This window comes from Callorhinus ursinus, unplaced genomic scaffold (assembly GCF_003265705.2).
Source record: "Callorhinus ursinus isolate GAN/ISIS: 27379988/994484 unplaced genomic scaffold, GSC_fseal_2.0 scaffold19, whole genome shotgun sequence".
Classification (NCBI taxonomy): Eukaryota; Metazoa; Chordata; class Mammalia; order Carnivora; family Otariidae; genus Callorhinus; species Callorhinus ursinus.
The window spans coordinates 10,762,215-10,906,393 of NW_027397081.1; the positions used below are offsets into that span (position 1 = coordinate 10,762,215).

At 43.9% G+C, this 144,179-nt stretch overlaps 3 protein-coding genes and 2 non-coding genes across 19 annotated transcripts in view; 3 read left to right on the top strand and 2 right to left on the bottom strand.

Annotated features, from left to right (window-relative positions):
- Positions 1–5,753: 5,753 nt before the first annotated feature.
- On the bottom strand, positions 5,754–5,860 carry LOC112840652 (U6 spliceosomal RNA). The gene has a single exon (XR_003212548.1). It is a non-coding gene; the product is annotated as a U6 spliceosomal RNA (small nuclear RNA).
- Positions 5,861–8,645: 2,785 nt separating this feature from the next.
- On the bottom strand, positions 8,646–69,376 carry USP28 (ubiquitin specific peptidase 28). 10 transcript variants are annotated; one of them, XM_073903768.1, is made up of 27 exons: positions 68,313–68,476; positions 50,554–50,631; positions 49,384–49,516; positions 42,536–42,641; positions 41,430–41,589; positions 36,159–36,245; positions 35,385–35,522; positions 34,500–34,573; positions 33,529–33,608; positions 32,190–32,338; positions 30,236–30,363; positions 27,403–27,498; positions 23,835–24,014; positions 22,639–22,673; positions 22,453–22,560; positions 21,508–21,578; positions 19,891–20,119; positions 17,462–17,656; positions 16,726–16,865; positions 16,384–16,569; positions 15,249–15,344; positions 14,358–14,536; positions 14,160–14,238; positions 13,271–13,350; positions 12,613–12,736; positions 10,993–11,188; positions 8,646–9,890 (listed from the first exon to the last, which is right to left on the bottom strand). In XM_073903768.1, exons 1-27 carry the CDS (start codon positions 68,367–68,369, stop codon positions 9,715–9,717), a joined length of 3,360 nt encoding a protein of 1,119 aa, XP_073759869.1. In that variant the 5' UTR covers positions 68,370–68,476; the 3' UTR covers positions 8,646–9,714. The 10 variants fall into 10 exon arrangements, with proteins under 10 accessions (XP_073759869.1, XP_025749564.1, XP_025749563.1 ...); XM_025893779.2 differs by lacking the exon at positions 68,313–68,476 and adding an exon at positions 69,244–69,376 and having other exon boundaries at positions 22,453–22,673; XM_025893778.2 differs by having other exon boundaries at positions 22,453–22,673; positions 33,529–33,605; positions 68,313–68,475.
- Positions 69,377–69,497: 121 nt separating this feature from the next.
- On the top strand, positions 69,498–119,734 carry HTR3B (5-hydroxytryptamine receptor 3B). 6 transcript variants are annotated; one of them, XM_073903774.1, is made up of 14 exons: positions 69,498–69,631; positions 74,784–74,904; positions 80,953–81,388; positions 91,042–91,202; positions 104,374–104,418; positions 104,747–104,856; positions 105,278–105,447; positions 105,983–106,140; positions 114,903–115,113; positions 115,249–115,431; positions 116,417–116,648; positions 117,140–117,314; positions 118,221–118,287; positions 119,131–119,734. In XM_073903774.1, exons 4-12 carry the CDS (start codon positions 91,059–91,061, stop codon positions 117,189–117,191), a joined length of 1,305 nt encoding a protein of 434 aa, XP_073759875.1. In that variant the 5' UTR covers positions 69,498–69,631; positions 74,784–74,904; positions 80,953–81,388; positions 91,042–91,058; the 3' UTR covers positions 117,192–117,314; positions 118,221–118,287; positions 119,131–119,734. The 6 variants fall into 6 exon arrangements, with proteins under 6 accessions (XP_073759875.1, XP_073759874.1, XP_073759873.1 ...); XM_073903773.1 differs by lacking the exon at positions 80,953–81,388 and having other exon boundaries at positions 91,029–91,202; XM_073903772.1 differs by lacking the exon at positions 80,953–81,388.
- LOC112840651 (U6 spliceosomal RNA) lies at positions 115,804–115,907 on the top strand. Its single transcript, XR_003212547.1, has one exon. It is a non-coding gene; the product is annotated as a U6 spliceosomal RNA (small nuclear RNA).
- Positions 119,735–140,066: 20,332 nt separating the features above from the next.
- HTR3A (5-hydroxytryptamine receptor 3A) overlaps positions 140,067–144,179 on the top strand; it is a 12,899-nt gene continuing 8,786 nt past the window's right edge. Inside the window, exons 1-3 of the mRNA XM_025893996.2 lie at positions 140,067–140,205; positions 142,495–142,661; positions 143,557–143,601. Of these exons, the coding sequence (XP_025749781.1) occupies positions 140,139–140,205; positions 142,495–142,661; positions 143,557–143,601 (279 nt within the window). The 5' untranslated portion in view covers positions 140,067–140,138. The remainder of the gene's footprint in view (positions 140,206–142,494; positions 142,662–143,556; positions 143,602–144,179) is intronic.

Genomic DNA, 144,179 nt, shown 5'->3' on the forward strand with positions numbered 1-144,179 from the left:
ATGTAGAATGGACTTCTCTGTTGCCCAGAATTTTTAATAAGGCCTCAAAGCCAAGGCCCATGGGTGCTATGTGCCCCCCATTCTAAAGAGAGAGGCTCAACACACTGCTTCTAAGAAGGGGCCTAGCTGGCCAGCCCCACACCCAACAGCCTACATAAGAGAGGCACACAGATTTATTAGGGAGGATTCTTGGAAGGGAATTCATAGCAGTTGGTGGGCATGGTGATAGTCCCTACCCTTCCATGTGAGGAATAGGGTGGAGACGGGCCTCAAGAGAACCACGCAGAGACAGGAGTTCTTTCTAAGAAGGAAGACAATATCTGAAACATACCCATCCCACACCTGCTGAGCTCCAGAAACTCTGTAGGCCCACGCCTGCTGCCCTCAGGATGGTGCCCAAGAAAGCTCTTGAGAAAACCTGATCTGTGTTGTGGAGGCACAAGAGAAGGGTGTCTGATGCCCACCGAGGCCGTCTGCAGCAGGAGGCTGGCCGGAGAGGGGCATGGCGGCAGCGGGTGCCCTTGGCCTTTGTGGGGCCGGGGTGCTGAGCTTTGCACAACCCAAGTGGATGCAGGGGAGGCAGTCTGGATGACACTGTCCCAGAGCACTGTTGGGAGGGGTGAATGACCTAACTAGGGGCTTAGAAGGTCTGTAAGAGGTCAGCGAGGAAGTAGCCACATCAAAGGACAGTGCGGAGGTTTTCTACAGGGTTCTCTGGAGAACCCATAAAATATCCCACACAAGAGCTAATAATTGCATTCCTGACATAATAAAGGATGTTTGAGGACCAAGAGGGTATTACTGTTTTTATTTAAAAAGTAGACATCCTTTGTCTTCTCTTGCAAAGCCTGGAGCTGGGGAGCCAGGAGTTGGGGGTGAGGAGGGGCACAGAACAGGGCGAGTGGGAGGACATCCTGCGGCTCCTTCCTCACTGCTAGTCCCTGACCTTCAGGCCTCGGCCTGAGCTCAGGCGAGAGGAGAAGCACCTAAAAGCGAATGAGTAAACTTTTGATCTAGATTGGTCTGGGCTCTGCAATACATGAAAATCATTGTTTTAACACTCCCACATGACAAGAAGGCCACGCTGTCTTCCTGAGATGTTGTCAGGGGCAGGGAAGAAGGGGATCCAGGGGATCGTATTGGAAGGTGGCAGTGGAAACAAAAAGAAAGCCATTGACTTGCCGTACCTTATCGAGTCCAAGCCTTTCAATAACGTGATTAAAGGAAAAAATGTATCTAAAACAGGAGAACAATCAGATAGAAGATGCCGTGATTCTTCTATCCAGCATAAGCTCTGATCCCTTCAACATTTCTCTCTCCCAGTCAGATTGGCCAATACTAACACTTCTATTTGCCAGAAGCCCATAACCCTCTAGATACCTACCTATACCCCAAATATTTAGAACCCACCTGTGGGCCCTGCACAGGCCAGGCCAACCCTTAGATTTCTCACCCTGTGACAAATTTCCCCCTGAGAACTGCATCTGGGGCTCGACTCACATTGAGTCATTGCTGCTTCTCTTTGCTCCTTGACTCTTAAAACATAACTACAAAGTAAGTATTTTCCTGTTTTATAGACCAGGAAAACAGGTTCAGCCAGCATTTGAACTCAGACGGGTCGGATTCTGATGTCAATATTCTTTCCATGGAACATCTTTTTTTTTTTTTTTTAGTTTAAATTCAATTAGCCAACATACAGTACATCATTAGTTTCAGATGTAGTGTTGAGTAAGTCATCAGTTGCGTGTAACACCCAGTGCTCATCACATCACGTGCCCTCCTTCACACCCATCCCCCAGTTATCCCATCCCCCCACCCACCTTCCCTCCAGCAACCCTCAGTTTGTTTCCTAGAGTTAAGAGTCTCTCCTGGTTTTTCTCTCTCTCTGATGACTTCCCAGTTTTCCCTCCCTTCCCCTATGATCCTCTGCACTGCTTCTCATATTTCACATGAGTGAAACCATACACTTCTTTCTCTGATTGACTTATTTCACTCAGCATAATACCCTCCAGTTCCATCCACTTCGACATAAATGGCAGGTATTCATCCTTTCTGACGGCTGAGTAATACTCCATTGTATATATGAACCACATCTTTATCCATTTATCTGTCGATGGCCATCTCAGCTCTTTCCACAGTTTGGCTATTGTGGACATTTCCTCTATGAACATTGGGGTGCAGGTGCCCCTTCTTTTCACTACATCTGTATCTTTGGGGTAGATCTCTAGTAGTGCAATTGCTGGGTCGTAGGGTAGCTCTATTTTCAACTTTTTGAGGAACCTCCATACTGTTTTCCAGAGTGGCTGCACCAGCTTGCATTCCCACCAACAGTGTAGGAGGGTTTCCCTTTCTCTGCATCCTGTCCAACATCTGTTTTTCCCTGCCTTGTTAATTTTAGCCATTCTGACTGGTGTGAGGTGGTATCTCATTGTGGTTTTGATATCTATTTCCCTGATGCCAAGTGATGTGGAGCATTTTTTCATGTGTCTGTTGGCCATTTGGATGTCTTCTTTGGAAAAATGTCTGTTCATGTCTTCTGCCCATTTCTTGACTGGATTATTTGTTTTTGGGTGCTGAGTTTGATAAGTTCTTTATAGATCTTGGATACTAGCCCTTTATCTGATATGTCATTTGCAAATATCTTCTCCCATTTCCTAGGCTGCCTTTTAGTTTTGTTGACTATTTCCTTTGCTGTGCAGAAGCTTTTCAGCTTGATGAAGTCCCAAATAGTTCATTTTTGCTTTTGTTTCCCTCGCCTTTGGAGACGTGTCTAGCAAGAAGTTGCTGCGGCCGAGGTCGAAGAGGTTGCTGCCTGAGTTTTCCTCTAGGATTTTGATGGATTCCTGTCTCACATTTAGGTCTTTCATCCATTTTGAGTCTATTTTTGTATATGGTGTAAGGAAATGGTCCAGTTTCATTCTTCTACATGTGGCTGTCCCATTTTCCCTGCACCATTTATTGAAGAGAAGAGATTGTCCTTTTTCTATTGGACATTCTTTCCTGCTTTGTAGAAAATTAGTTGACCATAGTATTGAGGGTCCATTTCTTATTTTTTTTTAAAGATCTTATTTATTTATTTGAGAGAGAGAATGAGAGAGAGAGAGAGAGCATGAGAGGAGGGAGGGTCAGAGGGAGAAGCAGACTCCCCGCTGAGCAGGGAGCCCGATGTGGGCCTCGATCCCGGGACTCCAGGATCATGACCTGAGCCGAAGGCAGTCGCTTAACCAACTGAGCCACCCAGGCGCCCCTCCATTTCTTCTTATAAGAGACATTGGTTCAGCAGTGACTTATAAATCAGGAAAGCTGGGGACCTGTTCGGTCTCATGGCTATTCCTTAAGCAGGGACAGTCAAGATGACTTAGGTGAATGACCATGCCACTTCCAGGTCATCACTGGGAGATCTGTCCTTACTGTTAACATCTGAATGTTAATTTGGGAAGACCATCTCTGGCATGCAACGATACCTCTAGCTCACTATCAGGACTCTAGACATGAATATGATTAACACTAGGACTAGCACACGTTTAATTTTCAAAGCTCACTACTGGTAGTTCCTGGGCACCACTTTTGTGCAAGCATATCAATTCCAAGTCCCCTACATTCTATACAAGGTCTCTCCCCTACCTCCAATCAAAGTTAATATTCCTGTTCATCGCTTATTAACACAATTTCTCGTCCTCCTGGTGTCATAGGAGCAATCAGGCTGATCTTATTGTGAGAAGGGAAGAGACCAGGTCTCTGTCCTATAGGACCCATTCACCTGTCCGTAAATGGTCAATAGGAGGTTGAGGCATCCTCATAATTAGCCAACAACCTAATGGGCAAAGCAACAAGCAAGAGAATTGAAAGAGGAAGACATGGAAATGTCCTGAAAATCTCTTAAGTCAGCTCTACTCCGACTGGCAGTAGAGTAATAGGTCAGTGGATTGTTCCACAACTTAGAAAGAATGTGGAGAACTTTTTTCAAGGTTCAGAAAAAAGTAACTTAATGATAAGTAGCTGAGTTCAGCTTGTGCAGACTTTACGGAACTGATGTATTTATGGGAATTAAAGGTGAATTATACAGAAATACATTTTTCTATAGCTCTATCAAAGTGCTACATGAGGAATATTAAAATATAGCAGTTCAAAAAGCATGGAATCCTGTGAAGTCTCACTGAAGGAGGTTCTACAGCCTTTTTGTGAACCCACAGAATTCGGGTGTGTTGTAAAAGCCACTTTCTTAGCAGGCACAGAAGTCCTTTGAAGGACTAGCTCTCAGCTGTGACTGTACATCAAAATCACCTGTGATGCCTTCTAAGCATGAACAACAGGGCCCCAGCTCAAATCTAACAAGTCAGTATCTGCAGGGTTGAAGCCCAGCTGCTGTTTTTTTTTTTCTTCTTTAAATGACACAACTGACTCTGGATTGGCAGCCAAGGTTAAGAACCACTGCTGAAGAGCTTTGGATTAAAACAAGCAGGAAAAGAAACCCACAAAATCTTACAAAAGACAAACAAACAAAAGCAAAATATAGTTTTTTGAAAAGACGAATAAACCCCTGATAATACTAACCAGAAAAAAGATTCATGTCACCCAGTAACAGTAATGAAAAGAGACATCACTAGAACATTGGAGATCCTAAGGTCATTAAAAAAAAAAAAAAAAAAAAAAAAGAGGGCGCCTGGGTGGCTCAGATGGTTAAGCGTCTGCCTTCGGCTCAGGTCATGATCCCAGAGTCCTAGGATCGAGTCCCGCATCGGGCTCCCTTCTCCTTGGGAGCCTGCTTCTCCCTCTGCCTCTCTCTCTCTCTCATGAATAAATAAATAAAATCTTTGAAAAAAAGAAGAAAGAAAAGAAAAGAGAAACCATGAGGTATTATGAACTTTCTGCCAGTAAAATTTAAGGTTTAGATGAAATGGGCAAATGTCCAATAATTTCCAAAATTCACATAAGTAACCCACCCAAATATGAAAATGCTGTATGTATGAAAGAAACTGCATTCATAATGAAAAGCATGCCTATAAAACACACAATTCTAAGCTCAGATGATTTCAAAAATGAATTCTTCCAGACATTAAGAAATATTCCTATCTTATCCAAACTCTTCCAGAGCACAAAAAATGAGAGTATTTCCCAATTCATTCACTAAGGCCTGAATAACCTTAATACCAAACCCATGATAAGGCCATAATAAGAAAAGGCTTATCTCTCTCATAAATATACATGCAAAAATCCTAAAAATATGAAAAATTCCATGTACATATAAAAATATCATGATCAGTATATTTTGGCAACACAAGGTTGGCTTAACATTTAAAATTAATAAATGTAATTCACACATGAACAGAAAAAAGGGAAGACCCACGTAATCATTCTAATAGGTATAGAAAAAGCATTTGATAAATTTCAACATCCATTCATAATTAAAAAAAAACTCTTTGCAGAACAGGAATAGAAAGAATCTTCATTTATACAGTAAATGGAATTTACAAAAAGCCTACAGCATACCTAATGGTGAAATATTGAAAACTTTCTTCCCTGATATTAGGGGACCAAGATGCCCACTATCACCACTTCTATTCAGCATTGTATCAGAGGCCCTCGAGTATGATCAGGCATGAAAAATAAATGTTGCAAGGGCTTGCAAGGAAGAATTAAAAGTCATCATTCACAGATAACATAATTATGCATAGAGAAAATATTAAAAACTACTGATCAACTATTAGAATTAGTAAGTGAACTTATCAATATCATTGGATACAGAGTTGATATAAAAACATCAATTTCTTTCTCAAATTTGTCTCATCCTTGTGCAGGGGCCATGATACTCTTCTCTGTATCATTCTACTTTTAGTGTATGTGCTGCTGAAGGGAGCACATTTTTCTAGATACCAGCAACAAACAATTAAAAATGTAATTCCAAAAATGACATTTACAATAGCTTGAAAAACATCAAAGATCTAGGAATCGATTTATGAATGATATGGAAGAACTCTGTAAAGAAATTAAAGAAAACCTACATAAACAGGATATATTGTGTTCCTAAATTAGAAGATCTCAATTCTCTCCAAATTGTCTATAGTCACTGTAAACCCAATCAAAATCCCCAGAAATCTGTGTGTGTGAAACTGACGAACTGATTCCAAAATTTATAGGACAATACAAAAGATTAAGAATGGACAAGATGATCTTGAGGACGTTCAGAACTGGACAGGTTTATTGTCCTGGAAATCAAGACTGATAAAGCTACACAAATTAAGACAGTGTGATATTGGTAAGAGTAGACAAAACATACTCATGGAACAAACAAAAGGGCCCAGAAGTAGACCCCTACATAGACACTTGATTTATGCCAAAGGCACAGCACTGGGAAAAAAACAGTAAATGGTGCTGGGTCCATCAGCTCAACAGGAAGGGTCAAAAAGCAAAGCTTCTGGGAGATGACACAGAATGTCTTCTTGACCTTGGATAATGATCTCAACAGGGCACAATAAGCACTACCCGTGAAGGAAAAGAAAGAGTCAATTGGACTACATTAACATTAAAAAATTGTTTTCATCAAGCCATCAGGAGCAAAAAGCCAGAGGGTGAGAAGATCTATGCAATGCCTATAACCAAAAAAGTTTCTGTAACCGCCTATTTTTTAAAACCCTTACATACCAATACATAGCAAGACAGTAAATCCAACAAGAGTCGGCAAGACTTAACTAGATATTTCACAAAAGAGAAGAGCCCAAGCCAATAAGCATATGAAGAGATGCTCGACGTCGTTAGTGGGCAAGTCCAAATTAAAACAGTATCACGCATCAGCCATAATGGCTAAGATTAAAAATACTGACAAAACCAAATCTTGACAAGGATATGGGGCAACTGGAGCTCATAAACTGCCAGCGGGTGGGAGGGGGGATGGTTCAGTTGGTATAACTGCATTGGGAAACTGTGAGGCAGTGCCTAGTAAAAACACAGCCCTCTCTCCCCGTGACCCAGCAATCGCGCTCAGTCCCATGCCAACAGAAATGCATTCGCGTGAGCATCGAAACGCATGCACATGAATGCTCCTAGCAGCATTATGGGTAGTAGCCAAAAACTGGAGAGAGTTCAAATGACAATTAGCAGAATAAAGTGTAAGGTACAGTCATACAAAGAAAGAACAGTAACAAGCAATGAAAATGGCTAAACTAAGCTACAGTGAATCGTCCCTTCTATCCCAGCTCTGCTTCATCAGTCTTCATTCAGGCCTTGCCTCCGGTTCATTATCTAAACTGTTGTTATGTGTCTACTTCCCGCTTCTTTCTTGAAGCAGGTAGGGTAAAAATGAGTTTATATGGCTTAGGGTTCTTAAAGGAGCTAACAAATCCAAACAGAAGCAGGTGGCAATTCCAGCAAACTAAAGAAAGTCTAAACCCAGTGTCAAGGGAATTTATGCTGAGGTCAAGTGCCCTGACCAAACCCTTGAAAAATTTTAGGTTAAGTCATGTAGGTTTCTCCCCGCCGCCACCACCCCGGCCCAGCCTCCCACCCCCCACCCTCATCCCTTTTTTTCACAATCCTTTAAACACATAAAAAACATGCTTAGCCTGAGGCAGTTTGTGGACCCCTTAAGAAACCAGGCTGTACCTAAAGCAGCCAGCAATGAGGACAAAGAAATGACTTCTCAGTACTCCCCCTGGTGACTTGAGTGAATCCAAATGAAAGTACCTAACACCACACATACAAATGTCCATCTGTTCCTTTCTTGGTCAACTATAGATCCCCAACAGCTGACCAGGAAGTGACAAATGTAGAGAGGCACAAAGCAAAAGATTTTGCAAGACTACCAAAAGGCAGCTAGGTAGTTGTTAAAAGGCTATGTAGAGAAACTATCAAGAGTTAGCATCCTGGTTTCACTACTTAAAACATCTAGGACCTTGGACAAACCAGTCCCCACCATCATCCCAGGGCTGTTACATTAAGTGAAATAATATAACTGTGCACAGTACTCAATAATGACAGAGATTAAAAAGGGAACTGCAAATGGTGATACTCGGAAGCTTAAGCAGTACAGCAAATCAATGGCAAGAAGATTGATCAATTTCCCATGAAACAATTACCTCTGCAGTGAGCTTTCGAACACAAAAGCACTTCTGAAATTCTGTAAAAGATGGTCTACCACTAATTTAGTCAAATGTAAGAAAGTCCATCTTAAGAGAATAATTTTTTCCTCTTCTAAATTCTACAAATTACAGGAGTACCTGAGTGGCTCAGTCGGTTAAGCGTCTGTCTTCAACTCAAGGTCATGATCCAGCGTCCTGGGATCGAGCCCCTACAGAGAGCCTGCTTCTCCCTCTCCCTCTGCCTCCCACTCTCCTGCTTGTGCTCTCCCTGTATCACATAAATAAATAAAATTTAAAAAAAATTCTATAAATTACAAAGTAGGTACACTTACATGCAGTGCAACTAGCAAATGGGATGGAAGACACCAGTCACCACTAGGTGCTGCTCAAGAATCACTTCTCCCCCAACAAGGTTCTCAAACCTTTCATCTGCTTTTTTTCTTTTCTTATTATTTTTTTTATAATTTTTATTATGTTATGATAGTCACTATAACTGAAACATGACAAATGCTTACTGAGTCCACCTATTTCCGGAAAATATGTGTTTAAATGAACACCTTACCGCACACCAAAGGTACAACAAATATTTTTATTGCACATTTATAAAATCTGCATAGTTATATCAAGTGTTCTTCCCGCCCACTATTCCCTCATTCATGTTAAAATTTGGTTAAAACACAATATCCAATCTGGAGCCTTTTAAAAATGGTCAACAGGGGATATTTCTCTCTCTACATATACATATATATAGATTTTTTTTCTTTTTACAAAAGCCACAGCCCTTCTCTTTCCAAAGCAAAAAAAAAGGGGGAAGGGCATCCAAATGTTCTTTTGGGCCAGCAGCAGCCTTAGACATCTGTTGTTGACAATTTTCAGAAGCTAGAAGGTTTTACTGAAATGGTGAACAACTCTCACAACGCTATCCTGTCTCGATCACGTTTCACAATGCTGTTCCGTCTGCGGTCCTTAATGCTTTGCTTTCTTTCACTCGGGACTGAGTGTGAGGTTTTCTGGTTTATTTAAAAATATAAAATGAGAGAGAGAGAGAGAGAGAAGAGAGGAAAGGCAGCTTTCTTTTGACTTTGCAGCATCTTGCTGCCACGTGCCCTTACATTTCTACCCACATGTAAAAGGGCGGCAGTTCATCAGTAACCCATTGTCATCTCCTGTCAAGAGACCGGCAGAGGTTTAGATTTCTCATCTCTTGCAGTTAAGAACTTTTAAATGTCACCTGTATTTGATAAAATAACTAGTAGCTGTTCATCTGGTTCAGGTTCTGATGGATTACCCTTCTATTCCACTGTCAAAAATATTTATGCCTGAAGGATAATTTTAAAAGCAGTAAGAGGCCTACCAAAGCCCAAGCACTCCTGCAGGTACAAGAGGCATTTCAGGTCTTCTGACATAATTCAATACCTTAATATACAACGGTTCTTGTCTTTTTTAGTGAAATTGCTTTTCTGATTCTGTACCTAAAAAGTGCAATTTTATTTTCAATCCTTCTTTAGCATGGTTGGGGTCCGGATCTGAATCTTACTTCCCACCTAATCCCTTCCCCCAGGGGAAACACTGTGACAACAGACTTCTGTACAACAGGCAGGTAGCCGCAGACCAAACTGGGCCTTGACCATGTGGGGGCTTATTTCACTGTCACAGTTGAAACCCCCTGAATTGACTCCATGACAGCTGCAAATCGGCTACAAAGGTCATAGGGAGAATTGGGCCGAATGGTCGGAGGCTCCTTCAGGACAATGATTTCTGCAGAAGGATCCAGAAGCCTGGGTAGAAACTCTCCTAAGCACAGCTGTAGATTTTCTGTGGAGGGAAAATGGATGGTTACATATACAGCTAAACAGTTCTGAGTAAAAACCAGTTAAGTCTGCAACTGTAATGGGAAGGCCTTCCATAGAGCCGCTGTTCCCCAACTTCAAAGGTCAAAGCATTGGGCTGACCCGCTAACAACAAATGATGATTCCTTCGGCCCAAATCAGGAGCAAAGACTCCTTGCCAAATATACCAAAACGTTAGGTCACTGCTTTAAACCACGTGATGTGTGGCAGGATAACATTAAATATTCATTTCACTGACAGGCCTTCTAATCTATCATCCATTTAAAACTTGAGAAAGTGGTTAAGATACTCTATGCCATAAATATAATGGCGCTATTTCCTTTCTATGATCAAAACATACAAGTGTGTACGCATGGCATTATAAGTGAAGCTATGTATCACATGTAGTCTAAAGGAAAACTGAAGACATTAAAAGGAAATTTGTAACTATTAAGTATAGAATTTTCCAGTAAATATTATAAACATGAATACTTTAACAAGTCAATACAATATCTTTACATCAGTGAGAAACTAACAAAGAGGCTTCATATTAGAACATACACCGACTTTCTAAGGCTACCAGAATTCACCTAAAAATGACTAGTTTTAGGTTCCCTCTCCAAAATCCTTTGGATAAGCTAGGCAATTCTATTTACCATTTTATGAATTGTGAGGGCATCACAGTTAATAAGAGGTGTTCTGTCTTGCAACTTCAAGTCATGGGAAAATTTAGTTATGGCACCACTAGGTCATCAAACATCATAAACAGATTTTGATTTCTAAGCTACAGAGTTCAGATTTTGACAGATGAAAAGGTAAGACAAGTCTGACATTCCCGGAGAGGAGTAATTTTGTCAAACAGGGCTTGCAGGCTCTCTGCAGGTGCTTCAGCAGCCAGAGAGGAGGTAAGGGGAGGCTGAGGGGGACAGAGGTCCAGGATCCTATCCTTTCAGTAGAGCAGATCCACTCACTCACATGCTTCAATAAGCCTTTAAAAAGGTTTGATGACCAGTGCTATACAGTGAAAACACTGTGACTTCTAAAGTATGAAGAGCCGTAGGTATTGCAAAGTGCCAACAACAACATACCAGCGATATCCTGCCCAAGGTAAGAGCACCAATGGTTTCTCATGATCTCGATGGCATGTAAGTCATCCTTGGAGATGTCATTATTAATGATAAGGTGAATGCAGGGAATGATCAACTCATTCATCACATTAATGCCCTCGCTTACAGAGTGGTCATCGTTTGTTTCAAAGAGAGAAGCTGCTTTGGCATTCAGCTCCTACAGGTAAAAAGCAGAGCGGGGGGTAAAAAACAGTCTGAAAAAGATAAATACCTATTTTAGAAGAGCCTAAACAAGTGGTTCCCCAAATTTCCCATGTTGCCTGGGAATCTTTACAAACTACTGATGCCTCACCTGAGACATGCTGATTTGATTGGTATGCAGGTGACCGGGGCACTGGGATTTTTGCAAAAGCTCCCAAGGTGATTCTAATGCAGCAAAGTCTGTGACCCACTTCCCTAAACTTACAAGTCAAGGTCTTGCCTACCACTTGCTTCTACAGAAAGGCTTATTCAATGGCTCTCAATCTCCACTGATCATCGGAATCACCCGCAGAAGACACGCTGATGCCCAGGCCCCTCCCCAGAGCCTCTGGTCTGACAGTCTGGGGAGGTGTCGCCTCAGTGTGAAAGCTCCCAAGTGACTCTCACACACACAGGGGGTTGCGAGCCAGTGATGGGAAGAGCCATAAATCACCATTACCACTGACCGGTGGAAGATGAGCAGGACATTCAGAATGTAATCTGCACTTGGTGATTTAAAGCATAATAAAATTCAGATCCATCAAATCTACAAGGCCCTCTTTTCAGCTTCAAAATGCCCTGCCACACCCTGTAACTGATACAGAAATCAAGGGATACATCAGAAAATGAAGCTCTTGAGACGAGTATGTCATGATTTAACCTCCTCCATTTGGTATTAGCAAAGGCAGTGGCAGAAATCCTGGCTGGATTCTTCCCAGGACGGGCAATCCTGCTGGGAGGCTCACCGTCTGAGGGCAAGCCAGCTCTCTGCAGTTTTCTGAAGGACAAGCACCTGTATACCTCAGCCAGGCTGAGGGGATAGGGGTCTGTCACACCCGTGACTGCCAAATGCAAAAGAGGCCAGGCTAGACCTTCCGTGTTGTACGACAGTGATATTAACAAAACAGCAGGACCAATACTTATGGTTTATACCATTCAAAAAAAGAAAAAAAAAAACACTGGAGTCTCTCCGGAGTTGCCAAAATTCTCATCTACTAGCTTAGCAGGGAACACTGCACAGAGCACAGAAAAAACACTGCATTCCTTCAACACATAGCTGTTGCATGCTCACGAGGTTCCAGGCAGAGAAAACAGTGGAAGAAGAAGAGTCTGTGCTCAAGGAACTCACGACCCAGGAGAGATATGCAAGTACACACAAAGGAAAAGGGGCAATTGATTTTCATCCTAACTTCTGTCAGGGGTCGAAGAAGAATGATACTCATTTAAGTAACTTAAAATCATTTGTTTCAATGTACAACTACTCTTAAGAGTTTAGAAAAATCTTAAAACCTATTGAAGATTATTCTGTTTTTTTAAGCTCTATTTCTTTGTGGCCTTCAAGGAACAGAGGTGAAGACAATAAACTAATACAAATCATAAGGTTCTACAAACAGTACACACCAGAAGGCATTTTCTTCGGTACAAAGCGATGACCGATTCCTTCACCCCGCGGCGGGGCCCCTTCATCAGCAGAGCGGCATTGCTCTGGTAAGCATAGACCAGGTAGGAGAGTGCCTCTTGGTACCTGAGAAAATGGTAGATCAATTGAGGGCTTTGACCTCTCTGTCCCCTGGTACAAACGTCTGCAAGGCTGCAATTATTGAAAGGTCCTGAGGACAGAAGCAGCGTGGTGTGCTGGGAAAAGCCTGAGGGCCAAGGACGGAGGCCACTCTCAGCTCCTTTGCAAACTGGTCAAGGAACCCAAAGCGAATCATGAAACTTCCCTGCGCTTCCGTTTTCCTCAACCCTAACCCAAAGAAGGTGACTGCGTGTTTACTAAGGTCCATCACAACACTAAAATTCATTTCTGGGTTCCTCTTCACTTATCACAAGGAAAATCTGGCCGTTACATGTCTTTATCACCATATCTATCACTACATGAAGGATGAAATACCACGTGTGATGCTTCATGAAACAGTGGGAAATGCAGAGGCGCCCTGGTGCGTGGGGACGGGGCGGGGGGGAGGTGAACGGCTGCGGTTCTCAGTATCCCCAGCTGGGCATCAGGAGTTAACAATGCCCTGACCAATAATCCAAGAGACAGAAAAGGCCCACATACTTTCCTTTTTGGTAGAGTTCCAGGCCTGTGAGGAGATACACAGACACCTTTCGAAACAAACTATAATCTTCGTGCCACTTCTGAAAAGGAATGAATGCCATTAGCGATTATGGTCACCATAAACTATTTCTATACTTCCCACTGCGGTCAGTTGCACACTCCATACAAATGCTTATCGAGCACAAAAACCACAAACACAAAAGCTTTTCAATAATGACGTATTCACCATTTACAATCAAAGTCCACTCCTGACCTTAATTTTCAGTGACCTGTTACTTCCACTGAGGGACAGAAATATTTATTTCACGTGAGCTTTAGAACATATCATCTTAATTTCCAACACCCCTGTCAAAGTCATGCAGCTCTGGTTTAAACAGATGACTGTCAAGGTCTCACAAAACCATGCACGTGCAGGAAACATGGAAGGACAAGGCTGTTCTGATCACCCAGAACAGCACTCAGCTCGGCAGGTGCTGTGGGCATACCCGGGTGTCACGGAGCACTGTGTTACTACTAACACAATGCTTTTTTTGGAAATCTGTAGTTAAATATGCATTTTAATGCACAGAGATTTCATTTCAAATACAGAATTATTTGAAAACAATATTATTTTCAAACAAACCAAAACCATGAATCAAGAATTTGATTGCCTAGGTACAAGGCCAAAGTAGGTATTAAAAGGAAATAAAGTGTTCATTTATTCTAACAGAAGAATGAAACAAAGAAACTGGTTATTCTGAGGGTCAGAAAAGATCATTTATCTCTTCTCACCCAATTATTTATTTGGGGGGTGGGGCAGGGGGAGGTCAGTCTGTGATAACGCAAAACTGTTAAGTTTGGCCTTAAGAATTAATGTTTTTGTTTTGTAGACTTAAAGAAAAGACTTCACCTTGTACTCTTCCATATTCATGTCATCTGGACCAATCTCCTTCAGTTTAGCTTGAGCCACCTTCATGATGCTGATGGATCTGTGTGGGACAAGGGTCAGAAAGCAGCGCGAGGTTCAGGGAACCACTTTCCCATCAGGGGAGGCCCCTCGGCCCGACCCAGAAGCAGCGGGTGATGCGCCTGAGCATTCCTGTCTTACCTTTCATCATAGCTAAGATTTTTATCTGCAAACTGTTCCAGGAGGGTCCGTTCTACTACTCTTTTGGGCGCTTCATTTTGGAAAAAGTAGACTAGCACGTGCTGGAGCCGAGGGTCGCTGTGAGAAGTGGGCGTCTCTTTGGCAAGCTGGTAGAGCCTGGAGTATTCTTCATGGAATGCCTAGTAAGGACAAAACTGATAGTTGGAACAGGGCGCGCTGGGGGATTCTGCTCACAGAACCTGATGCCTACGGGCTAGAGAGGTTCTCGTAACTCCAAGGAGGCTTCTAAGAAACTCGTATTGGGGAATTACAGAGGAAACCACGGAATCCCTAAGTTGTTTGCATTTCGTAAGGGACCAGAACTCCTGTGGCGCCAAAGATGCACTGCCCTTGTGAGAAACACGTTTTTCTCATAAGGCTCTAAGAAAAACAAATATTTAGTTTTAATTAGTATCCTTGAGTCCCAAGGACCTGCAATTTAAAATGCACATAAAATTTAAGGTACTTGCAATTTATGCAAGTACCTTAAATTTTATTCAGGTAGCTTAAAAAGCATGACCTACTTTCTTGTATGGTGGCTCCCAAACTATAAAGGCAATGTCTCCTTCCCAGCTTTATTAATAGATATTTCCTAAGGACAACAGCCAGCCCTCCAGGCCAGGCCTAACATAGTTCGGCACAGCTCGCCAGTGCTGTGTTAGCGCCGAGGGGAGGTGCTGTCAGTATCGTGGGAGGGCCTGTCCTGCCCGTCAGTTTGAATGGAAACAGAGTTTTAGGTGTTACTTTAAGGAGAAACATTCTTCAACCTTTTTTTTTTTACCATCTAATAAAATTATGTCCCCATTACTATGATACCTGTGGTATAAGGATTAGATTTTTAAAAACAGATACCTTAATCAGCCCTGCTTCAGACCCATCTCGGTCAAAGGTCTGACGGGCTTTAGCTATGGCCAGGATGACCCCTTGCATGGCGGGGCTCAGCATCACCTACCACAAGAAGGCACAAAACACAGACAGAAAAAGGAGAGAAGAAAAGTTCAAAAGAAGACTGAACGGAAGGAAGGTGAGTGGGCTGCTGAAGGGAAGAGTGGCCGTGTGCCCATGGCCGGCATCTGCTGCCAGCTCAGATTCACACACCTGACCCCACGCACACCCACAGCCCTGAGCCTGCGCACCCTGGCCAAACCTCGCCCAAGAAGAGCTGTTCCTACATACTCTAATTTAGCAGATAAATAAAGAGGGACATCTGAGAATATTTACAAACGGCACTGCTAAAGAATCAAGTTAAATGATAGCTCTCCCAGGGGAAGTGTCCACGGTGAGAATTCCAATGGAGTTCTGTAATTTGGCTGTGTATCCCAGGACACAAGTTTTCTAAAGTTTTACTAAAATGACCAGTACATTTAAAACAGTCTGGAAATTAGGCGGTATACAAATATCATTTTATAAAATCAAAACCGTTCAGTGATTTGGAAACAAAAATATCCCACAGCAAGAAACAGAACCCTGAGAGACAGGATTCGTGACTGTGATGTGCGGTGCCAACTGTAAGGGGGACTGACCATAAGTAACTTGGGATCCCACAGCTTCTTCCAAAAGCTTAAGAATTAAAAACAACTTCAATTCACATTTGTTTTGCTCACCAGACAGCTGAAAATTTTAGATTTGGAGGGAAAACAATGGACTAATATTACCAAAGACAAAGGCTCCTTATTTAAAAGGCACTTGGTTGTTGTTGCTCATAATACCAAGAGAGGAACTAAGTGCTACCTTTCTGAGCCACCCAGCCTCTGAGGTGCCCCCAGCAGTATCCGCCTGGGTAGACAGACACCGGGGGCAGCATACGGTGGGAACGAGGCGATCTCTGACAAAATGGTGACTAAGGTCAAAACCAGATAGGCCTTCTTGTTCCTTATTTGTTCCAATAGTAACTACTGCCAGACACCCTCAACAAGTATATGGGGTCACGTGAGAAGGGAAGAGAAGACCGGGGACAGACAGCTGCACCCTGCACTCATGTGTGTACCTCCTCATCATATCCACCTGCGTCAGATCTAACCAGAATCCTTCCCACACTGGGAATCTCCACTTCAGAGGCCTCAGAACTAGGCGGGGCGGCAGACTCTGCGTCCTTCGCCTGCGGGGCCTGCTCTGAATGCTCTGCAAGGTTTGTTTCCGGGGGCATGGGCTTCCTGGGTTCAGCTTCCTTAAGCTGTGGCAGCAGAACAGAGAGAAAGAGTGAGAAAAAACAGGAGAAAGAGGGACCAGTTAAATGCAGCAGAGACACAGAATCACAGAAAGGTGAGGAACCGGCGGTCACTGCTGCGAGCCCGCCCCTCCTGCGTGCGGGCTTCCTGGGCCCTATCACCTCGCTCAGCGCCGCCTCCACGCCGCTCCTCTCGTAGGCGTGTGCGCTGTTCGCGATGGCCTGTGCCGTCTGCTCCTTGACAATCACAGCGTGCTCCGATGCCAAGCAGCGGACCCCGTGCGAGGCGGATGCTGAAGGCTCTGGTAAGGAATGGTACAAAGGGATTAGCGTATGATGATAAACAACGTCTAGAACACGCTGTCGAAGGCAAGCAAGACAGACACAAAGTCTCATCTACAATGCTTCTAACAAACTTTTAAAACAGAATCTATGCAAACGTCCCCTAGAAATGAGTGACTCGAAGAAACGTCCGCTTCAGGAGGAACCCACTGATGGTTCCGGAAAGTTTAATGTGCTCCCGCTTTGTCCAATTTCTTTACGTCAGTGAAGACTTCCTACAAACGGCCTTCTTTAGGAAGATTGTCTTTGGAGAATAGTTGTCTTGAGTCTACTTACTCATCCTATCATAGCTTCTCCTACAACCTGGGAAACCGTGAAAACTAACAGATGGAAAGTACAGGGAGCTGGTCTTGCTGATACCGCTTCTGCTCATCAGAAAAGACATCCTAAAGCTACAAGCTATTCCGTCAGGTGGTGCAACACCAGCTACACCTGAACTACACATCATGCAGACTGTGGCACCCCTCACTGAGCTGAGGCGCCACAGCTGGCTGAGGGAGGGCAGAATGGAGGCTACCAGACCGTAGGTGCACTGGTGTGCCCCATCCTGGGGTACCTGGGGATGGAGAGAAATCCTGGGATGCTGAGCTGGTGGAGGATTCCATTTGAGGGATTTTGCAAGACTGCTCTTCTTCCCACTCCTCGACTTCCTGCTCAAACCTCCAGTTATCTTCCTGAATGTAATGCTTCAGTTCAACAGACAGGGCATCCACTTCTCCTAACATCTGATCTGATTCGCTTGGGGCTACCTCTGAGACAAGAACAAAGAGTTAAAATGCAGCACCATCCAGCAAAAGGTCACAAGGAATCAGAAGGTCCTTTCTAGAAAGAAGGAAATAAAAGACACTCTGTCCTTTCTCTTACTCCATGTGAAAAATACATACATACATAACCCATCAGAAGTAATGACAATGTAAAGCCAACAGTCATAACACACCACTAACAGTGCCTGGCAGATTAGCAGGTAGGCACACATGGAATATCTGTTGAATGAATGAATGAATGAACGAACGAACAAACGAATGATTAACAGAAAGCAGGGATTTGGAATAGAGGCCAATCACTGGCAAAATAGCAAGAACTGACCAAACATTTGGAAATCCAGAAAATCATTAGATCCAATGGAAATTCCAAGTTGAAGTTTTATCAATGTAAACCCTACAACTGTTACTGATAAGAATATCCATCTCAAGATGGTTGGAGATGAATTCCAAGACATTTATACCGCCTCAAGTTCCATACCAGTGAGTGCGATCAGAAAGCAATGTGATACAACAGTTAGATGGTAAATAATACCTGGGGGATAATAAAAGGCCCGGATGAAAAATGACAAGGATATCAAGGACATATGAAATCTCATGTTCTTTAAGATTTTATTTTTAAGTTATCGCTACACCAAACGTGGGGCTCGAACTCACGACCCCGACATCAAGAGTTGCATGATCTTCCAACTGAGCCACCCAGGTGCCCCTAAATTTCATTTCTAAGCCTGGGACCAAATCAGAAAAAGAAGCCTACAGTAGAACAACATATCAATTTCCTGGGTGCCTTTAATTAGTCTTTTCATTAAGCAAATGACAGTTTCCATTTATCTGTTTCTGCAGGATGAAAATGAAGCACATGCATACTAACAAGGCTCCCTATACCCTACCAGCAATGGTCCGGCCGTTTGTACAGCGTCCACGGGCAGCTGTCCTCGCTCAGGTGCTGCAGAGATGCAACTAGGAGGGTCGGTTACTGCTAAGTGATCACTCTGCCTACCCCCATCCCCCGGCCACACCAGGGGGTCAGAAAGACAACGCACTGCTTGGACAAAATGCCATCTGTGTTTCCTTACTTATTCAGCCCAGTACAGTTCGAATAGGAAAAGAAAAAGCCTTCCACAATCTTAGATGTGAAGTGCTGGTCATAAGACCTCTCCCAGAAAGTGCGAAACGAAGAGAGAGAGAATGATGTAAATGGACGACAACATAGAATTTGGAGTCAGAACTGGGTCTGACTCCTGGGTTTGCCATTTATTCCCTGGCTGTATGGAGTGGAGTACCTCGGCCGGCACACGTAGGGAATAACAATTCCTACCCTGTCTTTTAGAGTTATAAGTTATTAGAGAAATAAAGTTTGAAAGCCTGTAGTAAGGAGTAAAGATCCAATATAAATGATAATGATGATTGCTCTCAGAATTAGTAGTATTATGAGAAGGATGAAATTGTTCAGGCAAAGCCACTTGTAAAATTCAGCTATTCTCAAAGGGTACAAAAACATGCACAAGGATGTCACTAAAAAAAAAAACTAGAGACAACATAAAAGTCTATCAATGGGAGGCTGGTTTAATAAATTATATACATATTCCATGCAATGGGATTATGATGCAGTTGTTAAAATGAATGAGTTGGTTCTGTTTATAAAACTATAGAGATCACTGGGGCGCCTGGGTGGCTCAGTCATTAAGCATCTGCCTTTGGCTCAGGTCACGATCCCAGGGTCCCGGGATCAAGGCCCACATCGGGCTCCCTGCTTGGCGGGAAGCCTGCTTCTCCCTCTCCCACTACCCCTGCTTGTGTTCCCTCTCTCGCTGTGTCTCTATCAAATAAATAAATAAAATCTTAAAAAAAAAAAAAACTACAGAGATCATTAATACACATGAGTGATGAAAAAATGCAGGATAGAATGGAAAAATAGCCCATCTGGAGGAAAAAAATGGGGCAGGGATAGATACTGATAAATAAAATTTAGCATCTGCCCAGAATAATTCCTGAATACTCCCTAAGAAACCTAAGAATGAATACTGCCAAGAATAATGCCAAGCTCCAGGATGGGAGCAGGAAAGGAAACTTATTTTTTTTTAAATTCTCTTTTATACTGTATTTTTAAAATGAAATATTATTTTATAATAAATTCTAAATTTTTTTTCAAAGCTAAAAGAGCATTCCTTTCTGTGAGCAGTAGAGATTTTCCCCATCTCTGGCTTCACTAGGCTATTTTTACCTGCATTGAAGTGCGGTAGCTGGTCGTTAATGTACATCAGACAGTAAGCACTAACATTTCTCAGGCCCCCATAAGAATCTCTTTCAAGTTCTTCCCAGGAAGATTCAGTAACAGAGATGTCATTGTACTTGAGCCAGACTTGTCGGGGTTGATTATAGATATAGGCCCAGTAGTGTCCAGCGTTTGCTTGCCCTTCATGAACAAGAACAGCATGCAAGCGATAAGGCACCTGCAGAGCAGAAGACATATTCCTGAGGCAGATGAAGCAAAGTAAAGGAGACTAAATTTTAGGCTATTAAAATCCAAACTTATGGCCAACTATCAGACATAAGAAAACTGACTATATACATGTGCTTGATATAGGGTTAACAGTCTAACATCTTGACAATTCAATACAAACTAATAAAAACACCGTCTTGGAATCTACCAATTATGTTTCAATTCCTGAATCTTTAAGACCACACATCTGAACAAGATGGCTTCTTCGATGACTCTTTAACCTCCTAAAATCACAAATCTAAAGTCAAAGGTAACACAGACCTATTTATCCCTCCCGCCAATTCCAAACTCGGTTTATGGAAAAATAGAAATCACCTTCACCACTCCTGTTGAGAAACGTGTACTGCATTTGGGACCTACAGCAAGTTTAGCGGCTCTCTTGTACCATTTAAAGAATCTCTTACCAGATTTTATCTGGTACCAAATTTCAAGTTAGCACATTTCATCACGAATCAGTCATATGGTCCCTACATTTCTTCTGCCCGGTGACCCATCCACCTATCTGGGGTGAGGACCCTTTTAACTCCATACTTGTTTGTTTCAGCGTTTGAAAAGCATTTGTTTTTTCAATATGGAGAAAACAGAGCAATGCTTTAGGTGTTAAGTAGGTACTGAGGATAAGAAGGAAAACTGGTCAGCGAATCAAGTTAAACCTGCATTCGACCACTACCTTGATAGGTTTTTCTGGTGGGGACATTTCTGAAATAATACAGAAGAGCCGAAGAAGAAAACCCAGATTTCCATGAGACCTGGCAGCAGACGGGACTCTCCTCTGCTAGCCGTGCACACAGAAGCCACTGGGCGCTTGTGCCCCTGACCGCGGCTTCCTCCCCTCTCCGTGCCCACGATGTTATTCCCAACAAAAATTTATGCGGACAGCAAGAACTTCTGCCCTGACCACATTCCCTTCTGCAGTTTTCAGGGAAATAAAGCTTGAAAGCACGCTGCTAAAGCAAAGCATCACCAAGGATGATGATACTTTGGAAAGGGTGGGTAATCAGTCCCTGGTGGGGGTTTCCCCCACCACATGACTTAAAGGACCACTTGATGGGAAATTTTTAATACTGGACGGCAAATCTTTCTACTGTATGAAAAAATACCATGTGGCAGAATCAAAACAAATTATGTTTTAAATTTTATTGTTAGTAGAAGATATATTCCTTGTTTTGGCCTAAAAATAAACAGAAAAAATACCTATTTCTGTTCTAAGTTTATTCTTATAACTCAGGGAGGTTCCCATTCAGTCTCAAAGAAAACCATCAAATTTTCTTTTTGATCTACATTACATTAGCACATGAGGACATGCCTTGACTACTTTCCCATCAATATCCATTCTACCTGACGAAGGAGAGGGTCACAATACATCTGCTCAATAGTCTGGGTGGTGCTTGCAATACAATTCTTTAAATCTGTTAAAAAAAAAAAAACACAAAAACAAAACTTAGTTAAAATGATGTCATTCCACGCCACACAGGGTGCTTCAGCCAAGCAAAAAGCACTGTTTCTCTGGGTTCTGACGATTTCACTTTTACTCTTTGAACCATAAAGGAGTGGAGGCTTTCAAGGCAGCTAGTGCTTTAGGTTATGAAGACCTTCATGGGTCACTTTGGGTGTAAAATGGATATCCCTGAGACAGGACCTGAGAGGAGAAGGCAGAGCAAAAGGCAGGGCAAAATTTCTGTGATAAGAACTTGGGAGGAATCTGGATTTGAGGATTTGATTTGATCTGACTAATGTGATTTGACTGATCTGATTGTTTTATTTATTTATTTGGCTCCCTAGATAAAAGGAGAAAGGAAGGCAAGGAGAGAAAGTCCGAGCAACATGACAATGAGGCCAAAGGACCTTTAGAAACAGAAGGCTGAGTAACTCCCTTTTACACTGTGTGCATTGCTCCAACACTCTCTGCCTCCTTAGACTTCAGGAAAACCTGCTTCATACAGACAAGACGACAAGACTCAAAAGAGCGGAAATCTACGAGAGCTAAATTTTAAGTCTGGGTCAACTAAAGCCAGAGTTCACATAAGCTACGGGAACAGATACCAGCAGATGCAGAAAAATCCCAGCAGAAGGTAACTGCGAGCATCTAGTGTCCCGAGAGTTCCCAGGAATTTTGAGGAGGGTTTCTAGGAGGGATCTTTCGGCAGTTGTGCGATGGGAGGAACTAAAACGACAAAGGCGGTCCCCATTCCCGTGCGCCTGAGGCGCGCCTCTCCATCACCTACGCCTGGCTTCCGGTGGAGGGGAAAGAGTCGTCGTCCAACAAGCTTCAAAAGAGCCAACCTTGTATATCTTGTTCGGCCTCACTCCTCCACCTCCGAAGACAGGCCTTGACAGAGTTTATCTCCTCGTCTGTGACGGTTCGAGGAGCTGGCTGTGCAGGCATTTCCACTGAAGACCGGGAAGACGCAAGCGGCTTATTCATCGCCTCAGATTTGGGTGGGGAATCTTCAGGAGAAGAAACGGCACCTTCAACATCCTGAGAAGAGCTTTCTTTACTTGTACTGAAGAAAGATAAAAATCGCATTCACATGATAATTTCCAAAATATGCCTTGGCCTCAATTAATGTGCTCTGTAATGCTAACTGCTATATGTTAAAGTGTTGCTATAATTTAGTGAATATTTACTCTATAAAGGCACTGAGCCAAACCGTGTCTTTATATGCATCATCTCATTTAGTTGCTTCTGAGGCAGATACTATTATCATCCCTAGTTCACCAATTACAAACCTAAGGTTTAGGTAAGTTAAACAACTTACCCAAGCTCGCCCAGCTAGTAAATTAAGGGACTTAAACCCAGATCTGTCTGAGTCTATGATTCATACTCTAACCACTTCTTTTAAGACGGGACATGAAGGAAGAGTTCAAAGAAGAGAAGACTGGCCTGGAAGAATCAAGGAACTACTACAGAGTTTCCACGATGCAGATGACTGAATAAAATATACAGAAGCAACAAATATGAAGCACAGACTTTTCCCCCAATGGGTTCTAGTGATTGTATTAGCCAGGACACACACAGCAAATCTGATCTGAGCGAAGAGAATATGAGGGCTCATGTGACTTGGCCTCCCGTTCCTTCTCAAGTAAGCCCCTCTCTACTGTCCTCTTCAATGTCTAGCAGTTCTTGAACATGTTTTAATAGTCTACTCATGAATAAATCTTTCCCTGAGGTTGACTTGGTTGAGCATCCTTCTCGGCAAGTGTGAGAGTGAGAGGTTGTGGAACATCAGGGATTGAGTGGCAGCTAGCTTATAGCTAGTTCAAAACAAGGTAGACTTGGTGGGGCATGAACACCACTGCAGATCGTTCAAAAGGCCCCTGAAATAAGGGGCCTGTGGGCAAGACAAGGGAGTGCCCTGGTGGGAATCGGGAACACTCCCACCCATGTGGGGGCAAACCTTTCCCTTTAAGACCAAGAAGTTGTAGCCCTTGCTCTCTAATGGGGTGAGTCTTTATCAGGTGGGAAGATGGTGCACAGTTCAAATTACACAAAAAATCCCAACATGTACTACCTTTTTTTTTCCCCTAAGATTTTATTTTTAAGTAATCTCCCCACCCAACACGGGGCTTGAACCTTGAGATCAGGAGCGGCATGCTCCACCCAATGAGCCAGGCAGGTGCCCCGCCCCACAACGTGTACTATTTTAAACATTTGTTTTCATTACCTTTCCTTGGATGCCAGGTCAGAAACTGGGCAGTGTGCTGAAGAAAGTGGCAATGTCATGCGCGCATCGCGTTGAGACGTGGAGCTTTCTGAGACAGTTTTTGTACTAGCAAATTCAATAACGTATTTCAGCATGTCCGGGAGTGGAAACCGAGCTGGGCCTGAGCCATACTTCACGTACCTAAGAGGCAAAGACAACGGTGCTCTACTGGCCAAGTCTGTCTAGTACTTTGTGGCTTGTTGACAAAACATCTGTGACCCTGTAGAGTCCACAGAAAGGCTTATGCCTAAAGGCTATGCAGTATTCGATGTGTCACTCAAACAATCCATAAGGTGAGAATTCTCTACAAAAGTAAAAACTGGTAAGTCTATGTGTTTACACCTGGCAGAAAACATTTCAAATGGGCTCCTAATTGAAATCATGTCTGTTACGCTTTCTCTTGATATCGTATCACATCGAGGCTCTGGTGAGAAAAGTAAATTCTATTTCTTAAAGGAAAACAGATATATTAGCAATACTCAAATCTGAAAATCATGCTGGTGTACTGGTACCCAAGGGTTTATTCTTTACTACCCTGAAGACCCCTACTTGGAAATTAAGAACAATGAGAGAAAGCTGGAAATGAAAAATAGGTGTTAATAAAGGTCAGGGTTGAAGAAAACTGGCAAATCTTTCTTCTGTAGGGTACTCAGTACCCTATTATTCATGCACTCATTCAACAGCATAGGCCAGACATAAATTATTGAAGATTTCTTTGGGATTAGTAAATAATAAATATCAATATATAACCAAAATAATTAACAAATTATTTTAATACTATCCAATATTCTGCCTTTACCAGCACATGTGAGACTCAATATAAATATGAACTTTAATGAACTCTGTAATTCACTACAGGGGACAGCATTTAAATAGTACTGGTTTACCAACCAAAATACGAAATAAATTTTGAATGGTGAAAAATAAATAAATAAATAGTACTGGTTGACTGGCTGGTACAGGTGAACCCTATAATTATGGGGTTCCATTTACAAAGGGATAGAGAGGCACTTGGAAAGAAAGAAACACGTATAGAACTAGGAAGAAAGAAAATTGTGTCCATATCAAAAAGGACATTATGAAATGAGAATATCAGTGGGAAATATGCAGTTCAAAGTCAACCACACGTTAGATGGTAGGTAGCAAAGACACTTTATCCTCACTAATTTGAAGAAGCAGAATTAGCAATCAGCCGTGGAGAGTGGCGGCTCTCACTGAAAAGGATGTCAAACATGTCAACTTAGAGGAAGCTTAGGAAACCATACTCTTCCTTAGATGTATTTTCTTGTCTTTACTTCAGCTACTATCGGCTTATCTAACTAAACTCTACCTACCTTTCAAGATCTAGTTTCCCCATCAAGTCTTCCTCCACATCCTTCCCACCCCCCCAACTCCCCCCTCCCCCGCTGAACTTCTACAGGACAGGACCTGAACCTCGGGTCTATACCACAGACATGGCTAATAGGTCTTCAGAAGCACATAGTGTTTGCTGAAAGAACTAATTTACACATGACTGGCATGGACCAAAGGAAACATTTTCTCACTAGAAATGCAGCACAGATACAATGTGTCACTGGATCTTAAATTTACAACCAGCACTTTAACACTTTAATATATGATACTGATAACAAAACTTCAGGAAAAAATTTCCTCTAAGAAACTTATCTTCGATTTTCTGACATAATCATTGTCCTGTTCTAACTGAATTAATTCCTTTAGACCCACCACTTCATACAAGGCAGCACCTGTATTCGGTTAGTAGAATCTGAGCAAAAGTAGTTTCAAAAAATATGTCTACAGGGGCGCCTGGGTGGCTCAGTTGTTGAGCATCTGCCTTCAGCTCAGGTCATGATCCCAGGGTCCTGGGATCGAGCCCCGCATCGGGCTCCCTGCTCCGCGGGAAGCCTGCTTCTCCCTCTCCCACTCCCCCTGCTTGTGTTCCCTCTCTCGCTGTGTCTCTCTCTGTCAAATAAATAAATAAAATCTTAAAAAAAAAAAAGATGTCTATACTATATGCAAGAAATCTCATTTTTAATATTATATCGAGGTATCTGAGAGAAGAAAGGGTGAACTTTTTGTTTAATGATGAAAGTAATGCACGTGCTGGTAAGAAAATTCAAATACGAAAGAGTGTAAAACAAATCACAAAACTTACCCGTTCACATCTCAGTTCTACTACCTACTGGTATTCACTCACAGTTCCTATATATTTTCCCAGGAGCAGGTCACACTTAGACAAGTGATTTTTTTTTAAATTATCCAAATAAAATTATCTGAGATTTTAAAACCTATTTTATTTATTTTAAAGATTGTATTTTTAAGTAATCTCTACACCCGACGTGGGGCTCGAACCTACAACCCTGAGATCAAGAGTCACATGCTCTACTGAGTCAACCAGTCATAAATAAAATACACAAATACATAAATAAAAAATCCACTTTATGTATTTTTTTAAGTAGTATCATACTATAGAAAATGCTCGTAGACTCTGTTTTAAAATCTAAAGTCAGAACGCCCTGTTGGTTACTGGCAAATTGACTTTTTCTATGTTATAATACATAAGGTATATTTGGTTCTATAAAAACAGTTACATTTTTCCAATCTTACGAAGCCATCGCTAAAACCTTAAAGGTAAAATACAGCTGCAAGTCGAGTCCTGTAAATCACTTCCAGGATGGTATTTGAAGAATCAATCCTCAGCTTAAGTCTATATAAGACAAGTAGAGAACTGATCACTGAATACCTTGGATAAGTTCTTCCCAAGTGAGAGACAGGAAGCTGGAGACAGGGACCTATGGGTGGGTGCAGGGTCTACCTTGGGCTGGTATGGAAAGGGTTGCCTCTCAGGGAAATGAACGACCTCGCAATGGAGTGGGTAGAAATGGGGTGGTGGTGAAGTAGATAGAGGGGGGAAAGCCACAGACATTATATGGGATTTCCTTCTGAAATGCTAAATCAATGGGATTGATACATGGACTCCTCCTTAGGAAGTCACGGGGTGATTCCCAAGAAACAGTGGGAAAACGAACGGACAAAAAGGGAAAGATGCCTCAAGAGAGAGGACTTTGTCTGTGTCACAACTGTTCGCCCTTTGAATCACTGAGCACCAGCTCCAGGTTAGAAAAGCACGGTTTTTGCTTTTTATCTTTCCCAGATCCTTAAGAAAACGCTTTCCCAAGATAGGGATTGGAGTACTGTGACCGTTCTCTCTCTCTCGTGTTTGTGAAGATGATGACGAGGGGAGGAGAAAAAGTAAAGGGCTATGAACTCAGAACCTGAGGTCCCTTTGTGCACTGCCAGGGACTGACCGTGTGACCCTGAGTCCCGCCAGTCCTCGGGACGACTACTCGCCATGGATACTCTGGCTCCTCTTACAGACTGCTTCACGCTCGGAGAATTTTCCTTAGCTATTTTATAAAACACACTAGTTAATACTTAAAATCCAAAGTAATTTTTAAATTTAAGCAAATTATCTGTTTTTAACGTTCTACTCTTTCACATATCTAAGCACAAAGGGGTCACAACTCACCTTTCCAGTTTTTGCTGCAGAACTTTTATTTCCTCCTTCAACTTTCGAATACACTCTCTCTTACTTCGAATAAGCTCTTTGCTCTTGTACATGTACCTAAGCAAATGATAACACCACAAACACAATTTATATTTAAAAGCATTAATGGCACACAGTGCCAGCAAACCAGGGATACACGGGAACTTCCTCAAGCAGACAACGGGCTTCTATGAAAACATATAGCTAAGATCATACTTAATGGTGAAAGACTGAAAGCTTTCCCCCTAAGATCAGGAATGATGCAAGGAGGTCCACTCTTATCTCTCCTACTAAATGTTTTACTGGAGGCATGGCCAGTGCAAGGAAGGAAGGAAGAAAGGGAGGGAGGGAGGGAGGGGAACGGGGGGAGGGAGGAGAGGCTTATAAAGGAAAAAGTAAAACTGCTTTTCATTGCAGAGATAATCTGTTATGCAGACATAATTATCTACGTAGAAAGTAGCAAAGAACTTACAAAAATACATCAGAACTAGTAAGTGAGTTTAGTAAAGTCTAAAGATATAAAATCAATTAAAAAAAGAGAGGGGGGGGAAATCTACTGCATCTCCGCATACTTGTGAATAACAAATGGAAAGCAGAATTTTTTAGAAACCATTAGAACATCAAAAGCATGAATTATTTTGGTATAAATTTCCTCAGATATATGCAAGACCTGTACACTAAAAATTACAAAACAATGTTGAGAGAAATTAATGATTTAAATAAATGGAGCTATACCACGTTCCTGGATTAAAGGACTCAAAATAGTTTCCCCAAACTGATCTACAGATTCAACATAATGCCAATCAAAATCACAATAGTCACTAGGTAGTAACTGACAAGCTTTTTTTTTTTTTTTAAGATTTTACTTATTGGACAGAGAGACACAGCGAGAGAGGGAACACAAGCAGGGGGAGTGGGAGAGGGAGAAGCAGGCTTCCCGTGGAGCAGGGAGCCCGATGCGTGGCACGATCCGAGGATCCTGTGATCGTGACCTGAGCTGAAGGCAGACGCCAAACGACTGAGCCACCCAGGCGCCACCTGGCAAGCTAATTCTAATACTTACCTAGAAATGGGAAGGATCAAAATAGCCAAAACAATTTTGAAAAAAAAGGAACAAACTCGGAGGACTTACATGATCTGACGCCAAGTTTTACAATAAAGCCAAAGTAATCAAGACAATGTGTCACTGGCTTAAGATTAGATAATAGATAAAACAGAGATTCCAGAAATAGACCCACAACTACATGCTCAATTTTTGACAAAAGTACCAAGGTAATTCATTGGGGGGAAATGATAGTTGGACATCCACATGCCTTCCTTCCCTCCCCTGCAAAAAACAGAAACAAAAACAAAAGCCCTCATCTCATACTATATACAAAAATAAACCCTAATGGGTCATAGACGTGAATATATGAATTAAAATTACATAATTTGTGGCCCTGGGTTGGCAAAGATCGCTTAGTTAGAACACAAAAACACAAACTGTAAAAGAGAAACTGATACATTAGACTTCATCAAAACTAAAAACTCACTGTCTCCTAAAGACACTGGTAAGAAAATGGAAGAGACAGCACAGATGGGGACTATGTGGTTCTGTATCCAAAATATATCAAAGAACTCACTCTTACAACTCAGGATGAACACAACCAACCCAATTAAAAAATGGACAAAAGATTTGAAAAAACACTTCACCAAAGAAAATATACAAATGACCATTAATTAAGCTCATGAAAAGAAGCTCAACATCAATAGTTATCAGGGAGATATACGTCAAAAGAAAAATATGATATTCCTACAAACCCGCTAGAATGGCTAAAATTTAAAAGACTGACAATTCCAATTATGGGCAGATTTGGAGCAAATGGAATTCTCATACACTGCTGGTGGGAATGCAAAATCATACAGCCACTTTAGAAAGCAGTCTGGAAATTTCTTATATAATTAAACATACACTTTTCATACAACCCAGGAATCTCACTCCTAGGTGTTTTACCCAGAAGCACTAAAAACCACACCGACACTTTGGGGTGAATGTTCACAGCAGCTTTATTCATAATAGCCTAAAACTGGATACGTCTGAAATATCTGTTGACCGGTTAATGGAAAAAATACTGGAATATCACTACAGTGGGTTATTACTCAATATGGATGAATCCCCAAAACATTATCCTTAGTGTAAGAAGACAACCACAACAGAGTGTGTTCTGAATACTAATATCACTACTGTGACATTCTAGAAATGGCAAAACTATAGGGCCAGAAAACAAGTCAAATGGTTGCTAGGGCCTGGGGTGGGGAAAGATGGACTGCAAGGGGTATGCGGGAACCTTCTGGGGGATGGAAATGTGCTATATCGAACTGTGCTGGTGGTTACTTGACTACAGACATTTGTCAAAACTCATTGGCTCTATACCTAAAGAATGGTAATACTGTTTCGTGTGTAAACTATACATCAATAAACCAGACTTTAAAAAGATTAAAAATCCTGTAATATAAGTCTATCTAGGAATTTTTTTTCAGGAATACAAACAGTATTGAGATTAGATGCAACACACTGTGGCCGCTCCACATGCAGGGCTCTCACCTGAAGCCAAGCTACTCAATGTGGTCCCGAGATGAAATGCATCATCAGCATCACCCTGAGAGCTTCTCAGAAATGCCAACTCTTGGGCCCCAACCTAGAGCCAGTGAATCCAGTGACTCCACATTTGCATATTATCAAGAGCCCCAGGCGATTCCTATGCACAATACACTTAGTAAATGCTCCCTACTCCTTCTGTAATACACTAAGAAGACACTCAATCACAGAACTCACCTGTCCATATAAATGATCTGAGGAAATTCCAGCTTATTGTGAATTTTCTCTGGCTGACCAAGGGACTGATTGAACTCGAATCTTGAGAGTTCAAAGGTCAACACTGGAGGTAGCTTTGTAAACCAACGCTATGTCAGAAGCAGAAATATGAAAGAGAGAAGTTAATTTCAGGAAATAGCAAAAGCCAGATTTAAAGCATCCCTCATCAAACTTTCTTCTTCTGGTGTAGAATTTATACTCAAATCCAATTGACCCTAGAGGTTTTTTTTTTTATCCCAAATACTAAAATGACCACCTAGCATCGTGCCCTCTCAGAGAACGTGGTTAAACATTCCTCAAGACTCCAAATTTACAAGCCAGTCAACAACATTTTATTTGACTATTATCCTCAGAAATACCCACCCTTAAGTAGGTGAGCTGCACCAAGAATCCTCACCATTTACTAAGTCATCAGTAGTCAAAACAGGGTCAAAAGCTGAAGAGAATGGCTAGCCTAACCAAAGAATCAGAAATTATGACCTAAGCAGCATATAATTAAGGAGCTAATTATCTCCATGAATCAGCTCAGAAGACTAATATGTGTACATATATACTATTTATTTACAGCCTATTCACCATAATGTGAATCCTCTTCATTTTTAAAATAAGAAACTTGAAAGATTCTCATGATTATGAGTGCTCAAGTTTCTGAGAAAATCCCTGAATTCTAAGACTTTATAGATGTCTCATAAGGGACCCAGTCAAATCAACCTAGGATGTTACCTTGAGCTTCAAGAGAAGAAAGCACTGACTTATAAAAAAAGATCTCAACTGTTCCTGATCACAGATGAGGAAGAGCTAAACCAGGAGAGGCATTTCTGTTCAATTCACCTCTATGCCAGAGGTCTGCAAGAATAGCTTTAAGACGTTCCCTTTACCAAAGGAGCAAACAGCTAAGTTCCCTTTCCCTGTTGGCATGAGGTGAATCCAGAGAGCCTGTCTGACTGCCCCAGGCTTAATCTAAATAAGCATAATGATTTTCTTTTCTTTTTTTTCTATTTATAGCGTTCCCATTCTTGAATAAAGGTCTCCAGAGGTCTAAGTAGCTGGTGAACATCCCTTCTCTTTCGTAGAGCATGCATCAGCTGTGCACAGATGGGACAGATGTCCCATCCTGCCTCCCAGCCAGGAGTCCGCACTGTCCTTGGAAAGCCAGGGGGGCACCGGCTCTCTCCCAGTGCTCATGCTGCCCAACAGCTCATGCACTGCAACACGGCTCGTGTCAGGCTCCCGAGTGTAATTCAAAAAAGCTCTGCTTTCTCCGACAGTAATTACTGAGTTGGACTCACATAAGCCCACAGTTTTGTTTCAAAATGTCTGATAAAGGAGAACAAGCCAAGCTGTGTGGTAGTGACAGTTATGTTCCAAATTCACTAATTCTTAACCCAACTGGAATCCTGAGGCATTAATTAATAACCCTTGCTCTCCCGCTAACTTCCCCCTTTCCTTCCGACCCACAAAAATAAATGAACGTTAAATTTGAAAAATTTTAAAAGCAAAGGCAGAATTTACCACGAAGAACAGTAAATATTATAATAGGGAAAATATTCTAAATGGCATACCATAGGAGTTAATCACTGTACTTTTACCCTCCGAAAATATGGAGGCAGTGGGTTCTCCCTACTGGTACAGGTAGGCTTCAACAGAAAAAGAGAAACTTGATCATACTTAAAACATCAGAAGCAGCATACAACCTTTATATGATTAACTCAAATTCATACTTTCAGCAAAGAATTTATTTATCAAACACTAAGACTGACTAACGCATATCAACTCATGAGAGACCTTCAGACTAGTTCAACATCTGTTATGTGTAAAGTTATTTAATATCTGATGGGAAGACAGTTTGCCAAAAAGCTCAGTTCTACTTAACTGGTTTTGTCACTGGCACAGCAAATAAAAATATCCAACTTACCTCTTGCCCGTACTTCACCGAATGATCGGAAGGAAGCAGCTCAATGTCACCCTCCACCATGGCCCCTTCCAAACATTCGTCTAAGTTGCGATAACCATTTACCTGAAGGGGATACTGGCCGAAGGTCTCATTGTTACAAAAGGGCTTTCCTAGGCAAAGAAACAGATGGCTTTTTTAAAGACATCACTAGTATTATCTGAAGCCTTTTTTCTGGCACGACAGAGACAGCATCTTCTTAATTCAGCAACTTGCTGAGAACTGTCAGAAGCATACTTAAGCCTGTAGGGCAACTTCCAACGAATCAGTGGATCCAGGCACCGATCATGAGCGACTGCTACCATCACAAAAAGAAAGATGAGCAGACATTATGTGCCTCCTGATCAGAGACTATCCCATCTCTTGTGAAATAGTCTTGCCAAGAAAAGCCTTACCTGAATCTGGTCAAGCTTTAGATCCAACTACCAATTTATAAAAGAGGAGTAGAGAGGAACGTGAAATCATGGATATGCAAGCAGCAAAATTTCAGACTTTGGGGAATCTCAGAGAACAAACCACCTGGTTTCTTAAAAAATAACATTTCAAGGAAAAAAGAGACTGGGGGGGGGATAGTGTACAGATTTTGATAGGAGACTTGAAAGATATACAACTATATAAATGACCCACATTTAGATCCTGATTAAAACAAACTGTAAAAATAAAAACAGCACCCATCCCCCCAATATATAAAATTATAAAACAACTTGGAAATCTCAACACTGACTAGATATTTGACATTAAATGCTACTTTTTTGGAGTGAATAGTGGTATTGTATTGTTTTACAGAGAATACCAGAAGGGTAAGAGAAGAAAGGAGTTAGGAAATGTCTGGCCATGAACTAAAGGTTGCTGAGTTCCTGGGGGTTTTTAGACTGCTCTATCTGGATGATAAAAATTCTCCACAGTGAACAAAAAATTAAAATTACACATCCAACATGCAGCTTAGATAAGCCTCTAAAGCGGAGAAGTATTTTTGGCAGTCCAACTCAACAAAACCTTTTGAGATTAGGTATTACACTGGAAAAAAACAACACAGAGAAAATTAAGTAGCATCACCGTGTCTGACATTAATACTAGATTTGGGCCATGCGAATATTATACAATTTCATCGAACAACTGTAAACATTGTGCCCATTTTACAGATGAAGAGACTGAGGATCCAGGTACTCACACAGTTTGTCCATGTTACACACATACTAAGAGGTAGAATCAATATTCAGACCTGGAAATGCCTGACTTGAAAGCCTTTTCGACTAATACAGATACAGTCACAAGTCTAGAACTAAGACAGCAGAGAATTTACCTTCACGAACCCCTTCAGTGAGGAAAGTACCGTAGAAAAGCTGCACCATTGGATTTTCAGATTTGTTCCTGGGATTGCTGCTTTAAAAAAAAAGAAAAGAAAACAGTACTCTATCATTTGGATCAGATAAGCACCACACTAAACCTAACCGTCATTCAAAAGCAAAAATAGTACATTTTCATAGATCTCCAAAGAGCTAGGCATTGTCCAAAATTAGTAATGGGCTGGTTCAGTTTAAATACTCATTGAGCAAATATACAGGCATGATCCCTGGCTGTGAGGAGTTGAGGGAGAGTCCTACATACCGAAAAATACATGTATCTGTACACATTCAATATATACATCTACAGCCAGCAACAGATGTATACAAATTCTAGAATAGGACAGAAGCAAGCATCAACCCTCTTGTGCAGTTTTGCAAATAAACACAAAAGTTTTCCCAGTGGCACAACAGAAACGGACAAGTCCACCTTAAATAAAGTGTTACTATGTAAGGTGCTATATGCAAAGCTGTCTTATGATATACGTATTTCTTTTACTTAGAGTTAAAACAATGTAGAAAATTTCTCAGCATCTGTATTCGAAAGGGGATACTGTATTCTTTGCCCTGAATTTCACTTCTGAAATTCATTTCAGTGACTGCACTGACTAAATTTGATTTACCACATTGACATCTAGGATTGATTTGTCCTTTTTAATACATTCTGTAGCACAGGCCATGACTTTAACGAAGTTCAGAGTTACGGCCTGACTTTCAGCAAAAGGTGGCAGGCTGAGATGATTATCTACATCTTCAGAGAGAAAAACCAAAGGCAAGGAGGATACAGAGTGACAAGTATCTGAGTGGGTTACCCCATGAAGTTTGCCAAAACCCAGCAATTTCTACTTGAGAAGAGTAACTTCCCCCCATCATAGTTCTCGCTGGACCACTGTGAGTAGGAATTCGGGACAAACAAATCCTCAACACTCACTTAACATTCACAGCTAGCTGGAATGCGTCCTCTAGCCAATCCAGGAGCTTGTGTGTGAATTCACTCACATCTTGCTACAAGAGAGGCACAAATTGCATAAGAGTTAGACCCAACACTACACTTAGGGAAATGAAAATCTGCCCTTATCCCGCCAACGATTAAGACTGTATGACTATGGAAGGATTTGTTTATTAAGGACAAATAGCCGGAAGAGACGAGGAACCCTGGACCCCAGGCACTGCAGAAACAGAAGGCAGCCGCTGACTAGCTCGTGGCTAGGAGGGAACTGGAGCGCCATCACTTCGAGCCACATCTATTTGTAACAAATGGGGAACAAACAGAATCTTCCAGGTAGGTCTTGAAAAAAGAAAAAGAAAAAAAAGGTCCACAGAACAGACTCTAGTCCTCTAGAACAATATGAGATCTGAATGGAGAAAAGAGACTTTTATGAAATGTTTTGAGAATTTTGTAGAACCGTAGGACCTTTAGAGAAACAAAGAGAAAATTTAATTTTACGAGACAGGTGCTATCCTACTGCTAACAGCTTTGTTTTGTAACAGAAGGTAGGGAAAGGAAAGCACTAATGTCTAGAAGCGAAAGATTGCTCGGAAAAGCTGCTCAACAGGATTTTTATCTGGGCCATCCCAAGGCACAGGTGCAGACAGAGGGCTTTACTTTTGTCAGCAACCCTTTGCTGTGATGCACCAAGTTATTTTCAACCACCTCTCTACTCCAACAGCCCCTGTGTACTCCTAGTCCTGTGCAGTCACGTTCAGAGCTTACTGCACTGCTGACCCGAAGCCACATCACAAGAACAGCAACGAGGCATGGCTTTAAACGTCGCAGAACTGGAGGGAAAACACAAGAATAACGGGCTTCCCGTACCTGCTGTTCCTCAGGTGATCGGAATGCTCCCTTTAAGAGATCCAGGGCTGCTGAAGGGTCTACAAATTTGCGATTAGATCCCATCATCAGAGCAAACAAATACTGAAGCTCTTGCATAAACACAATATTTCTCTTTTCCTGTAGAGACAGCAACGTGTCAGCAGCACACAACGAGACAGCAACCTAGATCTAGATCAGTGAGGACTCAAACCATCTCACAGGTCCTCTGATAAGGTCTGTGTAGGGGATTACCTTCAACTAAAGCTGTCTATGTGGAAGCCAGGAAGGGAATATTGTAGGAAAGGCAAAAACGTTTATCTTCTGAAGCTGCTGCCCTCCCTCCTAGAAGGAAAATGCACCCCCAAGGTGAAATCCTGGCAAGGGTTAGATCGCTGGCAGGAGGCCACATCCTTGGGCAAGAGCCGAGTACAGAACCTTCTGGAAGGTGCACGCCTCCAGCATCAGCACAGGATGCCACACACACTTGCTGTGATTCAGAATTTCTGAATCTCCCTCCCAGAGGCAGAAAAGCGGAGGCCGTCAGGATGACTCGCCACTTTCTTGAAACTGTTTTTCTAATTTTATTCCTACTTAACTTTACATTTTTGCAAACCCCTGTTTCATGTCACAAAGGAAAAAAGCCACTTGGGAATGAAAACAAATACTAGCACAGCCAAAGGACATCACAGCTGTCAGCCTTGGCCAGAATTTAAAAGCCTTTGGGATGAGAGGGACCAAGCAAGCGGGAGTGAGGACTTCTCCACACCAACTTACCGTGTGACTCGGACAGTTTTCAAGCACATTCTGTGGTAGACTATAGCTGAGGACGAGTCTTCGAAATTCAGGCAGTTGAAAGAGAGACTGAAAGAAAGAAAGAGACTCGTAGCCTTTCTTTCAAATTAACTGCAGCAGAACGGTATTTCTTTTACCTTGAAAGTACGTGTGACTGTAACCTGCTATTTCTACCTCTATCCTGTCTGAGGGAATGATGGCTACGGTACAAACGAAGCTGACGGAATATTAATTCTTTTGGGAAAAACCCAGAAACAGCATCATGGCTGACAAGAGAGACGGATTAAATAACGTATAGTATGTGTATATGATAGATCGTTATGTAGTCATTGAAATCAAGTTGTAAAAAAAAGTGTTTTCGTAAAATGGACTAGTACACAGCACTGAAAGTGAGTTCCCGAAGGCTACAGGATCAACATGGAGGAATCTCAGAGCTATATTCTGTGTGGAAGAAAGTTCCAGAAAAACAGAGTATTAAAGTGTTCATAGTAAGTTTAATTATATACAAAACAACATGGCATTTGGTCTAGGGATACTTGCAGGGGTGGTTTTATCTGTGGGGAAGGGAGGCTGTGACTGGGACGGGCACAGCAGGGACCCAGGGAGCTGTACCGTTTCTTTCTAAAGCTGGGCAGTGAGCGCAGCAACGTGGGCTACTCTCCATTCTTCGTCACGAGAACTGTGTTTAAAAAAAAATTTTAACAGCAGGAATCTCTGGCTTACTTGTAAATCATACATAATCCCACTATATCTTTTGAAGGTTAATGTTTTTAAAAAACCCTTGTATGAATATAGCTCTTCATCCCAACACACTCCTCAGAGGAAAACCCCTCAGGAAAAGCCCCTCGGACCTCCTGGATGCCCCGGCGAGTACACTTTCCTCCTCAGGAAAGACCCAGGTGAAAAACTCTGGAAGCAACATCCTGGCTAGACAATAGGCCTCTGGCTTCCCTCCCACTCTCCCAACCCAACTGGGATGCCACCAACAGGGTGAGCACACAACCAGGCGGTGCCTTTTTTTTTTTTTTAAGATTTTGTTTATTTATGTATGTATGTATGTATGTATGTATGTGAGACAGAGAGAGAGAGAGAGAGAGAGAGCGTGAGAAACAGCACGAGGGGGGGAGGGTCCGAGGGAGAAGCAGACTCCCCGCTGAGCAGGGAGCCCGACGCGGGACTCGATCCCGGGACTCCGGGATCATGACCTGAGCCGAAGGCAGTCGCTTAACCGACTGAGCCACCCCGGGCGCCCTCCGGGGCACCTCTGCAGTCCCACTGCTGCAACAACATTCTATGTGGAGCCAGAGTGAGACTGCTCTGCTCTCTACTCAAGCTGCTCTCTTCCCTTTCCACCTCACCTGTCCACTCCTGCTCTGCCATTCGCGCTCTGCTGACTATGCCGTCACACGTCCCCGAAATTCTGCTCTGCCATGAGAAAACTGGCTTTACACTCCACTCTAACCCCTCTCCTTCAACCAAATCTGGCTTTCCCCCAAGACGCCGCCATTCTTAAAACCCCTCGACGTGTGAGCTGGTGACATTTCCCAATCCAGCATCTGCTTCTTCTCCTGTGTCACTTAATTACATCCCCCTCCTCTACTCCTAACGTTTAGAACTTTGGAAGAACCTTCGAATCCTGTCTCTTTCTTAACCATTCACATCCAGTGAGGAAGAGGTCGCTTGGACTCTGCCTCTGGGGTGCTCCCTAGAACCCCCTCCTCCCTCCCATCCCTATCAAGTGTCCTCCTTGGTCTCTCCTCACTGCTCACCTGGGTCACTGCTCAGGGTCTCTCTGCCTCCAGGGCCTCCCCTATACCAATTCACCTGCCACACGGGCTCCTCTGTCTTCCTAACAGGACTAAAATAAAGCTCCTGATTCATGGACACCTGCCATAGGATAACAGCTCTTCTTCCTCTCCCAAGTCCTGTCCACACCCAACCCAAGAGGACATCCTGTTAGCTCTGCCCTCTGAATAAATTAAGAATCCAACCTCTTTGCCGCTTCCATGGCTACTAGCCAGGTCCAGGCCACTGTCACCTGTCCCGTGGACAACTGCAGCAGCCCCCTGCAGTGTTCACTCCACCTGTTCCTCACCACCCCCGTTCTGCTCTCCTCACATCAGCCATAGTGAGCCTTTTAAGATTCGGGTCAGGGTTCATCACTCCTCTGCTTAGAACCTGCAGTGACTCCCCAGCCTCACCTCCAGTGACTCTCCCCTCTGCTCCTAGTGTCTCAGCCCCTCGGACCTCCTGGACGCTCCGGGGAGTACACTGAGCCCACTCCCACCTAGGGGCCCTTGCTCTGGGGCTCCCCCACCTGGAATGTTCTCCCCAGAAGCTGCCTGGCTCACTCCCTCGCCTTGCACGTATCTGGCACCTGCTCCAACCTTATCCCCTGGGCGAGGAGGCCTTACCTACCATAGTTTATACTGCGCCCTGCTCCAATCTCTCCTGCAGCAATTCTGGTCTCCCTGCCCTGATCTTGTTTCTATCACACCGATCACAACGTAACATGTCACATAAACTTAGCTACTTAATTAACTAGTTACTTTTGCAGTTTATTGTCTTGCCTCACAAAAATTTAAGTTCCATGAGGGTAAAGCCCCGTCTTGGTTCTGTTCATTCCCTTATCAAGGGCCTAGAACAGGGCTAGACATGCAGGGGGTGTTCCACGAACGTTTGCTGAGGGAACACAAGCACATCCACCCAGCCCAGGGACCCTTGGCTTTACGAGCATCCTCTCTCTAGTAACGCGTTCCTCCATTCCATCTCCACACCCACATCTGAGGTCACAACCAGGATATGTCAATTCCTGAAACGAAGCCAATTCTCAGGCCGCAAATTCAGAAAAGCCTGCTCCTGAACCATAACCTGTCTTCTGGCGTTCTTGATCCAAGTCCCCCGCAGGACATCTGTTCTTTGACTTCACCAAGGACCCGAGCAAATGGACGCTTCCTGCTTTCCCCTAACCACCAGCCCCTCCCTGTCTTCATTCCTCCCTCTCTCTAGCTTTGATTCCATGGTCTTTAACCATCCTTCACTAAATCCTCAACTTTCATCGAACCCAGCAAACCCTCCAACCTAAATAAATTTCATTTTCCACTAAAGAGTCTCAGAGCGCTGCTAAGAAAAACTCCTGATAAAAAACAGGCCATACTGACATCACTGCACATTTAAGGTCAACACCCTCAAGCAGACCTTCCAATTTGTAGAAATCCTACTACAGTGTCCTGGTGCCAACTGGTTTCCCACTGTCCGCGGTGACCCCCCCCCCTTTAACACCTGATGGATGCCGTCCCCTCTCCTCGGCCTCAGAAAATGGCTGCTCACGTCACAGAGAGGACGATCGGAAATTACTTCAACTGTAATCTGCATCCACCATGTCTTCCTTGCCCTCTCCCCTACTATTCTCCTGCCCGTTTCCTACTCAGGACCAATCCCTACCTCCAGGCTCCACATCCTGTCTTCTCAGGCTTCCTCAGAAACTTTTCTCAGTGATGCCCTCGGCTTCCTTCAACATCCCCACAGGTGTGAAGGCTGAGGAGGGTGCTCAACCGCTCTCGCCCTCTCTCTCTGAAAGGACTGACTGATGTCCCTCACTCCACATTCCTTCCGACATGCTATTCTCAACACAGATGCTCGTCGTCTTCTTAAAGCGGAAGTAGGATCACCTCACTTCTCTGCTCTAAACCTCCCAATACTTTCCCACCTCACAGGCAATCCCTACGTTCTCACCACACCCAGCTCCCCCACCTCACCTCCTCTACATTTTGACCTCGTCACAGTCTGTTCCCCACCCTCGAGTTCTGCCCTCTTCCTGTTTCTCAACACATTAAGCAAGCTCCTGAACCTGGGTCTTTTTACTGGCTCTTCCCTGCCTGCTGCCCTTTCTGTAACTACAGGGCACCTTCCGTCCCCTCTCTCAGGCCTCTGCTCAAACGCCCACCGTATCAGAAAGGCCTCCTTCCCCGACCCGTTCCTCCCGCCCTCACTCGTGTTTATGGCACTTGGCCCCACCGGATACATATTTTACTGTCTGTCCCGCTCTTTTCAAAGGGAACTCTGAGAGTAACGGCTTCGATGTATTCGCTGCCATTTCCCTGGTGCGAGCACAGCGTCAGGCACACAGTAGCTGAACGAACCTGGGTCCTATGTGTGGAAAGGGAGGCCTCCATTGCGGGCTGAGCAGCTGGGTAGATGTAAAATACCACGAAGAAGACTGGCGGGGCGGGATCCAGTGCTGCCCTGTGGCCCTGACAAGTTTAAGGTGCCTGGGAGGTACTTCTAGAAAGGCAACCCTCTCTCTAGGGTAATTCATCCACTCCCTTGGCTTTATCACCCTCTATTTGCTACTGATTCCCAGAGCTGCATCTGTAGCCCAGATCTTTTTAACAAACTACAGGTTCATGTCGTTAACTGCCTACATGTTTCTTCATGTGGCATCTTAAACTCGGCGTGGGTAAAACTGAACTGAGATCCCACTCTTCACACACACCCAAACACTCTTCTTTTAGCATCAAATGGCACTATCACCCACCTGGTTCCTCAAGCTAGAAACCTTGGAGTCTTTCTCAACTCTCCACCCCATATCCAACTGCTCCACCACATCCTGTAGATCCGATCTCCTACGCAGCTCTAGAATGCTTGTATTCTCCTTCCAAGGCTTATGTAGCTTCTCTATTCCAGGCCGCCATCACTTCCTGCCTGAATATCTCTGACCGCCTCCCCACTGATGATTTCTCCTTACTAACTCTGGCTCTGCTCCAACACGTGATGCAGGAAATGCTGATCCAAAACACCTATTCAACATCTCTGCAACCCTATTCGCAACCACAGGATATTTTGTTTTTAGTACTGCCCAATCTGGACACCAGAGCATCTAAATCCAAACACAGGAAAGCAACCAAAACACAGTAACGCCATGGGGAAAATAAAACACCCCAGTCTTGTGTATCTGTTTCCATTTTTTAAAAGCTATGTTTCTCACATTTCAGTTGAACAAATTACAAAGTTGTTCCCAGAAGACACAGTTGTCTCAAAAAATATCATACCTGAGGGGCACCTCGGTGGCTCAGTCAGTTAAGCGTCTGACTTTGGCTCAGGTCATGATCTCATGGTCCTGGGATTGAGCCCCGAGACAGGCTCCCTGCTCCATGAGGAATCTGCTTCTCCCTCAGCCTGTCGCTCCCCCTGCTTGTCTTCTCTCTCTCTCTTTCAAATAAATAAATAAAATCTTTTTAAAAAATATCATACCTGAATAACAGCACTAAACCAACACGTATTGCCAACATTCTTCAGCCCAACGGGCCACCCATCGACTCTCCTCCAGTCGTTAGGATTGGGATTTTCTCCCCAGACTTCACAGCGTTTTCTCTTGGAGCGTTTCGTTTCTGCAGAGGCTGCCTCCTGCATCCTGTATGGTGCCGACACACCACAAATCCAGAAAGGAAAAAGTTAAGGAGCAATGTATTACATATGGAGAATGCTGGTAATCTTTCACAGATAATCCAAAATGCCAGATGAGCTATTTACTGGGTCATCGCTGGCTATACAGTAATTATAAAATTATAATGCAAGTGTAAAGTAAGATTTAGACATAGATGTTAATCCTTCCATCAGAGATTATTACTTACAAGGTCCACGATGGAACTGAGCTGACGCTCAAGCCTATTTATGGCTATGGTATTACAAGTTTTAGATTTCAACAACAGTGCCCTATCTCAGACCTTGCCATTGAAAAAGGCAAGAGAGACACTCTGCTAACGATAAGAGCCTTTCAACGGCCTAGCACACAAAACCTGGCCCTATGTTTCCCTGAAAGAAACAACTCATTCTCAAAACAAGAATAAACGTGTCCGGAAACTGACCAGCCACCACTGCAACTGGATGTTTACGAGCAATACTAATCACCAAATTAGCACCAATTCAAAAAAGATATCCCTGGTCACTCCTAAGACAGGGTAGTTGAGTGATAACTTTCATTTTCAAAGAGCTGACCACATGACCCTCGAAGTTTACAAAGGTTCCAGGTTGATAAAGGGAATACATACTGTCAGATGCTTGCAAAAGGATGGGATGTCTCCCCCCCGACCCCAGAAATTGTAAACTACAAAAGCCTGCAGGCTTCTACTCAAAGACCACAGCTACTGTAAGGCCCTTATCATATTTGGCTTTGTCAAAAAAAATAAACCAAAGAATAAGTAAGCTAATGTGCATTTAAATTTTCTCCTAAAAGAAATTTCATTTGGATGCAATTAAAAGAACTTGGCAGAATGGTCCCTCAGTGGCATCCACAGCTATTACCGCCTTCGACCTGGACATTGATGTGGGGAGCAAAGATGACAAATTATATCCATAACCTGTTCAGATCTCTTCCGTCAGCTTGAACTTTGGGGGATTCCAGTAGGCTCAAAGCAATGGCAGCTTGAAGATCATCTTTGTTATCATGGGTAAGGTCTATCACTTCTGTAAGAGAAACAGAAATTTAATTAGTCCACATGTAGGAAACAATACCCTTCCGACTGTATGGTAGGAAAAAAGAATTTTTTGCATTCACAAAACTCGATATGCTCCCTAGTTCTCATCTGTGGAACAACTTTATTACTCTGTGCCAGAGCCACAGGAGTAACTCACAGCTATATGGTAACCTTAAGACGAGCCAATGTGCCATGAAAATGGAATGAATACCCGCTTCTGCAGTCTTATTCCACAGAGTAAAAAATACATCCCATCTCTGTAGGTCAAGTCATCTCCTTACCTGTCATCATAAAACATCAGCTAAATATTGAACACTCAAGGCACAGATATTTTCAATCTCACACAAACTATTCTGGAGAATAGAGGACATACTCCCCAATTCATTTTATAAAATCAGCATAACACCTAGCTATAGCCCAAACCATCCAAGAATAGTAAGAGAAAGGAAAAACAACAAACTCACACACAATCGCAGATATAAAAAAAAAAGAGAAGGTATTAGCAAATAAAATCCAATAATGTACCCCCAAAAAATCAAATATTAGGACCAAGTGGAGCTAACTGCAGAATGAAATACTGAGTTAACATGAGAAAACAGACCAGCAGAATATGCTGAAAGGAATCATCATCTCAGTAAATAGAGAAAAAGCATTTAATAACAACATTCTACCTCTATTCAGGAATAAAAACCCCAAGCTAACTGAGAAGAAAAGAGAATATTCGTAGGCTGAGAAAGAGTAACCATGAAAAGCCCACAGCATGGGGCGCCTGGGTGGCTCAGTCATTAAGCGTCTGCCTTTGGCTCAGGTCATGATCCCAAGGTCCTGGGATCAAGCCCCGCATTGGGTTCCCTGCTTGGTGGGGAGCCTGCTTCTCCCTCTCCCACTCCCCCTGCTCATGTTCCCGCTCTGACTGTCTCTCTCTCTGTGTCAAATAAGCAAAATCTTTAAAAAATTAAAAAATTAAAAAAAAGCCCACAGCAAACTTTATACTTAATTTGAAATGTAAAACACATTTATTTTCAAATCAAGACTAAGACAAAAATATCTACCATCAGGGCTTTTATTCACCATGGTTCTGAATATTCTGGCCAATTCAATAAGAAAATAAAAGAAACTGGGGGAACCTGGGTGGCTCTGTAGGTTAAGCGTCTGACTCTTGGTTTCGGTCAAAGGACACCAACGAGAAAGTGGAAAGGGGGAAAAATTTTTCACAAATCATGTATGTGCTAAGACACCTACATATATGGAATATGTTTTAAAAACTCCTGCAAGAGAATAATGAAAAGAACAAATAGCCCAATATTAAAAACGGGCAAAGAATCTGAATAGACATTTCTCCAAAGAAGATATACGAACGGCCAGTAAGTACATGTAAAGATGCTCAATATCATTAGCCATTAAGGAAATGCAAATCAAAAGCACAATGAGATATCATTCTGAACCCATTATGATAGCTATTATCAAAAACAAAAAGCAAACCAGGAAAATACCAAATGTCGATGAGGATTTGGAGACATTGGAACCCTTGTGTGTTCTTGGTGAGAATACAAAATGACACAGCTGCTGTGGAAGTTTGAAGAACTGAGTTTGGCAGTCCTTCAAAAAGTTAAACATAAAGGTATGTCTGGGTGGCTCAACTGGAAGCGTTTGCCTTTGGCTCAGGTCATGATCCCAGAGTCCTGGGATTGAGACTAGCATTGGGATCCTTGCTCAGCAGGGAGCCTGCTTCTCCTCTGCCTGCCACTCCCCTTGCTTGTGCCCCTCCCCCACAAATAAATAAATAATTTTTTTTTTTTTTAAAGGATAAATATACAAAGCTTCAGGACAATTGGACTTAATAATGATTCCTTAGATATGACACCAAAAGCACTGGGAACAAAAATAAAAATTGACAAAAGGGACTCAATCAAAATTTAAAAAAACTTTTTTGTGCATGAAAGGATAGAGTCAATAGAATAAAAAGGCAACCTAGAGAATGGGAGAAAACATTTGCCAACATATACATGATAAAAGGGTTAATATCTAGAATCCATAAAGAATTCTTGCAACTCAGTAACAAAATATAAAATAACCCAATTAAAAAATAGGTAAGGGACTCGAATAGACATTTCTCCAAAGATGACACACAAATGGCCTGCAAGCATATAAAAAGAGGTTCAGCATCACTAATCATCAAAGAAACTGCAAATCACAACCACAATGAGGTATCACCTCAAACTCATCAGGATGACTATTAAAAAAAACACACACACAAACAATAACAAGTGTTGGTGAAGATGTGGTGAGACTTGTGGACCGCTGATGCACCATTGGTGAGACTGTAAAATGGTGCAGCAACCACTATGGAAAACAGTACAGAGGTTTGTCAAAGAAATAAAAATAGACCGACCATCTGAGCCAGCCATCTCACTTCTGGGCATGCATCCAAAAGAACTGAAAGCAGGGTCTCGAAGAGCTATTTGCACCATCCATGTTCACAGAAGCACCCTTCACGACAGCCAATCAGTGAAAGCAGCCCAAATATCAGCCGATGAATAAATGGGTAAACAACATGTGGTATCTAGATACAAGAGTATGACTCAGCCTTAAATAGGAAGGAAATTCTGATACGTGCTACAATACGAACCTTGAGGACATTACGCTGCGTGAAGTACGCTAGTCACAAAAGGACAAATACTGTGGGATTCCACTTAAAGGAGGTCCTCAGAGCAGTCAAAATCATACAAAGTAGGATGGTGGCTGCTGGGAGCCGAAGGGAGGGGGGATGCGGAATTATTGTTGAGTGGATACAGACTTCAGTTTTGCAAGATGAGAAAGTTCTGGAGATCTGTTTCATGACAAGACGAACATATTTAACACTCCTGAACTGCACATTTAAAAATGGTTAAGATGGTAAATTTTATGTTATGTGTTGTTATCAACTAAGAAAAACAGAATCCCAACTAATAAATTATGAAATCTCCAATAAAATAAAAGAATGACAGCAACACTCACCCATGGCTGCAGGAAACACTAGGTGGGGGATTATATAATAAATGCATCAAGCTGATAGTATTCTGAACACACTAACAATTTTAATGACACACAAAGAGGGCAATGGGATGTTCCCTGCTTCTTGGATATGACAAAAAAGAAGATACACTGTACACACGGCCCTACCTGTGACACAGTCGTGCCAATTAAGCACCTAAGTCTCTAGGAAAGACAGGGGACCGAAAAATCCACTGAAAGATACCACAGGAATGAAATCAGCAAATTTCAGGACATGTGAAATCTGAGAGAACAAAGGACTTGATTGCTTTGGACCTTAAAGTTGCAAGAAAAAAAGAGAGGGGGAAATAAAGAGTGTCTTATCTTTTTTTTTTTTAAGAAAGAGAGTGAGCGAGAGAGAGCACGAGCGGAGAAGGGGCAGAGAGAGAGGGAGAAGCAGACTCCCCACTGAGCAGGGAGCCCGACACGGGGCTCGATCCCAGGACCCTGGGATCATGACCCGAGCTGAAGGCAGACGCTTAACCAACTGAACCACCCAGGCGCCCGTAAAGAGTGTCTTAAAAGACATTCAAATATATTCAATGTTTTAATGTCATCTGGATCATTATGTTCACAAACCGAATGCAAATATATTGTTAATGAGATGATCAGGGAGACTTCTACCCTGGTGTTTGAAATTAAGGAATTATTAATTTTTAAAACGTGATAATGCTGCAGCTATGAAAACAGTCCTCTTTTAGAAATATTAAAACAAGAAAGTTAGAGGTGCCTGGGTGGCTCAGTCAGTTAAGCATCTGTCTTTGGCTCAGGTCATGATCCCAGGGTCCTTGTATGGAGCCCCACATTGGGCTCCCTGCTCAGTGGGGTGTCTACTTCTCCCTCTCCCTCTGCTCCTCCCCCCCCCCAACTTGTACACAAGCACGCATGTGTTCTCTCTCTCAAATATATAAATAAAATCTAAAAAAACCACAACAAACAAAACAAAAAAAAACCAAGAAAGTTAAACACACGGCCCAGTAATTCCACTCATGGGTATATATCCTAAAGAATTAAAAACAGATACTTAGTGAAATAGAATGGGAAACATGAAAATCCAATATAACACAGAGCTGATACTGCAGATCAGTGGGTAAGTAAAGCCTTTTTAATAAAAGTATCCTTTAATACTAGGATAACTGTGTAGCTGTATCTGGCCGGAGGGTGGCAAGGAATCCAACTGTATCCTTACCTTATGCCTTGCCCCTTCCCCCAAAATCCACTTCAGATGAATTAAAGAATGTGAAAAGCAAAACATCAGGATTTTAAAATCCTATGACTTTAAGGTATAGAAGGAGTTCTTAAACAAAAAACACAAATCACAGAAAAAGACCAATAAATGCAACTACAATAAAATTTAGCTATTTAGTTCATCACCATAGTGTGAAAACACAAGTCACCAATAGGGAAAAGATGTCTGCAACACACAAAGCCAAAAGAGTGGGTTAATATCAAATATATATAAGGTCAGTATCAAGAGATGTATCAAGAATAAGCTTATTATCAATAAGATGATATCAAGAATCAATCAGAAAAAAGCAAACAAACAGAAAAATTGAGGCAGAAGACATAAAGAGAAATTTCACTTACAAGGAAACATGAATGGTCAAAAAGAAAAAGATGTTCAATCTCATTACCAATGTAAAAAAATTCTCATTGAAAACAAGATATTTTGATATTTTTTGTCAAAAATATGGGCAACAATTTTATAATCTAACAAGTTTGAGAGCAACAGTTATCCCCAAATCCTGTGACTGGGAATTTAATAAATAGTTAAAAAATCATTTTGGAGAATATTGCCTATAAAACTGAAGACGAGCATATTTTACCACCTACCAATTACACTCCTAGGTATATACACTAAAGAAACTCTTGCATACACGTAATAGAAACACAAATCAAACAACTCACAGCAGCCTTTTTTATAATAGCAAAAAAATAAAAAATAAAAATGGAAACAAACCCAAGTCAATAAACAAATACATAAACTGTGGTATATTCAGACCATGAAATACTATACACCAGTCAAAATAAAGGAACCATTTATAACCTTCAACAGGAATGAATTTTAAAAAGAAAAACGTTGGGGCACCTGAGTGACACAGTTGGTTAAGCGTCTAACTCTTGATTTTGGCTCAGGTCATGATCTCAGGGTTGTGAGATCGAGCCCCCCATCAGGTGCTACACTCAGCACAGAGTCTGCTTGGGATTCTCTCTCTCTCTCCCTCTCTCTCTCCTTCTGCCCCTCCCCCCGGTGCAGGCGCATGCACACGCACGTGCTCTCTAAAAAAAGAAAAACATTTACTGAAGAGTCATTATTGTACTGAAAGAGATATACAAGGATATGAATATTCATAACATCATTATTCAGAAAAACTCAAAACTGCAAAAAGTCCAAATATCCATTAAGTCCATCTGCCCTAGCTGATGGCTTCCTCTTCCAGGAAGCCTCCTTGGCTTCCAGAGTCCCATTCTCCCAGCTCTCCTGATCTTCTTCCAATGTCCCTGGACATTGTTCACCTGCCCCGGCCTCTAAGCACTGGGTGTATCCACCGCTCAGTCACTGAACCTCTTCCCTTCCGTGCACCCCAACCCCTTGGAAAGCTCACCTGGTCCCCTAACTTCACATCCCATTCACAGGTTTACGATTCCAAGTTTTCTCTCTCTGCAGCCGGATCTCTCCCCGAGTCACATGCTTGGATCCTCACTGCCTTTGCGACACTCCACCTGATGTCTAGCACGTGCCTCAAACTCAGCATTTCCTTCATCTGACACCCAGATCTGCTCTAGCGGCAGCCATTCCCAGGGTGCTTAGTGCAACTACAGCATTTTTGCTGCTTAGGAAAAAACCTGGAGCTGCCTTTAAGTCCTCCCTCTTTCACATCCCTTATCTCGTAAGAAAATCCCACTCAGCAGTTACTCCTCACCCTCCCACCACTACCCGCTAGCCCACACCGCCAGACCCTGCAAAGTGTCCTGACTGTCCAGGGCTCCCTGCTCTGACCCATGCTCATTACCTGCCCCTGCAATTCTGTTCTCAACAGAGCCGTCCGAATGACCTTTAGGAAATGGAAACAGGTGGACGTCATTCCTCTGCTCCAAGCTCTCCGCTGGCTAGTCTCTAGCTAGAGGAAAAGCCAAGCACGCAATAAGTCTCTGCAGGACCTGCCTCCTGGTCCCTCCACGGCCTCACCTCTCACCCACTAAAGCCTCAGCTCCAGCCTCCTTGCTGTCCTTGAGCAGGTGGCGTACATCCCTGTCTTAAGACCTCACTGACTCCTTCAGCTCCCTTTCACCTTCTCAGAAGGCCCCGCTAGTAAAAATCCAATCCCCGCCGCTACTTTTTTCATTTCTTTCATTCCATCCTTTACTTTTCTCTATGGTACTTATCATTCTAACATGCCATATAATTTCCTCATTGATTTAGTGATCTCCCCCACGAGAATGTAAGCTAGATGAAGGCAAGGATTCTGTATTTCCAGTGTTTAAAAGAGTGCTTGGCACATAGTAGGTGCTCATTAAATAAATGCAGAATGAATGAATGAATAAATTCATGTAATTGCTTAGAATTAGGCCTGGCACATAGTGATGGTTTAATAATTAGCTATGATTAGCACTATTCCAAAAGGGTTGATGTGATCGATAGGAAACTCACGTATTTTCCGCTAGTTCACAGCAGGACCAAGACAGCATATACTTACTTGCTAAAACTTCTTTGTTGGCAGCGCTGCCCTCTACTTCAGATGGTTCTGTAGCAACAGTGTCTTGACTGGGCTCTTTAACTCTTTCCTCGGTGAGAAGGCTGACTGCCTGGGTAATGTCACCATTACTGGCCTAAGGAAAAAAAAAAACAAACAACCCCAGACATTTCAAAAGTAAAGCATCACAGCATTTAAAATAGTGAATTAGTTTTTTGGTTTAACTCCTCACTCCCCCAGCGACATTCTGAGTAAGTCAGGCCATAATTCTAGGGTAGGAAGTAGAAGAAAGACAGTATGGTGGAGGACAGTGAGTGCACCATGCTCAAAGCATCTATCAAACTCCTGGTTTACAGGAGGGGAGCCGCCACGTTCCGATTTCCCACCCCATGCAAACAAGAATGAAATCTTGCTGAGATCTGGTCTCAGTAGCTCTGGCTGCTACTACTCCAATTTCACACGCTAGCTAAGGCATGGTGTGTCAAGAGGGGGCTGGCCATGAAAACAGAGATTCTAAATGAAGTCGGCCCCTACAGCAAACATGACAAGCAGTTACCATAACCTGTAGTGGTGATCACATTTCTATTTGTTTTTAACTTTTTAGTCGGAAAACTTTCTAACATATACAACGGGAGAGGCAAAGGGAATGTATAGCTGAACCCCAGGCAGCCACCACTCACCTTCAACAAATAACAAGTCAGGCTCAAACTTACCTATTCCGCCTAACCTCTCCCAGACATTTTCAAACAAATCCTAAGCATCTTATCAGTACATCAGAACATATCTTTTCAAAAATATAACCTACAATGTTATTATCACACCTTAATAGTAACAAGTGTTTTAATATCAAATCACCAGCTCAAACCTGCCTAACTCAAAGATTTTTTAGTGTGTGTGTTTGAGTCAGGATCCATATAAAGGCTACACAATGCAATTGGCTGATGCATTTCTTAAATCTCTTCTGCCCTGCAGGGTGCCCCCCAGTTGAGTCGCTCCCCATCCCCAACTTCTCCCCCACCTTATTGGGCCATTGATGATACTGGGTCATCTGACTGATAGAGCTCCTGTCCCTATGTGCACTTTCATTTTGGCATAAAAACAGCTTGACCCAAGATAACTATGATATGGACAACTGTTTTAAAGCCTGTTGACTAACAGTGGCCTGAAACTAACCTTCAGAGCTTCATGAAGAAAGGAAGGGTCCTGAATGCCTGTGATTTCTCTTAGTTGGTTTAACAGCATTTGGCAGCTCTATATTTGAGAAACAAACAAACAAAAAACATAGACAGGTCAGTCATAAAGTAAAGCTGGATACGTTTAAAGAATTTAAGTACAAGTAACCTGGATAATCATGTTTGAGACTTGTGTATTTTACTTTAAGGAATCGGAAAGCTCCAAACAAGAAGGTACTGACTGTCAGACACATGCTAAAATGCCAAATCTTGGGGCACCTGAGTGGCTCAGTTGGTTAAGCCTCTGGCTCTTGGTTTCAGCTTGGGTCACGATCTCGGGGTCATGGGATCAAGCCCCATGTCAGGCTCCACACTCGGCGCAGTCTGCTTGGGATTCTCTCTCCCTCTCCCCCCCAACCCCCTAACGGCGGTTCTGTGCTCTTAGAAATAAACAAATAAATAAAATCTTTAAAAATAAATAAATAAAATAAGATAAAATAAAAATGCCAAATTTTTACTCTTTTAAAAGCTTAATCATGAAAAATGCTTTTGGCACTTGTGGAAAAATTATGAGTAAACAATAAAACTACTAAGTATATAAAACACTTAAATGTAATATCTAGCTCTCGGAGTAGCTGAAAGTGCCTGAGGTTTTTCTTTCTGTGAGTAATACATAACTAGGTCATATAAGGAGTCCAGGGAATTTGCATGGATGTGAAGATGTGCTATTTTAAGCTTCACTGCACATGCCTTTTTTGTGTGTCATTTTTCACTGACAATAAATTTCTAATCACGTAATTAACAAATGATACCACCAACATCATATTTAAAACTACAGGTTTGATTGCTTAAGAAGAAGTATAGACAAAACTAAGATTTTCTGAATTATACATAAAATCCCAGAGGGAATAAACTGTGGAATGCTTTCCCGTCATTAATCGAAATCATGGAAAAACCTATCTTATCTTTCAGCCACCACAAGCTCAGTTTATAACCCCTTTGCACCTTTCAAATCTTCACTGGAACGTTTTACCTTGTTTTCACAAAGACAAAAGATGACACAAAACACCTAATTTTTATAAGCAAGTTCAATATAAAGAACTGGTTGGCTCAATTCTTTTAGATGATTATTGAAAACGAAATAGTTCAGGGGCGCCTGAACTAGCTTAACTCACGAACCAGTGAGTTAAAGCATCTGCCTTCAGCTCAGGTCATGATCTCGGGGTCCTGGGATGGAGCCCCACATTGTACTCCCTACTCGGTGGGGAGCCTGCTTCTCCCTCTCCCTCTGCTTGTGCTCTCGCTCTCAAATAGATAAATAAAATCTTAAAAAAAAAAAAAAAAGAAAGAAAACGAAATAGTTCAAATTTAATTCAGCGAGAGGGAATCATTCCTAAGGTTATTCTAGAATTAAGCCTCAATTCAATACTTGATGATTCCCATCAACTATCCTTCAGTTAGTAATACGTCTCCAAGAGGCAGTCTATGTTCACTGTCAGCTGTAACAGAAATAGTATCCTATGTTTTTCAACAGCTGAGGGACCAATGCAACACTTAAATATCACACAACTAGAAATAACTAACTGAAACAGCCCTGCACAGTGCTCAGAAAAGCATCAACAGCCTTGCTGCTCTAGTCATGGGCCACGGTCATAGGCTAGAAATGGAACCCGACCCTGCTGAGACCAGCAGTCTTGGCGGCTATGAGTCTTGTCAAAGGCAGTCATTGCCTGTATACTGGGAGAGTGCTATCAGACTAAAAGGTGTCCAGATTTAGTCTTGGCTAATGCTGGAAACACAAGCATGGATTTTTAGATAATGTATTAAAAAGGTTTTTTAGGGGGGCACCAGGGTGGCTCAGTCAGTTAAGCATCCCACTCTTGATTTCAGCTCAGGTCATGATCTCAGGGTCGTGAGATCGAGCCTCAAGTCATGTTTTGCGCTCAGTACGGACCTGAGACTCTCCCTCTGTGCACACTCTCTCTAAAAAGAATAAAAACAAACTTTAAAAAACAAACAATAAAAACAAGGTTTTTCTTCTCCAAACGAATTCTAATTCTATTTTATTTTATTGTATAAAGGTGTGTGAATCTATATATCTCAATCATACGCAATAGTCTAAAAAATCAAAATCAATATGCCCCCAAAAGGGCAGGATAATACAGACCTTCCTCAATGTTATGGTGGGGTCACATGCCAGTAGACCCACTGTAAGCTGAAAATATCATTAAGTGGAAAATGCACTTAATACACCTAAGCTCCAAAACGTCATAGCTCACCTAGCTGACCTTAGATGTGCTCAGAACACTTACATTAGCCTGCAGTGGGAGAAAGGCATCCAACACAAAGCCCATTTTATAATAAAGTGTTGAGCATCTCATGGGATGTACTGTTCTGAAAGTGAAAACCGGAATGGTTGTAGGGGTGCAGAAGGGTTGTAAGTGTAATGGTTGCTGACCCTCAAGATCGAGTGGCTGACTGGCCCTGCCCAGCGTCACCAGAGAGGAGCATGTCGCACAGTGCTAGCCTGGGAAAAAGATCAAAATTTTAAATGCAGGGTATGGTTTCTACTGAATGTGTATCACTTCTACACCATCGTAAGTCAGGGACTGTCTATAATTGGGAGGAGGAAGTGAGCAGCGATATTAGCCCTAAACTGGAACCAACAAGGTAGCAACAGGATTGACAATCATACCTTCACCTCAAACTACTCTGTGTACCAACTGACACTTAGGGTTCACAGAAAATAATGCCAAAAATAGCAGCTAACATACGCTGCTTGCTTTCAGCCAGGTGTTGTTATAAACACTTCATTTGTATTAACTAGTTTAACTAATTTCGCCTTCGTAACAAAGCTGGGATAGGTGCTAGGCCCGTGTGACAGACAGCAGGCACGGGGAGGTCACGGTGCTTACACAAGGTTATTGCTAGTAAAGGGCCGCCTGCCTCCAGAGTCTGCACTCTATGCTGAGCTGTAACTGAGAAGACCAGGAAAACAGGCAAGAACACCTATTTCGTGCAAAACCAGGCAATTATTTTGCACCTGTATTGTGACCTGGGTCTCTGCAGCTTCCCAAGATCCCTGTCATCACAATCACGACTGATCACGTCATGGTACAGTCAGCTCCAAAGCAGTCACTGTCAGGAAAGGGCTGTATCGGAGGTAAATGCTATTTCTGACTGAATCTAAGGTGCCATTCGTTATGAGAAGCACACTTATTTTATGCGCCACTAAGGAGAAACACGGTTGCCCACTTAAGCTAGGATAGGATGCCTTCACGACGGTCCTAGGAGACACATGAATTGGTCACACCAGCTTCCGGCAGCTCTAAAATGCCTTATTTATGTTGAGAACTATAGCAGGTTTCCCTGTTTCCAGGTGCACTGCCCGGCATGTGACAAGCAGTTCTTCTGCATGTTTCTCAGTGACAAAACCTAATATACCTAGGCTATCTTCCTTTCTTAGGTCCCATAAAACACTTGATTGTAGCTTTGCAAGAAAATATGAAACTGCTCATTCCTCCAGTGACAGATATTTTGCCTCACATAAAATCAAATTTATACCCTGCTGTTCTGTTTCTATGCCTTTCTTCATCCAGTTTTTTTCCCACTTAAGCATTGAATCACAGTGTGATCTTCTATTTTTTTTTTAAAGATTTTATTTATTTATTTGAGAGAGAGAATGAGAGACAGCATGAGAGAGAGGAGGGTCAGAGGGAGAAGCAGACTCCCTGCTGAGCAGGGAGCCTGATGTGGGACTTGATCCCGGAACCCCGGGATCATGACCTGAGCCGAAGGCAGTCGCTTAACCAACTGAGCCACCCAGGCGCCCACACAGTGTGATCTTCTAAAGCGAAGAGTAAACTAACATGTGGTACCAACAGTACATATAACTCAACTGTCATGGCAGTAGGAACAGCTCTGACCAAGCCCATACATGTGCAGACAGTGATTAAGTACATCACCTCTGCTACTTGGAGATAGTAAATGTAAGGAGCATCTCAATTTCAGAGACCTCAGGATGCCAAACAAATATGAGTCAATGAAATATGGTATTCAAGTGTTAAACAATTCACCAATCGTTATATCTGGCCATGGATTCAAGCTCCACTCCCCTTTCTCCACTTTGTAATAGATAAGCAGTGAAATACTGACACATCTAGAACAGTACACACAGGGAAAGAAAATAAACTTGGTTTCCCTTTTTTAAAAGCTACTGGGCGCAGATGACAACTATGTAAGATCATTTTGTACAACTCCAAGAATAATACTCTACCTGTTAATTCAAATCCAAACTCCTGATCTTGCTATTCAAAGAATTATCTGATTCTACATTTAACCTGCTCAATCTTTTCTCCCACTGGTTCTCTACCTCACAAATGCATCCTCTCTCATGCCTTCAAGTGTTACTTTCTTTTTTTTTTTTAAGATTTTATTTATTTATTAGAGAGAGAGAGAGAATGAGAGAGAGCACGAGAGGGAAGAGGGTCAGAGGGAGAAGCAGACTCCCCGCTAAGCAGGGAGCCTGACGCGGGACTCGATCCCGGGACTCCAGGATCATGACCTGAGCCGAAGGCAGTCGCCTACCCAACTGAGCCACCCAGGCGCCCCAAGTGTTACTTTCATTACCTCCAGGAATGCCTCCTACATTCTGGCAACCTACAGTCAAGGGCTACATTCATTTTACCTCCTCCTCAAAGTTGTCCCCAAGAACTCTGGTCCGCACTATTCTCTCCCTTTCTAATCTCCCATATTGAGGGAATCAATGAGCTTGTGAATGAAAGGGACTTCCCCGTCTTTACCTGGCATTTCTCATCATGTGGTTCTCTGTTTCAAATGTGAAATTCTTGCCCACGTAAAGGCAAGAATCATACAACATACTACCTAATCTGAGGGACAGTTCTGGCAACAGGTGGGACGAACACATAAACACCCTCTTTGTAACAGGAACCTTTGTCGCCCCCGCGTGCTTGCAATCCTTGTAACAACCCTAAAAGGTGGGAATCATCACCTTCATTGTGCAGATCAGGAAACTGGAGCTTACAAAACCTATTCTGTCACCAAATGTCTTGAATTAAAAGAAATCAGGGGCACCCGGGTGGCTCAGGCAGTGAAGCGTCGACTCCTGATTTTGGCTCGGGTCATGATCTCAGGGTCGTGAGATGGAGCCCTGCCTCGGGCTCTGCACTCAGCTTGGAGTCTGCTTGGCATTCTCTCTCCCTCTGCCCCCCTCCCCCTGCTAGCATGCATGCGCACGCTCATTCTCTCTCTCTCCCCTCTCAAATAAATAAATAAAATCTTTTTTTCAAAAAGAGAAATCAAAAAGTAACTATTACAAGCCTGAGTAAATTTCACAAGGATTAAGCCATGCTATGACACACACAAACAGCTGCTATAACACGACTCACTCTCATGAATGTTTAGCCAAACCTATGTTCTCTGTAGTCCCCTCAACCCAAATCTTAAAAAGTGCTCTATACGAAGTATTAGTTTTACAGTAACAGACATATTAAGCTTATTAGAGTCCTACTGTATTACTAACGCAGTTTTTCCGGGTACTTGATGAGAAGCTGACTTAAATATTAATTTCACCCTAACTACGAGGCTATATATACACAGTACACACCCAACATGAGACAAGACAAAGCCTGAGCTCCAGGCTTAATGAAGCCAAATAACCGGCAAGAGCCAACAGGTTTGCATTTCCTTGGTGAAATTCACATTGTTTTCATAAAACAAAAAGGACTCTTTTTTCCTTGCCCAGAGGCAGTGAAGAAAGACAGGTACACACAAATCTCTAGAAAGAAGAAACTCAAGCTTTCTGACCTCAGCTCCTCGGTGATTTTGGTCCAATCCAGTCCCCTTCTCTTAAAGCAAAGACAATCATTCATCACATAGTAAGCCGTGAACAGGACAAGTCACATAACAAAAACATTAAGGTATCGAGTTTTTATAATAAACACTAACTGGTCGAATCCTACCGCAACTAAAATCAAACTCTCTTTGATCAGATGAGGCATATTTGTGAGATTACTAATTAAGAGTTTTATCTTTAAAATACCCAGTTTAGCATCACGGTGAGGAGCTTTCTGGACTATTCCATTCCTTCAAACAGGGACGCTATTATCATTCTGACACACACATTTCCAGATCTCAACTGTCTATTCTTCCAAAGATATTTCTAAATTTGAAACTAAGTGAATAGCTGATAAATGTTCTTTTACTCCAAAGACGTACCAAAGTTCTTTGTCAATAGAATTCCCTCCAAAATTAAAGATTGGCTTTTCCAATTTTAAAACAAAACTTAAGTACCCAAGGAAAGCAAAAGAAAAGCTTTAGGAATCAAAGAAAATATATAGCAGCAACTCCAGAAATCCAGTCTGGACATCAGGGTCTTAAATGCATTCAGAGACTGACACGGACCCTCCCACCTTCCACAAAACAAGGACCTGGCCAAGGAAGTCCCTCGTGCTTTCTCGGTTTTCCTTCCAGGAACAAATCCATGTTTATTCCAACAACTCCGATTTACTCACAACATGACATAAGGATAGGACTTCCTAAAAATGACAGCAGTTTTTGGTGGGTAAAACTAAACCCGCTGAAATAGGGCTACTTGATAACATACTGCAATGACATGAAAAGTAGGTAACATGGTGAAAAGGACTGTTTCAGTTCATCAACTGGCCCAAAGATGTTTTTTTTTTTTTTTAAGATTTTATTTATTTGACAGAGAGAGACACAGCGAGAGAGGGAACACAAGCAGGGGGAGTGGGAGAGGGAGAAGCAGGCTTCCCGCGGAGCAGGGAGCCCGATGCGAGACTCGATCCCAGGACCCTGGGACCATGACCTGAGCCGAAGGCAGACACTTAACTGAGCCACCCAGGTGCCCATGGCCCAAAGTTTCTAAAAGGCATTAAAAGTTTTTAAGATGTAGCCACTCATATAGCGTAGAAGAGGTTGAAACTGGAATTAAAAGCCAGGAGAAAAAAGGAATTAATCATTGTTTCTCCTCTTTTTTTCAAATGCACGAAGCAATTCCAATAGCACAAAAGGATAGAGTGAAAAGGAATTTCTCTCTTCTGTCCAGCCCAGTCCCACTTCCCAGGAGTAACCACTATTAATAATTTCCGATATATCTTTCCAGAAGTGGCCTATGCACATGAGTATGTCTTTTCATACTGAACATCGTGTCCAGCAACTTGCTTTTTTCATACTGTCGAACACCTTAAGACAATACTTTCTCACTTCTTTGAATGCATGCCCCAGTCAAATACAAGAAAGGAGTGTGGGAAGCTTTTACAATAAGGACATATGGAATGCATCTTCACAAATTAGAGAAAATGCCATTTTTAGCAATATATCACGAAGGTTGAGAAACCAGGAAAATAAGGGCAAAGATATAGGAAACCAAACTTACGTGCTTACTGTGTTACAAATCTAACGGTAAAATTAAAAGTTATTATTAGGTGGGACTCAGTGTGCAGTTTCTATTTGTGATAAATAAGCGGGACGTGAGTGGTGGTGTGGGACTGGATTAGGAAAGGTTCTAAATGTCAGCAAGAGTTTGGACTTGATCTGATGAACAATGGAAAATCATCACAGGTCCTTCAGCAGGGCATAAATATGAGGGAAAATAAGGGTGCTTTAAGGGGTTTAATCTAGCATATGTGAACAGCTAGTTCAAAGGGAGAGAAGACTAGGGAAAGAAAGCTTAACCATGAGGTAGAACTGAGTACCGAATACACAAGTGTGATGAGACAGGGAGGGTGCCGAGAGGAGAACTGAAAAGGTAGGACACACAGTGAACATCTCAGAGAATGGAAAAATGAAGCGTAGTCAAATATTTGAAACTGGATGCCTGAGAGAATGCTGCTGGCAAGGACATAAAAGGACACCAGCAAGAAAACCAACCAATGTAAAACACCACACCACCAGAATGAAGGGTAAAAACACCTGATCACCTTGACTGATGTAGGAAAAGCATTTGACAAAAATTCAACATCTTTACATGATGAAAACAATCAGAAAACTAGGAACAGAAGAGAATTTCAACATGATAAAGTGCCTTTATTTAAAAAAAAAATGAAAACTCACAGTGAGCATCATACTCAACAGTGAAAGACCAAAAGCCATCCCCCTAAAATCAGGAAAAGCCAAGGATGCCCACCTTCAGCAATGCTATTCAACGGTGTACTGGCAGTCCTGGCCAGAGCAATTAGGCAAGTAAAATAAAAGGCATCTGAATTGGAAAGGAAAAAATACAACCATCTCTATTCACAGATGACAGGATATATAAAACCCCAAAGAATCTACAGGAGTTACTAGAGCTGATAAACACATTCCGCGAAGTTGATACAAGATCAACACGCAAAAATCAGCTGTTCCTATACAGCAGCAACGTATGATCTAAAAAGGAAATTTAAAAAAAATTCCATTTATAATAGTATCCAGAAAAATAAAATATCTACGAATAAATTTAACCAAGACTTGAACTCTGGAAAGCGTGAAACACTGAGAAAAAAGCTAAAGGAAACCTAAATAAATGGAAAGATAGGTTGATGGACTGGAAGACTGGATTAGTCAAGGTTCTCCAGGGAAAAGAACAACAGATGCATGTGTGCGTGCACGCGCGTGCTTGTGTGTGTGTGTAAATGAACACTGTATTCCTAGTTTCCTGTCAGGGTGGCAGGGGAGAAGTAATTTGTTATAATGAATTGGCTCTTGCCATTACAGAGGCTGTAAGTCCTCAACTCTTCAGTTGGCAAGGTGTAAACCCAGGAGAGCTGGACATGTAGTTCCAGGCTGAGGGCAGGAGAAGACCAATGGCCCAGCTGAACAGTCAGGTAGGTGACGTTCCCTCTTACTGAGCCTTTTTGTTCTATTCAGGTTTTCAATTGAGTGCATGAGGCCCACAGACATTAGGGAGGGCAATCTGCTTTACTCAGTCTACAATTCAAATCTTATTTAGAAGCACCCTTACAGACATACCAAGAATAACATTTGACCAAATATCTGGGCACCTTGGGGCCCAATCCGACTGACACACAAAATTAACCATAACAAAAGACTGAATATTGTTATACCCAAAGTGACCTACAAATTCAATGCAATCTCTGTCAAATTTCCAACAGCCATTTTTGCAGAAATGGAAAAGCTGATCCTCAAATTCATAAGGAATTTCAATGAGCCCTGACCAGCCAAAACAATATTGAAAAAGAACAAAGTTGGAGGACTCACACTTCTGGATTTCAAAAATAATTAAAAAGCTACAGTAATCCTGCCAGTGTAATACTGCACAGAATTATAATTGAGAATTTAGAAAAACCTATAATATATGGTCGATCAATATCTGACAACAGTGCCAAGACCATTTGATGGGGAAAAAATAGTCTCTTCAAAAAAACGATGCTGGGACAAGTAGATATTCACATGCAAAAGAATCAGCTTGGACCCCTATCGCTACAATGCACAGAAACTAACCCAAAATGGATCAGTAACCTAAATATGTGAGATAAAATGACAAAACTTTTTTTTTAAGATTTTATTTATTTGAGAGAGCGAGAGAGAAGGAAAGAGAGCATGAGCTGGGGGAGGGGCAGAGGGGGAGGGAGAAGCAGGCTTCCCGCTGAGCAGGGAGCCCAATGCGGGGCTCGATCCCCAGACTCTGGAATCATGACCTGAGCCTAAGGCAGATGCTTAAATGACTGAGCCACCCAGGCGCCCCAAAACAACAAAACTCTTAGAAAACACAGAGGCAAATCTTCATGATCTTGGATTTGGCAATGGATTCTTAGATATGGCACCAAAAGCATGAGCAACAGAAAAAAATAGATAAGCAGGACTTCACCACAATTAAAAACTTTTGTGTATCAAAAAACATTATCAAGAAAATGAAATGACAACCTACAGGATGGGAGAAAATATTTCCAAATCATAAATCTGATAAAGGTCTAGTATCCAGACTACAACTCTTACAACTCAAACAACCAAAGACAAACAAATGCAATTCAAAAATGGGCAAAGGACTTGAACAGACATTTCTCCAAAGATGCCAATAAGCATATGAAAAGATGCTCAACATGAGCCATTTGGAAAATGCAAATCAAAATCATAATGAGATACCCCTTCACACACATGAGGATAGCTGTTACAAAACAAAACAAAAATGGAAAATAACAAGTGTTTGGAGAGGATGGAGGTGGAGAAATTAAAACCCTCGTGCATTGCTGGTGGGAATGTAAAATGGTGCACCTGCCGTGGAAAACAATTTGGCAGTTCCCCAAAAAGTTAAAGACAGAATTACCAGATGACCCAGCAATTCTACTTCTAGGAATATACCCAAAAGAGCTGGAAACAGGTACTCAAACGTTTGTACACGAATGTCGAATGTTCATGGCAGCACTATTCATAAGAGCCAAAAGGTGGATACAACTCAAATGTCCACCAAAGGAAAAATGGATAAAATATACAAAGTGCAATATTACTCAGTCATTAAAAGGAATGAAGTACTGATAGATGCTACAACTTGGATGAAACTTGAAAACATTATACTAAGTAAAAGAAGCCAGACACAAAAGGTCACATATTGTATGATTCCACTTATATGGAATACCTAATAAGTCAATGGAGAGACAGCAGATCTGTGCTGCCAGAGGCTGGGCAAAGGAAGGAATAGGGAGTAACTGCTTCGTGGATATGGGTTTTCTTTTGGGGTTTTGAAAATGTTTTTACAACTACACAGAGGTCACAATATTGTGAATATATATACTAAGTGTCACTGGACAGGATACTTTAAAATAGTTAATTTGGGGGCACCTGGATGGCTCAGTCAGTTAAGCGTCTGACTCTTATTTCCGCTCAGGTCATGATCTCAGGGTCGTGAGACTGAGCCCCGTGTTGGGCTCCATGCTAAGTGTGGAGCCTGCTTAAGATTCTCTTTCCTAGGGCGCCTCGGTGGCTCAGTCAGTTAAGTGACTGAGTCTTGGTTTTGGCTTAGGTCATGATCTCAGGGTCGTAAGATCAAGCCCTACATTGGGCTCTGCACTCAGCACGGAGTCTGCTAAAGATTCTCTCTCTCCCTCCCGCCCATGCTCTCTCTCTCTCAATCTCTCTCTCTCTCAAATAAATAAATCTTTAAAAAAAAAAAAAAAGATTCTCTCTTTCCCTCTGACTCTGCTCCTCCCCCCCGCTTGTGCTCTTTCTAAAAATAAAATAAAACTAAATGGTTAATTTTATATTATGTGAATTTCACTTCAATTGAATGAAATCAAGAGAGATTTGTGCTTGCACATGCATACACACACACACACACACACACACACACACACACACACACACACCAAAAAAGAAAAAGGACAGCAGGGAAGTACTAACCTGGATAAGAGTATTAGAGAAAAAATATTTGTTTGGGATAACTTAAGTTTAAACTGACCACCAGCCATCATGCAGCATGCTGCCAGCACGTACTCAGATCTTTTTTTTTTTTAAAGATTTATTTATTTATTTATTTATTTATTTGAGAGAGAGAGAGAGACACCATGCTCGTGTGGGCAGAGGGGGAGGGAAAGAGAGAATCCTCAAGCAGACTCCCCGCTGAGTGCGGAGTCCGATGTGGGGCTCGATCCCAGGACACCTGAGCCAAAACCAAGAGTTGGACACTTAACCCACAGAGCCACCCAGGTGTGCCTGCCTACTCATGCAGATCTTTAATTTGGCTTTCTCTGTCTGGTATTTTGACCTCCCTTTTTATGTAGAAAGCCTGGATAGTGGGAATGGTGTTACGTAGCATAGATCCCACCACACGTTAGCCTCTGAGTAAATCTCAACTTTCCAGGGCTTCAATTTCCACATCTGGAAAATAAAGTAAACCACAAACTTTGGCGGCACTAGTATGATCATCAAATGAAGTAACACGTTCAGGATTTGTTAGTAAAATGAAAACAATATAGAAATGTCGAATATTGTGACCTGCCTGTCCAACAAAACTCGTCTAGAGATTGGGAGAAAACTACCTGCGCTATGGTTTTGGTGGGATCACTTACTAGCTGTATCACTGGGCAACTTCTACTTCTTCCTCACACTAAATTTAACTTCGCAAGGTGGCTCTGTGGTGGGTTCAAGGAGAGCATCCCTTAAAGCACATCATACGTCATCAAGTGGCAGTTGAGAAGTTTGGTTTTATTTTTTAAATATTTTATTAACTTATTTGCTTAAGAGAGAGAGCGAGCGAGCATGAGCGGGGGGAGGAGCAGAGGGAGGGAGAAGCAGGGAGCCCGATGCAGGACTCAGTCCCAGGACCCCGGGATCCTACCCGAGCCGAAGGCAGATGCTTAACCAACTGAGCCACCCAGGTCCCTGAAAAGGCTGGTTTTAGAAAGGCACATGTCGGGGCACTTGGATGGCTCAGTCGTTAAGCGTCTGCCTTCAGCTCAGGTCATGATCCCAAGGTCCTGGGATCGAATCCTGCATCGGGCTCCCTGCTCAGCGGGAGGCCTGCTTCTCCCTCTCCCGCTTCCCCCTGTCTGTGTTCCCTCTCACTGTCTCTCTCTCTCTGTCAAATAAATAAATAAAATCTTTGAAAAAAAGAAAGACACATGTTCCAGGTAGAAAGTGGGAGTGGCTCGAAGTCCCAGCCCTGCTACTTAAGCATTTGAGCTTGAGTAAGTAAGCCATTTCCCATCTGCAACATGGAGGCCAACAGACTTCGATTTCAAATCTCATATTAGGCCCTTATAAGCTCTATTAGAGCTGAGTCTGAGTGTCCTCATCAGTCATAAGACATAATAATTCATACTTTGCAGAATTTTTGTAAATATACAGAATGCACCGAAAAGTGCTTTGGGCCATACCTGGCACATGGCAGATACCATTATTACAGGCAGATATTCCCAGGCCTGTGGCAAAAGTCACTATGCAGCACATGGTTAGAGCCAAGGATGCGGATATGCAAGTACTACTGTTTAACCAGCATTTGCAAATAGAGGAGGGGAAGTCATTTGCAAGTCGGGATTCCAGATGCAGATTTGGAAGAAGTTAGTAAAAGGAACACAACAGCCAAGAAAGCTAACAGGTTAGCCCCTAAATGAGAAGACAGGCAGAAGAACCAGAATAATACAGGTCCCAAATGTCCAAGGGAGGGAGTTCAGGAAGTAAGGCAGCTGTACAGTGAGGGTACTAACAGGTCACTGTGTAAGAACTCCTTCTATACCCTCAAGTTGCAAGATGAGGAGGAGAAACTCAAACATCTTTTCCAGGGCTAATTTTCCTAAGAAAGTTGTAAAATAATGTAGCCAATTCGGAAGTGAGGGCCAACTACAGTACTTTTGTCTATGATAAGACTGTGTGGCAAACGATTTGTTTTTAGGAAAGTTTTTGGAAAGTTTTTGGTTTTATTGTTTTTGTTTTTAGTTTTTAAAGAAAAAGCAGAACAATTGAAAGTAGGTAGGAATAAAGTCAAATGCCAAGATAAACATCAACCAAACAGGGGCGATGAGGAATCATCACATACAAAAGCATGAAACTGGGGCTTGAGTATCTGGGGCCTCTGTAAGGCCACAGATTTCACCAGAAGGTGGTTAATCCCTGGTCACCTCCAAGAGATCAGTTTCATTCTCAAGAGACAAATACTGAAAGCCTACTATTGGCAAGGCTCTCGTCGGGTGGCCCGGGGAATGCTGACCACATACAAACAGTCACTGCCCTACAATCTAACCTTCTGCTGCCTGGTCAGCCTCTCTGCATGCCTCCAGGCAATCAGCCCTCTACTAGCTGGAGCCTACACTGGTCCCCCACACCACCTCCTAACCGGGTTCTTGCCCTGAGGCTGCTGCCATAAGCTCTGAGGGGCAACCTGGGAACCTATCTGCCTCAGTCTGGGGGCTGTGCCTCCTATCAGCCAAGAGCAAATCTTGCAAGGGTCTATGTTTCCCAAGTTTTCCACAGTGAGTTGAAATTAAAATATAATTGAGAAAACACTTAAGAAACAGATGGATTTAGAAAATTCTGGTCAAAAAATAAACAAAAGGAAGGTGCTGGGTGAGGTCAACAGCTGGGCAGGGCAGAAGTCGATGTTGTTTTTGTTTTGTTGGAGGACTGGGGACACCTGTGCATAGCTAAAGGGAAAGTGGGAATTCTGCACTGTAGGACAGAGTTTCTCAAAGGCATCACCCAGGGATGTTATCCAAAGGCAAGCTGCGATTCAATAGGTCCAGGGTGGAGGCCCAAACCGTGGTGCGTTGATTTGTGGAGCCTGTTTAGTTCCTTGGTATAAATACTCCCACCATGATGATTTCAAGCTACCAACATGAGGTCACTGGACACAGAGTTGGGAAGAGATGCCACATTCAGCTGGAAAGGCAATACAAGCTGGCTCTAGCACACCCAAATCTCTATGTTTCCAACAGCTCCTGGGTGATGCAGATGCTGCTGGTCCATGGACCATATTTTGAGTCTCAAGAGAACAGAAGACAACGAAGGTGTCTGGGGCTTAGGCCAGAATAAAGGAAATGCAAGATAATTGAGACGAGCGAGGAGAGACATCACTTAGCTCAGGGTTTCTCGAGCTCAGCGCTATTGACATTTGGGGCCAGATAACTGTTTTGGGGGCCTATCCTGTACAGCATTCCTGGCTTCCACCCACTGAGGCCAGTACATCCTCCTCCAGCAATCACAATCCAAAAGCTCTCCAGACACCACGGATCTAGAGTCATCTCTAAGAAATAAAGGAAGAAGGGAAGGGTGGTGCCTCTTACACCGAGAGAAAAGAGATAATTAAGAGGAAAAACAAAAGGAAAAAACATAAGACATCTCCTTACAAAAACAAAAACCACCCCATCTCTTGATCGCAGCAGGCTCAGCCAAGTAGAAAAGAAACTATGTATTTAGAAAGAATGCAGGGAGGACGGAGTTTAAAACATCAGGAGAGTTCTGGAGGGTCAAAGAAAGTTTCTGACCTAAGACAATGGGTCCACTGACTAAGAAGTAGGATCAAGGCTATCTTGGGCTCTTAGACTCGGAATAGCTTGGGTTCAATCCTAGCTGTACCATTTACTAGGTGGGTCATCTTGGGCAAATTGTTTAGCAAATATAAGCCTTCCTATATGAAAACTTCATGGAGTTGTTGTAAGTCCTGAGATAACACGGGTTACGTTCTGAGCACAGGGTCTGGCATATACTCCATGCTCAATTAACGTTAGCTCCTACTATTACCAGCATCATTATTTTCCTTAAAAAACATCTGCTTCACTTGGCTCCTGCTTACATTTCTTCGATGAAATATAACACATGGAAAGATCTTGCCTGGAGAGGCGTTACTTGTCAGTGCTTTTTACAAATATTGTACTCATTGTGTGAGCAGAAACTGTTTGCAGCTGAAGAGGCATTAAAGTTGTGAGAGCCAACCAAGCACTGACTGGCTGATGTTCCAAAAATCACAACTAACGAGACAAGATAAACGCGAATGAAAAGCCAATAAATCAAGAGAAAGCAAAAAGGACGTTAAATTTTCACTGAAACTGGCAGGTTCTCATAGGGCTCCAGTTAGCGTCAGGAACATGTGATGAATCCTCAGGCAGCTGCCAAGGATGACAGGTTTATAAGAACCAACCTGACTTCAAGTTGTTTATCCTACAGTAACAGTAAATGTTGCTGCTGGTTTTTATCTAAGTCAAGAGCTGATTAAAACACAGAAACCTGTCTGTAAGAAATCTCTGTAGATGTTCGAATTATCTGTCTGCAGTGTGGGGTGTTTAGCGATATCACAAAGCACCTTCTTTCAGACTCTAGGACATCCTGAGAACATATTCCAAGGGTGCCGCATTTTTCTCACTAAAATTCTTGGGAGGCTATAAAGGGTTCTGTCTGTCCCGTGCACAACTGACCAATAAGGGAAGGGCAGCATTCTAGGTTTTAAATAGCTTCTGAGTGTCAGGGGAGGATAGCTCTTCTCAACCAGAACAATTAAAGACCCTTTAAGGGAAATGCAGAGTGCTTCAGAGAAGCTGAAATAGAGTCCGTTCTAACATGAAACTCATCAAGATGAGGAAGTTATTAAAATCTTTCCTCTGTGATGTGAAACGTACTTTCCCTAGATAAGATTCCTTCAACCTAGCCTGCTAATTTCAAGCATTTTCCTTAGCAAAAACAAAAGGGGCAAACATTATCAAGCATTCCAAGCTTATCGGCTGCCTGTATGGGGCGAATCACTGGGAAGAACAGTGAATGTCATCACTCTGCAGGTGGCCAGGAGTCAGGGTACTCCAGCCAGCCACAGCCAACCGAGTTCCAGGTTTTCCCAAAATAGCTATGACTTACATACAAGTGCTCATCAAACACCTCACATACAAACCCTCAGAGTGCTGAGAGAGTGGTCACTACTCAAACTGTGGCAGAGGTAAACCAAGATGCTGTTGATGACCAGGCACATGGTCCCCGAACAAATTTAAATATGACCTACTCTCCCTTAAAATAGCCTCTTCTCTAAATCAACACAACTATCTCAAAACTCGGATTTTTCCCACCTGTTTTGAAGTCACTGTCCTAAAAACAAATAGAAATGACCATAAAACCAGAGAAAATCCTGCCTCAGATTCCAAAAGGTATTTGTGAACACCTAACCACAGCATCTCCATTAGAAATCAGCGGAACGTGAAGTACCATCCATGTTACTTTCATTTTGGAGCCCAGGACCTGGAGGAGATTAAAAAGGAAATGTGTTCACTATACACCACGTGTCTCCTGTGAGCAGGAAAAGAATAAACAGGCACAAAAGGTTTCCCACGTGGAGGTATCTGACAGCTTTGTATGATAAATATTTTTATGAAATTCCTCATTTCCAGACTCTCATTGGAATACTTGGCACGGGTCTCCCATTCGGTCTCGAAAAAGCACGGCAGTTGAGGGGTGAGGAGGTGGTGTTAAGTTATAACTTTCCAAAGTAACATTAGAAGACATTCTCAAATTGCCCACTTACCAAGTTTCTACACACGGCATTATCAGCCCTTTGATTTTCTCCCAAACCAGTGTTTCACTCTCACCAACTTAGCCCAGAAATCCTTGTATTGATTTCAATCTTCTTAGATAATAGGAACAGGAAGGCACTTATGAGAATACCTTCTATTCATCGCGCTGTTCCTCCTCCCTCCTTAAAAATCTACTGATGAATGCACCGGGCAGGCTGCTCGCAGTTTATTTAAAAAAGAAAGAAAGAAAAGAAAAAAGGAGCGGGGGTGCTGAGGTAAGGGAAGGTAGGGAGTGGTAAACAGGACCCCTGGTCTTTCACAAGGTGTTGATCAATCCCGGCTTTAAGTCAGGTAAGTTCGGTCTGCTTTAGACACTTTAAAACAGTACTGCCATAAAAGGGACTTAAAACTAAAAACCACAAAACCCACCTAAGCTGCCCTCTTTGGAAGTTTCTCACGCAGGTCAGGGCCCAAGACCGCTCCCCCTAAAGATCCCTGATGCACACCACCCCACGTCCTGCCCTTTATAGCTGGCTCTCCAAAATACCTACTGCCCCCGAACTTCAGCTCGCCCGGGATCCGAGCCTTGCATGGACCTCAGCCCCCTCCCAGGCCCACCGCCCTCGCCCCCGCCCAGCCAGCCCCGGCGCCCTCCGCAGCCCCCTCCCGCTCCACGCCCCGCAGCCCCGCAGCCCCGCAGGCCCGCCAGGGCCCCGCGCCGCTCCGGCCCGCGCCCCGCAGCCCCCTCCCCTCCCGAGACCCCGAGCCACCCCCGGCCCCCGCTCGCCGCCGCGGGGCCCACCGAGCCGTGTCGGTCGGCTGCTCCGGCCGTGTCGTCCTGTTGCAGCTCCGCAGTCATGGCCGAGGCGCCCCTCGGCGGATCATCCGGCTCCCGCCGCCGCCGCCAGCCCAGCCTCGCAGAGGGAGGAGAAGGTGGAGGCGGAGGAGGAGAAAAAGGAGGAGGAGGAGGAGGAGGCCCCGCCCCGCCCTCCGCCCCGTTCGGGCCCCGCCTCCGCCCCCGAGCGCGCCGGAGGCTCAGCCCACACGCCCCGCCCCCGGCCTGCGCGCGCACGCAAGGCGCGCGGCCGAGGGCCGAGGGGCTCTGCGTGCTCCCGCCCACGCCGGGCTCTGAACCGGCGCGGGTCACGTGACCCCAGGCCCCGCCCACGGCTAACGGTCAGTGGCACCGCCCCCGGGCGTTTGCGTTCCGAGCTGTTGGCGCCCAGGAAATGGTCCTGGGAAGCGCGGAAGCGGCTCCCCCAAGTCCGCCTCTCGGCGCTCTGCCCTCAGAACCCACTCATCTGTAGGACTCGCTGCCGCCTCAAGCCAGCCCACAGAAGAGCTAAAACTGCTCTCCACCTGGGAACCTGTCTGGGGACCGCGCACTGTAAGGTTTCCCACCTGGCCGCGCCGCCGCTCGGAAGCCCGGGGACAGGAAGGACTACTGTCGTCTTCAGGGACAGGCGGAGGCAGCGCGCCGCGGTCTCTAACCAGACGGGCCGGACCCTCTAAGCAGGGATGCCCAGCGTGGTACCCGAACACCCCCGGGCACGGGGAGCAGCAATTGCCCAGTTGTCCCATTTTCGGTTTTCTGCGGTTCCAAGCACAGTTCTGTCCTATTTCGTTAAGTTTGAGCCAGATGCGATGACGGCGTGTTAAGAGCTAAGATGACCGCCCCCCACCACATCTGAAATTGTATTTTCAACAATTGGGTGGAAATTTTAGCTACTAACCGTGTTTCACATTTATTCACATGTATCACAGCAATCCAGTTGGCACCCTTTGTCCCCAATGTATGTGGAGGCCGGGTGTGGAGGAGCCTTTTTAGGGGTAGGGTTATACCATTTTCCGGGTCCAGGGTCCCTGGCAGCACCTTGAGTGTGACTTTGATATGGAGGGTGGCCTTTCCTGTGCTCCTGGCATTGTTGTCCGTGTGATTGTGATGTTTCACCTGCAGGGCTTTCTAGTCTGCGTGTGAGCACAGCTTGTAGCACCAGGAAACAGGTACAGCGCGGGTGCAGCTCCCCTGGGGGGAGACGTGGCTACTCTCCGGAGCCTGGGCCATGACTCCTGCTACTTCTTTCCTACCTGGAGACACAGAGATGCCCCTTTTCCTGGCAGGTAAACCCGCAGAGTGATCAGAATCTTCCACATTCAACAGGTTGACTGTATGTGCGTCTGATGGTTGCAGGGCTTTTATGTTTATGTCTTTGCCTTTTTTTTTTTTTTTTGAGTAGTCAAAAGCTGTGCTCGTGGCCTCAATTCAGGGGTCATTGCAAAACAAGTTGATTTCTCAGTCTGGCTTATTTACAGCGTTGCATACTTCTAAATTACTAGAAAGTTCTATTTCTGTGTGTCTTTACCGTGTCTCGGGCCACTCTTGTTTGTCTTTGCACATTCATTTCAGGGAAGTGCTTATTTAATGTGAGTAAATGGGGTGGAAACCTGTAACTTAACCCGTGAAAATTTCCTGAAAAGGCCGCCAGAGACTACTTATACCCATATTTCTGCAACAGATATATACAGGCCATTTGATAAATATAGGCGCCTGAATTTTGATTAAGCCTCTTTCTGCTATGTGGTTCTAAACAGAGCTCCAGATCTAATAGATTTGATAAAATCAGTTTGAGGGCTCTAGATCTCATAAATCCTCTTAGCCTCCTTGAGTTTAACTACCACCTGATCTTGGACACGGTAATCAGCTAGAAACACCCTGTCCAACCAGAGTATTTCATGAACAATCTACGTCAGTGCTTGGCCATCAGTTGGCAAGTTTCATGGTGATCAAATATCAAAAGTGGACATCATGGAACATGTGCTGTCGCCATAGAAAATCCCTTCTTATTCCTCCTTAAAACCCGTACATGAAGGCTCCAGAATAATTACATTATTAGCTGATAATCATTTCAAGAATGTTCAGGAAAATAAATAATATTAATAAGGAATAACTGACATATTTAAAAAGGGAATAGTTTTCAGAGTATTTCCTGATGAAGAAATTGAATTTTTTTTTCTTTTTCTGGAAACTTTTTGTCCCCATGCTAAGTTTCTTTTTCTGAGTCAATGAATTTATATTTTTGCTCCTGATTTACTCACACCCAAAATATAGTTTGTATTACAGTAAACTGATCCCATTTCAGTGTTATTGAATACTTGTGTGGAGCTTGTGTGGGATAAATGACAATGAAGAGAAAGCGTTAGGAAAAGAATAAAGGGCAAAGAAGGATATGTATACTTCTGTTCTCTGCCTCACTCTGTAACTAGTGCTTGCCACTGGCTTTGGAGCTTCTGGATCTGAAAGCTGAAGGCTGAGGCTGATGGACAGGTATGACTGTTCTTTGAGCTATGGATTCCTTTCCAGGAATGATGGAGTCAGAAATGTCCTTATATAAGGGCCGGCTTCTTAGCAGTAGGAAAATGGCCTTTCTCACTATTTAGGAAAGAATATGGATGTTTCTGTTATAACCCCTAGATTAAAGAATTAGATGATATACAAGGTTAAATTATAGGTGTTAATAAAGTGTTTCAGAAAAGGTTCCCTTTGGCTACTTGAAAAGTAAATGCATTTCTAGCCTTCCTGAAATGTATACTGTAGGCAAATGTAGTTTGTGGAGAATCAAAACAACTTTCACTAAAGTGAGTGAGTGAGTTCATTTCCATTTTAGAGGTATTTGGCCTTGGTATTCAAAATAACAACCTCCTGTCCCCTTCTTTTTGTTTCTCTGGAAAATATAAACAAATACTGAAACAACAACAACAACAACAAACCCTCTTAAAAGCTGTTTTCTTCAGAATTCATAAAAACCTTTAACTCGTGGGAGTCAGTTTTCCTTTTATAAGAAGGTGAAAATAACTTTAGCCTCCAGATTGAAAGGTGATAATAAAATAGAGAACCAGAAATAAGCCCATTTCTTCAAACTTGATTTTTGACAGCATCGTAGACCAGTGGGCATAGGACAGATTTTTAACAAATGGTGCTCAGACAGCTAGTTTTCCATATAAAAAAATTAATTTTGGACTCTTACATCATAAATAGAAATCAGTTTTAGGTGGATTAAAGACTTGAATGTAAAAAAGCAAAATTGAAAAATTTTAAAACAATTGGAGAATATATTTTGAGGACAAGGGTACTTTCTTAAATCAGATGCAAAAAGTACACTCCATAGAAGAAAAGATCGATAACTTCAATTATGTTAAAATTAAGAATTTCTCTTCATCCGGGCACCTGGGTGGCTCAGTCATTAAGCATCTGCCTTTGGCTCAGGTCATGGTCCCAGGGTCCTGGGATCGAGCCCCGCATCGGGCTCCCTGCTCCGCGGGAAGCATGCTTCTCCCTCTCCCACTCCCCCTGCTTGTGTTCCCTCTCTCGCTGTGTCTCTCTCTGTCAAATAAATAAATAAAATCTTTAAAAAAAAAAAAAAAAGATTCTCTCTTTATCAACAGGTACCATTAAAAAAAATGAAAATATCCACAAACTGGGAGAAAATATTTGCAACACATATGTGTAACTGGTAACATTTTAGTATCTAGAACAAAATTTCCAAACTTTGGCACTGGTACCATACTGGGGCAGATAATTCCTTGTTTTGGGGGCTGTCCTGCGCATTGTAGGATGTTTAGCATCATCTCTGGCCTCTCACTACTAGATGCCAGTAGCTCTCCACTACCCACCCATAACCATCAAAAATGTCTCCAGACATTGCCAAATGTTTCTTAAATAGCAAATTCTCTTCCAGTTGAGAACCACCGATCTAAACTAGGTGAAAAACCCTTACGAAAGAGTGCAAACGAAGAAAGAGCCAAAGGCTTCTGTAGGTACTTCACAGATAAGGAAACCCAAGCATATGAAAAGATTCTAAACTCACCGATAATCAGGAACACAGGAATGAAAACCACAAAGATGCCATGTCATGCATACAATTGACAAAAATTTTAAGATACCACAATAAAAGTGTTGGCAAGAACATGGAGCAACGGGAGAACACCTATACACTGTTTGGTAGTGTAAATTAGCACAACCACTTTGGAAAACAGTTTGACATCAAGTACTGAAATTTGAAGTTGTGCATGCCTCACAGCCAGCACTCCCTAAGAAATATCCTAGAAAAATTCTTAAACATGGTCACCAGGACATACATACAGAAATGTTCGTAACACTTTTAATAGCAGATGAAATGGGGATCAACCTAAATATATCAACAGTAAAATTAATTTTTTGTGTCATCAATTCAATGGAAATGTATACGGCAGTTAAAATGAATGAATTATAGCCGTGCAATATCATGGATGAATCTCAGGAACATAGTGTTGTAGGGTAAACAACAAATCACAGAAGATGGCCTACAAGATGATTCCATTTGTACAAATTATAAAAATTGTCAAATAATATATTGTCTAGGAAGATAGACGCATGGTTAAACTACTACTAAGAGCCTGAATGTTATAAACACAAAATCTGGATTAGAAGCTCTGAGGGAAAGGAAGGGGAAGGGAGGGGAGGAGAAGGGACATATAGGGGAATTTACAGATATTGGTAATGCTCTATTTTCATAAATCAAATGGTAGATATACGAGGGTTCATCATATCATTTTACATACATTTTATTAACTACTTAATAAAACATTGAAAGAACATTATTCTAAAATTAAGATCAAAAGCATACAATCTTCACTCTCTAATAATGTTTCTGTGCCCTCCAAAAATACAGAAAAACACAAGTCTCCGTAGTTTACAAAGATTACTCTTTTATGCTGGGTGATGCATGAGGCAGAGATTTAACATTCTGTCCTAAAAAGTAGAAATTATAATTTGACTATCTTCAAGATAAATGAAAAATATTACCATTTCATTTTAAGCAAAGTGTGCCCCAAATCCAGATTTTAGGTGATGCCCAATGAGTTAGAAAGTCATTTTATAAAACATTTTCCCTTTTAGCTTCTAGATTTGGGGAAAGACTTCTGTGTCAAAGTTGGGGCCTCCTACAAGAAACCAGGAATATGCTTTAAGATAAAAGCCAGAAAGCTACCCAGGAAAAGCAAATAGAAACTTGTATAATGCAGCAAGTACTGGAGCATAAATTGGAACTTAAGGTGACTTAATTTTTCACTCAGGACACCACTGAAGTGAAAAATCGTTCTCAAAATATCAGAATTTGAAAAAATAGATGAGGCAAGAGTAGCTAATACAAACTTGCCTTCAGAAATGCAAATGTTTTTACTGATCTGATACTTGACTCCGGAAGAAAAGACAACATTTTTAGAGGAAGTAATAACTTTACTGAGCATTTATAGGCTAGGTGGTGTTCTGAGATCTTTGCATTTATGAACTCATCCTCACAATACCCTATGAAGTAAGTGCTACTATTATTAATACCTCGTTTACAAATGAGGAAACCACTACAGAAAGGTTAAATACTTTGCCCAAGATTTTTCCACTAATAAAGACAGAGCCATGATTCTAAGCTAAGCAGTAGCTTTCTTTCTATAGGCCAAGGTAAAAAAATAAGACTCAAGATGAATAACTAGAAGAAACAGCCCGTAAAGATTTCTCAGAGGAGGTGCCATTTGAACAGTTGACAAACACAGAGGAAGCTGAGTAAGACAATGGGAGTCTTGGCGCTCTTTCAAAGACTAGTTATAGGTGGAGTAACACAGGTCCCAGTTTGCCTGGGGCAGTTACAGTTTACCCCTGTTTTCCCAGCATTGATTATTAGTAGCTTCCCCTTTCTCAAACTTCTAGGTTTGGATGATAAATTGTATGGTCATTTTACTTACGGAGTTTATCTTGAGTGTAAGCAATTCCTAGAGAATCCCACCATAGTACATCCCAAATTTGGTCTTTGAGGTATAGCTAAAATGCAAATCTCCAGCCAAGTCTGATAAGTATGCCTCATTAACAAGAATCGGTTAATCTGTTTCAAGAACTCAGCCAGGGGGAATAGAGGGCACCCCACTGAAAGTGCCTGGGATCACTGCCTTGAGTCCCATGCCCTTAAGGGACTGTAGCTTTTTCAGTTTTGTAAGCCAACTTCTATGGCCTTTAAGGCCTACAGGTGCCTGAGAGCCATCCCTGGAGAGTTGGAGACAATGTAGAGTTAAAAGGAGGGAAAATCTTTGATGGTCTCTGCCAGAGGGGCAGAAGTTGAATGGGGGTTTTCCATCCCCTTGGGAGAAAAGAGTTTAGAGTTTCGGACCTGGGATGTTGAAGGTAAGAACTTTAAAATTCTGAAACAGTTGTTTGTTGTAGTATTTATTGTCTCCTCTACTTCTCCAGAGTAACAAGAAACTTAAAACCAAAGGAACAGGGTGCTGAATAGATCATCTGGACTCTTCAGCCATTTTTGTGAGGAACTACAACCCTATAGAGGGGGTGTCAGTTGCTTTAAGGAGTACAGGTAAGTGTTGCGTTCCCCGAGCAGGCTATTCAGAGAGTTGGTCTGTCCATGCAAAACAGAGTGCTCTAGTACCAAGGAGTAAAAAAGATTTAGAAAAGTACTTAGCTTAAAATTATTAGTCGTGTTATTTGAAGTAGAGGATTCCCAACTTTTATTCCTACCTCATGAAAAGATAAGAAGTGATCCCAATAATTATTGTTGTATGTTAAATCTCATCATTTCATTGGCAAGACAAAGAGAATGGGACAATGGCAAAACCAACACTGACTTGATCGTGGTGAGTAGGTCCATGATCTGGTTATAAGCTCATTGTGAGAACACGATGAAAATATTTTCAACATTATGAAGTGACACTTAAATAGGTTTTGATTTTTACAAAAACTAAATCTGCATTGCTCAAACTGGATAGGATAAAGAGCCCCTTTTCTATCACTCTGTGACATTACCAAGTAAGCCTAGGTGTTCAGAACAGATTCTAAAGATTCCTGGGGTGAGGCTTCTTGAAACCAAAGTTACCAGAAGTGATATTTTTGTTTCTTTTCTTGGCTAGGAATTCATTCTCAGTATTTAACCATACTAGAAAAGCTATGACATAACTTTTGGCTTTTCCACCCATGTACATACATTAGTTAGGAATCTCTGTGTTGGTTATCATAAAAACGAAAAATCTGGGGGCACCTGGGTGGCTCAGTCAGTTAAGCGTCTGACTCTTGATTTAATCTCAGTCTTGATCTTGGGGTCCTAGGTTTGGGCCTCACATTGGGCTCCATGCTGGGTGTGGAGCCTACTTAAAAAAATAAAACATTAAGGGCCCCTGGGTGGCTCAGTTGGTTGAGTGTCCGACTCTTGATTTCAGCTCAGGTCATGACCTCAGTGTCTTGAAATCAAGCCCCGTGTTGGGCTCTGCACTCCGAAGGGAGTCTGCTGAAGAGTCTCTCTCTCTCTTCCTTTCCCTTTGCCCCTCCCCCTGCAACGCTCGCACGCTCTCTCTTTTTCTAAAGTAAATAAATCTTAAAAAAAAAGAGAGAACACAGAAGAGAGGTCTGACAAGGGGTGTGTGCCTCAGTTTTGCAGCTTTACTCAGGCAACAGGCCATAGTCACAGCATGACAGGAGGTGGTGGAAGTGCTGATAGAAAACCAAGCAGGCTTCTGGCCTGAGAAACCACAAACTAGAGGTTAGGACAAATATGCTCACCCAAAAGCAAGGAGGGAATTTGAAAAGGAGAGAGGTAGAGAAAAGGATCCCTAGGTTTTTGTGCAGATTCTACCCCAGTCTCTGGCTGACCCTTCTACTATAGACACAAAGCACCTCAAAAAGGATAAAAGAAATCAGATGAGCTCTGAGCGGTTGCCTACATCCAAAAGAGACCGTTTGCAGTTTGAGTCTCATCAAATTAATTCACTTCTAAAGCACAAAAACATCAACATTCATTGGAGGAAGATTTTACACACACACACACACACACACACACACACACTCTCTCTCTCTACCCTTTAGACATAACAGAATTCAGAATCTCAGTAAAATATAATATGCAGGATATAATCCAAAATTACTTTGATAGATAAAGAACCAGGAAGATATGACCCATTATCAAGGGAAGAGACAGAGACCAGATCAAGATATTAGAATTAATCAGACAAGAACATTAAAGCATCTATGATAACTATACTCTGTGGAGTAAAGGAAAACATACTCGTAATAAATGAAAAAACAGTAAAACCTCAACAGATAGTTATAAAATATAAACAAGAGCAAAATAAAAAAATTTCAAAAGTAAGCAGTATCTGAAATTATAAAGTCATTGAATTGGCTTCATAGTAGGGTACACATTGTGTAAGGGGAAAACTGTAACATTGTCTTACGGTGTGTGTCTGTTTAGATGTAATGCATCTGACAACAAGCATAAATAATGACAGGGCTAATAAATGGAACCAAATGATTGCAGAATTACTACATTTTATGGGAAAGTACAGTAGTAACTCTAAAAGTAGACTGTGAGGAGTTAAGAATGTTTATTTTAATTCCTAGCGTCACCACTAAGTAAATTGTGCAGAAAGTATGGCTAAAATGCTAATAGGTAATCTTGGATATTAAAAACCAAAAAATCCAAAAGTAGGCAGAGGGGCGCCTGGGTGGCTCAGTCATTAATTGTCTGCCTTCAGCTCAGGTCATGATCCCAGGGTCCTAGAATCAAGCCCCACATCCGGCTCCCTGCTTGGTGGGAGCCTGCTTCTGCCTGCTACTCTACCTACTTGTGATGTCTTCTCTCTGCTTCATATAAATAAATAAATCTTTTTAAAAAAAAAAAAAGGCAGAAAAGGAGGAATAAAAAAACAGGAGAATATAGAAAACAAACAATAAAATGGGAGATTTAAATCCAACTGTATCAATAACTACTTTAAATATTAGTGGGTCAAATATTTCAATTAAAAAGCAGAAATTAACAAAACAGAATTAAAAGGAAGACCCAGGTATGCTATATGCAAGAGATGCACTTTAAATATAAAGACACATGTAGGCTGAAGGAGAAGATATACCATGTGCCATGGACTGAATGTTTCTGTCTCCCCCAAACTCATATATTGAAATCTTAACCTCCCAATGTGATGGTATTAGGAGGTGAGACCTTCTGGGGGTGATTAGGTCATGAGGGTGGAGCCCTCCTGATGGAATTAGTGCCCTATAAAAGACCCCAGAGGGCTTCCTAGTCCTCTTTCCATTATGTGAGGATAAAAAAAGTCGGCAGTCTGCAACCCAGAAGAGATCCCTCACCAGAACTTGACTGTGCCGGCACCCCGATCTTAGACTTCCAGCCTCTAGAACTGTGAGAAATAAGTTTGTGTTGTTTATAAGCCACCCAGTCTATGGTATTCTGTTATTGCAGTCCAAACAAAGACACCGTGTAAGCAGTTAACACAGAAAGGCTGGAGTGGTATCCAGTGGTATTAGTATCAGACAAAATAGACCCGTGAAAAAGAGTACTATCAGAAACAAAGAAGGTCATTTTATAACGGCAAAAGCATTGATTCATCAAGAAGACATAATAATCATAAGTGCGTATTTGCCTAATAACAGAGCTTCAAAAATACATGAAGCAAAAATTGAAAGAATAAAAAAGAAGAAACAGACAATTCCACAATAGTAGTAGGAGATTTTAACATCCCACAGGAAGTGGTCCATCAAGGGGCAGAAAAAAACAATGAAAATATAATCTGAACAACACTATCGACCACCTTGATCTAATTGATACAGAATGTTACAACTAACAATAGCAGAATACACATTCCTTTCAAGTATACGTGGTGCTTTTGCAATGAATCATATGCCAACCCATAAAACACCTCTCATTCAAAATAAAATTATCAAAATCATAGAATATGTGCCTTGACCATAACAAAATCAAATTAAAAATCAAGAAAAATGCATATGGTCCCCAACTTTTGATGATTCCACTTATGATTTTTCAACCTTATGATGGTGTGAAAATGATACACATTCATTAGAAACTATACTTTGAATTTTGATCTTTTCCTGGGCTAGTGCTATGCAATATGATTCTCTCTCATGATGCTGGGCAGCAGGCGTAAGCCCCAGCTCCCAACAGATCTCAAGGGTCAACAACTGATCCACTTATAATCACTTTGTACCCATACGACCATTCTGGCTTTCACTTTCAGTATAGTATTCAATAAATTGTATGAGATATTAAACACTTTATTATAAACCAGGCTTTGTGTTAGATGATTCTCTCCTACCGTAGGCTAATATACGTGTTCTGAGCACATCTAAAGTCAGCTAGGTGAAGCTATGATGTTTGGGAGGTTAGGTGTATTACAAGCATTTTCCACTTAATTGTATTTTCAACTTATGATATAACCCCATCATAAGTCGAGGAAGATCTATACAGTATCTATAAAAACATCCCAAATTTTAAAATAAACAACTTCTAAATAATCTATGGGGCAAGAAAATCACAAGAGAAATTAGAAAATATTTAGAGCAGAAAAGTAATGATGGGACACTCGAGTGGCTCAGTCAGTTAAGCATCTGCCTTCAGCTCAGGTCATGACCCAGGGTCCTGGGATCGAGTTCCGCATCAGGCTCCTTGCTCAGCGGGGAACCTGCTTCTCCCTCTGCCTGTCACTCTCCCTGCTTGTTCTCTCTCTTTGACAAATAAATACATAAAATCTTAAAAAAAAAACAGAAAAGTAATGAATATACAACATATCAAAATTTGTGCAATGCCACTAACCCAGTGCTTAGAGGAAATGTATGGTTTTATTTTATTTTTTTATTTGAGTGTAGTTGACACACAATGTTACATTAGTTTCACATGTACAACATAATGATGCAAAGAAATTTATACATTATGCTACGTTCACCACAAATGTGGCTACCATCTGTCCCCATACCTCAGTATTACATCATTAGCTATATTCCTTATACAGTCACCTAGTCATTCCATAACCGGAAGCCTGTACCTCCCACTCCCCGTCACCTGTTCTGCCCAACCCTCCACCCCCCACCCGTCTGGCACCCATCCATTTGTTCTCTGCATTCATAGGTCTGGTTCTGAAAAGGCTACATACTGTATGGTTCTACCTTTAGGACATTCTAGAAAAGGCGGAACTTTCTAACATTAAAATCCTATATGGTTTTTAGTAATACTGTTTATAACTTTTCAGAGGGGAAGGACCAAGGCTTTATTTATTTCCACTCTTAGGAAGAAAGTAGGGAAGCTACCCCTTAAAGAGTCACTGAGTCCCTGGGAACCTCGGGTGTTCCTAGGGACCAAGAGTTTGGAGAAGCAAGAGTCAAGAAACAAGCAGGGAGGAATTTGCTGACAGTTGCAAGCAGAGTAGAAATAGATTAGACAGGGTGGTGTTGGGGAACCTGAAGAGGAATGTTTAGAGCAAAGAAGGGAGACTAGTGAATAGAGGCGTGGCATAACTCTGAAGTCCTGGAAACGTGCACAGTGGAGTAAAACACCCGGGAGTTGGCTGGAGCTCTCCGGGGCTGTGGGTGCAGTGACTGCCACAAGGCGGCGCTCTGACGACATCTACTTTGGTTTCCACTGTGCTTTTCATTGTCCCCCTCTTCTCTCTCAGGCTTCAAGGGCTCTAACTAGAGGTCTGTCACACTCCAGCCATAGTCAGCCAGCCTATTATTAGTGCCAAGCCTTCCGCCTGGAGCAATGACAGTGTAAATTTCAGCAATGGCAGAAGGGGCACAAATACAGCTGTTGTGCATTTTAGAATAATTGCTACAGGCCATTTGGAGACTGCTTTATAATAATGGCACTTATACAGACTTATACAATATTTCCCTTTTCTGTTTTATTCCCCCCCTCAACACTTTGCAACATGAGTTTGTTAATCCACTCATCTCATGAGTCTACAATTATTGTCTCCCTAATTTTATTTGATTTTACTTTATTTTATTTATTTTTTAAAGCAACAGGCATTTATTTGGGCAATTAGAATTGCAAGTCAGAAAACAACAGATTCAGGTAGAAACCTGGGTCCTGTCTGCTCCCCAGTTTTACAAAGGAAGGTACCATCCAGCCCTTCCATACCCTGTTCCTTCTGCTAAGAGCTCCGCTCTCCCTGCCCTCACCTAATTGACCGTCTTTTCCCAACACAAAAGCCATTTGTGAAAAACCTCTCCTCACCCGACCCAAGTCTGCCTCTTGTTTTTGCTTCCATTGTTCCCTGTTCACTCACCGGCTAGCTCGTGTTCATCTCATTGCATTCTAAATGGGTCTTATCTATCACCTCTGTTCCAAGTTCCTTGAACTTTCTTATATTACCCAGTGTCAGCCACAATTCCCCACATAGTGAGCAGATGAATGGATAAATAAAGCAAGCTCTAACAGATCAAAGCCCTTGCCCCATCTTAAGTCCATAGCAGGGTTGGAAATATCCAGAAATTTAGACCCGAACCAGAATATCTTTCACCTGCTGTGGTTGACCGTGGCCTCTCCACAGAAGAGTTGTTTTGTTTTGTTTTTCTTCTTTTAAGATTTTATTTATTTATTTCACAGAGAGAGACACAGCGAGAGAGGGAACACAAGCAGGCAGAGTGGGAGAGGGAGAAGCAGGCTTCCCGCCGAGCAGGGAGCCTGATGCGGGGCTTGATCCCAGGACCCTGGGATCATGACCTGAGCCAAAGGCAGATGCTTAACGACTGAGCCACCCAGGTGCCCCTCCACAGAAGAGTTCTAAATGGGCCTACATGGAGAGGTCCTGTGTCCTGCATTGAGCCACAGATCAGGGAAGATTCCCAGAGCTGGCACAGCAAGACTTCAAGGCCCATCACCTGTGCAGAAGGCCTGGACAGCACGGACCACTGAGTCAGACTACCTGCCTTCCATTGCAGTTGAAGCCGTGTCCTGGAGCTAATGTAGTCAGAGGCATGAAAAGCAGCAGCAAACCTGTGATTCCATGTTCCTCTAGTTTTGGGGGCACATCTCACTCCAGGTAACTGTGAGACCCCTGAATTTGAGTCAGCCTCTGAGAGAATCAGAGAGGCATGAACTACCTGTGTCTGTGTCCCACATTTATCCTTTGCACTGCTGGCTGGCTGGTTCTGGAGCAAACCAAATAAAAGCAGTCTCGCTCTGAAGATCCCACCCATCCTGTGTGAGTTGGTGGTGGAAGAACAGCATATTGGGTTGGGTATGGTTGTGAAAAAGCTCGTCCTTTTTGGTGTCCTCTTTCTTGCATAAACCAAGCTTCTTTTCTGCCCACTTGTCAATTCTTCCCTCCCTCTCTTTGCTCCATCCTTCTCACAAATTTAGTGAGTACTAAGTAGGTGCCAAGCTCTGTGCTGGAGATACAGAGATGAATAAGGCACAGTGCTCTACCCTCAGGGAATTCACAGGATTCTGGAAGAAATAGGGAAGTAAACAAATAGTCTAATTAAAAAAAAAAAGTCATAATATACTTGAAAAAATGCTATCATATAGGAGGTCTCTATGAGGCCCCGGAGGTTCAGGGAGTGGGCCACGGCACACTAGCAGATGTTCAGCAGCCAGCTGGTGGGAGGAGCCCTCCTGATTGGTAGCGTTTGCTGATTTCTAAGTGTGGCAGACCTTCCCATCATGGCTGATTTCAAGCTACTAACCGGATGTCGCTGAACACAGAGTTGGGAAGGTCAACACACAGTCGGCTTTTTTGTTGCAGTAAGAGCCAGCTCCAGTATTCAACCATGATTTCACCTTCTAAGACCCTGAGCAGAGAATCCATTCAAGTTGTGCCTGGGTTTCTGACCTACAGAACCATGAGCTCATAAATGAGTTTTGGTTGAAGCTGCCAAGTATGTGGTAATTTGTTATGTTGCCATAGAAAACTAAACAGAGCCTGTTATACGGATGTCAAAACTAACGCTTAGAAATGGTAAGCAATTTGACCAAGGCCATGAGCCATCTAGCAAGTGATGGAGCAGGGAGGGAAAATGAAATGTCAGACTCAAAAGCCTGGAAACTAACGCCCGTGTTCTTTGACTTCCCATAGAAAACCATGTCACATAGCCATGAAGGGCCAGAGTCATGGGGGGTACTATTCCTCTGTTTGTTTATTCATGCATTCATTTTTAAGGACCAGAAAAAAATGTGCGTTATGATTAAAAATGAAATTCTGAGCCAGAAGAAAATCAAATGTTGAGTGTGGCTTTGGACTTTGAAGTACCCCCAGTAGTTACCTTGATATTTATTTCAGAGGATAATGCTATGGAGTAAAAGAAATTTCATATGCGACTCTACTCATTAAATATTTGATTTCGGCTGGAGCATCCATTTCTACTTTTCTCCTCCAGCCTGACCAGATGTGCTCAGAAAATCTGGTTTCCCCCGAATATGTACATCTGTCAAAATTCCTGTCAATTTTAGCACAACTGCCAAGGGAGTGAACAAAGAGAGTTAGCGATTAACTTCAAAGAACTTTGTGGGAGAGGAATAAAGATATTTAAGGTCTATTTTGTGAACTAATTGCATTTGCATATTTATGGGATTTACTGATATAGCGGTAATTAAAAACTATTTAGTAGTCTTAAAGGACACATAACTCAGTCGCTGTTTGCATAATAAACACTTCCTTATTATGTTTGCATAATAAACCCTCTCCCCGCCTTCTTCTAAAAGACATTGGTCCAGCTAAGAGGTGTCATATCTTACTTGGAAATGATGGAGAAACAAAGTATAAGGGCTCATGGGAATGTGGAGAGGGGGCTACTGAAAGGAATACATCTCTAGGTACTCAGTTGTAGGCCCGACCTAAACTGTGTTCAGGAAACAGCAGATTTAAACTTCAGATTAATAAGTCTTTCTTTTCCCAGCTGATATTTAAGAAGCCTGAATGCTGAGCTCCTGGCAATTTCAATTTTTTTATTTTAATACACTGATCTGCTTGAAGGGCCTGAATGGGGTTCATCTCACATTCATCCTTCCTAAAGAGCTAAGAGTGGGGTAGTGGGGGTGAGATCCTCGAGTAATGGATTATAAGAAACAATGTGAGTTAAAAAGTACTGTATTAAGGAGAACAGACAGTTTTCATGAAAAACTAAAGGTTGAACAGTGAAGAGATACCAAATCTAAAGGCACTGAGTAAACAAACTACATCCAGACAGGACAGTAAGTTAGGAAAAAGAAATATCTGAGCCATCTGGTGATGCAGAGCAGGGCGATCAAGAAAGATCAGGAAGCATCTGTATAGAAACTATTTTGAAGACCAGTCACTCACACAGAACCTTTCCCATCTTGGCAGAATTCATCAGCCAGTTAAGAGCTGTAATGGGCAGGATCACCAGACTGTTGTTAAATTAGCTAATGAAAGTCGTAATGTACCTGTATTACACATCATTAGCAATGGCCTTCCAGTAACAGATGGATATATGAGGAAGGGAGAAGAAAAGGGAGGGGAAGCATGTCCCAGAAGGTTTGACTTAGAGCCATGGCTTACTGAAATGCGTGGCAAGAATATAATGTCGATCATCATCTCGATTAAACCTTTGCATAAAGGCAAGCTTCCACGTTGCCTTCCCATAAAAAGTGCGGTGCACATGGATATGCTGCCTGTAGCTTGCCTTTCTCCCGATGGACAGGCCTGGGACATTGGTGGCCAGATCAATCCTTGGTGATCTTCTCTCTTAATAAAGCCCCATTTATCTGGCCACCCTCTCTAAAGGATATTTCTCAAACTTTTCATAACTTTGTATCAAATTTCCTCTACCAGATTACATTTTTTTCTGAAATATTTTCAAATACACAGCAAGGTTGGAAGAATAGTAGAATGAACCCCCCCACCACCAAATGAGAATAAACTGCCAACATGATGCTCTGTCACCTGTGAGTACTCAGTGTGTGATTCTTACAAACAAGAACCTCGCATGATCTCAATTCCATCAAAATCAGGGAATTAGCATTGCTACATCATTACCATCTAATCTACAGGCCCCAGTTTGAGTTTTATGAATTCTCCCCAAGATGTTCTTTGTAACAACAGGATCCAAGCCAGAATCACACGTTGCACTGAGTCATCATGTCTCTTTAATCTGCTTTTTTGTGTGATATAGTTTCTCAGTCTTTCCTTAACTTTCATAACCTTGACACTCTTGAAGATGATATGCCTATTTTGTAGAATGTCCCACGGTATGGGGTTATCTGGTGTTTCCTCCTGGATAGATTCAAGTTTTGAATTTTTTGCAGGATGATAGCAGAAATGCAGCTGTGTCTTCTCAATTCCTCCTGTCTCATGGCACACAACTCCCATGATTGGTAATGTTAATTTTCATTGTTTGATTAAGGTGTTGTCTGCCAGATTTCTCCATGGAAAGTTGTGTGTGTGTGTGTGTTTTTTTAATCATTGTGATTAATGAGTATCTTGTGTAAGTGTCCTGTTTTTCATCAAACTTTCACCAACTAGTTTTTATCAGACATTGATGTTTCTTGAGTGAATAATTACTATGAAGATTCTAGCATTCCTTCCACATTTATTAGTTGGCATTCTTTTTTTTTTTTTTTTAAAGATTTTATTTGAGAGAGTGAGAGAGAGAGCAGGAGACGGGGCAGGGTCTGAGGGAGAAGCAAACTCCCTGCTGAGCAGGGAGCCTGATGCGGGACTCGATCCTGGGACTCCGGGATCATGACCTGAGCCGAAGGCAGTCGCTTAACCAACTGAGCCAGCCAGGCGCCCTTATTAGTTGGCATTCTAACTTGAGGAAAAGCCTTCTCTTCTTGCCATTCATTTGTTTAAATCAGCATGGACTTGTGGATTAGTAGTTTATTTAGTGGGTTATAATTCTTCACCATCATTATTGATTTTGATGCTGGAATTGTCCCAGATTTGGCAAGTGGGAGACCCTTCAGGCTGCTTATGTCCTTTGCCCATGTCCCTATTATTCGTTTTAGCACTTCTTTACTTTGTGATGCAACGAGATGTTCTAGGCTCTTCTTACACTTCTCCTGTCCATCCCTGAAATCAGTCATTTCTCCATTTCCTCCTTTTAGGTAGGTATGTTATTTAGAAACTAAGCTCTGGGTATTGGGTATACTCATTGCTACTGGGGTGTCCCTCTCCCCAGACCCACTGGTGGACAGAGCTAGGGATGTATGTTTGTAAGGACATGTTTACACACACATTTCCATCTGTGTTTATTTCCCTTTTTAGCAACATGTATTGAGAACCATGAGTTCATGCTGATACCTACAAAACCAACTCAACACCACGGGCTTGTCCTAGTTTTGTCCATTTCCATATTTGTAACTCCTGTCACCAACAGGACACCAATCGGGCTACATTTTATAGGTAGATGAAAATTAAGACGAGAGCTTCATAGATTCTAAACAAAGGGACTGAATAGGAGAAGAGGGATCAGGTATGTACTTTTCCCCCTCAGTTTGCTCCTTGAAACTCATCTCAATCCTGTGCCTCTACAGTAAAAAGCAGACAGACGCTGGAAATGGTATGGAATTTAGTTTTTGTTTCTAGAGCATCTAGGGTTCTACCAATGGCAGATAGAGTTATATAGAATCATGCCTCTTTTTCCTTAATAATAAAGAGCGGATGGATACTCAAGCAAAAAGTGAAAGAAAAATCTTATCGAATGATGTTAAACTTTAGTAACTCTCATCTTCAATAAGCCTGGAAGCATCCTCTCATATGTAGTTACTTTCTGAACTGTACGCCATGACAATTGAAGATGCACTCCCATTTATCAAAAATCGATGTTTCTTTTAATTAAAGGGGCTTAGGAAAAACAAAAAGCACTTTTCCCACTGTATTGTTAGCAGTGGTTCTTCATTAGACAATACCAGGTTTCCATTAGCTTTGTGTAATTCCAGAGTCCAATAGCCACTGTCAAATGCTGAAGATGTAGCTGCATAAGTCTGATTTAGAACAGCTATTTAGAACTCAATTATTAATGAAATTAGTGTCCTGAATGTCAGCAAGAGCACTGCCTTAGGTAAAGACTGTAAAGGAAATCATATTAGTGTGGAATTTCCTCTCCTTAGGGGCTCCTCTTAGATTACATTATTCACTTAGCTATCTCCTGTCAGGGAAATTGAAATGTTGGCCATGATCTGATCCTGGGGCAGAACCAAATGGAGAAGTTAAGGGGTATCGCAGTGGTATCGATTCCAAAACATTTGTGTGGTGCTGGCATTGCCTTTGGTCCTGTTTAGTGTTTACAAAATAGCACCAGCAAGGACAGCATCCACTGGCCAAGAGAGAAGAATGGAGTGAAGAGGAGCCCCTTTAGGAAAAACTGAGTGGCAGTCCATCCGATAGGCAAGCTTACATGTCTTCCCTTGGGCCGTGCCTGGGGACACGGGCAGGTGCCATGGTTCCTCTGTGGCCCTTCGTCCTGGTGGCTGCCTCAGGTGGGTCCTTTCAATGATTTTATTTTAGGCGTTGAATGTTACCTCTTAGAAGCTAGAGACAATATTTTTCTACCTTGTGCTGTATAAGTCCTTACAGGTGTTCGTTTTTATTTATCCTCTGTAAAATGCCAGTCCTGCAAAGCTACGTGGAGCCCAGTGATCTGTTATGTCTTTGCTCTCACAATTACAGAAACATATATACAAGCAGAGTCACACAGTGGGGCTTTTTACACACAGCTGAAAATATGCTCTGAAATGTTCTAATTGTTTGATAAATCTCTGCTTCTCTAGAAATCAAGCTCTCTTTGTGGCACTTTACGCCGATAGTTTGGGGCATTCTTTTTTAGATTTGCTTTTATGTCTGAATAACAGATTTTTATTATCCAAAATAGTCTTGGCTTCGTTATAAGCTTTCAGTAGCCCAGAGAAAGAGTCTCTTGGATACAGCATGGCCACAGACACCTGGGTATCATTTTGGTATCAGGGGTCTCCCCCCGTCGTACAAAGTTTGTATAGATAGTGAATATATCTCTAGAGACAAGTACTAGAAACTTGCATGTTTTGATTGTACAATGCCCCTTAAAATACTTTAAAAACTAATATATTTTTCTGAATTTCTAGAACTGAACTTTTGTGGTACGAGTATTACCTCCACTGAATTGGGCCATTTGCCTTAGGATCCAATGGATTCTTAAAACAGGCAACAGATCAAGAATATATGTTTATGCTGGTGTCCCCACCAACACCCTACTTTCTTGAGGGGTCTCCTGGAGCTCATATCTAGGAGTTTCCATGTTTTCAAATGTAACTGGAAGTGGAGTGAGTCAATTACAGAGATGAGGAAGGAATTTGGTAGCCTGGCAGCTGGAAATGATTTTTTATTGGGTGGAGAAGAAAAATAGCCACTTATCATTAAAGTAGGGAAATCCTGAACATTGAACTTAAAGGATAAAAGCATATCTTAATTATAAAAATGAGAACAGGAAATTTCATTAAATGCCAAATGGGTTTCTTAGCAGAAAATAATTGTGAACATTAAGCTAAGTAAGACAAAATAGAGAAATAAAGGTAAGGAAAAGGAAGGAATTCTTCTTAATGATGTCTCTTTCTAATGTTTTGTATTATGCTTGATTTTTGCTCTAAACGTGACAGAAAGTGTGTTTTAATGGTGCCTAGTAATCAGTGCTTGACCATAAATCATACTGGGGACATGTGTTGCAGAAAAATCTGCCCTTTGGAACTTTTGCTGGGTTAATATCAAGATGATTTGTAAATACAAGAGCACTAAGCCAACCACCAATTCAAGGCCGCTGCTTGAAAGTAGTGTCCTGGGTAAGAGGCCTAGATTAGGAGACCCGTTTAGTTGCTCCTGCACTACTCACCAGCCATGTGACCTTGAACAAGCCAATTAATCTCTTAGAGATTCAGTTTTCCTGTAAGTTAAATGTTCATTTTGCATATTGTAAAGATCAAATAAGATAGCATTGTGAAACTGTGAGGTGCAATGCAAATATAAGATACTTATGACCTGAAAACATACATATACAGAAAATAACAATGGGCTGTTTTTGCCCAGTGATGTACACCATGTAACACATCAGTCCTCTTTTGAAGGGCTACTCACTGCTGTCCCTAATAGTCTCAGGCAGCCAGGTCAGTGTAATGTCATGATTAAGAGCTTGGGCTTTGCATCCAGATCAGTCAATTGTGTTTAAATTCCAGCCTCTTCATTGGTAAGCTGTAGGACTTTGGGTGGTCCGAACCTCACTAAGCCTCTAGTCGCTCACCTGTAGTAAAGGGACTCCTCATGGGGCTGGAGAGTACCCGTCCCGTGAAGGCTATTGTAAAAACCAAATGAGATAATTCATGTAAAATGCTCTTAGCCCAGTGCCTGACATACAGGGAATTCAATAGACCACACACCTAAATCTCAATCTCCTTGTAACTTCTCAGATATATGTATAACTCTTATAACCCTAAAGATGACATACTCACTACAGCGAGAACAGCTCTTTTCATCAGAGTGCCCAGAACTCTTTAAGATAGAATTCGTTAAAGCGAGGAAAACAAAGGAATAATTCTATTGTATTCTTACCTTTTTTTTTTTAATCTCTCTTCACCTAAAAGTGCTTCATAGCTCAGTCCCTGACACATTCTACTTTCCAGAAATCTTACAAGTGAATTATTTGGAGCCAATTATTAACATCCATAGAGGCAGTGCTAACGAGGAGTCTTTCCTGGGTCTGTGGATAGCTTCCATCAGTGTCTGTTGAAACATCACTGAACTGTGAGTCATTTAGTGCTTGTGTGAATGTCACATTAGCTTTCAAGGGGCATAATTTACTGTTAATTAATGGTCACTTAAATCCTTAATCTCTCTCCTGTAATTGATCTTTCTCCTCAGGCAAATTTGCATTCATAGTAGAAATGTAATTTATTATTTCTTCCCATTTTAAACAAAGAACGCTTTACCCTTATAGTTTATTTAAGCATACTTTCATTTCCTTATTTTTCCTATCGTTGCTTGTTTCTCTGTTGTTCCTAGTTCTAGATTCCAAACTTTCTCTTTGATATGTTCTGGAAGATATGTTTATCCATAGGGGACGTATGGATTGTTTCCTAGAAAAGATAGCAGAAGGGAATTTGAGTCTTTATGAGCAGAGGGTATAGAGGAAACACATTCATCTCCCAGAATTATGTTTTTACTCTGTCTCAGATAGTTTCCTGTATTGAAACATGCACATTTCAGTGTTTCCCCAACTGGGACTTGAATTGGGAGCTCCCAAGCAAGGTGAAAGTGAAGTTGCCCAGAGTGAAGTTCACAGGAAAAGCACCAGACCAGCTTTGCTTTGTGCTCCTGATTTCTCTCCCCTGGGGTACCCCAGCAAGAAACGATCTCAGGTAGAGAGATTCATAGCACATTTTTCTGACAATCACGGTTCACAAAAACCCTAAAAATGATGCCTGCTGCAAGCCACCTACCTTAGTCCTGCATGCCTGAAGAGTAGATGCCATCTTAGGCATCTTCTTGGGTGAATAGTTAGCGAGTTAAAATGCTCATTAGCTTCGCAGCTCTGGTGGTAATGAAAGTGAATTTTCCACTCCCACAATGAGTCTGCAATTGCACCTCCAGCGTCGTTGTTAGCATTTTGGTCACACCGACATTGATAAATCATAGAAATTGCTGCCTGTGGCGGCGGGTGACACGACATCATTCATAAAGAAATGGGTATAAACAGATCTGTCGCACAGGGAGAAGATATCTCATTTACAGTTTCCTGCTGGATCCCGCATACCTTCAGCAGCTCATCAAAATAACCATCAAAACCACTGAGAGGTGAGCTGAATTCACGCACAGGACACTACAGATAGATTTCACTCACGCACTATGGCAGGAGGTGTGCAATTTGCTTCAGTCCAATGACTTAGCGAAGCTTTGAATCCCCCAGGAGCTAGCAAAGCTTGTGAGCAAAATATCTTTTTGCAATTCAGAGGAAACCCTCACAAATTTGTCAGTTCCAATTGTTGGTGCTCATTTCTCTTGCTTCTTTTCCCCTGGCCTCCCCTACCTCAACACCAATCACCGCGCCTCTACAAACCAGGATTCCCAGGTCATAAAGAATGGTTCTTCTCTGGAACCAGAAAGAATTTTCCCAAAACGAAGATCTCATTTTCTGACAAATGTGTTTTATTTAAAGACAGTTGAGTGAGAAAAGAGATTTTTTTTTTTTGAGGAGAAAAGTATGAATTGGAATTTTATTAATCCCATTATTTAGGAATCCACACAGATCTTTGGGTTCACTGGTTTGTCCATGTTTCTGCTTGGATTTCCAATTTAACTATTGAATTACAAATGGAAGAAAATCAAAAGAAAAATCCAAGGAAGAGATCACTTCTGGCTAAGTGTATAGGAAGGTTTTTTTCTGTGTATCAGGAGGGGGTGATACAGGAATAAAAGATTCTGTCTCCAAGATTCATGATTGCTGTGAAAACAGAATTGTAGGTGCAGTTTGGATCCTTGGAGATCGGGTTGATTTATTTATTGTCACAATGAGCTGTCTCTGTTGGGCAGTCAGTTTACTTTAAATAAGCATCTGCCAAAAAGCCCACCAGCTGGCTGGGAACTTCAGCAGTTTGGAGTAAGCTGAAAACGGTATTCTGCTAGGAGCCACCAAGTCTTGAATAGTCTGAGATCTTCTCAAGATGCTAAGCTCCTCTTATTTTCATCCTCACGATGACAGTTGTGTTTTTCAGAAATCCTAGCCATAGATATGCCTCACCCCAGGAGTCCTGCTCTGTACCGTCTCACCAAGCAGCTACTACAGAAATATCACAAGGCAGTGAGGCCAGTTCACGACTGGACTGAGGCCACCACGGTGTATCTGGATGTGTTGGTCCACGCCATATTGGATGTGGTAAGGACCGTCTTACCCCTTCCGATTCCTGTTACCCTTTTGTAAAACTACCTGTTTTATCAAAAAACAAAACAAAACAAAACAAAATCCTGCTGTTTATGCAGCAGCCTAGTTGAGCTGGTAGGGAGGTTGTACTAGACTCGGGTTAGCAGTGAGCATGAGGTAAAACATTTATTAGGCAAATCATGCTTTCTAGTCCCCGACTTGCAATGTGAGAGGCAGATCGTCTAGAAATAGGAGTTGTATAGGAATTAAGACATTTTAAAAATTGTGGTCATAGACCACTTTACATATTTTATGAGTTTGCTGAAACCAAAAAATGGTAATAGGTATTTTTTTTTCTTTGGCTCATATTTCTGAGGGATAGTAGTCGATTTAAGAAAAACATCTACCACTTATTGCCTGAAATTGAGAAAAAGAGCAAAAAGGGTCCTGGTGCTTGAGTTTATACAAGGTGTTTGCTAAGGGCGGTGAGGGAAGATTTGTTTATAAACTGTCTTCTATATCTAGAAAGTGGGTTGTTGTGGAAATTAAATGAGAGAATTCATGGAAAGCAGTTAGCAGAGATCTTAGTACGCCCTCCATAAATGATGGCTTATCCCTCCTTCCTTTTTCTCCTTTTTTCTTAATCACTAAGTCTTCAGTGTCAGTAGGTCCCAGATTTATTTTGATTTTTCTTAAGAGCAGACTTTACTTGTTTGTTACTGTAGTTTAATATTTTTTTCAATTTACTTCTCATAACTTTTTTTTTTCTAATTGAGGTATAACATCATATGTTGAAATACACAGATCTTAAGTATACAGTCTGATGAGGTTTGATAGCTGGGTGCACCCATAGAATCCACACCCCTATCAATATAACAAATATTTCCATCACCCCAGGAAGGCCCCTTATTGACTTCTCAGCCAATCCCATTCCTCCATCCACAGAGACAAACACTGTTCCAATTGCTTTCATCATAGATTATTTTTCCCATTTCTAGAATTTCATATGAATGACATTGTGTGCCCTCTACTGTGTCTGGCTTTTTCATTCAGCATTATGTTTTTGAGGTTCACTCATGTTGTTTTATCAGTAGTTTTTCTTTTTTATTGATGAGTAGTATTTGGTTATGGTTATACCATGCTTTGTTTTTCCATTCTTTTTTTTTTAGGGAGTGAGCACAAGAGCAAGCGGGCAGGGGGTTGGGGACGGGTGGAGGGGCAGAGGGAGAGGGAGAGAGAGAATCTTAAGCAGGCTCCATGCCCAGCGCAGAGCCGGACACTGGGCTCAGTCTCACAACCCTGAGATCATGACCTGAGCTGGAATTAAGAGTCAGACGTTTAACCCACCGAGCCACTCAGGTGCCCCTCTTTATCCATTCTTATGTTGATAGGCATTTGGGTTGTTTGCAGTGTTGGGACATTCTTAATAAAGCTGCTATGAACATTCCTATGCAAGACTTTTTATGTACATGTTTTTATTTCTCTTAGGTAAAACCTAGAATTGGAATAACTGGTTCAGACAGGTGTACCCTTATTAAGAAACTGCCAGACTGATTTACAAAGTGGTTGTATATTTTACACTCCCACGAGTCAGCTATGACAGCTTCCATTGCTCCACATCCTCATCAATATTTGGTGTTATTAGTCTTCTTAATTTTAGCCGTTCTGTTGAGGGTGTAATGGTATTTCACTGAGGTTTTACTTTAAATTTCTCTGATGGCTAGTGACCAGGAATTCTTTTTCATGTGCTTATTGGCTACTTACATATCTTCCTTTGTGAAGTACCTTTTTAAGTCTTTTCCTTTTTTTTTTAATTGGGTTGTTGGTCTTTTTATTATAGACTTACACACATTGTTCATATATTGGCATATTTTTACATTGCAAATGTTTATTACCAATCTCTGCCTTGTCTACTAATCCTCTTAATGGGTCTTACGATGAACAAAGATTTTAAAACTTAACGAAGTCCACTGTAAATCAATTCTTTAGTTGTGGTCTGTGCTTTCTGGGTACTAAGACACCTTCGATACTCCAGGTTCACAGAAGTATTTTCCTGTATTTTCTGCCAGAAGATTTATAGCTTTTACCTCCTTAGATTTAGCCCTATGATCTATTAAAAATTAATCTTTGTGATGGTGTGGGGTATGGGTCAAAGTTTTTGTTGTTTTTGTGTTTTGTTTTGTTTTGTTGCATTCAAGGGGGAGTTGAAAAGGCTTTCCTTTCACCATTGAATTGCTTGGTGCCTTGGTTGAAAATTAAATTGACTGGTAAGTGTTGGGCTATTTCTCTTGAAATCAGGCAGTGTAAGTCCTTTGCATTTCTACATAAATTTTATAATCAGCTTGTCAGTTTCTATTTAAAAAAAAAAAACTGCTGAGAGTTTGTTTAGAATGGTATGGGAGCTGCAGAGTAATTTAGGGGAGAATTGACAACTTAATAATATTAAATATTCCAGTTCTTGAATACATTATGTCTCTCCATTTATTTGGGTCTTCAGCAGTGTTTTATAATTTTCAATGTAGAAGCTTTACACATATTTCTATTAAATGTATCCCAAAGTATTTTTGATGCTGCTATAAATATTACTTGAAATTTTTTATTTTCTATTTATTTGTTATTATAGAGGAATATTAATTCTGCTTGTTGACTTTGTATACTGTGGTCTTGTTAAATTCACTTACTAATTTTAGCAGATTTTTTGTAGGTGAATATTGTCTACATATACAATCATGGCATCTGTAGATAGTTTTACTTCTTCCTTCCTAAATCTGTTTATACTCTTTATTTTTTCATTGTCATGTTGTATTGCCCCTGGCCCCTCCTACAATTTAACAGAAATGGTGAGAGCAGACATCCTTGTTTATTCCCATTCTTAGGGGAAATTTTTTCACTATTAGGTATGATGTCAGCTATAGCTTTTTTTTTTTTAAGATTTCATTTATTTATTTGACAGAGAGAGACAGCGAGAGAAGGAACACAAGCAGGGGGAGTGGGAGAGGGAGAAGCAGGCAGCCCAGCAGGGAGCCCAATGCGGGGCTCGATCCCAGGACCCCGGGATCATGACCTGAGCTGAAGGCAGACGCTTAACCGACTGAGCCACCCAGGCGCCCCCAGCTATAGCTTTTTTATCAGTGTTCTTTATCAGATTGAGGAAGTTCCTTCCTATTTCTTGTACACTAAGAGTTTTATTTTGTTTTTTTTAAATCATGAATATATATTGAATTACATCTAATGTTTTTCTCCATCTATCTGGATGATCAGATAATTTTTCTGTTTTATGCAGTTAACGGGGTAAAGTACTTTGATTGATTTTCAAATGCTTAAATGTCCTTGCATTCCTAGGATAAACCCCTTAATCTCAATATATTATCCTTTTTTATATATTTCTAGATTTACATACCTACTTAATATAGATTGCATCTATGTTAATGAAGAGTATTGGGCAATAGTTTTTATTTATTTATTTATTTATTTTTGTAATGTACATGTCTCATTTTGGTATCAGGGTTATGCTGGCCTTAAAAAACTGTTAAAATGTCTTCCCTCTTCAATTTTCTGAATGAGTTGTATAATATGGATATTTTTCTTTTTAAATGTTTGATAGAATTCACCAGTAAAACCGTCTAGGATTGGAGTTTTCTTGGTGAGAAATTATTCAAATGTGAATTTAATTTCATTAACATGTTTAAGGATGTTCAAATTTTCTCTTTCTTCTGTGTTGCTTTTTTTTTTTTATGTTATGTTAGTCACCATACAGTACATCATTAGTGTTTGATGCAGTGTTCCATGATTCATTGTTTGTGCATAACACCCAGTGCTCCACGCAGAACGTGCCCTCCTTAATACCCATCACCAGGCTCACGCATCCCCCCACCCCCTCCCCTCTAGAACCCTCAGTGTGTTTCTCAGAGTCATAGTCTCTCATTCTCTCTCCCTCTGATTTCCCCCCCTTCATTTTTCTCTTCCTTCTAATGTCCTCCCTGCTATTCCTGATGTTCCACAGATAAGTGAAACCATATGACAATTGACTTTCTCTGTTTGACTTATTTCACTTAGCATAACCTATTTATGCAAAAGTTGGGTATTCATCCTAATAATGTTGATGCAAAAGTTGGGTATTCATCCTTTCTGATGGCTGGGTAGTATTCCATTGTATACATGGACCACATCTTCTTTATCCATTCATCTGTTGAAGGGCATCTCGGCTCTTTCCACAGTTTGGCTGGACATTGCTGCTATGAACATTGGGGTGCATAGGGCCCTTCTTTTCACTACACCTTTGTCTTTGGGGTAAATACCCAGTAGTGCAATTCCTGGGTCATAAGGTAGTTCTATTTTTAAATTTTTGAGGAACCTCCACACTGTTTTCCGAGGAGGCTGTATCAACTTGCATTCCCACCAACAGTGTAAGAGGGTTCCCCTTTCTCCACAACCTCTCCAACATTTGTTGTTTCTTGCCTTGTCCATTTTTGCCATTCTAACTGGTGTGAGGTGGTATCTCAATGTGGTTTTGATTTGAATTTCCCTGATGGCTAATGATGATGAACATTTTTTCATGTGTCTGTTAGCCATTTGTATGTCTTCTTTTGAGAAGGGTTTGTTCATGTCTTCTGCCCATTTTTTGACTTGATTATTTGTTTTTTGGGTGTCAAGTTTGAGAAGTTCTTTATAGATCTTGGATATCTTGTGTTGCTTTTAATAATTTGGGTTTTTCAAAGAATTCTATCTATTCATCCAAGTTGTCAAATTTGTTTGTTTATAATACTGCTTTTTTCATCCTCATGTGGGTAATTTGTGTTTTCTCTTATTTTCCCTTGACCAATATTGTGAAAGTTTTATCAATTTTACTTATTTTTTTTCAAAGAACCAAATATCTACTTTGAATTTTATCTGTTGTTTATTTCTCTGATATCTGCTCTTATCTTTACTTAATTTCTTTTTTTTAATTGTTTTCCTTTACCTACTTTCTTAAAGTGGAAGCTAAGATTATTGATTTTAAACTTTTCTCTTTCTAATTTTAGCATTTATATTGTAAATTTCCCTTTAAGCACTGCTTTAACCATATCCTACAAAATTTTTGAAGCATTTAAAATTGAGACATAAATTACATAAAATGAAACAATTTTGTAAAGCTGATCACTCCACCCACCCCCAATACTTGGCAACTAGTGATCTTATCTTTCTCATTATAGTTGTGCCTTTCCAGAAAGTATTTTACCCTTTGTTTTGGCTTCTTGCATGTGGCACAATACCTTGGAGATCACACATATTTTGCTCTAGAGTTGGTAGCGTTCCATTGTGCAGGTGTGTGTACTGCAATTGGTTTATCTGTTTACCCGGTGTTGGACATGTGGGTTATTTCCAGTGTGGGGAAATCATGAGTAAAGCCACTATACACAACTGCATATGTTTTCACTTCTCTTGGATAAATACTTAGATATAGGATTGCTGAGTTGTATGATAAGCCTGTGTTTAACTTTATAAGATACTGCCAAACTGCCTCCCAAAGTGGTTGCATCATTTTGCATTCCGCCTGCAATGTATGAGAGTTTCAGTTCCTCCACATGATTGTCAGCGCTTGATGTTGTCAGTGTTTCTAAATTTTAACCATTTTGGTAGATTTGTGGTGATAGCTCACTGTAGTTTTTAACTTACATTTCACCAAAGACTAACGACACATTTAATGTTTGTGTGCTAATTTGCCAATTGATATCTTTTTCGGTAAAGTGCTCAAATCTTTTAGCCATTTAAAAAATAGTGTTGTTTATTATCTTATCAAGTTGCAGGAGTTCTTTATATGTTTTGGGTCTATTTCTGGACTCTATTCTATCCAACTGATCAGTGTTTCACCTGACACCAGCACACTGCCCCAATTACTGCAGCATTACGGAAGTCTTGAAATTAGAGTATGTCTTCCAACCTTCTTCTGTTTCAAAATCATTTTGACTCTTCTGGGTCCTTTGCATTGCCATATAAACTTTAGAATCAATTTCTATTTTTTTAAAAAGTGCTAGAATTTTTATTGGGATGACATTAAATCTATAGATCAATTTGAAGAGAATCAACATTTTAATAATAGTTTTACAATCCATGAGTTCATCTTAGCTCTCCATGTATTTAGTTCTTTAATTTCTCCAAGTAATATTTTGTAGTTGTCAGTGTTTTACACATATTTGGTTAAATGTATCCCTAGGTATTTCACATTTTTGGTACTATTATAAGTGGTATTTTAAAATGAATCTCTTTGTGGTTAGCATACAAAAAATACAGTTGATTTGTATGTATTGGCCTTGGATCCTGTGATCTTACCCTCTCTTATTAGTTTTATAGGCCTTTTTGTAGATTCTTTCAGATTTTCTATATAGATCATGTTGTCTGTAAATAAAGACTTCATCTTTATTATTGCTTCTTTATCTCTATTCTTTCTACCTGTATTTCCTTTTACTGTCTGTTGCACTGGCTTCAACCTCCAGTACAATGTTAAATAGAAGGGTGTACTACTCCATAAATACCAAATTCCACTAGCATGGAATATACAAAGTTTGATAGTATTATGAAAATCTTCTCTAACTTTTTAAATCTTTGTGGTTCTAGTAATTTCATAGTGAGGAGTGTTAAAATCCTCAACTACAACTGTGCTTTGTCTATTTCTCTGCTCTGTTATTAGGTGAGTATACATTTAGAATTACACGTCTTCCTGATGAACAGATCCTTTTATCGTTATGAAATACCCCTCTTCATGTCTGGTAATATGCTTTTCTTGAAGTTTTTCTCATGCTTACTTCTTGCATGGTGTATGTTTTGCCATCCTTTTATTTTTAGTCTCTCTGTGTGACATTGTATTCAAGGTCATTTCCTGGAGGCAGTTGGGTCTTGCTTTTTATTTTTTTAACTTTAATTTTGAAATAATTATAAATTTACAGGAAGTTGCAAATAAATTTTCAGGGAGATTCTATGCACCCTTCACCCAATGTCCCCCAATGTTAACATCTTAGGCAAATGTAGTATAGTCAGTTGTAGAACATTGACATTGGTTCAATCCACAGAACTTATTCAGATTTCTCCAGTTTTACATTTATTCATTTGTGTGTGCACGTGTGTATGTAACTTTATCACATGTGTAGCTTTGTAACCACTGCTACCACATCAAGCTACACAGTCATCACCAGAGGGCTGCCTGGTTCTACCCTTTTATAGGCACAACCCTGTCCCTGTCGCCTATCCCTAACCACTGGCAACCAATTAGTCTCTCCTCCATCTTTGCAATTGTGTTATTTTGAGAATGTTCTATAAATGCAAACAGACAGTATGTAACCTTTGAGACAGGTTTTTCCATTCGGTGTAATTCCCTTCAGGTTCACCCACATTGTGCATATCTTGAGTTCATTGAGTTTTATTGCTGAGCAGTATTCTGGGGCATTGCTTTTTTTTAACCCATCAACCTATGCATTTTAACTGAAGCATCTCATGCATTTACCAGTACCATCTTGCTATGTGCTGTCCAGCTGCTCCATCTGTTTTTGTTGTTCTTGTTCTCCTTCTTTTGCTTTTATCCTGCCTTACCTTAAGTAAATTAAACATTTTTTTTTAATATTTGACTTTAGTTCCTCTGTTGGCTTTTTAACATCCTTCTGTATTATTTTTTAGATGTTGTTTTAGGGATTTCCATATCCATCATTCACTTAATAGGGTGTACTTGGAATTAATCTTATTACCCCTCACATAAACTGTACAAATCTTACAACAGTAAAATTCCATTTCCCCGCTCCACTGTCCTTTGTACTACTTTTTCTTCAATTTTACATTTACATACATAATACAGCCCACAATACAATGTTATTATTTTAATGTATTTTGTTAAAATAACTTAATAATCTCTCTTTATTTATTTAAATAGAGATATTTTTCTATGTTAATATCCTAATGCTGTGCTGTGAATCATAGACTCTGATTTTTTGACTGAAAGTTAGGCATTGTAATTGATTAAAAAAATAATTTGAAACTGAAAGTATGTAACAGGATTTACATTTTCTTTTGTCTGATACAAGTTATTTTAAAGCCTTATTTATTCATTTGAGAGAGGGAGAGAGAGAGTGCATGCGGGCAAGCAGGGGGAGGGGCAGAAGGATAAGGAGAGAGAATCCTCAAGCAGACCACCTGCTGAGCATGGAGCCTGACATAGGGCTCCACCCCGAGATCATGACCCGAGCTGAAATCAAGAGCCGGCGGCTTAACCGACTGAGCCACCCAGGTGCCCCATAAATTATTTTAACATCACTTTCCTCCGGCTCAGATAAATCCCTAATCATTATTTCTTTATAAACAGGAACATTTAAGTGATACACAAGAAAATCTCAGTTTTCGCAAAAGTACTAGATCGTAGAAAATATTTAATTAAATGCCAGGAAATATCCACCCCTACTCCAAAGGCCTGGTCCTACATAAGCTTCAAAAGAAGAACTCCCTTCAATTTCCTCTGTATTTGGATATTGAACTAAAATTTTTGAGAGTTAATTTCCTGGGGCTATATCTTCACATACTTAGGGAATATTAGTCCTTGCTAGTTGTCAGTGGGTTATTATGACTGCATTGTTTATCAGACATTGTACAATGGGAATAGCATGATTTGAATAAAGACACATGCTATGAGCCATGTCATGCAAAATCCCAGGACATGCATATGATCAACTTGGAGTAAGGCAATAAGACTACCTTCAGGTCTATCCTCATTGTGCCACCTTCTACTTCATATTGATTAAGATCAAGTAGAATTGCTCAAGCTTTCTTTCCGAGGACTATTTGGAGATAAATATAGAAAAGGAGCAAAGTTTCTATGTTAATATTTTTCCCTTAGAACAACTATATCAAATTGAAACTTTTTATCTATTTCTTTCTATCCTGATAAAAAAGAATAAAACCAGATTCCTTACAGTGGTTAAGGAGAACACCATTATTTTTTCAAAGATATGTTTTCTCCACTGGCGTGGAATATACAAATTTTTTACTAGAGTACGTTAGACGGTAATACTGTCTTATTGAATTTGGCAGACTTTCCTTCAGAAATCTGGAAAAATCTCAAATTCCATCCCTCTAGTTTTATCCCTGTCTACTGCCTTAGCCTTATCCCCTCAATACTACAATGAAACCAACCCCTTGTTGTCTCCTCCCTGTATGCTGTTTCCTCCACTGAATGTCTTTGTCTTCATTCTCCATCTGCAAAATATTACAGTCCTTCAAATCTCAGTTCCCAAAAGAGATTTCCCTCAAGTCTGCAAGCTGACAACCATGACTCCTTTCTTTAAATCCACTGAAGTCTGTATATTTCTTAACACACAGAGTTATTTGTTAAAATGTCCCATACCCTAATTTATTAATAAGCTGCTTGAGGGAAGGGCTTGCTTACTCATGTTCATATTTCCCAGAATGTGCAGCACAGCGTATCTTACTTCAAAGACACTGGCTAAATATCTGTCAAGCAATTAATTGATTAGGATAGTCTAATATGCCTTGCAAATGTCTCTAGTACATTCAGCAGGGCTAAGCCCAAAGTTCGTTGCGGAGGCAGGGTCGGTTTTGAAGGACTTGATGAAATCGTGCACAGAACGGGACAAGGGTACCCCCTGTGTGAACAGATAACTTATTGGGTGCATCTGCCAGCAACTTTTTTCTGGAGGGAGGAGCTTTCAGCCCTGCTTTCACCACGGCACCTTGCTTCCATTATAATGTTTTGCCTCCTGTTTTGTTTATATGAAAGACTACAGTCTTGTCTTAGAATTTCTGGGTATTATGAGTACCTTAGGGAAATCTGATTATAGAGATAGTCTACTCAACAGTGAAGAGTTTCAGTTTGTTTCTGTTGAATTTTGTCAATTCCGAATCCCAGATACCTTTGTATTCCAGTCCATTGACTAGAGCCTCCCAGCCAGACGTTGAGGCATCTGTTTCTATAGTCTTCAGAACTGGGAAAGATAAATAAGAATGTGCGGGAATTATCTGTATATTTGCTAACCACCAATTTAGATCTAAATAGACTCCCTCTGTTAGGAAGACTAATGAATTCCAATTCTCTGAAATATCCTTTGCTTTTAACAAGCAAGATGGAAGGTATCTAAAGAAAAAAGAGAGAGGGAGAGATACACAGAGGGAAAAGCTGTGAATAATGCCACCAGAGAACCAATTATGTTCACCAGCTGGCATTGAAAAACTTGTTTCCTTTGACAAAAAAAAAAAAAAAGAGAGAGAGATTTCAGTTTTAGCCTCAAACTCCTTTTTGACATTGTGTTCTTTAGGGCTGAATGACAAATCCTCCCAGAAACCCCCTAATACATTAGAAAAAAATTCTTAACACTTGTTACATGTAACATGACAAAGCAATGGGCAGGAAGAGAAAAACGAGCTAAGGCATCAACATGGCAGTTAATACGAATCAACTGGGTAAAATAATAGTCTCTCCCGCCATGACTGAGTCAGTGACGCATTCACAACTTGACGTGATAGAGATTAAAAAAAAAACACACCAAAAAAACTGATCAGGACATTTCACAGATGTAAAAGTATATTTGTTGTAGTTACAAGCTATGTTTTCCAGTAATACAAATGGCATTTTGAACCTGGTTTCCCCCCCCATTTGTGGGGAACCCTCATCGATGGCAGCTAAGCCTAGAATCGAGCCCTTTGTGCTTTAGTCGGGGAGACAGACACCACATCTTACATTGTCAGTAAATCAAAGCCCAGTTCAACAGCATGACAGTTCAGAGGAAGAAAATCAAATCTAACTAAAAAATGCTGATTTTAAAAACATTATCTATTTCAGAATCTCTCAGCTGGTAAAACTTGGAAGGAAGTGGTGTCACCTCAAGGTTCATTCATGTTGTAGCATGTGTCAGAATTTCTTTCCCTTTTAAGGCTGCATAATATTACGTTGTATGTATATACTACATTTTGCTTATGTATTCATCTTTGATGGACACTTGGGTTGCTTCCACCCCTTGGCTATTGTGAATAATGGTGCTCTGAACATGGGTGTACAAATAACTGAGTCTCTGCTTTCAGTTCTTTTGGATTTATACCAAAGAATGGAATTGCTAGACCATATGGTAATTCTATTTTTAAGTTTTTAGGAACTGCCACTGTTTTCCATAGCAGCTGTACCATTTTATATTCCTACCAGTAGTGCACAAGGATTTCAATTTCTTTACATCTTCACCCACACTTATTTTCTGCTTTTGTTTGATTTTGTTTTGTTTTGTTTTAGTAGCCATCTTAATGAGAGTGAAGTGGTATTTCACTGTGGTTTTGATTTGCATTTCCCTAATGATTAGTGATTGCATTAGCCAGCTTGGACTGCCATAACAAATACCATAGACTCTATTTCTCACAGTTCTAGAGGCTGGCAAGTCCAAGATCAAAGTTCTAGGCAATTAGATTCCTGGTGAGAGCTCTCTTCCTGGCATGCAGATGGCTGATTTCTTCCTGTATACCCATATGGAAGAGAGAGACATCATTCTCCCTTCCTCTTCTTCTAAGGCCATCAATCCTAGTAGATGGTGCCCTCATTTAACCTTAGTGACCTCTTCAAAGTCCTTCAAAGTCTAAATTTAGTCATATATGAATTTTGGAAGGACATAATTTGGTCTATAGCAGTGATGTTGAGCATCTTTTCATGTGCTTATTATCCATTTGTATATCCACTTTGGAGAGATATCCATTTTGAAATAGGGTCATTGTTTTGTTTTAATTTGTAGAAATTCTTTATTCTGGATATTAACTCCTTATCAGATAAATGATCTGCAGATATTATTTCCATTCTGTGGGTTGTTTTTTTACTTCTTGATGGTGTCCTTTAAAGCACAAAGTTTTTCATTTTGATGAAGTTCCATTTACTTTTTCTTTGGTTGCCGGTGGTTATGGTGTCATATCTAAGAGACAATTGCCTAATTCAAAGTCATGAAGATTTACTTTGTTTTCTTCCTTTTATAAAAAAAAGATTTATTTATTTATTTATTTGAGACAGAGAGAGTGTGCACACACGAGCGGGGGGAGGGGCAGAGGAAGAGGGAGAGAATCTCAAACAGACTCCCTACTGAGTGCAGAGCCTGGCACAGGGCTCTGTCCCAGGACCCCGAGATCATGACCTGAGCCGAAACCAAGAGTCAGCTGCCCAACTGACTGAGCCACCCAGGCACCCCTCCTATGTTTTCTTCTAAGAGTTTTACAGTTTCAACTCTTACATTTAGGTTTATGGTCCATTTTGAGTTAATGAGTTAACGTTTGTATAGGGTGTGAGATATTCCTTTCAATTCCTACGAAGATAGTAGTTTCAGAATGCTCTTTACTAGAGGAGATACGAAAAAATTAGTAAGGAGGGGGTTCCTTTTTTGTTTGTTATTCCTAGGGGTCTTTTAAAAAAATTACTCACTCATTGCAGACATGGGGAAATCGCGTCTGTTTATATCATCAAAAATACACTTCATTTACATTAAGCTTATTCAGTCTGTTTGATAAGCAGAGAAATCCAAACATAAGGTAACTTAACAGGAATGGCTGCCAAGAGCAGTTGAGAGAACACTCTTTGAAATACTATGAATAATATCTTGATTACAAATGAAAGCTTGGTGGGGCACCTGGGTGGCTCAGTTGATTAAACGTCTGCCTTTGGCTCAGGTAATGATCCCGGGATCCTGGGATCAAGCCCCACATCGGGCTCCCTGCTCCACGGGAAGCCTGCTTCTCCCTCTCCCAACCCCACCCCCTGCTTGTGTTTCCTCTCTCGCTGTGTCTCTCTCTTTCTGTCAAATAAATAAATAAATAAAATCTTTAAAAAAATAAAATAAAAGCTTGGTCCCATCTTTTTATCCCAGAATTGGCTAAGGCTACATGTCATTTTTTAGTTTGATTAATGGCAGAGTAACTAATTAGGGTAGGAAAGGGATTAGCAAATCAGTCAAGATGTCAGGTGTAGTCATAGTGCCATTTTGTCATAGATACTATAGTAAAGTTCATAGTGCCAGACATGAGTAATAAATAGGAACCGAGAATACTCAGATTTGAAGAGTCAAGGCAATGCTTTTAAAATCAGCATTTGTAGTTAGATTTGATTTTTTTCTCTGAATTATCATAGTATTGAATTGGATTTTGATTTATTGACGTTCTAAGATTTGGTACAGATTTTCTTTTTGCTTTGCAGGATGCACAGAACCAAAAATTAAAGACAAGTATATGGTACCATGAGGTAAATGATGTTTCCTTCTGTGCATGCTGGACTCTTGATCTTAAATCAGTTGCAAAATGTAATTATTCTAAGGAATAGACAATTTCTTTGTGTTTGCAACTTAGCTTCTTAGATCTGCAGCAGACCTAATTTATTAGAATCTATGTAAGATATACAGTCCTGGTTTCTGGTTGGGGCACCATCTTTAGGAGCTGGAAGGAAAGTCCTCTCCCCTAACAGTGCCAACAAACAGATCAGTTGGGTTATTCATCCAAATCCCTCTTCAGTTCTTTGGTGAGACTGACATTGTCCCTTTTTGATAAATTTCTTTTCTGGCTACTCCTAACAGGTTTGGGTTGATGAGTTTTTATCCTGGAACCCCAGCATGTTTGATGAGATTAGAGAGATCTCTCTACCTCTAAGTGCCATCTGGGCCCCTGACATCATCATTAATGAGTTGTAAGTGTGCTGGTGTGTATTTCCATGGGGTTTAAAACTGCTTGGACTATTCAGGCCAGTTGTTCTTACTTTTGGTCATTGTTACTATTTTGATAAGGATCAAAATAGCTTGATAAGGATTTGGGAATATTCAAGTTAGAAGTGCCATGATTTGACATCATTTAAGATACGGATTTGATTACAAATGCTTGAGGTTACTCATGGATTATGTCCGTGTTACAAGAGTAGCAAGTGAATTAACTTTTGAGACTGTGATTACTGAATCCATCTGAATTATGTCATTGGGAAATGTGATTCTGTATTTGCACTTCTAGGCAAGTCCTGGGTATCATGGTCACTACCGTCTCATAATCAGTTCTGTTTGTGGATTGAAATGATGAAGGCCCTCTCTGTGACAGCGAGGTCTCTTGTGTTTCCATAGTGTGGAAATTGAAGGATCACCCGACCTTCCGTATGTCTATGTGAACTCATCTGGGACCATTAAGAACTCTAAGCCTATCCAGGTTGTTTCTACATGCGGTTTAGAGACCTACGCGTTTCCATTTGACATCCAGAACTGCAGCCTGACCTTCAGTAGTGTCCTGCACACAGGTAAATCGCAAGACGCATAGTCTGCTAGCGGGAGACACATTTGTGCTGGGTTGGCACACATAGGTGAGATTCTGTCGTGCCATCCATCAGGTGCATTTTATTCTTGCACATAATTGACTCTTTACAAATCTAAATCTCTTCTTATAGCTATTTGGCTCCTGTTGTAATCAAACTAAGTATAGTGTTGTGCCCAGCTCATTGCTGCTGTTGGTTTAGGAATACAATATTCGGCCTCGGCTGCCACTGAGAAGGTTATAGAAGTCATAGGACCGGGGCCAGCATTCTACGGATAATGGAATACAAACCGTAAATTCACAACTGGGTGTTGTTTTTGTTTTTGTTTTTGTTTTTGCTGCTAGAAAGATTTTATTCCACATCTCTATCCCTAATTCAAAATGGTTATATTGAACCCTATCTCAGTGAGATTGTACATGTGGAGGCAGGCAGGAGTAAAAGGAAGGACTGGAAGCTGGAAAAGTGGGTTATTATCGAGGCCTCCCTCTGTGGGGAAGTCACTTGTTTCTGTTGTTTTCAGTGCAAGATGTCGACCTGGCCTTCCTGAGGAGCAGAGAAGACATTAAGCATGACAAGAAGGAATTTTTGAACGACAGTGAGTGGGAACTTCTCTCTGTGTCCTCAACATACAGCATCCTGCAGAGCGGCGCTGGAGATTTTGCCCAGATTCAGTTTAATGTAGGTCCTTCTCCTCCCTGCCCTTGCTGCCCCACTTCTCTGCAGTCCCGGGCCTTCTGTGTTGGGCTGACGAGTTCTCTGCTCTGTTGCATGTTGTCACTTGTTATCATCCAAGAACAGATGACTCTGGTGGCTCTGGACATCCCCTTGCATGACGGCATTTCACAGACCAGAGATTCAGTCACAGGTCCTGGACTCTTGCTGTACATAGCCCCTATGTGGGTATAAAAAGAATGGTTTTCAGACACCTGAACCACCCGCCATAGCAGGTGTCCTCAAGCCTTCCTGTACATGCTAACATCCTCACTCCTAATTGCTACCGAGAGGGCAAAAAAAGAAAACCCACATACGACAACAACAAAAAGTTGGGAGAAGTGTCTCTTCAAAATTATTGTCCTGTTTTTAAGTGAGTCAATTATTAATTCCAGATACAAATGTATAAAATTATCATTATTCACTTGACTATCTTGAGCAATTAGCGAACAAATCACCTGCAGGACCCTTGGAGCCCACTGGTGGTTTCTGGATCAGAGAGAACTGCTCTAAAACAACTCAGTGAGAACCCAGACTTCTCAGATGCACCACCAGGGATGCTCCTGGCTGCACTGTCATGGGGAAATGTGTTCCGCAGGAGCTTGGAAGGTGGATGCAGGACAGTGCAGCCTGCTGGTTTACACTCCAGAGGGAGCCATTCTGCCTTCCCTGGCCTTTCTGGCAAGTCGTCCCGATAAGTGGTTTGCCCCAAGTTCTTGCAACTGGTAGACCCATGATGAGTATTCATTTCTGCTTTTCTGCACCAAGTCAGCTAGTGGTAGTGGTAGTTGGGTGGGGTGGAGTCCTTCATGCCAGATAATGTTTCTGATTGAAAACTAGAGACTACAGACAGGTCAGCATTAAACACAAGATGAATTCTGCTGGAAACAAACCTTTTGAGTAAGAAGGAAAATTCAGACTAGACTAGGTACTATGGTTATGCTGGATAATTATATGCTAAGAGAGGGTGGTATTGAAATAAGCTATTATCGAGGTCACAGATGCCCCTCCATTGTTTGTAGGTGTTCTATGTCGCTTTCTAGCAAAGCTCTGGTTAAATTAGGGGCTCCTAGAAATAGCTGTGGTTTGAAACTGACACATGTATAACTAACTATTCGCAACTCATACCTTCCTAGTGGTGGGGTTTGGGTGTTTCCCTGTTCTGCTTGGTTTTTAGCAAAGCTAGCACTGTGGCTTGTTTGTCCACCTTTTTTTAAGCAAGAGAAAAGGAGGGGAAGAAAAGAAAGCTTTTTTAATTTCAATGAGTTTCTTGGCTAAGAGTAAACACCTCATTAATTTTAAAGATATCAGCCCACAAACATTATTAATGCAGCCCGAATAATGGAGAGCATTAAAGGGAAATGTGAGGGGGTAGCACGTGCAAGGTGGAACACAGTCACCCACCAAGCACTCTGGAGAATGCTGCACACACCATTACCTACACTGCACGAAGGAGACGAACAAAGGCAAGAGACAGGGCAGATAAACAGGAGTGCACGCGTGTACACACACACACACACACACACACACACACACTTTCCATAAAGCAGTTACATGTCACCCCTTAACTTGAATATTAATTTGTCTTCTCAATAGTTGCAAGAGGTTTTCTATGTGGTAGCTCCATTTTAAATATAATGGACAGAGATGTAAAAGATTGTTTAAGGAAAGGAGAAGCTTCCCCGCGTCTCAGAAGCAACGACCCCACTCCTCCGCTCTGTTCACTGCCATGCTTCTCCATTTACAGTGTGTGCATGGAGGCAGGCTAGAGGTGGGCATCGGTAGGATTTCATGCTTTTGGAGCTTTTCCCTGGTCCCTTTGCAGGGCTGGCTTCCCCCCTGGCCCTCTGGAACAGAGGAGGAAAGAACCCCGAGTACAGTCATTGATCATGTTTCACAGGGCAGGGAGCCAGACTCAGCCGCGGTTCTACAACTCTGAACACACTTAAAGCCGATTCAGTGACTATCCCAGTTCTCTGTCTCCTCGACATCTGGCGGCCCCTGTGCCTCCCCCAACCCCCCTGCTAGGTGTACCGCGGCTAGGCTTCTGTTCTCTTACTCTGTATCAGTCATCCTGCTCTGAAGTTAGCAACTGAGGTGTCCTGGTGTCCTTCAGTAGCCCTTGGGCAATGATGTGAAATTCAGAGCCCGGTTCCATGCCAACCACTCCACTACTAGGGTCCTGACAGCAAAGGGCCATCCCCCTCTTAATCTAATCATGTGCTGTAGCCCTGTCCAGGCTGCCCAGCAGGGGGTTGGAGACAAGTCCAGGCAGGCAGGAGGAAAAATGATCTGTTCTAAACATGTTGCCACTCTGGGCCTGATGTACAATGTTGCCATTGATACTAAAGCAAATGCTCAGGATGCCTTGTTGGTTCTGGCTAATGGGCAATCAGATCTGCTGGCTCCGGGACACGTATTGTTTATCAGAGGGCACTGCTAACACTCTGGAGTCAGGCTGCATTCCGCAGGGGGCCCAGAGCACAGGCCCTTCTGCCTACAGGGATGTCTGTGTGCCACAGCCTGGCTCCCGATCCAGCAGCCTTAGGAAGGGAGCTTACCTCCACTACATTATCGGAGGTGCTGGTTCCCAGAAACAGCAGGGTGAGCATTTGATTTCTATACGGCAGCTTTTTGTTTTTTGGGTTTTTTAAGAATGAGGGTAGAAGTGGGAGGTGGTAGGAATAAAATGTGAGAATTCATTTTAATCGAAGAGGGTGGACAGCTGTAGGAGCTAAAGTGAGCCCAACCCTCAGATATCCTCATGCGGAGCGAGATGTCCATGCAGGCAGGAGGTGGTGGCCGGCCGTCCAGGGGACTCCTGGGAAAATGCAGAGGGCCGGGCGCCTGGGTGGCTCAGATGGTTAAGCGTCTGCCTTCGGGTCGGGTCATGATCCCAGGGTCCTGGGATCGAGTCCCGCATCAGGCTCCCTGCTAGGCGGGGAGCCTGCTTCTCCCTCTGCCTCTGCCTCTCTCTCTCTCTCTCTGACTTTCATGAATAAATAAATAAAACATTTAAAAAAAAAAAAAAAGAAAATGCAGAGGGCCATTTGAGAAAGAAGGGTGCCTCATCTATCCTCTTTCTCTGACATAGTTTTCCTTTCTAGATTAGGGTAGAGTAGTTTTGTTGAGATATCCATTGAATGCAGCTCATAAACTTGACAGAAGATCTTTCTGAGCTCCACCAGATCAAGAGGGAGAAGAGAATTTAGAGTCCTAGAAGTCTTTCCAGGGTCCCTCAATTATCCCTGGAATCATAGACTTTCTGCTCATCCAGCCTGACCCAGGGTCCAGATCCAAGAAACTCTCACTCCTGTGCAAGAATCTTACTTAGATGGCAATGACTTTCCCATTCTTTCTGAACTGGGAATGTTGGGAGGGGCTTGCGAGAGGAGGAAGATGGGCTTCTGTATGAAGCGTGAGTCTGGGCGTCAAAAATTCCAACTATGTCATAAAGACGGTCATGCAAAATTGAGTACTGGTGGGGTCTACCATCAAGGAGGCAATTAGAGGCTAACCTTGGGGCCTATTCCATCTCCAAGGAGCTCTCCACACACACATTCTGAATTAGATTGATCTCTTTCATTAACATCAATAGGCTCCAAATACCTTTGTGTACTTATTATTACCTGGCTTTAATGGATAATGAAATTGTGGCATAATATTGCTAACACCTGAAGGGTGTCTAATGAAGAACACGGACTGAAACTAAAGTGCTTTTTCTTCCCTTTCTCTGGAATTTAAAGGCACCAGCTCCTTTAGTCCATTAGAAATGATGGGCTCTCGGTAGGGCCAATTCCACGGAGAACGGTGTCTCACTGAGCTGGTGACATACCATCAGCCGTCAGTTACTGTCTCCAGCATGACCTGCAGAGAGGTGGCCCTCAGAGGACTGACCTCACCAGGAGAGCCCCCGTTGGTGCTAACTCCACACTCCTACCTTATTTGGAACTAAAAGTAACATTACTCATAGACTCCAGTACAACTCAGCGAACAGCTTTTGAGCTCTTATCGTGTGCCCGTCACGGTGGCCCCACTGAGGACACAAGCATGAGTAAAAGAGGGCTCCTGGTATCCGGCATGGACCTCAAATGTGGCCCAGGGAGACACTGTAACAATAACCACAAAACTGAGCATTTACTCGACACCAGACACCATTTAAGAGTTTGTACGTGTAAACCTCACATGTCTATGCAATTGGTGTTCTGAGTGCAACTCACCCAAACGGATGAATTGGGGGTACAGAGAAGTTAACTCACCCAAGTCTAAGTAACCGGCCTGAGGGGACAGGGTGACTGTGGCGCCCGGACTTGAACCCAGACAGTCTGACTCCAGAAGCTACGTGCTAATCCTATATGTAGCTCACAACTACCACACAAGGTGGCATATTCCAGTGCATTCTTTGGCATTCATCTACTGTGTGTTACTGGGCAAGTCAACTGTATTTGTTTTCCTAGGGCTTCCGTAACAAAGGACCACAAACCAGTGGCTTAAAACAACAGGAATAAATTTATTCTCTCACAGTTCTGGAGGCTAAAAATCAGGGTGTCAGCATGATTAGGTCCTTCTGGGAACTCCGAAGGAGAATCTGTTCCATGCCTCCCTCCTAGCTTTTGGTGGCTGCCAGCAATCCTTGGCTTGTAAATGTATCACTCCAATCTCTGCCTCCATCCTCACATGGCATTCTCCTTTATGTATCTCTTCTCTTCTTCTCATAAGGACACCAGTTCTATTGGGATAAGGGCCCACCCTACCGAAGTAAGACCTCATCTGAACCAATTAATTATATCTGCGGTGATCCCATTTCCAAATAAGTCACATTCTTCGCTTTCAGGAAGGACATAATTCTTGGGCCGTTACTCAGCCCATTACAGTGCACTGCCCTCTGGCCCTCTGGCTCCCCAAAATTCATGTCCATCACATGTGCAAAGCGCATTCACCCTATCCCAACATCCCTAAATATCTTAACTCATTTCGGCACCAACTCTGAGACCAAAATACAATCTAAATATAAACTCAGAAGGTCCCAAATCTCATCATCTAAATCAGGTACAGACTCTGGGTATGGTCCGTTCTGGAGCAAACTTCCTTTCTACGTGTAGACTCTAAAACATCCAACCACCAGAGTCCAGTTGCTGATTTCATGGGGTGGAGAGGGGCAGAAACCTATCCTATTAACTGTTCTAATTCCATTATTTTTAAAAAGTGCCTGACGTTCTGTTCATGCTCAATTAACATTCCTTAAACAAGAGAATGAAGGGATTTGAGGATCAAACGAGATACGAAAACAAACCATTTCTGAAAGCTATGTGATAAAATTTAGAATTTCTTTAGGCCGCACTGGACTTGTAGAGAAAATTAGTCTAGTCCATAAGTAATATTGCTCCGAAATCAATATTGCTCCTAAATAAAAAGGGAGGTCCTTTTTTCTTGAAGAAAACCAAAGAGAGGGCCTATCTAGCTGTAGAATTGTATAAGCCAAACATAGGCAGTGGAGATTTCTGCTTTATGTGACAGCAGAGCTAATTGCCTACCTTGGAGCTACATGTTTCCCTTCTACTTTCAGCTACTGTTGATATCCAGGGACAAATATCCTCCTGACAGGACTGGCTACCTGGTTGGTGAGGCCAGGGACAAAGGGAAAATGTGGGGCTCCCTGTTCAAAAATTACGAGTTTCCAAATGGCACCAGCAGACCCTAAAATCAAGCGCCAGGCCCTTCTAAGCGCCGGGCCCTGTGTAACTTCCCAAGCTGTATGCCCACGAAGCCAGCCTGCCTCCCAGCCTCTTGGCTCTTGTCACACCTCTCCCCTGTCACCTTGGGGAGCATGTGGTCTGATAAAACTGGGGAGCCGTCTTTGGTTCTGGCCCAGGGTTATGTTCACTCTCTGCATCAGCCTCTGGGTGGAGAGGAATCACCTAAGCATGTGCTAGTGACACGGGACACCTAAGCATGTGCTAGTGACACGGGAACGTTATTTAGATACAACAGCCAATCTCAGTCGTAGCCAAGATGCTCAGCAAGCAAAAGTAAGGTGCTTTTTAATTTATTTATTTTTTAGTTTTTTTAAAAGGTTTATTTATTTATTTTGAGGGCGAGAGAGTGGAGGGGCAGAGGGAGAGGAAGAGAGAGAATCCCCAGCAGACCCCATGCCCAGCATAGAGCCTGACGTGGGGCCTGATTCCACGACCCTGAGATCAAGACCTGAGCCAAAACCAAGAGTTAGACGCTCAACTGACTACACCATCCAGGCTCCCCAGTAAAGTGCTTTTTTGAAAAAGGAAAATCAAGGCATGCAGCCAGGATCACTTAAACTAGCACACGTGGGCACTTAGAATTGAGGGGCCCTGGAGCTCGAGTCCCTTGACTCTAAGTCTGGTCTGTTTCTGCTTAACCACCCTGCCTACTTGGACTTTCTTTAGGGTGGTGTTCTTACGCTTTTCATCCTCTTCATTTCATACCTGCCATGAAGTCTCTAAGGGAGTCTTCCCATTCTCCCTTCCAGAGACAGCAGGCTGATCACCCCCCACCCCCACCCCACATAGCCCAGGCCGGGCATACCATCCAAGACCCCTGTGGACTCCAACCATTCGGCTCCCTTCCTCCCATCCCCAGCTAACCACAGCCATCTCTGTCACGGTATGACCAAGACAGCCTGAGAGGCCCAGAGTGACGACAGTCCGTTTGGTTGTTGTTTTTCTTGTTGACTACGCTGTGGTAGAAATGTGTTTTAACCAAATTATTACAAAGCATAAGTGTTGCCCTCGTTTAGATATTTGCAGACAATTATGCTTAATGGAAAGATAATAGCCAGACTACAGTCCTCCAATTGGCTCTGGCCTCCGAAGCTCCACTGGGTTGGGATACGCTCCCGGACCCAAAAGCTGGGGGGCCCCATTTGCTTCTGCAAGGTGGTAGATGTCTGGTCTCACCCAGCCAAGCTCTTCCCCATCACCTCTTCCTCCATCCCTGGCCTGTGCCTGGGCTCCTTCTGTGTGCTTGCCTTGCAGACAGAGATGAGGAAGAAGAACCCTGAACTCAGCTCAGATGTCTGCTCAGACCAAGAGTTGTAGCTACGCTGTGGTGGAAGAGACACAGGGCTTGGAACCAGATGTGGGGCACAGCCCAGCTCTGCCACTTACTCAACTTACTTCAGGAGCCGAGCTTTGTTTTTAAAAGTCTAGAGTGGGGGTGTTCTGTTACCTGCCAACAAGCTCACAGTGAGAATTAAATAAACCACATCATATGTGTAAAAGCATCTCACACGTTATCTGACACATAGAAAGCATTCAATTGTTTGGTGGATCAGAGAAATGGGAGACTTCAGACATATTTTGTGCCCAGATCCAACAGTGAAGGCCTCAGGACATTCATTTGTTCAGTAAACATGAATAAGATAGCTATTATTTTTGGCCCCATGAGGAATATTTTTTTTAAAGATTTTATTTATTTATTTGACAGAGAGAGAGACACAGCGAGAGAGGGAACACAAGCAGGGGGGAGTGGGAGAGGGAGAAGCAGACTCCCTGCCGAGCAGGGAGCCCGATGCGGGGCTCGATCCCAGGACCCCGGGACCATGACCTGAGCTGAAGGCAGATGCTTAACGACTGAGCCACCCAGGCGCCCTACAATCCTGTCATTCTGATGAAAATAGTTTGTGTTTATTAAAGACACTTCCTATCACCATCCCAGACAAGAGAGGTGTACAAAAATGGCAATGACAGAGCAACTTTTTGAGTCTCCAATTCCCAGCTACAAAACCCGTTCAGCAGCTCTGTATGCCCGGCCATCCTGCTGGGCATCTTTGGCTGCCCCCCCACCTAGATCCACTTCTCCACCTGTTCTGTGCTCCTGGAGATGAGCCATGGCCTCACTGACCGATGGGAAGAGGGGATGGAACGGCAGGAGGGTGGAGAGAGGAGATGAGTGAGTCAGATGCTTATCTGTCCATTTTTCTCCCTGTGGAACCGGCACCAGGCTGGCTGTGCCCCGAAGAGGGAGGAGGGAGCCACAGCTCCTGCGTGGTGGCCACCTCCACCCAGCCTTCTCTCCTCAGACTTCAGTCACATTCCCAGCCCAAGGCCCCTTCAGGACCCAGGGTAAGGACAGCTCACCCAGCCATCCCAGATACCTGGGGCACTGCCCTGGGCCTGCCCATACCTTGTCAGCCGTCTCTTTGCCAACCCCTCCTCAGAGGTCCCAGGGGTGCCATTTGGTCGTGCCCAGACTCACAGACACACAGGCGCTGAGACGCTCACATTCCACAGATGCTCACATTCCACAGTGATGTAAGAAGAAAGATTTTGGTGTAAGACCTCGATTTAAAACAGTTTCTCACTTGCCAGCTGTGTGAGTTTGAACAAGCAGCTCAATCTGTGTGAACCTCAGTTTCTTTGTCTGTAGAATGGAGGTAATAATGACCATCCCTTCAAATGGGTGTGAGGATTGAGCAGGACAGGGCACAGAAGACACTTAGGCTAATGCCTGGCATACAGCAAGCGGCAAATAAATAGACACTTCTTATTATAATTAGTAATTTAGTTCCACATAAAAGCTTAAAGGGTTTTTTTTTTCCTCTTTTCCAAACCACAAAATAATCTCCTTTTTCTAAACTGCATAGTCTTCTCACACTATGCAAAAGTGTTGGGAAGTCAGGGAGTGTTCTTGGCTATGGGTTCTAGTCCTTCAGGGCAGACCCTCTTTTCAGTAGACCCCTTGTCCCTGGTCAGGTGGTGATTCGCAGGCGTCCGCTGGTCTATGTTGTGAACCTGCTGATTCCCAGCATCTTCCTAATGCTTGTGGATCTGGGGAGCTTCTACCTACCACCCACCTGCCGTGCCAGGATTGTGTTCAAGACCAGCGTGCTGGTGGGCTACACCGTCTTCAGGGTCAACATGTCCGACGAGATGCCAAGGAGCGCACTGAGCACCCCTCTGATTGGTAAGCAGCCTTGGGGACACCAGACACCCATCTTCCATGACTCCTGTCACAGATCTGATGTTGCATTTCAGATCAGGGGAGGGAGAGGCCCCAGACACTGTGGCTAAGTACACCTCCTCTGGTTCCTTCCCTCAGGAGTCTTCTTCACGGTCTGCATGGCCTTCCTGGTTATCAGCTTATTTAAGTCCATCCTGCTGGTCAGATTCCTCCATGATGAGTGGAGCCATGGGCAGGAGTGGCCCCTCTTGTGCCTTCGAGGGGACACTGATGCTGATGGGCCTAGAATGGATCCCAGAGCCCAGCTTGCTGGGGTACCAGGTTTGTGAGAAGCCTCGAGGTCCCCACCCTGTCTTGCCTGATCACTCTCTGCACCAGTTCCCATGGGTGGAGCACCAGGCCGTGAGTCCAGCTGTGCAAAAAATTTGAAACACTTGCTTCTTAGCCTCTGTGCTGCATTTGATATTACCTCTCTGGAGACCTGCTGACTTTCCAGGAAGCCTCACTTTAGCTTAGAGGTCAGGCCCTCAGTTGACTTTGCTTATTTTTGTTTGTATTTTCCAATTTTAGCCAGTTAGCTGAAGTGACTAAGCGATTGACTCTGGGAAAATAGAGTGCTGGTGTGTGTGCACACTTGCTTGTATGTATTTGGGTTCCTGTTGCTTAATGTGAACAAGTGTATGAATTATCCCAGTGCTCGCCTTGGCAACACATATACTAAAATTGGAACAATACAGAGGTTAGCATGGCCCCTGCTCAAGGATGAGAGGCAAATTTGTGAAGCGTTCTGTATTTTTACTGTATACTTGAAAGTTGCCAAAGAGAGTATATCCTAAAAATTCTCATCACAAGAAAACAATGTGTAACTGTGTGGTGGTGGAGGTTAACCAGACTTACTCTGGTGATCATTCGGTGGTGGAGGTTAACCAGACTTACTCTGGTGATCATATATATATATATGCTGTACACATGAGACATATAATATAATGTTATATGTAAATCATATCACAATTAAACAAAAATAATCATCCCAGCCCCTAAAGCTCCAACGGAGTTAGTGGGGCTGGCCCTCAGCTCAGAAAATCTGGTGGCTCTAACCTAGACAGCCGTCCTACACGACCCAGCTGTGCCACATTCTGCAGAGCTTCCTTGAGCACAGCCCTGCCTCCCCCCAAGCCCAACCCAATCCACTGCCCTGTTTTGCCTACAAATCTTCCTTGTAGGACGAGGCCATCGCCTCCAGTAGGAAGCCCAGGGGTCCTCAGGAGCCCCCAGCTCACCCAGGATGTTTTCCTCTCTCATGCAGAGCCCCCCATCTGTCGAGAGCCCCAGGTCCAGCCAGGGAGCCTGAAGGAAGTCTGGTTCCAGCTTAAGTCCATCAGCACCTACTTCCAAACCTGGGAGCAGGCGGACCGGAAGGGGGTTAAGTGGCTGGCCCTCCTGGAACGTTTAGACCGACTGCTCTTTCAAGCCTACGCCATCCTGCTGGGCCTCTATACCGTCACCCTGTGCTCCCTCTGGGCACTGTGGGGCAGCTCGTGAGCACCGGAGGCTGCTGCTCTCTAGGCACTTGGGGCAGGCTAGAGGGTTTTGTGGGCCGTGGGGGAGGGAGGCACGTGGGTTGAAAAGCTCCTCACCGCTTGTTGCCTCTTGGCCTTCAGTGCAGGTACTCACACCGGAGGAGGTACTGAATGACGCAGGATTAGGCATTCATGATGAAAATGCCCAGACATCTCAGGGTATACAGTGAAAAGGAAGCCTGCCTTCTTATTCTAGGTCGCTCCCCCAGAGTGAGCACCATTAGCAATCTCTTTCAGAGCCTTTCTAGGTACATTACATACATGTGTGTTTTGAGGGTTGTTTTTTTAAGTGAAAGATCACTTCCCCCCCCAGGTCTGTCTTGGTCATTCAGTCAGCCATTCAAAATGTTTACTGAGTGTCAGTTAAGTCCTAGATGTTATGTTAGGCACACCAGAGAATACAAAATACGTCCATCACAGATCATTCTTCGCTTGACTTGATTCCCAAGGTCAACCTTGTACAGAGCAGAATGCAAGATTCACACCTCATCCGTGTCCTGAAGCTCTAGTTCCCACTGTCTCCCTTGAGCGCCTCTTCCCCTGCACCACATCACTGCTGGAGGGAAGCCCAGAACCGATGTCTCAGACCCAGTCAACACAACACTTCGTCAGCACACACCATGTGTAAGGCACCGAGCTGGGGGAGAGGTTTCATGCATGGCCCTAGGGTTCAAGGAGATTATAATCCACTGTCCTTGTATTCATCAGCTAGGGCCGCCGTAACAAAACACCACAGACTCCTAGACTTAAACAGAAATGCCTTTTCTCACTGCTCTGGAGGCTGGAAGTCTGAAATCAAGGTGTCAGCAGGGTTGGTTTCTTCTGAGGCCTCTGTCCTTGGCCCACAGCTGGCTGACTGGTCCCTGCATCCTCACGTGGCCTTCCCTCTGCGCATGTCCATATCTCTGTCCGAATTCCTCCTCTTACACGGACACCAACTCTATTGGATTAGGGCCCACATTAACAACCTCATTTAACCTGAATCACCTCTTTAAAGGCCCTACTCCGGATATGCATTCTGAGGCACTGGGGGTTAGGGTTTCAACATGAATTTGGGGTGGGTAATACAATTCAGCCCAGACTACTCACATGACTGTGGACGTTTGGCCAGCCCAAAATCTGCAGGTGGGCGGGGACCCAGGGAATAGTTACGGTTTGAGCCCAAAGCAGAGGCGGGGGTGTCTGCTGGCAGAATTCTCACTTCTTCCAGGAAGCCAGTGTTTTACTCTTGAGGCTTTCAACTGATTAGATGAGGCCCACCCACATTCTGGAGGGGAATCTGTTTTCCCGAAGTCTACTGATTTAAATGCCAATCTCGTGTAAAAAAATACCTTCACAGAAGCATCTAGAATAATGTTTGACCAAATATCTGGGTCCTGTGGCCCAGCCAAGTTCACACACAAAACTAACCATCACAGTCCCAGTGGCCCCACAGCTTCCCATCTATGCCCACAGATACTTGTTAAGACAGAAGAGCCCTGATCCCTGGGCACTCGGGTAACTCATCAGCTTCTGGCCCTTACTCTCCAGGAGCCGAACCTCTACTGACTGGCTTACCTTACGGCAGTTCCCATGGCCCCATCACCTGAAGTCGAAGGTTAGAGTTCAGGTCTTCCACAAATTTTCCTTCCTCTTATTTTGACTTTCTTCATTTCGCAGTGCTTCTTTTTATGGAGGCTTCGTCTAGGCAAGCTCACCTGCTTGCCATTCCGTCCCAGACTCTACACCTAGCTGACATATTTTGTGTCACCAGATCTGTGTGCCACTCCATCCAAGGCCCCTGCTCAAAACAGCCTTCCCCCACCTTCTTCACCCAATCAGCTCGTGACTCTGTCCCCTTGTCTCTAGGTTTAGTTTTACCTTATTCTAGACCCTTCCCCCTTTGAACGTTTTATAGCCTCCTGTGTGTGTGTGTGTGTGTACGTGTGTGTGTGGGTTATGTACGTAGGTGTGTGTGTTGTGGGGTGTGTATGTGTGTATGTGCATCACTTGCATCAACAGGAGCCCCCCTGTTTCCTGTTTTGGTTTCTCCGCCATCTCTGCCCAGGTCCACACAGAGTTTTGCTCGAGGCACCCCTGCAGTTGCTGTTGTAGAACAGCTCGTCCCAGCTCACCGCTGCGGTTGGACACAGGTGTCCTGTGTCTTCCCAGGTCTGAGAGGAGAGTCTACCCGAGGTCAGATTCCTGGTGCTTCGGCGTCGCTCTGCCCTCTGTCAGGGTAGCCATCGGGAGCTTGCTGTGTAGACCACAGTAGGCTGAGCGAGAATCAGCACTCCTAATGCTACTGGCAGAGGACATAAAAGTCCAAAGCTGTTTGCTAGAAACTTTTTGCAGTGCTAAAATTGCCTTTAAAAAAACCCCCCCCCCCCCCCCCCTAAAGAAAAAGAATTTAAATTCAAACAGCCTTTACCTGCATCCTCCCTCTCTCATTACCTCCCAGTTAGTGCTCAACACCAATTGTCCATGAAATTCCACTGCTGCTGTTAATGAAATGAGGAACCTAAGAAGTTTGTGAACGGGAAGTGTCCATGCAACCCTCCACCTGTTTCCCTCCTCACTCCCTCCGTTCTGCTCCTGGCCTCCTCTGTCTCCACCTGCTCAGTGAGCCTCTGCGTTGATCCCTAGAGATCTCTTCACTTCCTTGGTTATTAGAGGGGAAAAGGCCTGCCATGAACTCGCCCTTGCGGAGTCACCTTCCTCTCCCGCTGTCCTCGGAGAAGGCACCTGGTTTGGGTCCTGGCTCCATCACTATCTAGCCAGGGGACCTTGAGCTTAATGTCTCAGAGCTTCAGTTACCCTGTTTGGCATTGGGGTTGCTCATACTTACTCTACCAAATCGCAGAACTTTGAGGATCGGAATGAAGCAAGGTATTTAACAGTACTTTGAAAAGTAGATAATACATCACCAAATAAAAATAAGACCTGCCTGGGGCGCCTGGGTGGCTCAGTCGTTTAGGCGTCTGCCTTCGGCTCAGGTCATGGTCCCAGGGTCCTGGGATCGAGCCCTGCATCAGGCTCTCCGCTCAGCGGGAAGCCTGCTTCTCCCTCTCCCACTCCCCCTGCTTGTGTTCCCTCTCTCACCGTGTCTCTCTCTGTCAAATAAATAAAATCTTAAAAAAAAAAAAAATAAGACCTGCCTGCTATCAACAGATGGGATTCTAGTCTGAAGTCTTCCTTCTTCCACTACCTCTATCAGAATCCAGGTATGGGCTCTGGTTCTCCCCACAAGTGCCTTTATTCCAGGATCCACCGGCCAAGGACCGAAGCCATCCCGTGCCTTCTCCTGGGGGACTTGGGTGGGGATGCTGCCCAAGGCCCTTCCCGTTCCACTTTCCATGTGGCCCACTTTCGCTACCTCCCTGGAGAACATCTCCAGGTTCTTTATGTCTGCCTCTAAGAGGAGTGAAGCCTGGCCGCTAAGCTGGGCCCCAGGGTGGACCACCTCTGTCCAAGCACCAAGTGCCCCTGATCTCAACGTGGCGGCCAGGGATTCATTCGAAGCCCCAGGCTCAGCTCTGCGTCCCAAAGCAAGGCCAACATTAACAAACATCAGTGGCACAGAGTCCCTGTGCAGTGGGAGGGAGGAAGAGAGGGTGCCAGCAGCCCTTATTTACAGAGCAGCTTTAGCTCGGCTCCTCCAAATGTTTATAAGTTTCACGATTCCTGTTTCATAGAGGAAGGAAACTGAGGAACAGAGCAAAAATGGGATTCTCCCACCAGTGAATGCTCCGACCATCTGCTGTTTCCCAGAATCTAAGGTAGTTTCAGAACTCACCAAGAAATCACAGCTCCAGTTCTGGGGACTTCACTGACGTCTCAAATAAAGACTTAGTGAAGCACAGCCCCGGGCTAGACAGGCAGCCCTCCATTTTATATGTCATTACATCTCAGAATATCTTCCAGGCACCGCTGCCGTGGTCTCCGGTAGCCTGTGGGGCCTCGTGTGCGGCCAGTGACTAGGTGGTGGAGGGTCTCCCTCCCCTCTCGACAGGTTCCCCCTCTGCCTCCCTGCCTGTCCTAGAGGGGAGGAGCTCTTGTGGTTAAGGAAGCTGAGCCCCTCACCCTTACATCTCGAGGACCCAGCCAGCCTCTGGGGTCCAGCTTTGAGCCTGGACAGGTCAGACCAGGAAGCAAACCAAAGCAATCACAGCTCCAGCCCTGGAGACAGGCAGCATGGTATGACCCCTGGCTTCCAGGGCGGCGGGGGGCGGGGGGTGCTCACTTCTCACGGATCTAAATATACATGGAAAGGCGAGATTAGCAAAAGGAGATGGACCTAAAATTTTTATGTTATAGGGTGGCTCTGAGGCTTTTAGTAAACTTCAGATCTTGTGTTTAAGGTAGGGAATTCCTCCACCAATTCCGGGATGTTGGATAATCATCTCAGGGCAGGGACCCAGTTCCCCTGTTCCCTCCAGGACGGCTGTGCCTCCCTCCCTGCAACCCCATCTGTGCCCTGGGGCTCATCCCAGGCATCTCCCCGTGCTGTTCCCCGGCTCACACTCCATCTCAGCAGCCCGAACCTTTCAGTCCTGAGTTATTTACCTGCTGAGACGGTAAGAGCTTCATAATTAGCTGAGCAACAGCATGGAGGCTTTTATGAGCAGCCAGGCCCCCCACCACACTCTGGTGTCCGTAATTGAAATGACCCACGCCAGTGATTAGATGAGGGGGCTGAAGCAGCCCAGTGTGCCACCCCCAACCCTCTCCCCTGTCCTGTCGGGGGGGCGATGTAGTTAAGTTTGTGCTTCATTTGGCAGAGACCATAAAGCAGGCATTGCAGCGGGGCTTTCTGCAGGGGTGGGAAGGCACTGCTGGGCAGTGGGCGGGCTCTGTGGCAGGCAACAGATTCCAGATCCGTGGGCGGGGGGGGGCGGGGGGGCTTGCTTGCCCTTTGCCTTGCCCCCTCTACCTTTCCCCCAGCCTAAGGCCAGCCTCTGAAGCCCTGGGCCTAGCAGGATTATCAGCCCTACTCAGTGGCCCGAGGGACCAGGGCTGCATGGGGACAGCCAGACCCTGAGCAGACCCGACTCCCAGTCACCCTGCTCATGCTCTCCGGAGAGCTCCGGGCCAAGAGCAAGAGGGGTGAGATGCTGTTGGCATTTCTTTTTCTCCCCACCTCCCTGGCTAATCTCAGCTTCTCAGCTCCTTCCCGCACAAGCCTTCCCCACGCCTGTCTCCTAACCTTGCCGCTCCCTCCCAGGTGGGGGACACCACGGGCTTCGGGGTCGGAAGTATTCATTTGTTTCCCTAGAGCGTGGTTGCGCAGAGCCGACGTGGGGTTGCTCTCCGTGCAAACCTGGGGGAGTGCTGTCTTGAGACAGGTTTGGGGGCCCGAAGTGGGCTCTGCGGGAAAGAAAGCTGTGGTCAGTTGGTGATGTCTGCCCCGGCAGAGGGAGGAGTAAGAGGAGAAGCAGAGCTACTGTTCACTGAGGCTTTCGTCCTGTGCCCAGCACCGTGCTGAGCGCTTAGGGGATAGAGTGTTCTAGAATCCCGAGAACCCCAGCCCCGGAGGTCAGGGAGTTCGTTGCGTTCACTTCTGTGCTTCCAGGACCTACGACCGTGCCTGACACATAGTAAACAACCTGTGTGGCAATATGTGTTGGGTGAACCACACCAGGTTCAAATTCCACTCCATCACTTATTAGCTATGGGATTTGGGCAAGTCATTGGAACTCTGTGCCTCAGTTTCCTCAACTCTAAAGTATGATTAATATTAAACCCAGCCTATAGGTTTAATGAGTTACTATGTGGAAAATGCTTAGAAAGTTGTCCAGCACATGCTAAGCATTGGTTAAGTGATAGTTTTTATCCTATCAATATCCCCATTTCGCAAATGATCAGCATCACTTATATCTGTGCCAAACACTCTCTAACTGATCTCTATAGGTAATCTCATTAGATAGATGATAGATGATAGATAGATAATACGAGGGTTATCATGAAGATTATCTATATTATGAGATATGTATGTACAATAACACCTCCTGGTGTATATAATCCTTATAAGAGCCCCAGTATTATCATTACTACTTTGCAGTTGAAGAAACTAAAGCACAAGGAGGTTAAGTGTGTTGTCTAAGATCACTAAGCTAGCAAGTGACAAAGCTAGGATTCAAATCTAAGCAGTCTGGCCCCAGACTCCGTGCTCTTGGGGCTTCTGCTATAGTCACGCACACTCTGACTCCAGAGCTTGTACCCTTGACCATTACCCCCTAAAAAGAGGCTCATCTTTGCTAACTTTTATGTGGCTAAAGGAGGGGCCACCGTAGAAGACAGGAGCTTGAATTCTACTTCTACCACCCATTAGGTTCATGACCCTGGGCAAGTAACTGAGTTAGCTCAGAATGTCAGGGTTTTTTTCTCATCTGTAAATTCTGAAAAAGAGCTCTTTCACCAAAGTGCTGTGAGGACTGAATGAGATAAGATTTATGAAGTGCTGAGCACGTACCTCGCATTAGAGGTATTGAGAGTGAGAGCAATTATTGTTATTATTCGCCACCTTTCCACAGGGCTGTTACCAGCACCCAGAGAGATTGAGATTTATATATATATAAAATAGCTATGTCAACTCTAAAGATTTCCTCCATGCACAGTCTCTGGATCAGCAGCCTCAGCAGCACGGGAACTGTTAGAAAAGCAGAATCTTGGGTCCTCTCAGACCTACTGAGTCAGGATCTGAATTCTCACCTGACCCCAGAGGATTCGTCAGCACACTGCAGTTACAGATGCCTGGATCGAAAGAGTGATGGTAAAGGGGGACAGCGGGAGTTCCTGGAGGGAGCCTCACGGCAGGCCTGGGGCTCAGGGGCAGCACGGCGTCATGCGGAGCCCCCCTCGGCTACCCGGACAGCTGGGCCCACAGGGCACCTGCCGGTCGCCTCACTCAGTCAGTAATCTGCCCTCCCCCAGTCGGAGCAGTCAAGCCCTCGGTGCAGCTGGGCGGCTGAATTATAGGCTGTGGGCAGATGGCGGAGATAGCTCCATGCTAGCCCTCCGAGGGGAGAAGAGAGTGAAGGGGAAGGAAGGCCCCGTCCATTGCTCTCCTTCCCCTGACAGCAGGCGCCCTCCTTTCTGGAGAGCCAGGCGGCTGGCACCAGCCACCAGGCGACCCTTTCCCCCACCCCGGAACCCACTCGCTGCCCCCGGGGCAGAGTGCTGAGCCCTCCTGCCAGCTGTGTCGTGGCCACAGTTTCTCAAGGGACCTCAGGCGTTGGATCCCTCTTCTCAGGGAGGAGCCTCCTCTACGGACTTAGCCTCCCACCCAAAGCGTTGCCTCTCCCCAGAGCTTGACACCTCAGCAGGGGTGGGCGTGAGACTGCAGGGACCGCCCCGCTGTCCTCCCTCCTGCGGCCGGTACAAGCCGGGCACAGGGCACCGGCCCACGGTGCTGGGGGAAGGGACGTGCATGCCAGCTTCCCGGGAGGCCAAGCTACCGTGGCGGAGGGCTTTGCTGCCTGCTCATATCAACGCACTGGGTATGGGGGTGGGTAGGGGAAGAGCCCCAGGTCACAGGGTAAGCCATGCTGCTGCCACGGTCCTCCCCTCCTCCACTCAGGTGCAGCCTACGCCCTATCTTCCCACCCAGGTCCCCGAGGCTCCCAGGGGCCTGCTCCCTCCGCCACCATGTCTCAGCCCTGGTTCCTGGGAGGGAGGAAAGCTCTCTCTGTCTCCCAGAACTTCCCTTACTGGTGACACTTCAAACATCCATTAGGTTTTATGGAGCACTGCTTCTGGGCCCACGGGAGGTGGCTCTGGGCCTGCACTTGAGGCCTGAGTTCTCCCCGCAGCCTGCAGTTCCTTCTGGCCACTCCCCTTCTCCCCCTCACTCCCTGCCCTCTCCCCTTTCAGCCACCATGGCACTCTCCCTGCCACCTGAACTTGACCCTGAGGGTGCCCAGGCTTGTCACTGTGGCTTTGTAGGCTTGGGGCCCCTTGCTCGGCCTCCTTGGGCAGCACGTGTGTGTGTGTGTGTGTGTGCGCGTGTGCGCGTGTGTGTTTGAGGTGGTTGGTCAGAGTTGGAGGGGATCTAGACCAGCTCGTTCAAAGCTCTCATTTTGCAGATGAGGCTGGGGCAGGAGAACAATAAACCCTAGATAATGATGAGGATGATGGTAACGATGCTGATTACGAATAGCCTCTAGCTATGGGACACGTACTGTGTGTCACGCTACCCATGAGGACTTCCCATATTGTAACCAATTTAGTTCTTATGGTAGGATGAATGAATAAATACAGAAACTGAGGCCCAGAGAGGTGACGTGACTTGCCTCATATCACACAAGGAGGAGGTGAAAGAGTAGATTTGAATTCAGGATTATCTCACGGAGCATCCAGGAGCTTTAAGTATCTAGGTGAATTTAGTTTCTCTCGTGTTTGGAGAGACGGTGACAGTAGCAGATGGCTCCCCTGTCACGGAGCCGGGGCAGAGTTAAATGAGCTCCCGGGGGGTGGAAGCTGCAAAGGGAAGGGACTGTTACTCGCAATGCAGAGCCCAGAGGAGAGCTGGGGTCTTCTATTTCCCGATGCAGTACGCTTCCCTTGAGGTCTTACCCTGCTGGGCCTGAGCCTTTGGGTTAGAAAGTACACACGCCGTCTTGGGCTAGAACCCTGAGAACCCCACGTGCTCTCCTGCCCAGGCAAAGAGAAGCAGGCAAAGGGCAGGGGAGGGGTGCAAAATGAGGCGGGGCTGCTGCAGGTCAAGTCGGGATGGGCAAGGTCCAGATTTGAGGAGGCGGCTGGAGAAGACTGGCATTTCGGAGCCCTCAACAAGACAGACCGTGCTGATGTGGGAAAGTGATGGGGCTGGCTGGAGGCCGGGGTGGAGGAGGTGGGGCTTCAGGGGGAATTGTGTGCCTGGCACTGGGGGAATTCTTTCTTTTTTAGGTTTTTATTTTAATTCCAGTTAGTTAACATAGTGTTTTATTAGTTTCAGGTGTATAATATAGTGACTCAACACTTCCATACACCACCCGGTGCTCATCACAAGTGCCCTCCTTCATCCCCATCACCTGCTTCACTCCCCGGCCCCCTGCCCGCCTCCCCTCTGGTGACCAGCAGTTTGCTCTCTAGAGTTAAGAGTCTGTTTCTTGGGCGCCTGGGTGGCTCAGTTGGTTAAGCGACTGCTTTCGGCTCAGGTCATGATCCTGGAGTCTCAGGATCGAGTCCTGCATCAGGCTCCCTGCTCAGCAGGGAGTTTGCTTCTCCCACTGACCCTTCCCCCTCTCATGTGCTCGCTCTCTCTCAAATAAATAAATAAAATTTTTTAAAAAATCCTCAACTTCCTTAAAAAAAAAAGAGTCTGTTTCTTGGTTTGTCTCTCTCTGTTTTTCCTTTATTTTTTTTCTTAAATTCCACATATGTGTAAAATCATATGGTATTTGTCTTTCTCTGACTGACTTATTTCACTTAGCATAATATTTTCTAGCTCCGTCCACGTCGTTGCAAATGGCAAGATTTCATTCTTTTTATGGCTGAATAATATTATACTGTGTATATATATATATATATATATATATACACCACATATTTATCCATTCATCAATCGATGGGCACTTGGGCTCCTTCCATAATTGAGCTATTATAGATAATGCTCCTATAAACATCAGTGCACATGTATCACTTTGAATTAGTATTTTTTTTTAAGATTTTATTTATTTATTTGAGAGAGAAAGAATGAGAGACAGAGAGCATGAGAGGTAGGAGGGTCAGAGGGAGGAGCAGGCTTCCCACCGAGCAGGGAGCCCGACGCGGGACTCGATCCCGGGACTCCAGGATCATGACCTGAGCCGAAGGCAGTCGCTTAACCAACTGAGCCACCCAGGCGCCCTGAATTAGTATTTTTGAATTCTTTGGGTAAATACCTAGTAGGGCAATTGCTGGATCACAGGGTAGTTCTATTTTTAACTCTTTGAGGAACCTCCATACTGTTTTCTGGAGTGGCTGTACCAGTTTGCATTCCCACCAACAGAGCAAGAGGGTGGGGGAATTCTCGTTCAAGGAAGATAAAGAAGATGATGGGGAGAGAGTCACTGGCTCCACCACTTAATGGCTTCATGATGCTGGACAACTTAAAGAATTCTCTGAGCCTCAGTTTATTCATCTGTAAAATAGGGATTATGATGTCCAACATTTAGAGTGAAGACTCTGCAAGTATATAAGACATATAATAGGTGCTCAAAAGTATGGTCCCTCCTCTTCCCACACCCTACCAACCATTCCTAACTAGGGGATTCTGGTCAATTTACTTAATTGACCATAATAATAATAACAGTAGTAACAATAGTGACTATAACTTCCATTTACTGAGCACTTACTACATGGCAGACATAACACTAAGCATCTTACTCATATTATCTCATTAACTCCTCCCCAGAACTCTATGCTAGATTCCATCCATCTATGCTGCCAAGCCCTAGAGAAGCTGATGGACTCATCCAAGGCCACGGGGCTAGAAAAGAGCAGAGCTGACATTCGAACTGGGTTAGTCGGGAGAGGCTAGGTTATGCTATGGTGACACATGACCCCCAAATCTCAGTGGCTTACAGCACATTGTGTGCCCACCGCAGTCCAGCTCCAGTTCTGGGCCATGTCTTCCCTCTGAGACACAGGCTGGTGGAGCAGCCTCTACCTGGGACATTGTCAGTCACCTTAGCAGAGAGGGAAAGAGACCACACAAGGGTCTTGCCAGGCCTGAAAAACATACCTGTCTCTTCTGCTCACAACCTAACTCACTGTCCCATCATCCTCATCATGCAACCCACTCAACTCCCATGTCACCAGGAAGGGCAATCTTTGCAAGTACCCAGCAAAGGGGACAGCCAGAATATTCGGAGCATAACACTAATGACCACCAAATCCAGTTTCTAATCCCTAACGCTCCGTGGGTTCCCACTGTAGCGTGAGCCCCAGTGTCCTCATCTGTAAGGAAGGAATAATAATTCTACCTCTCAGGATGGTCACGCTGATGACAGGACATAGTACACAAGAAGCCCAAGCCCGGAAACACTGAATCGGGGTGATTATGTGTGGGCTTCAGGAATACTCTGGTCTGGTCACCTCAACCGTTACTTGGTGGAATGGCAAATCGCACTATAGAATTCAGAAGTGTCTGCGAGACAAGGGACATGCTTTGAAAAGCTCTGTTGCTCTCGGTGCTCGTGAAACCACCTTCAGGGGAGCCAGAAGGGAAGGAACAGTTCCAGGCTGACGATCAGAGGCAACAGCAAATGGGATTATGTCAGCAAATGTGCAAAAGTGCTGTACGCTTTTGGAGGACTCTTCATTTAGGACTAATTAAATACTTGGAAGCAGGAAGATTGACAGGGTCCTCTCTGGGAAGCCACTCCAGGCCAGCGAGACACTTCAGGGGCTATTTACAGCATTTGGAGAGCTCCAGAGGAGGAGGAAGTGGGTGGCTCTACTCGGAACAACACTCTGGAGGCAGAACACAAGGCTATCAAGGGCTGAAATCACTCCAGACGGTGTGGCGTCCCCCCCACCCCAGCCTTGGCCTCCCAGGGTCTGAGGTTTCAGTGATATGAACAAACAGACCTGGGGTTTATGCTGGTGGTCTTGAAGTGGGGAGCCGCCTATGGAATGGTGTGTATTCATTTCCCGGGGCTGCTGTAACCAGTCACCACAAACTCAGTGGCTTAAAACAACACAAATGTGTTCTCTTACAGCCCTGGAGGTCAGAAGTCCAAAATCAGTGTCACTGGGTAAAAGTCCAGGTGTTGGCAGGACTAGTTCTTCCTGGAGGCTGTAAGGGGAGAATCCATTTCCTTGCCTCTTTCAGCTTCTAGGGACCACCCACACATGTTGGCTCCTTCCTTCCTCCACCTTCCAAGCTCATCTCTGGTTTCTGCTTCTGCCTCCACATGGCTTTCTCCTCTTCTGTCATCAAGCCTCCTCTGGCCCCTCTTAGAAGGACACTCGTGATTCCATGTAGGGCCAACCAGGATAATTCAGAATAACCTCTCCATCTCAAGATCCTTAACACAATCACATCTGCAAACTCCCTTTTGCCAAATAAGGTAACAATCACAGGTTCCAAGGATTAGGACCTGAGTATCTATGGGACCATTACCCAGCCCACCCACATGGGGCATCCGAGATGGGCTGGAAGGCAACAGGGCAACCATGAACCAGCTGCACTCCACACATCTCCCATGGGGCCTACCTACAGCCATGGTAGGACCTCTGTGGCAACCCCAGGAGAGCCTGTGACACCTCTCTCCCTTCAGCCATGTAGGCAGTGCCCAGTACAGAGGGCTACAGAGCAGCAAAGACTCGTCATATGATCAGTTAATCCCTGTATTAACAAATATGTATTCAGCACCTACTGTGTCCTGTGGGAGGTGATTTAGACCTGGGGCCCTGCCGGGTTCTCCAAGGAGGAGATTCATTCAACAAATATTTTTTGAGCCCCTACTAGGTGTCAGGCACTGTTCTGGGTACTTGGGATATATCAGAAGACAAAAACCCCGGGCGCCTGGGTGGCTCAGTTGGTTAAGCGACTGCCTTTGGCTCAGGTCATGATCCTGGAGTCCCGGGATCGCGTCCCACATCGGGCTCCCTGCTCCGCGGGGAGTCTGCTTCTCCCTCTGACCCTCCCGTCTCTCTTGCTCTCTCTCTCAAATAAATAAATAAAAATCTTAAAAAAGAAAAAAATTTAAAAAAAAAAAAGAAGACAAAAACCCCCAAAGCTCCCTGCCCTCACGGCACTGACGTTTTATCAGTAGAGACAGACAATAAGGAGTCATCATAAGTCAATCTCATAGAATGTTAGGAGGTGATAGGGCTGTGGAAAAAAAGAAAAAGGAGGGCTGGGTAAGAGGAGTCAGGTGTGCCCAGGTGGGACCAGCAGGTACTGAGTGGATTAGTTAGCTTATGCTTAGTACAGGTGAGGTTCGGGCACAGACCCGAAGGAGCTGAGGGGGAATGAGCCACGTGGACATCTGGGAGGGGGGAGCTCTGGGGAGAGGAAAGAGCTAGAGCAAAGGTTCTAGGCGGAGGGGACAGAATGATGGGAGGGTCGCAGAAGGTGTGCACAGAGAGGGAACAGGAGATGGGTGGGCTACTTCTTGAAGCTGACCGGGCCAAACCTGAAAGAGAGAAGACACGGTAAAACAAGGTGTCTGAACACTCTGGTACGGAACTTTGGAAAGTCCTCCGACCTGGGAGCTCATTCTGGGGGTGGGAATTACATGGCCTTGCTGAAGCCACTTAGCCTCCCTGGGATTCACTTTCCTCACTTACAGATGGAGAAGCTTGCACCAGTTCACTCACTCGTCCATCCATTCAGAGGACTCCATCAAGCTCGACCGAGGCCCCAGGAAGAATGGCACATACTGCAGACCCCCACGTGAGTCATGCACAGCCTCTGCTCTCCCTGTCCACGTCCTTCCTGCTCTGCTCTCTGCTGACAGCAGTGAGGGGCTGGGCCTGCACACGAGACGGCATGATGGTGGGAGGACTTGGTATCCATGAGGAATTAGGCTTCTGACTATCCCAAAGGAGAGCATTGGGTGGGTGGAAGCTTTAGAGAAACACATTGGGGAACAATATAAGAAAGATCTCTGCAAAAATAAAGTGGATGGTCACGAAAGATCTCCTAATCACTGGAGGTCTACAAGCAAAAGCTGAGAGATTGTTGGTTGGGGATGTCCTAGAGATTTGGGTGTCAGAGGGAGGCTGGACTAGATGGTTTCTAAGGCCAAAGGGAGCTCTCGCTGATGTCTCCAACTCTGGAGGACGTTGATACAAAAGCAGGTTGTGTCTCCTGGGTTGTGTTGAAGAACTTGCTTTAGGCTGACTGCTCTCCCATAAATGTCAAGGGGAATGAAACCGTGGCCCCTGAAGCAGGAGGGCCCTGGGTGCTGCCTCTCCACCGGGTGGTGTGGGAAGAACACTCCTTAGCCTAGTCCTCCTGTGGGGTTTCACTGCCTCGCTCTTGTTAGGAGCGAGGCTGCAATGTGTCCCGTGCCTGCCCTCTCCCCATCGTCCCGTCTCTCTGTCTAGTCACACAGGACTACAACAGGCTCTGTGTCACAGCATTTCCTCTCTCCAGTTGGTGGCAGCTCAGCGAGCCCAAGCGTTCCCCGGCACCTGGTGGCCAGCTGCGCTGCCCCGTGCCACTCCCCGAGAGCAACAGACCAGAGCTGTGGTGGCGGTGGGACCATGACCATCTGCTCGATATAGCCCCAGACCCAGAGGAGGCAGCCAGGGATCCCAGATCCAGGGCTGGCAGCAGCCTTACCACCTCAGTTGACAGCAGCCTGCCCTCCGCGCCTGGGGAGATCAGGAGAGCTCTGGAGCGGAGGTGGATTTTGCTAATAGCCCCATTTTTCTTCTCTTCTACTAATGCCACTCATTTGTTTACACAACGAATATTTATTGAGCATCTACTATGTGATAGGCACTCTTCTAGGTTCTGGGAATTCAACAATCAACAAACAAATAAAAATCTCTGCCCCTAAATGACAGTCTCTTCAATAAATGGTGTTAAGAAAACTAGATATCCACCTGAAAAACTGGACCCCTATCCTACATCACTCACAAAAATTAACTTGAGGTGGATTAAGGACTTAAAGGTAAGACCTGAAGCCATAAAAGCCTGAGAAGAAAACAGGGTAAAAGCTCCTTGACATTGGTCTTGGCAATGACTTTCTGGATATAACACCAAAAGCACGATCAACAAAAGCAACACTAAACAAGTAGGGGTACATCAAACCAAAAAGCTTCTGCACAGAAAAGGAAACCATCAACAAAATGAAAGGCAACCAACGAAATGGGAGACAATACCTACAAACCACCCATCTGATAAGGTTTTCATGTACAAAATATGTAATGAACTCATACAACTCAGGAGCAAAAAATAATAATAATACGATTTAAAAAGGGGCAAAGGACCTGAATAGACATTCCCCCCCAAAAAAGATATTCAAATGGCCAACAGATACATGCAAATGTTTTCAACATCACTAATCATCAGAGCAATGCAAGTCTAAACCACAATGAGGTATCACTCCAGACCTGTTAGAATGGCTGTTATCAAAAAGAAAAAAATAAGTATTTGTGAGACTGTGGACAAAAGGAGCCCTCGTGCACTGTGGGTGGGATGCAAATCGGTGCAGCCACCGTGGAAAACAGTATGGAGGTTCCTCAAAAAATTAAAAATAGAGCTACCCTGTGATCCAGCAATCCCACTTCTGGGTATAATATCTGAAGGAAGTGAAATCAGTACTTGAAGAGATAATCTGCTCCCCCATGTTCCTTGCAGCATTATTCACAGTAACCAAGATTGGAAACAACCTACGTGTCCACGTGGTTGTTCATCCAGTGGATGAATGGATAAAGAAAATATGGTCTACATATACAACAAAGTATTTATTATTCAATCATCAAAGGAGGAAATCCTGCCATTTGCAATGCAACGCACCTGGAGCGGATTATGTTAAGTGAAATGAGCCAGACAGGACAGACAGACTGTATCGTGCACTATATGTGGGATCAAAAATAAAAAAGTCAAACTCATGAAACAGAGAGTAGGACTGGATGGTGGGGGCTGTCAGGGGCTGGGGGATGGGGGGAAGGGGGGACGTTGGTCAGGGGTCCAAACTTGCAGTTTTCAGATGAGTAAGTTCTGAGGATCTAATGGAGAACATGGTGGTTACAGGTGATGATACCATATTGTCTACCTAACATCGGCTAAAGCGTAGACCCTAAGCGTTCTCACGCACACACAAAGGTAACTGTGTCAGGGGGTGGATATGCTCATCAACTTGATTGTAGTAATCATTTCACAATGCATATGTATCTCCAATCACCACTTTGCCCACCTTAAATGCATACCATTTTATTTCTCAGTTATACCTCAGGAAAGCGGAGAGGGAGACCATCCCCGCCTTTGCAGAGCTCACATTCCAGTAGTGGAAACAGAAAACAAACAAGATACATGAACCGAGCGTGTAGGCTATGCAATGGCGACAGACACCTGGCAGAAGGAATATAGGGTGTGTGTGAGGGGGTCATGTCGGATAGGGTGGTCAGAGAAGGTCTCTCTGAGACGGTGCCCTTGGAGGCAGGTGATGGCTGCCGGTCTCACAGACAAGCTATTGCTTTCTAACTCCCTCTCCTCTTCCCAGGCTCCACCTTGGGGCTACAGGGCAAGCGGCTCCCAACCCGCCCCCTTCAGGCTCTGTGGCTGTATTTAACTCTTGTAGAGCGACCCCAAGCCATTACTTCATTTATTTATTCATTCTATTGATCCCTTTTTGTTTGCAACGGGAAGGAAACTAATAGCTTGTGCTATGTGCGGGCGCCTCCTGCAGCCCACTGAAGCCTCACTACCCCTGGGGGGACACGTGTGCTTATGCCCACTCTGGACTCGGGAAAACTGAGGTTAGCCGCTTCAGGTGTCTTGACCAGGGTCATACGACTGGTAAGCTGAGCAACCGAGATTTGAGGTCAAGTCTGACTCCAGAGTCTGTGCTTTTCTCATGACACATGAATTACAAATTTTGTATTTGTGTGGTGGGGAAGAGGGAGCCGGTCTCAGACTATCTGGAGGGTGGGGAGCATGCATAATTTGAATCAGGGGATGCTGGCATTGCCTTTCCCATTCCAGATTCATGATTACTGGACTGTATTATTCTCAAAAAGAGTCCGTGAATTTGGCAGACAGGTCAACTTAGTAGGCAGAGCAAGCATTCCTTTATTCCCATTTGGTAGGTGATGAAACAGGCACAGAGAACTCAGCCAGTTCGCCCACGGCCGCGCAGGGAGTTGACAATGGAAGCAGGACTAGAGCCGGCTTGTGTTCCATTCTTCCCCAACTCGTTTTTTTGTTTTTGTTTTTGTTTTTTAAGAGAGGATATATTTACACGGTACAAAATTTAAAGGCATAACAGGGTAGACAGAGAAAATGTCTCCCTCCCCACCCAGTCCCCAGTTCCACATCTCACGGCCGCTGAGGCAACAACCACTACATTCTCTTGGCTCCTTCCCGGTGGAAAAGGGCAAAGGGAGGAGAATCATGTCTTCACGTGTGCTGCCCTTGCTGGGCTTAGGGTCTGAAACCAGGCTCGGCCACCTGTTAGCTGAATGACCTTGGGCAGGTGGCTACATGTCTCAGAGTGGGGGTTCTTCAGCTATAAAATGGGGACCACATCACCTACCTCAGGGTGCTCTCTTGTGAGCATCAAAGTGAAAGAGAGAACATGCAGGAAAGTGCATGGCAAAACATGCAGAGCCATACGAAGGTTGGTAAATATTTTTATTCTCTGCCTCTGGAAGAGGCCAGAAATGCTCACGATGTTCTCACCACTTCTTAGAGACAATGGAGAGAATGGATAGGAGATGGAACTCATTTCTGCAGGATGAAAGGAAATGATTCAAATTGTACCAAGTACAATTAAATGTTAATATTAGAGGAGACTTTGCTTTGGAATCCCAAAGGGGCTTGTGAGGTTTCTTTCTTTGAAAATTTTTCGGAAAATACTACTAATAATATATTAAGACACTAATCTTCCGAGAAGCAAAGGAATAGATAAAAAGGCCTCTCTGATCCCTTCCTCTCTAGAAATTAGAAGTCAAGTAAAGGAGAAATTTAAGCCAAATAACCTTCTGTCCCCGGATCCAGCTGTGGCGTGACCATTGGGCTAATGACCCATCACCAGCCACACTAAGGCCTGGTTTTGCTACCAGCTTACTAATTCTAGATGCACCTTCCAGGGCGACTTTCTACCCTGGAGACCACCCTGGAGTTGGCTCTGTCGTTTGTGGCCAATAAACAGAATTTGGTGGATATTTGGGGAATGAGGTGTGGGGGGGGGGAGCTTCATCGTATAGGAAAGAGACGTTCTCCAGAAGCTGGAGCATCCAGGTCTTGGATACTTGTAAAGACCTGGAGCGAGACCACCACCCCCCTGTACCAGGAAAGAGGGGAGGGGAGAGGAAAGACAGGCCTTCGTCTCTGCTGTTTCTCACACCCATGATTCCCTCACAGCCTGTGTGAAGGATTGCCACCTCCCCTGTGAAAACAGTCTCCAGAGTTTCACAGCAGGAATGTCTCTAGACGGGTGGGGCAGTGGGGCCAAGCAGCCCATCATGGTCTTCACTTTGCTCAGGTGCTTTTCTCTCTCAGACCATTGCTTCTGCCACCGCACTGGCCTAATCAGGAACAGAGTCCCCTTCCCTTCCTTCTCCCCCCTTAGTGTGATGGATTGAGGCTGGGAATTCCCACACAAGCATATATTAAGGGAAGAGACAGGGGAAGGAAGCGAAGGAGTCTCTGCAGACTGAAACACGTGGTCTTGTATGGCTCAAGGTGCTCCATTATCCCATAGACCTGTCAAGTCGCTCCTCATGTCCCCACAGTGCTTCAGAGGGCCCCACAGGGGCAGCACAACCTCACAGGCCCCTTGCTTGGGTTTCTTCATTTCTACTCCTTGTCTGTCTGCGTGTGGAGGGTAGCAATATAAGCACCTTAGAACAAACTCAGCCATCTTGACCTTTGGGGTCAATTTTGAGGGGAAAAACCCCACTGTGCCACTTCCTTCAGGAGTCCCATCCTGTCTGCGTGGAGGACCAGAAAAAGCCTCTTCTCCACGTGACAGGTGACAAGAAAACCCCGTTCCTTCTAAGGAAGCCCCCCGCATGCACCCAGACTCAACAGAATAGTATTACACTCCAAAAAGTCTAGCATCCCTTCCATACCATGAGGGTATGCAGAGGTTCCTGGTCCCAAATTTACTACGAAGCCCCACGACCTAGCATTTGCAGAAACTGGCTATACTATATTGGGACCAGGATGGTAATGGGCAGTACTTCTCAGTCCACTCTGTTCTGGGGAAAACAATAAACAGAATGGTCTGTAAAGTTATCATGTGTTCTTACTTATGACTACTCTCTAATAAAAATATCTTTAATTCGCAGGCTTACGTGGAGCCAGCCCAATGAGCCTGCCCTTTCAATCAGAACAATCAAGGCAGCAGTGGGGTCCCCCATCTGTACTCAGGGTTGGATCCAGAGTCCAATCAGCCTGGGTCTGAAGCCTACAGAATGTTCTGGAACTCAGTGTCATCAGGTGGTTACGGGCCCAGGCTTTCGAGCCTGTCAGACCTAACACCTCACCCTCCACTTATCCTTATGTAATTCCACACGGGTTGCTTAATTTCCCCTGTGCCTTAATTTTCTCATCTCCAATATGCAAGTCATAAGATCTTCAGAGGAAACAGAGACGAAATACAATAAAGCATTTAGCACAGTGCCTGGCACACAGCGAGCTCGGTAAGCGTCGGGGATGGTTGGTGGAGTGATGCAGAACCAGGCCATTCCAAAGACCAGGGCCTGGAGAGAGAAAAAGTCATGATGGGACAAGATAGGACATGAAGGAAAGCAAGGCCAGGAGGGAAGGGACCGCTCCTCCCCTGTCCTCCCTATAAAGGCCACTACTGCCTCTCTGGGCAGGGAAACCAGGAAGTCTGAGTCAGGCCTCTTCCCAGCCTGCTGGCTTCCACCGTCCCCCTGGGACACAACCCCTAAACCTTTCAGCCTCCATGCCAGGATGTGCAGGTGCCTGGAACTGGCTGGAGGAAAGGCTCACCTGTCTGCTCCCTATGCCATCCCCAGAGCAGGGAGGCAGAGCCCGTGGGGTCCCCACGACCGAGTGCCCGGTGTGTGTGTGCGGTGGGTAGGGCTCCGTGGACCCCTCTCCTCAAGCGGACGGGGAGGGTGAAGATGCCTCTCCCATTCAGGACCACGATGGCAAACCATAAGCCTTCCCCAGCCCCTCCCTAGCAGGCAGGCACGCCTAGTGGGGCCAGATGTGACTCCAGGTTGCAGCATTTTTCTAAGTTGATAGGTTTTAAAAGGTCAGGCTCTTTGGTGTTAAAAGTTTTAGAGACCAGTAAACTTTACAGGAGAAGACACAAGACATGGCTGTCATGAAAAGACTGCAGCCAGGAGCCTAAAGGAGCTGTGGGATCTGAGGCAGGTCGTGGAGGCTCTCTGGACTCCATGTTTTAACCTGGAAAACGGGAGCAAGCCAAGTGGTAAGGGGTAGGGCAGTGTGCTCCCGCGTGAGCCGGGGCTCATCACCTCCTGATGACACTAAGTGTCCCAGAGCTCTTTCCAGGATTTAGACCCAGGCCGATTGAATTCTGGAGAGCCCCCAACACACGCGGGAGCCCAGTCCTCCCTGCCACGGTATTGGGGAGCAGCTGAACACAACGGGAAGGCCCCGGCCTACAGTCCTGCACTCTCGGGGCTTTTCATGCCTAGCCTGGATGGCTGCGGTCCGCGCGTCGGCCTCCGCTCCCTCGGTGGAGCCCGGCCGTCTGCAGGCTGAGCTCGGGAATCAAATTAGCCAGGCCTCTGCTTTTCCCTCGGCCCCACGGGCCAAGCAGAGTTCATCAAGGCCTCGCGCTAATTTTTATCTTGTTTAAAGGGGACAAAAGTGGACTCCACAGTTTCAGTGGAGGCAATTTACACCCTGCCACTGGCCACAGCTCCAACTACCCCCTGTCTGTTGTGCCATCAAATCCATTAATGGGACATTTCTTCAGGGGAAACTTGATTGCTGCTCCATCAGAGAGGCACGCAGGCAATACATCTCCATTCGAGGCTGCGGCCTGCCCGGCTCGCTATAATCGTATTACCCAAGAAGCTAATTCTCTAATGCACACACTGTGCCGAGACATCCTCCCCCCGCCCCCTGCCAACACCCCCCCCTCCCGCCCCCCGGCACCGTTGGGCAGTCCCAGAGGATTCCAGGAGCTTGGCGCAGAAACAAAGGCTTGGGGCTCAGAGGACAGGGGCTCCAGGCTTTCTTGCGGCCCCTGCACTGGTCTCAGCACACACCACCCCACAGTGTAGGAGGGTCAGCCACATTCAGGCCCCCCCGCCCCCCCAGCCCGCTTCCCGGCTCAGCCTCCCCGGCAGCCTTCTCTTCCTCGCTCTGTGCTCCTCTTTGGGTCTCTCTTTCTCCTTGCCTTCTACTCTTAGCTTCCTTGTCTTTCTCAGTTTCCTGCTAATTTTCTCTTCTCTCATCTTTTGTTTTTTACTTCTCTCCCTTCTTCTCTTCCTTCCCTAGATCCCCCCTTTTCCTGTGGTTTTACCTTCCATTTCTTCGCACCCTGCTGGGCTCTGTGCCTCGCTCAACACGTTCAGTGCCCGATGCTCCTTCCTGCTCTCTGTCCCCAGATTGCTTGGGTCTGTGGCGGGAGCGGGCTCCAGGCCACCCTGGCCTCGGCTTGGAGCAAGAGAAGAGGGCGTGCCTCGTGAGTACATGCAGGGAGCCCCAGGGAGGACAAAATGAGGCACTCGGGGGCAGCAGTTAGAGCATGTGGAGGGGGGCCGGGGTTATGGCCTGCAGAGGGGAGCAGCTAAGTGTTGTTTGTTCTTGAAGGACAAAACAACTGTAATGGAAACCCCAAGTGGGTTACCGCGAGGCGCCAAACCTGGCAATGCCCACATGAAGGGACCCCATCAGGGAACGGTATAATGCTATGTGCAGATTTTACAATGCACAACAAGAGGAAAAGTCCTTCTAGAAATTTGCAGATTTCTAAGTGACAATGGCCAAAAATGGAGGTGAGCATGAGCCCAAGAATCTTTGTGTATCCCTCCAGATGCTGGGCTCGAGGATGCATTTAGGGATCCACAAGTACCCCTCCTGAGTTTGAGCCCCTTCAGGACCTCAGCCTGGAGGCCGGCGGGCAGCCTGCTTCTTCTTGCCTTGCCTTGCCCTGTTGTCAAGCCTGGGGTCTGTATGCATTCATTCTGGTATGCGGGTGTCTAGCACTCTAAATTCCCTAGCAGTTTGGGGGTGCCTATTTTCTCCTATTCTACCACTTACCCCCATCTCCGTTCCTCCAAAAGGAAATCCTGGAGATGATTTTCCTTGTTTCTCCTGGATTGTGCAGTGAGGAAGCCCATGACTTAAGAGAAGGTAGCCCGACCTCCTTAAGCTTGACTGAACATTCCAGGACAAGACTCCGGCTCATAGCCATATGAAGGGACTCCGTCAGTGAAAGGTATAAATGCTAAATGAAATTTCATCATGCACATGAATAAGGGGAAAAATCCAGACAGAACTGACAAGGACTCGTTCCTGCCCCAGGTGATTTTTTTTTTTAACTTAATTACAATTCAGAAAATTCTTCCTTCCTACCGTGTTCCCAGCCTATGCCACACTTAAATTCAATTGGAAAAGGAATGGAAAGGTATAAAAATGTTTTGTGACTAAGGCTTGCCATGATTTGATACAGGCGCTTCTTGCTTTGAACACACTCGAGGTGGAAAAGTCTGCTTCTACCCCAAATGGTGAAGTGGGATTCACTCAAACAAATTCACAGCAATAGTCTTCTCAATTTTGTTGGCACGCAGTTGGGTATCTGAGGGATAGATCCTCTCCTATTCAATTTACAAAGGAAAGAGAAACACTTCTTCCAAGAAAACATTTAAAAGGAAAGCGTTGAGAATGCTCATGAATTGATAATAAGCAAAGAAAGGAATGGGGTGCAAGTTAAGTGCAGGTATATTTACTTCACTGCATACGTATCATAGAAGAAAATTATAGAGGAATACACACCAAAATATTAACAGTGGCTGTCTCTGGGGAGCAAGTAAGCCCACAGATGATTTTAATTTTTCTTCATATTTTTCTCTAACAAGCATGTGTTTCTATTATATTTTGATAACACACATTTATTATGCATATTAAAAATATATAAATATATTGGTATAGTATAAACTATAGATCCATATATGTGTTGCTACTTAAATATTTAGATTTACATATTTAGATGAGAAAAATGAATAAATATGTAGATGAGGACAAATGAGCAGACATGTGGTAACCCTGGGTCCCCCTCCTCGGTCGGCCAAGGATGCCCGGTCACCTGCTTGGCTAGGGGCATGAATCACCCCGTGGTGTAAAGGAATGGCCTCCCTGCTCCCACTGCCTCACCCCTCCTGCCGCAGCCCCATGCTACCAGATCATACTTGACATAAATGAGGGCAGCAACCCAGAGCACCTCCCAGCAGACAGGCCGAATCCTTGCTCCAGGGGCTCCCGCCGGCGCCCCCACCCCACCCCCCTGTTACTCCTTGGGGAATTCGGCCAGGCCACCTGGCTGGATGGGTGGACCAAGTTCTGCCGCATGACATCAGCTGGGCGGGCTCCTCTCTCACTGGCTCCCTCTCCTTCCTTGCCGCCCTGAAACCTGATCCAGCGGAGGAACTGATTGCAGGAAAACTTGGCGGCCGCCCACCCCCGGTGGCCCCGGGCTGTGTGAGGCTGCGGCCTCAGAAGGTGTGGAAAGCAGCCCACCGGGAGGCAGCCTGGTGGGGACACAAGGCTGGCAGCGTGTGGGCAGGCTGCTCCTCAGCACAACTCACCCCGAGGCCCCGCCAAGCCACCCCACCCCGGGGGAGCTCACCATGTTGTTGTGGGTGCCACAGGCACTGCTGGTCTTGCTTCTACCAACGCTCCTGGCACAGGGAGAAGGTAAGGGGACCGGAGGCAAGCGCGTAGGATTAGCTGGCCACCTGCCGAGGGAGGGCAGGGGATGCTTGAGTCCCCCAAGGGTTGCGGGAAGGAGGGTTTTGGGGTGGGTGCTGCTGCAGGAGAGTCGGGGATCTTGCCACAGGTGAGCATGAGAGAATTTTAAGGCACTGTGGTCCACCTCCAAAGTTGGGGCGGTTGAGTGCAGGTGGGGGCAGGGCTCGCTGAGAGGGGCCCACAGCAGCCTGGTACTCGGAAGCGTGTACGAAGATGCTGGAGAGGGGCTCCTCTCTTCTTTGCCCTGCCACTAAACTCATGGAATGGCAGCTGCAAGGTACCCTGGAGCTCACTTGGTCTACCCCTTCTTGTTGTAAATGGGAATGCTGTGGTCCAGAGAGGGGGAGGAATTCACTCAAGGTCACACAGCACCTTCGCAACAGAGTGGAGACCAGAACTAACAGAGCCAACTTTCCTCAACTTCCCTAGTCTTGTGGGACGGGTTCTCTGGGCCTCCTTTCCTAAAGTTCCCTTCCACGGCTAAACTCCAGTGACACCAAACTTCTCCACACTCCCCCCCCCCACCCTTTCCTGCCTTCCTGGGATACAAGGTGTTGGGGGTCATAAAAGCATCTGTTTCCTTTTGCTACAAACAATATTGACTCCCCGTTCTGGAAGGTTTTCTCCCCATCCAGAGCTAGGTTGGAGCTGGGGGCTGAAGCACAGTTAGGAGGCTGTCCCGGGGCTGGACAGATAGGAAGAGCTTAAGTGCACAGTGGTTTTTCTCCCCTGAGCTGTCCCTAGGGAAGCTCAGTGGGACAACAGACCCAGGCTGCATGTTAAGACTCTGGTCTGGGGGCTTCCCTGGCTGAGGAGAAGTGCCATCCCTCCCAGCCATAGCCTTTTGCTCTGAGGCCTGCAGGGCCCCGTCTGGCCAGATTCCCAGCAATGGGATCGGGGCTGCTGCTGGTGTAGTGAAGACACACAGAGATTTGGATTTGAATCTCATCTCCTCCACTTGCAGGGCGCAGGACCCACCTTTCTGAGCCTCGGGGACTCTTATCTGTAAATGCTGTAGTCATGACAGCCACCCCAGGGGGCTGCTCCAAGGCTGAAACGAATAATATGTTCACTGATATTATTCCACAGGAGACGCTCCATAAATGGTCTCTTGTCTCCCGCCTCTTTCTGCTCTTCTCTGTTGTTCTGAGGGAAACGGAAAGTTTATCGGGGACAGGTGGGTGGGGAGACGAAGGGGGATCTGTAGGAGCGGTCGGCTGTATGGGTTGCACGCACTATCTAGACAAGGTGAGAGAAGAGGCACCTGCTGCGGGAAGGACCCGGGTGGCGCCCTGCCCGTCCTCTCACACCCCGTGCCCTGGCCCTCTAGGGCGCTCCCCTTCCCTACCCTATGCCCTTCACCTTCATACTTCTTGGCACCTCTCAGGAAGTGCTTCTACTCTTTCCCAGAGGGATGACAGGTACACATGAAATCCCCATAGGATGGGGTTGGGTTTCCTCATCACTATTTGGTCCTTTAGGCCTCCAGCTCTGGGGACAACTTGCTTTCTTCTCGCCTCCCGTACACCTCACACCTAACCCTCTTCCTACCTCTACCAGATCTGCCCACAGGGCAGCCCTCTGAGGGAATCCTGGCCAACCCGCTCCCAGGAGTCTGTGTGTGTGTGTAGCTGACTGGGCGGGTAGGGGGTTCTGCAGGAAGGAAAAGGAATGTCAGTGTTCACTGGATGGCTCCCCTCTTTCTTCATCAATAGCAGGCTGGGGTCAAGGAGCCAACAGGGATCCGGGCAGACGATGAGGCAAACCCTCAGGCAGACCTTGGTGCTGAGAGATTGTGCACTTGGGGCCACCTCTCCTTGCAGCTCCCTCTCCTTCCAGTACCACGTCCCGGGGCCATTCCTCCTTGGCGCCCTGGTGCCCCTCATCCGTCCCCCACAGGCCCACCTCCTCTGGCAGGCACCTACTCTCAACCTTTCTCAGCCCTTGGCCCCCTTAGACCTCACCTGTCTTGTAGCACCTGCCTTTGCACCCAGCTAGCGCCCTCCCTCACGTAAACGAGTGGGTCGGTTACGCTTAGGAGACAACAGCCTTGGATCTGGGCAGGACTCTCTGCAGATAAAATGTTCCAATGATGGGAATTTCAGTCGGTGGGGGGATCTGGGGATCTGAGGTGGAAATAGTGGAGATGTTTTCCTTTTAATAGCTCTCAAACCAGGGCAAGAGAACTGCGGAAAGCCTCAGGCTCTGATGCCCACTTTGAACTGTTCTTCTCAGCCAGGCGCTGGAGGCACCGCCAGTCCCAGAACGCCTCCAGGCCGGCTCTGCTGAGGCTGTCAGATCACCTCCTGGCCAACTACGAGAAGGGCGTGCGGCCCGTGCGGGACTGGAGGAAGCCCACCACCGTGGCCATCGACGTCATTATCTATGCCATCCTCAGCGTGGTGAGCACTTGGCCCCAACCTGTCCCACTCAGAGGTGGACCTTTTTGGGGTGGAAGACTGTGGAAGGCCAGGTCACCCCCTGGGCGGTACAGCAGATATTCAAGGACCCAGACTCCCTGCAATCTGGCACAGACCCGAGTCAGGACAGATGACATCACCCAACACCTGCTCAGCTGCCCAAACCAGAAAGTGGGGTCATCTGTGCGGCTGCCTCTCCCAACCCTTACGGCTGGAGAACCGCTTCCCACGTGTGGTTCTTCACTCGGTGTATCATGGTGACCACGTCTCCATGCGAGTTGTGTGAGGCTCCAAACTGTCCTGTTGCTCTCTAGGCCCTCAGTGTCTTACACAGGCCCCTGATACATGGCAGGTGTGGCCAAAGGATTGTTGCAGAATTAATCCCAAACCAGTGATGAAGCTTTCTCTCGATGCGGTTTTGCACCTCTTGCCTGCACGCTAGGACGGGAGGGAGATCCAGATCCAGATATATAGGCATACAAATACGTAAAAATATATAGACAGAGAGAGAGATGATATTTTCTATATGTCTCCTCTTACCTCTATGTTATATATATTATATATGTAAAATATATGTAACATAAGAGGCATATATATAATATGTATAACATAATAGAAAATAGTAGAATATATATATATGTGTGTGTATTTATATATATGTATATATATATATGAAGTTTTAAAAAATTGGTTGTATTTCTTCCTAGGTGTGTCTAGTAAAAGACCAGCTCTTCCTGGTTGGCCCCTTTTCCCCTTTTCGTCACTCTCTCTTCCCAAAGGAATAAGGACACAAAGCGGCAGCCCCTTTTGGGGGTTGTGTGCAAGGTGGACGCCTGCCCACAGGGCCACTGAAGCTGAGCTCCTTTTCCCTTCACAGGATGAGAAGAACCAGGTTCTGACCACCTACATCTGGTACCGGCAGGTGAGCGACCAGCCCTGGGCCCACCCTCATTTCCTGGGATCTGGGCCTCCCCTTCCAGGAAGGATTCCTCCATCTCAAAGGGATCAGGACCCTCAGAGGCCTTGGCGAGGGAAGCGGAGGGGAGAGGCTCAGAGGCAGACTCATGAGACAAGGAGTCTGGGCCCTTCTCATCTCAGGACTAGCAGTGGAAGGAAGCGTAACACTCAGAGGAGAAATCCGCCAAACCCCTCTGGTTTCTGAGGGTTTCACAGCATCTCAAACAACGACTTGTGCAGCCTCTGTTGATGGAAAACCTCCAGCGACTGGGAGCTCAATGGGCAGCAACTGCACTTTCAGACAACTCTTAATTGCTAGAAGGTTCTTCCTTCTATCAAGCCAGATATGATGACGACCAAATGAAGAAATTGACACGGGCTGATTCCATGCACCGAGTCCTCACCCCCTCAGCCACCTCCCCACTCTCTCAGCTTCTGACCCGCGTCGCTCCGGCACTTGGTGGAAAGTCTCTGAGGCCTTTACGGCGCGTCTGGCGGGGAGCTGGTGGGGAGGGCAGGCAAACCGTGCAGGCTGCCGTCCAC

Bases quoted from the DNA above. Each gene is read 5' to 3' on its own strand.
- HTR3B (XM_073903774.1), top strand. From the start codon at position 91,059: ATGCCTCACCCCAGGAGTCCTGCTCTGTACCGTCTCACCAAGCAGCTA. The intron at 104,419-104,746 runs GTAAATGATGTT...TACTCCTAACAG, and splicing joins CAAGTATATGGTACCATGAG to GTTTGGGTTGATGAGTTTTT. The intron at 106,141-114,902 runs GTAGGTCCTTCT...GTCCCTGGTCAG, and splicing joins TTGCCCAGATTCAGTTTAAT to GTGGTGATTCGCAGGCGTCC.
- USP28 (XM_025893777.2), bottom strand. From the start codon at position 68,369: ATGACTGCGGAGCTGCAACAGGACGACACGGCCGGAGCAGCCGACCGA. The intron at 16,866-17,461 runs GTACCCCAGGAT...ATTCCTTACCAG, and splicing joins GGATTTCTCTCCATCCCCAG to AGCCTTCAGCATCCGCCTCG. The intron at 14,239-14,357 runs GTAAGACAGGAA...TGTCCCACACAG, and splicing joins AATCTTAGCTATGATGAAAG to ATCCATCAGCATCATGAAGG.